Below are 102468 nucleotides of genomic sequence, written 5' to 3' on the forward strand. Positions count from 1 at the left end.
GCCCCGACTTCACTCCAGGGTCGGCGGACTGGAGCTCATGGAGGGCAAGGACTGTGCCCCTCCTCCCTCGGGATGAACCAGGGCACCGTTCAAGGCCCTCTGATGGCCACCTTGCTCATTCAAAGGCTCCCCTTTGCTGGGTGTGGTGGTGCACGCCTGCTGTCCTAGCACTCTGGAGGCTGAGGCAGGAGGATTGCTGCGAGTTCAAGGCCAGCCTGAGCTACACACCGAGACCCTGTCTCAAAAACACAAAAGAAAACAAAATACATGCTTCAGCTGTGCTAAGAATTCAGTTTAATACTGTGGGGGACAGTAGAGCACTGAGGTGCTCCCCAGCTCACTTCCTGTGGGGTGAGCGAGGACAGACCAGGACAGAGCACGGACCTGGCTTCCCTGTCCCCCCTGAGTGGAGAACCAAGCCAGCCCTCAGGAGAGGACCTTCCTGCCTCAGCTGGCTGGAGTGAGGGCTGGCTGCATCACACTGCCACATGGGGCAGCGCCACCAAGTCCGGGGTGAGGCGAGCAGAAAGGACATGCCATCCTGTGGGGGCCTCATGGCTTGGGCCCAGTGGGAAACTGGCCTGCCTGCCTAGGTGCCACTGGGGAACGTGGCAGGGCTGCTGTGGCCTGGTCTCCTGTGAATGGACCAGAGCTGGCCTAGTCCACAACTACGGCCTCCCATAGTCTGTCTGGTAGTGGAGTCTCTCTCTCTCTCTCTCTCTCTCTCTCTCTCTCTGTCTCTCAGGGTTTCACTATGTACTCTGTGCTGGCCTTGAGCTCTCAGCAATCCTCCTGCCTCAGCCTCCCAAGCACTGGGATAGCCGGTGTGCACCACCACTCTTGGCCCTGGAAGCTCTCTCTATGACGACACATGGAGTTCCACAATGCTTCTCAGGACATTTGGGGTTACTTCTCTGCCTGGTTGGGATTTGGATGGGAGGGAGATAAATGCAGCCATGAAGACTGGGGCAGCCCGGTGGTGGGGTGCCCAGGGATGGACTGAGGAGCCCGCATTCTGCCTGGCTTGCTCCTTGTGTGTTCACCAGGGTCACAGCTGACACTATTACCAAAGTCAAGGAAAAAGACAAGAGCCTAGCAGGTTTATGGTATTTCATTAAGCCAGGCGTGGTAGTACACAACTGTGATTCTGGTGCTCAGGAGGCTGAGGCAGGAGGGTCACCATGGATTCAAGGTCAGTCTGGGCTACATAACAAGACCCTGTCTCAGAAAACAAATGAACAAACAAAACTATATTTATGCCATCAAAGTTTGCCATGGGAGCCTGCAGAAGCACAAAGCCCCCAGGAAGTGGCCTTCTCCTGCCTAGATCTGCAGGAGGGTGGCAGGAGCCAAGAGTGCTCACTCTGCTCGGTCTCTGGGGTGATTTCTCCTCCTGCTGGGGACAGAGCCATCCTGGAAGGAGGGTCCCCGGCCACCCAGACACCATGGTGGGCCTGGAATGTCCTTGTGGCCAGAAAGGCTGAAGCTGGAGCGGACGGCAGCTTTGTGGCTGGCTTTGGGGAAGAGACACTCCATGACCCGGCGCAAAGGGGTAACGGGGACCAAGACAGCAGGGCAGGAGGAGGTTAGAGACTGTGGTGTACGTTCAGGTCAAAGCACTCAGCACACCAAACACTTTGTTTTTGGGACTGGGGACTGGGGGAGATTTTCGCTCTCTCGTGCTCTCTCTCTCTCTTTCAAATTTTGAGACACGGTCTCACTAAGTTGCTAAATTGCCCAGGCTGGGCTCCAATTTGTGACCCTCCTGCCTCAGCCTCCCAGAGTGCTGGGATTAAAGAGGATGCCACCGCTCCCGGCAAGATTAGAAGAGCTTTTTAATTTTGCTGTTGCGTTTGTTCATCAGGGCCCCCAGGAGCGGTGAGCTGGTTCCACCTTCTCTGCCCCTCAGGGCCGTGGGGAGGCTGGCGGTTTCTCCTCCGGGGCAGGGTCCGACTGCACCGTTGGGAGGACGGTACCTGGGGCCGAGGGGCCGGGGGTCGCCGAGCCCAGACAGAGGCCGAGTCCGGCGCCCTGGCAGCAGCGCCACCTGCAGGCGGGAGCTGGAGAGGGACCGGGAGCCCAGGGCAGCGTGTCCTCAGGTGACCGCAGTCCGGGGCCTTGACGAGGGGAGGAGAAGCCAGGCAGGAAATAAGAAATAGCTGACCGTGCTCACCGCAGCTGCAGGCAACCGGCAAGGGCCGTTCAATCACTGAGCTGACACCGGTTTATTTTTTTGCATCTGACTATAAAATAAAATAAAATAAAATAAAGTGACACAAGCTCCCCCCGCACGCACACTGAGGAGCAGAGACTCCCCAGGCCCGGGCGAGGTCCCCTCCCCAGTGTGGGAGTGACGTCAACAGCGCGGACCCAGGCACGCCTAGCTTCTGAGTCAAACCTGGGCCGGAAGTCGGAGACGGAGTCCGCAGTCCTCAGAGGGGACTTTTGACTTAGGCTCAAGAGTGTTGTGACAAGAAAGGCCGCTGTCCCGGTCGCCGCTCCTGGGGCCACGTCCCGTGGGTCCTGCGTCTGAGTTTCCTCTTCGCACCAGGCCGGGCCTCGTTCACACTGGAGGCCTCACTCTAACTTCCCGGGTTCACTAAAGGCCGGTCCGGTCACCTTCTGAGCGGGGCATCTCTTGGAGCCCGCCACGTGTGAACATGGGGACACCACCATCCTTCAAGGGACTCTCAGATTCCTACCTGTCTTTCTTGGAATTAAAGGATGTTTCTGTGTCCCTCAGTCCTGAACTCGGGTGCACGAGGCCCTTTCTGAAGTTGCTGCTGTGCGTCCTGCTGGTAAGTGACCCTCAGCTTGTCCCCCGAGGTCGTTTAAAAAGACACCTCCTCAGTTTACTTGAGTTCAGATCCTGGGCCTGGACTGTGTGTGCGGCCCCCACCTTCATACTGAAATCCAAACCCAGGATGGTGGAGCGTGGAGATGGAGCCTCGTGGAGAGATAGGGCCGTGAAGTGAGGCTGTCATGATGGTGTCTTAGTTACTTTCTCATCACTGAGGTACAATCCCCAACACCTGCTAATTAAAGGAGGGAGGCTTTATTCTGGCTCACAGTCTGTAGAGGTTTCAGTCCATAAGTCGGTTGGCTCCAAGCCAGGACAGCATGGCAGAGGGGCATGGAAGAGCAGAAATGGTCCGTGGCGTGGTGGCAGGAACAGAGAGAGATCAAGGGAGGAGGAGGGAGACCCTTCCAGGTCATGCCCCCAGTGACCACTTCCTCCACAGGCTCCACCTCCCAGCGTCACATTTCGCTCTAACTAATCACTGGACTAATCCAGTCTGTGATCCAGTCAGCTCCCAAAGCCACACCTGTGAGTACATGAGGCTCTGGAGGGACATGTAGAGATAAACCCTCGCACATGGGATGAGTGCCCTTGTGAAAGGGACCCCGAGAGTCCCCTCTACCACGAGAATTGGCCATCTGTTCTGGAGAGGGTCCTGTCTCAGCTTCCAGACTCCAGAGCTGGGTGAAATAAAACCATGTTTCTGAGCCACCAGCCTGTGGTGCTTGGTACCCAGCACAGGTGGACTAAGCTGAGGGTGCTTGTTCTTCTGCAAGGGGTGGCACCAGTGGCTCCAGGCGGCAGGGCAGAGCGGGAGGTGACAGGAGGGCCCTGTGTCTGCCCACTTTTGTGCTGTTATCATCTTACTCTGCAGGCACTGGCTGTGGATCGGAGTCCTCAGCATTTTCCACACAAAGGAGCAACTCAAAGCTCAGACATGAAAACGAATAAGCTCAAGAGTAGGAAGGAAGGAAAGGAGGGAGGGAGGAGGAAGATGTTCTTCTCAATAGAGATCTTGCAGCTACAAAATTGAAAACAGCTCTTCTCTTAGCTGGGCGTGGTGGTGCACACCTATAAAAAACAAATACAAATAAATGAATTAAATGAGAGGAACTAGGCAACAAAATTCCCAAACATTGTGTAAGACTGATCTCGGAGTATCCTGTGACTTTGTACTTTGTTTCAAGATGAATTTTATTGTCTGTGATGAGTGTTACAACAAGATGTGGGATACACACAGATAGTGAACTGGTTACTGTAGCTAGCAGAGTAATGAATCTGTCATCTCACGTGGTTAATTTTCTGTGGCAAAAGCTACTAAAATCTGCTTAGTAGGGCTGGGGATTTAGCTCAGTCGTTCCAGCGCCTGCCTCACAGCGCGAGGACCTGAGTTCGATTCCCGGTACCAAAAAAAAATCTGCTTAGTTAACCAGAAAATAAAATAAATAAAATAGCAGAGGTGGGGCATGGCTTTTGCCCTCTTGGGGTACTAAGCACTTGGGACAGCGGCCCCACTCAGCGGTCAGTGCTTCTCTTGTCCTTGATCCTTCTCAGTCTGCAACAGCCTGAACCTGTCACTAGCATGGGCGATTCTACTGATTGATTGAGACAGGGTTTCCCTAAGTCACTGACTTGTCCAGGCTGGGCTCCAACTTATGATCCTCCTGCCCAGCCTCCCAAAGTGCTGGGATCACAGGCGTGCACCACCACGCCTGGCTTTCTCTAGCAATGTTTGACAGGTACGGAAGCAACAGTGATTTATGGAATTCCTGCTAACTGAAGGCATCCTTGCAGGTATCAGGGTGCATCAGGGAACAGCACAGCCAAAGGTCTCATCCTGGGGTCGCCAGCTGACAGAGTCTGTGCCCAGTCCACAGCACGGGATGGGCTGGATATGGGAGCCTGCCCAGACTTGGGGTCCTGAGAGGGAAACACTCAGAAGCCTGCTGTCATGCTGTGGGGGCTGTACATATCTGGTCTGGCCATCAGTTTCTTTCTCTCTTTCTTTCTTTCTTATTTTTCTTTCCTTTCTTTCTTCTTTTTTTTCTGTACCTGAGATTGAACTCAGGACCTTGCTTTTGTGAGGCAGGCGGCGGCACCACTGAGCCAAATCCCTGGCCCCTTTCTTTCTTTTTATGAGACAAGGTCTCACAATGTCGCCCAGGCTGGCCTCAAACTCACAGTGATCCTCCTGCCTCAGCCTCCTGAGTGCTGGGATAATACCCATGCACCACCACGCCCAGCTCCAAGAATAATTTTCTGTGCTTTCACTTTCAAAATGGCGTATTCAGGGTTCGGGATTTAGCTCAGTGGCACTGTGCATGCCTGCAATCTCAGCATTTGGGAGGCTGAGGCAGGAGGACGATTGAGAGACTACATAATGAGACTGGTCTCAACCCCCCCCCCCCCCATAACATTCAACCCACTCCTTTACTTCTTTCCACCCCAGCCCCTCCAATAGTGGGAAGAATTTGCTACTGTTCCTGGCACTACAATGGACTGGACATAGTAACTGCCCTGGTTGATTTTTTAAAAAATTTTAACAGCCAAAGACAAGTTTGTTATAGAAGGTTTATACTAAGTAAAGCTGAGGAAAAACATTGAAAAGGCTATAACTAAAAAAGATATACTTTTGATATGAAAGGATTTTGTATGTTTGTCTTGTTAAAAGGATAAAGAGAGATATACAAGACCAGAAGGCCTAGGCACATCAAGAAGGTGTGTAGAAGTGATTTATCAAGGAATTATGTATGTTTGCTTGTTGGTTTCAAGGTTGTTGTAAAAGGTTTACATTTACAGGTGTAAAGAGCTTTCATTCCTGGGCTGGGGATTTCGCTCAGTGGCACCACACCTGCCTTGAAAGCGCAAGGTTGTGAGTTCAATCCCTAGTACCAAACCCCCCAAAAAAGAGCTTTCATTCTTTCTGATTCTAACTCTACAAGAGATCTCTGTTAATGACTTCCAAAAAGGTTTGACTAGTCTTATTGACAATTATGAACCTGAAAATTACAAAAGGATATTATAATTCAATTAGGTTAAATATATTTGAGTGCACTCTAGTTTTATAAATTGTCTTTTCTTTTCTTTTTTTCTTTTTTTTGCAGTACTGGGGATCGAACTCAGGACCTTGTGCTTGCAAGGCAGGTGCAGCACCATTGAGCTAAATCCCTGGCCCTATAAATTTTTTTATATGTTTGTTTGTCCATTTATCTGTCCAATCATAGAGTTATTTTGTTTGAGCTGAACAATATTTTCCTTTTTTGCCTTTAAATTTTTAAAAGATATTTTCCTATAATTTAAATTGGCTTATAGATAAAGGTTGTTAAAGTTAAAGGCATGCATCCCCCCAGGTTGATAACAGATCAAAATGATATAAAACATATTGTTGTCTAAATATAATCACTCCAAAATTTAATTGGTTACAAATAATGTATTAATTGTTATAATCTGGTTTTTATACATTATTAAGTAAGCTTTGTCAAGGTAATTACTGGAGACCTCTGCTGTGAGGTTCTGGCACCCTGCCCAGTATATGATGCAGGCCTGAGAAATAAATACAGTAAGAGACAGAACCAGGAGAGAAAGTGGGGGCCAGGACAACCAATGCTGGTGCAACCGACAAAGGCACTGGCCAGGCCCAGGCCCTGACTTTTACTGGCGATCCACTGGGGTAAAGGTGAGCTATGTGCAGTTTCTATGGAAATTAATGTAAACAAGGCTCATGAAGGACAAGACAGCATTTTCAAATTAGGAACACAATAGACAAAATATATGGCTGTAGTTAGAACATTGTCCTTCTAGGCTAAAGGTTTTAGTTGTGGGAACAAAATTTGGGTGTGAGTGACTCTGACCTCGGGATGTAGGCTTCAGCCAGACTCACTTCTATAAACAAGCTAGTTGTGGGGTTAACTCCTCACAGCCTGCCTTGGGCGTGATCAACATCATGGTCCTCTGCAGCTGAGAACCATCACATTCTTAGAACTTTCTTGCCTGTGGTGGCCCACAGAGCTCAGAGGGGCTGGGGACACCAACCAGGGTCACATTCAAAATGCACAGTGTGGGCCAGGGATTTAGCTCAGTGATTCCACAGCCTGCCTCACAAGCACAAAGTCCTGAGTTCAATCCCCGGTACCAAAAAAAAAATGGCACAGTGTGACTGAAGAGCTAGGACACACGTAGGGCTCCCAGAGAGTCTACCTCAGGCTACAGAGACAGAGCCCAGAAGCTGCTGGGAGCGAGAAGAGAGATGGCAATGACTGCAGAAGGTGCAGCAACCCCAAAGCGCCTCGGTGACTCTCGCTGGCTCTCAGTGTCAGAGGCCTCTCTGGTCTCACTGCCAGCGAAGCTGCGTCCTGCACATCCATGCGTGTGGACCCCTCCAGCCCGTCTGCCCGCTGGTATACGCTGTCCCGTCTATCCACCCCCCTAAGCCATCTGGGTACCCATGAACTTCTGCACCCTTCTATCTACTGATTTATGAGCCACCCGCCTAGCCTATCCATCTAACCCATCATACAGAGCATTGACTCTGATCTATCTCGTGTGTAATCTGTCTTTCACTTATTATCTGTCTAGGTATTTAGTATCTAACATCTGTTATTTTTGTTTGTTTTGTTTGTTTGTTTGAGATGGGATCTTGCTATGTAGTTCAGGCTGGCCTCCAACTCATGGCGATCCTCTTGCCTCAGCCTCCCACGTGCTGAGATTACAGGTGTGCACCACCATGCCTAGCTGTAACATCTGTTACTGATCAACCAACCCTCTGTGATCTATCTATCTACCTAATATCTTTACCATCCACCCATCATATATACATATATCCATCAAATATATATATATCCATCATATATATATATGTGTGTGTATGTATATCCACCTATTTATCAATCAATCCACCAATCTATCTGTCTACCTGCAATGAGCTCTTTCTCAATTAACCAGCAGGAAGAAGTGAAGGAAGTGGAGTATTTGTGATACAACCAGAGTTCTGGATCTCCCACTTTTATGCTATGTAGATGCCCCTTCCCCTTCTGGAACAGGTTATTTTCTGATTAAGGAAAAGGGGACGAGGCATAATCATGCCTAACTAGAGTTGGTGACGATGGAGGTTCCTGGAAGCGCTCGGGCGGAAGCTGACTTGGGGTGGCAGGGTGGCGGCTGTCCTGAGCGCCTGGCTCCGGCCCTGAGCACCTCGGTCTCCTCTGTAGCTGTGCTCCCCCCGCACAGCCCGAGCTCTCACTGCCAGCCTGCTTCTGGTGCTTGGCAGAGTGAACTCTCGCCTCACCGTCACGAGTCTGCCCGATGACTGGCGCAAGAGCTTCTGTGACCTCCATCACTCACTCTTTCCCTCAGGCTTGCGTGAGAGATGCCAGCCAAGGGATACCAACACTCGCCCTAGCCGAGTCCTTCTCTCCCAGCCTCTCCCGACTCCCCTCCGATGTCGCTGATTCTCAGGGTGCTTCCAGGGCACAAGATCCGGGGCCCCCCCAGCAGCATCTTCTAGTGTGTGTGTGGGCCGCCAGGCAGGACAGCGGGGTGCTCAGAGAAGTCACCTCGCAGTTGCCACTCCTCCCCGCTCAGGCCCTGCTGGGGATCCATTCGCCCACAGTTCATCAGAATGAGAAGTGGGTTGCTGCAAACTGCCCTCTTCACTTGGTCCTGTAACCAGATGAACTGGGTTCAGGCTCAGATATCCACACTGCCTGATCCAATTTCCTGTCATATTTACCAGTTACCAAAATGATTAGCAAACTGTCTACAATGCTGGAACCAGACTGAGCCAGGTGGGCTTGGTGTAGGGCGTAAGTCAAGTCACGGCACAGAAAGCAAGCCTGGACTTGGGTCCTAGTCGAGAGCTGAAGTTCACCACCACCGTCTGCATGGAAACAGCACAGCGCCCCTTTCTGGTGGCTTCGAGATACACAAATGCAGGCTGGGACAACATGCCTGTGCGATACAAATTTGAACTCGGGAAGTACATTTTTAGAGATGGTACTAAGGGTTGAACACTGAATAACAACCTCAACTCTCTCTCTCTCTCTCTCTCTCTCTCTCTCTCAGATATGGTCTTGCTCATTGCAAAGTTGTCAAGCTGGCTTCAAACTTGTGGTCTTTCTGCCTCAGCCTCCCAGAGTGCTGGGATTATAGATGTGCACCATCATGCCTGCCTTGGATGGCTATACTTTTTATTTATTTGTTTAATTTTTTTGGAGACAAGGTCTAGCTAGGGAGTTCAGACTGAACCTTAATTCCAATATCCCAGGGTGGCCTGAAACACCCCCTGCCTCAGCCTCGAGTGCTGGGATTACAAGCATGTGCCTCTATGGATGGTGGCTATACTTTTTTAAAAAGAAAAATAATTGCTGCTGATGATCTGGAGCTATTGGAACCACATATACTACTGTGAGGATGTGAAATTATACAGATACAATGAAAAACAATTTGGTAGTTCCTCAAAAATAAACATTTGGGGGCACAGTGGTGCACACCTGTGACCCCAGCACTCAGGGAGCTGAGGCAGGAGGATCACTGTGAGTTTGAGTCTGGCTTGGGCTGCATAGCGAGACCTTGTCTCTCTCTCACACACACACACTCACACACTCACACACACACACACACACACACACACACACACACACACACGGTGATTTTTCTTTTTTAAAAAATAAATTTTATTGGCCGGGTGTGGTGGCGCATGCCTGTCATCCCAGCACTCAGGAGGCAGAGATGGGAGGATTACCAGGAGTTCGAGGCCAGCCTGGCCTACAAAGTGAGTTCAGGGCCAGCCTGAACACAAAGCAAAACCTTGTCTCAAAAAAAAAAAATTTATTTTATTTTATTCTATTCTATTCCTTCCCAGTCCCCCTCTTCTCCGTATGTACAAAAGCCTTGTTTCCAGATTTTTCTTGTATGAATTATACCACAATTTAAAAAAGTAGAACCATAAAGCAAAGCAAGTGTAGCACTAGTAACTGCTGGCTATAACATCCGCAGCGCTTGCTGTGTGTCTGTCTGGAAGGTCGGCACTCTCTTCTAGGAGCACGAGGAAGCGCAGTGGCAGATCCCATTGCCCGGATGGGCGGAGAAGTCACTCGGGCAGAAAGGGTACAGGAGGGTTCAGCCCGGCTGGTCCTGGAGGGCAGGGGACCGAGAGGTGGGGGCAGCAGGCAGCAAAACTAGAGGAAAAGTGCTGGAGAGGGGCCGTGGGAGGGAAGGGTGAGGCGACATCGCCCAGGGGCAGGCAAGCAGCTTCTCCCCGCTGCAGATGGCCTGAGGGAGACGCTGACGAGGCAGGTACACACACACCCACACACGCGGACCCACACCCACACCCACATCCACTCATACCACAGGCACACCCACCCCCACACGCAGCAGGTCATCGAAATATAATGTACTTAGATGTAACCATTTTTATTTTAGTAGAAGACGCATCGCCTTTAATCCCCTCAGAATTCTCCCCGTCACGTCAAACACCGCAGGTTCTCTCCACTTCCTGAGGCAGCTCTGGAGTCCTCTTTCATGAGTGTCTGTAGCTGCACAGTCATGGCTGCCTCGGTGTCCTGAATCAATTTAAAACGTCTTATCTGCTGGGCACGGTGCATTCGCCTGTGATCCCAGCACTCAGGAGGCAGAAGCAGGAGGATCACTGAGTGTAAGGCCAGCCTGGGCTACAGAGTGATTTCAAGGTTAGTCTGAAATACATGGTGAGACCATCTCAAAGAAACAACAAAATTAATTAAATAAAACATGTTATCTTTCCTGGTCATTTTGGCTTTGGGAAAGAGCCAGAGTCACACGGTCCCAGCTCCAGTGAAGGAGGCGGGTGAGGACGCGCTGTAATGCCTTACGAGCTGCCTTTTCTCCGGATGGCACTCACCAGCAGCATTCACCACATTTCGATCACACCTCATAAAGACACTCACAAAGGAGGACTCCTAGAATTGCTTCAGAAAAGCGGCAAGAAGGATGAGATGAGTGTGTTTCAACTGCGGGGAGTATTTTGAGGGGGATTCATGGCAATGTGTCTCTGATAAATTTTTAAAATTTAAACACTTGCCATATATTTCGATCATCCCTTGTACCTATCTATCAGTGAGCTTTCCCTTCACTAGGACACAAAACCTGACACCCACATCTTAAAGGAGGAGAGGTTTTATTGGTTCATGGTTTAGAGGATTCAGTCCATGGTCAGCTGTCATGGCAGAAGGGCATGGGGGAGCAAAGCTGCTTAGTCCTTGGTGGCCCGGAGCAGAGCAGGGGACCAGCACCAGAGAGGAAGGGGCCAGGGGCTCGATATGGTACCCAAGGTCACTCCTCCATGACCCCCAGACACACAGGAGTGTGCTCTATTGACCTGCTAAGCTTTTTTTTTTTTTTGAGACAGTCTCACTATGTAGTACAGGCTGGCCTTGAACTCATTATGTAGTTGAAGCTGTCCTCCCACTCAGGGCAATCCTCCTGCCTCAGCCTCCGGAGTGCTGGGATTACAGATGTGCACCACCACTCCTGGCCTGCTAGGCATTTTTTAATCCAGTGAAGCTAACATATCAGGATTCACAGTCACATCTATACACACACACACACAAATGCACAGACACATACACATACACATGCACACACAAGGCCACTCCCCTAGACATCCTCACACTACACACACACATCACACATGCGTGCGGAACATACAGCCCACAGGCAGGCACAGTACTGGTTACCTGCTGCTGCCTCTTCAGGCTCCTTGGAGGGGCTGCAGGTAAGGGAGAGCGAGGCAGAGAAAAGCACTGGAGTCTTGGGTCGTCACAGAGTAACGAAGGATGCATGACGTGGGCACAGCTCTGCCTTTAGGTTGTGTTGTCAGGAGCCAGCCCTGGGGATGCACAAGACAAGGAGAGAGATGGCCCCGGTGACATCAACTTCCGTGCCTTCATTTCCCCAGTGGCTCAGCCACTGTCCTTGGGAACCTACTGCATGGGGCGTGCTTGTAGATGAGGAAGGCTGCAAGCAGGTCGACGACGATGGGGAAGACCAGGAGGGTGACCCCGGTGGCCCCTGGAGAAGGGAAAGCTGGGCTGAGCAGCCTCCCAGGATGCGGCCTGCTGCCCAGCGTACATGGGGTCCTGGCCACACCTTCCCCTTTAATGCCTGTCTGGCGGTGCCACCCAACAGACAGACAGACAGCCTGAGACCCAGGCCACAGACTCCCGGCTGGGGCAGGCAGAGCGGCGACACCTGGCCCACCGTGCAGCATGTCCGCTCCTGGTTCCACCCCTACCTGACCCTTCTCTGACTGTCTGCGGAGACCTGGTTGCTTGTGTTTTATTCACACCATACAACTCTGGAGTAAAAGAAAGAAAATCAAGTTGTAGAGCAATAATCACAAGTTATATATGTTTTTGTTTTGGTACCAGGGATCGAACTCTGGACCTTCCCCTTGTGAGGCAGGTGGCGGAACCACTGAGCTAAATCCCCGGTCCTCACAGGTTATATGTGGACAGATCGTTTTACAGACTCTAGGTTGTTGACAGAGGCGCATCTGTACGGGAAAGTATAGAACCACGCTCAGAAGTGAAAGGACCCACTTTAGAAGTTCCTGCTGCGGGGAGAGACTCCAACAGAGTGGGGGTTTCCATGTGTGGCAAGAAAGCATCTCAGAGTAAATAAGGTTCAGTGTGAATAATGACAATTCTGGGCGGTCCATGTGTGACTGTTCTTTTGGTTTAACCTGGTTTCTTGAGACAGGATCTCGCTATGTAGCCCAGGCTGACCTCAAACTTATGGTGATCCTCCTGCCTCAGCCTCCCAAGTGCTGGCATTATAGGCATGTACCGATACACCTCGCTGTTATATTCTGATTTTTATTTTAGGATATTGTTCAAATGTTTTCAAGAGAAAGAAAATTCTTCTCCATTCTCTTACCAGTTTGTGGAAGGAAAGGTCTCTGAGGGTTAGTTTTATCCAGATAATAATACGAGACCCTGAGAAAAATGATCAGAGATTCTAAAAATGGTCAGCCCTCCCCTAGTGGGCGCCTTTGCCCTGACAATGAGCTCAGGCTTCCGGCCCTCCGGACCTGTGCTTGACTGATACAGACACTACTGTCAAGCTGTTAGCGATCACGCGTGCCTGAGTTTTTCTTCGGAACTCACATTAGCTGTCTGGGTCACGCTCAGACACTGCATCCCTGGCTTTCGAGGAGAGGCAGGGAGCCTAGGGCTGAGCCGGCCGGCTGGCCCGGGAGGCGAGCAGGCCCTGCTGGGTTAGGCCCCGGGCAAGACCGCAGCGGGAGTGAACCCGTGGGGCTGCTGTGGAAGCCGCCGGGCGGTTCCTTCCTCGAAGCGAACCGAAGTCGCATCCGTGGGCGTCCTGGCTCAGGAAGCAGGGGGACGTGAGGCCGAGGGGCAGAGAGGCGCGGCAGGAATCACCGTCTGCGCCGATGTCTGCGGAGCCCACGCGCACAGCCCTGCGGGAGAGACCCATGAGACCCTCAAGCCTGATCCCGCAGCCCCGGTTCCCTTCTGGAAGCTGCGGGAGGCGGGGCCACTGCTCTCCTCTCCGTTCCTCCATTTTTGGTCGCAACGCCTCCTTTCCACCTTTTTAACCTGTACAGTGGACTAAACCCAGGCCTCCACCTGAGCTCGTTTACTGGGTTTTGAGACAAGAGCTTGCTGAATTGCTGCCTTCCCCAGGCCTGGCACTTGCCATCCTCCGGTCTCAGCTTCCCGGTGTGCGGGTCGTGTGCGTGCCCCACACACTCAGCTCTGCCTTCTGTGTTAGGGACCTGGTGACACTGGGCCCAGCACGCAGCTCAGGAAAATCTCCCTGTTAGGGTCGATCAGTCAGCATCCTTAACTCCCTCTCCACCCCTCCACCATGTGAAGAGCCACCTGAGACGCTACTGCACAATGAGCATAAATGTTGCTTTTCTCCTGGCTCCTGGCCTGGGCCCCTAAGCCCTTCGGAAGTTCCCGAGCGGGGTCTTTCGCATGCTAAGGAGACGGCGGGAGGCTGGGCCCCTGGAGGTAGTGGCAGAGCAGCCAGCCCTGTGATACGGGACTGAAACTCTCCACCCCCGGCATTTTTTCCTTTTGGGGAATATTATCTGCAGTTCCAGGGCTCAGCCTGGGTGTCTGCGGGCGACAATATCCCACCCACGCCGTCTTCCCCTCTCTTCCCCACGGCCCTGGCAGTTTACCCAGAACCTCTTCATTCCCCACCGTTGCCCTCCACCCCGCCTGGTCTTGGGATACCCTGCCCCTGCCCAGGACGGAGGAGGGCGGGACGACGATATCCTGTCACCTGATTGTGCCCAGGAGACTCATGAAGACGCCCATCTTGTTAGAAAGCACAGAGGCGCCAGGGATTTAGCTCAGTGGCACCGTGCCTGCCTCGAAAGGTCCCAAGTTCAATCCCTGGTACAAAAAAGATAGAAAAAAAGAAAGCACAGAGACCCCTCGGCTGGGGAAGAAAAACTTCTCTCTTATTTTTTGTTTGTTTGAGGCAGGGTCTTACTATGTAGCCCAGGTTGGCCTCGAGCTCATGGCAATCTTCCTGCCTCAGCCTCCCCAGTGCCAGAATGATAGCCGTGCACCACCACGCCTGGCTAAAAACAGAGTTCACAGACACGATTCCCCGCACTCTTGGGTTGCCCAGACATCTGGAGTCAACAGAATGTTCTCAAATTCTACAGTCTACTCCGTCGTGCCATGGTGTGAATTTCACACTCATCGCGAGGTATCTCGTGGCCTCCAGGGACCTCGAGGAGGAACTGGGTTCCCTCGTGGGAGAAATGACGGCCGGGACTGGCGCTCTCGGAGCAGCTGGGGCACTCGGCTGTTTAGGGCTCACAGCGTTCCTGTGCGACGCCCTCGCTCACCAGCAGGCGGCGCTCACCAGCTCCACGCAGATGCCCTCGCCGGCTCCCGGACTTGGGACTTGTGCGAGCTGAGCTGAAGAAACCGTTTTTCTTTACAAATGATTCATTGTGGAACTCACAGCACCAGAACGTGGCCCAAGACATGGAAATACAGTTTATGTATGACAACCTGCACTCAATTCGTGAGCTGTTTCATGAGTTTTCATAAACATGCATACCCATGTGGCCAAGGAACAGAGTATTTCCATGACATCAAAAAGAGTCCTTAGGGGCCGGGGATTTAGCTCAGTGGTTTCGCCGCCTGCTGCACAAGCACAATGACCCGAGTTCCATCCTTTGCACCAAAAAAAAAAAAAAAGTCCTTAGCCAGAATAGTGGTACACACCTACTGTGGGAGGCCGAGGCAGGAGGATCGCAAAGTCAAGCCTAGCTTGGGCAACTTAGCTACTTAGGGAGACCATGTCTCAAAATAAAAGGCCTGGAGAAGCAGCTCAGTGCTAAGGCCCTGGGTTCAGTCCCCAGTATAGCACGCACCCACGCACGCACGCACACACACACACACACACACACACACGTCCTGTGTCATTTTAAATAACCCCCATGGTCCATTCCATAAGCAGCTTCTGTTTCCTGTCACTTAGCGTTAACTGCTCTGCTAGAATCCCACAGAAACGGAATCATACTGATCTTTTGTATCTGGCTTTTCACACGGCATCATGATTTCAGTAATTTATTCCTTGTTATTCAGAAATATCCCACTGTGTGCATAGTGCAAAGCTTATCCATCTATTCGCCTCTTAATGGAAATGGGTTTTCTTTTCAATTCAGGCTATTATGCATAAAGCTGCTTGTAGATAGCCAGTCATATAAATCATGGAAAATTCTCTTGAGAAAATAAGAACAAAATCTCCAGTTTATAATGTAAGTGGATGTACGACGAGGGACAAACTGCCACATTGTCTTTCAAAGAGTCCCCAAATGTACCAACTCCCCTTGACGAATGTAATCACTATGTACTGCAAACATGTACTAGTAAAAATAATTTTTAAAAAATGAAAAAAAAACCCCCACAAAAAACAAAGAGGTCCCAAAATGCTGCGCCCCGCAGGCGGTTTGTTACAATCCCAGCGGAGCCACAGGATCTTCACTGGCAGTGGGTGCCCCTGGGCCTCCTGATTCAGTTCTGCTGGGCGGGCTCACTGCGACCTTGCGGCGTTACCGAGACAAGCCTCGCTGGGGCCACAGCTGAAGACACCTGCTGGCGTCCTCTGCCTTTTGTGTGGACGGACAACTTGTAGCCGCTGGAATGTAATTTCTTCAAGGGCAAAGGCTGTCTTGTCTGCTGCTGCCTCCTCAATGTTTAGGAGGGACCAGGATTTGGATTGGCGAAAGCTCCTTGCGGATCGACTTAGTTTGAGCTTTATGGTAAATGGAGCTATCAGCGAAGACTTCTGAAATACCAGGGATCTCCCAAAAGCCCTCCCGCTAATTGCAGCCTGGCCCGCCCCAGCAGCGTAACTACGTCAATGCGTCAACTGTGGGCCTGAGAAGGGCTTCCAGCTGCCGAACTCTGAGCCTTGCATGGGATGTTTCTGTTCCCTCCTAGACCATCCGAAATGCACATTGCAATTCGCTTGAGCAGTCACCCTGCTGTCCCAGACTAAAACTCGAAAATCTAAAATTGAGGGCTGGGGATTTAGCTCTGTGGTTCCGGCGCCTGCCTCACAAGCCCAAGGTCCTGAGTTCTACCCCCGGTACCAAAAAAAAAAAAAAAAGGAAAAATCGAGTTAAACCACTTGTTTCTGCTATTCCACAACGTATCAGAACATCACATTGTGCACCATATATATTTACAATATTTACTTGTGAATTTTAAAAAATTGTTTTTGTAGCCCAAGCTGGCCTCAAACTGCTTCTCCTGCCTCCCTTCCTGAGTTCAAGAATTACAGGCATGTGCCATGAGGCCTGGCTTAAAATATCTTTAATAAAAAATTAAAATCTAAAATTGATTAGATGTGAGAGAGTGAATGAAGTATCCAGCAGCCTTACTTACACATCTAGATCAAATGTTTCCCCAGACATTGATATAGTATCCTGGCTCGATTCGCTTATAACAGTGGTTCTGCCCCAGGCGTGGTGGCACACACCTGTAGCCTCAGCAGTCAGGAGACTGAGGCAGGAGGATCACCAGGAGTTTGAGCCCTTGGGTCTGACTACATAGTGAGTGTAAAGCCAGTGTGGTCTCAAAAAAACAAACAACAACAAAGAGTGGAAACATCTTACACCAGATAAGGAGCTGGCAAAGTCCTTGTGTAGATACGTGTCCTGCCCCTCAGTTGGAGGCTGACTGACTTGGCCAGAGGCTTCCTCAGCCTCCCTTGAGCTCAGGATCAGGCCTCTCTGGTTTTGGCGGCAGATGAGAGATTCACCAGGAGCGGCAGCGAGGTCTGTACCTGTGGATGCTGTTCTCTCTCTGCCCAGAGCCGTTTCGGACTCGACATTACACGGTAATGAGGACCTACAGCACCCTGAGCCTCTTCCTGAGAGGAAACGAGAGTTTCTCCGTATCAGAAACAGAAGCCGCTGGGACTCAGCGAATCCCCGACCCTGGAGGCTGGGCCGCAGTTTCAGGAGCATGTGAAAGCAAACGTCAGCCTGCTTGCGGTCTGCCTGCAGCAGGCCCGAGGCCCAGGCTCACGCAGCAGTCCGAGGCTGCCAGGGCCTCTGCATCGGACAGACTTTGTTACGGCAGCCATGGAAAATGGATGCAAGAGAGAGTGCAGGCCACAGCTGCCTGGGCGCCGCTGGTGTCTGGGCCCAGCCAGCTCCTGCGCCAGAGCTGACAGCGCATCTGACCCCGACCGCTGGACGCCACTGGGTTTTGGAAAGCAGGAAAATGTGTGTGAGGCGCCCAGTGCACTCCTCACTCTAGCATGTGTCCAGCAGAAGGAAAGCTACTGTTCATTTGCCCCACTGACCACGGGGCCACCCACGGGCCTCGCCAGCCCGGCCCCTCTCAGCCCTCCTGCGATGCGACGTGGCCCTGCTCTCCCCAGGACTTACTGAGGCAGAGGCAGAGCCAGAACCAGAACTGGGGGCTCGTGGCGACCCCTCCTGCCTCCTGCAAGGTTTCCTCAGCTCTGGTCTTCGTGTCGAGGTAGAATGCTGGGTCCACTCTGCAGTGGCAGCGATAGCCCTGCTTCAGGTTTTGACTCCTCTGAAGCCACCCAGTTTCTGTTTGGCAGCCGCAATCAGGAAATGATATCTCTGTTTCCACACTCATGGTACCCACGAGCTTGACTGGCGGAGCCCTCCTGTCACACGAGATAACTCAGACCACTCGCTTCTGAGGCGCATGCCTGAATCAGGGCAGAGGTTGTGAGAAATTGCTAGTCAGATGCCAGTAACACTGGCCCTCCAAGCCATGCGTGGTGGTGCACACCTGTAATCCCAGCTCTCGGGAGGCTGAGACGGGAGGATCAATGAAAGTTTGAGGTCAATCTGGACTCCTTAGTGAGTTCAGGGCCATCCTGAACTACACAGTGAGACCCTGTCTCAAAAAAAAAGGGCCGGGGATTTAGCTCAGTGGTTCCACTGCCTGCCTCGCAAGTGCAAGGATCCGAGTTCGATCCCCAGTACTAAACAAACAAACACAAAAATATATATTATATATCTTCCTTTTACATGGTAACAGAATGTAGCTGGACCCATGGCAATCCAGAATAATAGCTATGCCTTCCTTTCGCACAGCTGAGTTTTCTGCAACAAGATGTAAATGGAAGTGAATGTGTGAAACTTCAGGTCATCCTGGGACAGACCTGATCACAGTTGAGAACTTCTAGGAGTATGCGGATCTAGGAGGAGACAACAGGCCTGGGTTAGCATCCCAGCACTGTGACAAAACACCGAGAGAAACCATGTCAAGGAGAAAAGGTTCATTTAGGCTCATGGTTCAAGGGATGCCAGTCCATGGCAGGCTGCTCCACTGCTGTAGGCCTGAGGTAAAGAAGAACATCATGGGAGAAGGGTGAGGCAGAGGAAAGCTGCTCACCTCGTGGTACCAGGGAAGCCGAGAGAGCAAGAGCACCTCAGGGAAGGGGCAGGGGGCTAAACATAGTCCTGAGGTCACCCTCAATGCACTTCCTCCAGCCAGGCCCCACCTCCTCTTTCTGTCACCTCCCATTTTTTCTCTTTGCTTATTTATGTTTTCAAAACTTGCTGAAATTGATCTGCTAGTTTGATAATCTCAATGTTTTTTAATTTTAAACTTTTAGCTTTTTGGGGGTTTTTCTGGGGGGTGTTTGTTTTGTTTGTTTGTTTGTTTTTTGCAGTGCTGGGGACTGAATCCAGAGCCTTCACACTGAGCTGCATCCCCAGCCCTTTTTGCATTTTTAAATTTTGAGACAGGCTCTCTCTAAGTCACTAAGTCACCCACGCTGGGCTCAAACTTATGAACCTCCTGCCTCAGTCTCCCAGAGTGCTGGGATTGCAGCCATGTGCCACCTCACCCAGCACTTATAGACCAGCCTTGAGGACAATACACTAAGTAAGAGCCAGACACAAGATACTGTGTGACTCCACTCAGAGACTGAACCCAGTGTCCAATTCATGAAGACAACGAACAATGCTGAGGGGCAGAGAGCGGCTGTCCCCTGGGGATGGAGTTTCAGGTTGAGATGATAAAAAACCAGGAGACAGATGAAAGTGATGATCGGAGAACATTCCGTGCTAATGACATAGAACAGTACACATAAAAACTGTAAAAATGGTAGATTTCACGTTACATGCATTTGACCAGTTACACATTGTCTTAGACACTTACGGCGATGCTGGCACTGGATACCCAACACCCACAGCTTACAGGAGGAGTTCTCTTAGGGCTCGGAGTCTGTAGAGGTTTCTGCCTTTGCGTGGCCAGCTGGCTCCCAGGCAGGATGAGGTGCCACAGGGGGCTGGCAGAGGAGCAGAGCTCACAGCATGGGGGACAGGAAGCTGGGGGCCTTGATCTTGAGCCTTTGACGTGGGGTTCAATTCTGGGGGAACCCAAAGTACGACCATATAAGGGGAGCTGACCACAGGCCCGTTTCTGCAGCACCATGTTCTGGAGGGGATTTGGACCGGGCAATGGAAGCCCTCAACAGTGAGGACCTGCCTTCATGCTTCATAGATCACATCCTTATGGGAGTTAGAAAAGTCATCTTTAAAATGTACTAAGTGATTTCTTTTGGGAACTCATCTCCCTTTCTTCCTTCCTTTCTTTATTTTGTGGGATTTTTGTTTGTTCTGTTATTTTGTTTGATTTTTTTTGAGACAGGGTCATACTATGTAGCCCAGGCTGACCTCAAAATCCCAGGGATCCCCCTGCCTCAGCCTCCCAAGTGTTGGAATCACAGGCATGTGCTCCCATGTCCAGCTGGTGAACTCAGCCTTTTAATTTCCAAATGTTTCAGTACATCCCCATCTTTATCAGATAGGACTATTTCTAAAAATAATCGCAGCACCATAAGCAGTATCGCACCAGGAAAAGGTGCAGAACTTCCTCAATGCCAGTGATAACTAGTCAGCTTTCAAACTTTCTTCACTAAAAGTGTGTCCTTTTGGGCCAGGGATTTAGCTCAGTGGTTCCACCGCCGGCCTCGCAAGCGCAAGGTCCCGAGTTCAATCCCCAGTACCGGAAAAAAAAAAAAAAAGTACATCCTTTTTTATCAGTTTTTTTTAAACAAGCAGAATTCAAAATAAATTTACAAATGCCAGTGGATAGATATGCTAACTTTAAGGAGTTCTCCATCTCTTTGTTAAAATGAGAAATCAAGTGAATCATGGCATTTAATTATTTTTTTCCACTTGCATTTGGAAGGAGAGAAAAATGCCCCTACTGCTATTCTATCTAGATAGAACCTCCTTGTCTTACTGCTTGGGAACACAGAAAAATCAACAAGGCTACAAATTATCCAGGAGTAAAACTAATTATAACTACAGGTGTTTCTCTCAAAGTTATTTTCCCAGGATGTGTCAATGGCTTTTAAAGGCTTGAGTCTCTTCCAAGACCCTTTTATTCAAACAACACTCCTGCACGCAGATTTATTCTACAGAAAGGGAACAATTTAGGAACAGTCATGAATATTCATGTCACCCCATATTGCGCCAGAAAACAAGATTGATATTGCTGGGAATGTTCTCAACACCTTATCAAATCAATTGCTTAAATTAGTTCCATGACTCAGAGAAAATCGCTCTCCTTCTGTAGGCTATGGGGGAAAGAGGAGCCATCTGTATCTCTTCTCAACGTCTCTGGCTAACTATGAAGATGTAGTCAGTGCACAACATAGGCCTGAGCAGCTCCTGCTGTGGACCCGAGGGGCTCCCTGGAATCTGACTTAGTAACACTGGAGTGCGGAAGGGGCAGCGACGACTGTGTCCCTGCGGAGTCCTCCTCCTGCATTCACAGGCACCGCTTGGGCTGTGAGCGCCTCGCGTGCCGCGCCGTGCGTTACGCCTGTTCTCCCTTTCCACACTGCCCAGGCCCTGGGAAACCACAGGGGCTGGGCCCGGGGCCCCAAAGTCTGCGATGCTCAAGTCCCATGGACACCTCCTGTGCGCTTTCAGGCCCCCAGTTGGCTTCTGACACCACCTGAGTAGCTGTGCTCTGTGCTCAGGGACTAGCCTGGAGAGAAGTGTGCACATGCGCAGTGCACACACGCAGCGCACAGGCGCGTCACCCGCATCTCACAGGGGCACAGGCTTCCTCTCTGCAGATTCCCACATGCATAGAGCAACCCGGAATCCTCCCCTGGGGCCCTTGGTCCTGCCCTTTCCACAGTGTCACACCTTGGGGGGTGCGGTGTGTAATGCACTGCATCACACTCACGCCTCCTATTACCCAACCCTGCACACCCCTGCGCCACTTCCTCTTATCTAGTAACAGTTTCCCATCCTGCCTTTCGGGTTCCAGCTGTGAGAACACGTGACATTGTCCTTCCGCTCCGCAATGTGATCTCCACATCCATCCGTTTTTCTGCAAATGACACTTCGTTCTTTTTATGGCTGAATAATACTCAGTCACTCTTTGCCGATGGGCATCTATTTATTTATTTAAATTTTTAAACTCATTTATTGATATTACTGATTTTATTTGTTTGGCCAGGTCAAGTATGGATTACACTTTCTTCTTAAGGAAGCTGGAAACTTCCGGTGGATGGACAAAGTGAACGATTAATTTTTGATACCTAGTAAAGGGCTATCTCTGTAACAGGTGCTGAGCCTGTGAAAAAGGTAAGTTTAGAGGTAGGGAAAGTTTAAAGGTATGGTTCAAGGTGAATATGCAATTTTAAATCAAAGTCTGGAGATAAAAACCAAAGCTAACGTTATGACTGATAAAGTTAAGACATGTGGAGAAATTAATTGTATTAAGACGGGGCTGCTTTCAAAGTTCTGTGGTCTATTTTTTTTGGTTAATGTTTAAGTTGTTTTAATAAGGATATATGTCCCTCCCTAAGTACTCTCCAGTGACCTTTGTAAATGTAAGTCCAATCTGACAACAGCAGACGTGACTTAGACTCTGTGCCTGCCTCCTTTGCTGTACAAGATTGCAAAGTCTAATCTCTGCACGCTGAGAAATTAATCCTTTTATTGCCAATCTGATATGACTCAGACCAATCTGATAAGACTCAGACCTCCAGAAGTCAGCAGACCTCAGCACTGAAATTTTAAAATGTGGCATCTGATCTCCCTGAATGTGTAAAGCTATAAAAAACAGAATGGGAAAAAAAGAAATAATGAAGCATCACAATGGGGGCCTAAGATTTTTTAAAAAATGGGTATACATTGCTGGGTGTGGTGGTGCATGCATGGGCCACATAGCAAGGCCTTGTCTCAAAACAAACAAAAAATGGGTATATATGTCTACACGCTTACCTTTCTGGAAAGTTACATCACATGCTCTTCTGTTGAGTTTTGTTAGTTTTTCCCTTGCCAACAGCATTATCTTTATAAAAGGACCAAATAATTTGATTTGGCTGAAACTATTTTGTCTAAGCCGTGCTTTGCAAGAATAGCGCAGCTTTTTTCTTTGGGAGACAGGGTTTCACTCTAAGTTGCCTAGGCTGGCCTCCAACTCACGATCTCCCTGACCTGGCCTCCCAAGTGCTAGGCCTGCAGGCATGTGCCGCTAGCCCAGGTTCAGTTTTCTGTATTGTATTATTCACTGTCAGAGCCCAAGCCAATGGGCATTTAGAAAGCACTCCATCCCAACGATCCTGCTCCAGTCACCATAAAACTTTCTTTCTTTCTTTTTCATAAAACTTTCTGAGAGTTACAGAGAGAATATGGTTTCTGAAAACAGCTGAATTCAGTTAGAAAAACACAGACAGATGTCTAGAAAGTCATTAATTAGTTGGAAATTAATGAAAAAAATAAATAACCAAGGGATACAGAAAACTTCAAAAGAAAACTAGGAAATATTCCGTACTGAATAAAAATGAAATTGTAAAAAAAAAAAAAAATGAAATTGTACCATGCATGATGACAAATAATGCACAGGTCATGTTTTACTTTTTTTTTTTTTTGGAATAGGGGATTGAACTCGGGACCTTTCGCTTTCGAGGCAGGTGGTGGAACCACACTGAGCTAAATGCCCAGCCCCACAGAGTCATGTTTTAAGTGACAGAAATCTTCAGCTTCATCATGTTAGAAAATACCAAGCTTCTTGCTCCCCTTCCCATTCAAACATGTTCTCATAAATTCCCTATGATGAATGTGATCGTTATGTATATCTAAACCATACCAATAAAATTAATTTTAAAAAAGAAAATAGGAACCTTCTAAAGATCTAAATGTTACATTTTGAAAAAAGTTTTTTGCATTGCTGGAGATCAAACCCAGGCCCTCGGACAGCTAACCACATGTTCCACCGCAAAGCTGCACCTTCAGCCCTAAAAAACTTTTTAAAAATGCAAATTAATTCAAAGTAAGTAGAACAAAGGAAATGAAATGATAAGCAAACATACAGGCACACAAACACATGTACATGGCCAAGAGATGAGAAATAGAGAAAAATCAGTGAAACCAAAGGTTTCTTCCTGGAATGAACCAATAAAATTAGAATTCACTATTCTTCTGATCACATTTCCGTGTTGTCAGTGTTTTGGTGCTACATCTCTAAGCTTACCACAAGCCACTTCTAGGTTTATACGTCTGAGGCATCTTCATGCATACAGAGGCCCTCATTCACGAACTCAATTCTTTCCACAATTCCGGCAAGATGCCCACGGTGCTGTTCATCACCTGATGCGGAGACTGAAAGTGCAATCGAGATTTTGCAGATGTTTCTGTTTGCAAACCGAATTGCTCATGAACAGAAGCGGTTGTGAACTGAGGCACCAGTGTGTGTGTGTGTGTGTGTGTGTGTGTGTGTGTGTAATGTTAATGTGATAATAATTACAAAAGCATGAGTGAAAAAAGAGAAAAGAATAAAAGAACACAAATAGCCACAGTAAGATGAATGGATGACCACATGTTGATACGCTGCATAAGGATCATCCTAATGCAATCCAGAAGAAAAACTTCTGCCATAAAATTGATAAGCATATGCCATAGAACTAGAAATGTGATAATAAAAAGGTTGGAAGCAAACTTGATATTGGTATAAATTAGAAACAGCTACATGTATGGATGTGCAGGTGTGTGTACAAACACGTGCACATATGATTATAAAATTGTGAGCTTTACACATAGACATAGATGACACACAACTGTATTTACAATGCACAGGAGAGAAGTGAATGGAACTCTCAGAGTGGAGAGGTCCAATAGGCCCAGGAAGGGCAGCGAATGCAATGCCTCCAGCTTGGTTCTCCTGGCTGGACAGGTCCTTGACAACGGAAATGCTGCAGCTCCACATGAAATGGAAGATTGCTCTCTCTACTTGCCTAAATAACTGTCTCTCTGATGTGAGCGGGGTGCATTGATCTGCAGATCACTTGGTGTGAGGCACATGTCACCATTAACGACTCTGTCAATCGGGAAGCTCGTCTCATTTACTCGAAACAGTGAAGAACAACATCAACCTGCCTGAAAGACCAGCACGGGAGCTGAGTGCCCATTTTCCGGAGACAGATATAAAGGGCCAGCAGGTGTGAAAAAGGCTCATCGTCACTAATCCCCAGGAAGACCCAGTCAGAGCCACAGTAAGATGCCGTGTTAGCTTCCCTTGCTGTGACCAGGCACTGAGGAAGCCAGCGTGAAGCTCAAGGCTCTGTCTGTAGCTCATGGTTTCAGAGGTCTCTGGCCCTGGTCACAGGCCCATTGCTGCTGCACTGGATGAGGGGAGGTCATGGGGAGCTGGCAGGGGAGCAAAGCTGCTCTCCTCGGGGAGCCGGGAGGCAGAGACAAAGGCTGGGCTGGGGCTACAGCGCTCCCTGAGGACCCCACCCAGGGAGCTGAGCCCACGCCAGGGCGGGACCAAGCCTTCCGAACCCAGCCTGTGAGGGTCTTTCCAGCCTGAGATGGAAGCTTCCCTTCGCGTTCTTTCCTCATGGCTGTGAAATCACTGACCACTGTCTGCAGCATGGCCCAACCTCACTCTGCTCTCTCGCCTTGAAACTGTGATGAGGACCTCCTCACACACTTCATTCCATCTCCTGTGCGTGTTTGCTATCTTTTCTGTTTCTGTTGTCCTCCTGTGAGGGATTCTGTGAAATTCAATTAATAATTTATTCCAAGTCGGGCATGGTGTTGTACACCTGTGATCCTAGTATTCAGGAGGCTGAGGCAGGAGGATTTCCATGAGTTTGAGGCCAGCCTGAGCTACATAGCGAGTTTAAGGCCAGTCTTGACTCATAGCTGTTGGGAGCACTGCTACATAATTCTAAGGAAAAATCATTTGAGTAGGCCTAGTTCTGCCTACAGGCCAGCTACAATATTCTGGACATAATTCCATTTTGGCCTCGGGTCACAACTGAGACCTCAGTGATCCCCGGATGCTGTAATCTCCAGGACAAGAGCACACCTGTGGGAGACGACAGGGAGGAACCAAATCTTCATCTGCATAGTTCCTCATTGTTCTTAGATTTCCACTGCCCCCCAGTCTTTTGTTACACCTTGTTTATCCCAATGTGAAGCACTGAACTCCGCATTTTCACTTGTTACATCTGTTTCCCCATGAACTGAATAAAACGTGCTGCAAGCTAGGGGGCTTTTGTTTTTGATGCCCAGAGCAGCACTGATCAGACCCAAAGCTCAGCTTCTTCTCAGTCTCATTTTTCTACCTTTCCTGTAATTCGCCGTGTGCTGCCGTGGCTCGAAGGAGACCAGGACTCACTGCAGAGGTTCTGATAATGTCCCCTTCCCCTGTTCCCTACACATAGCAAGACCCTGTCTCAAAATACCAAACAAAAAAGTAAGAAATCTACCACTGTCTTAGGCTTTCACTTTCTTCTTTGTCATACATGTGGGAGAAAACACCATCGCCTGCGAATGAGCACCTTCTGTTTTCGAGGCCATTTTCCCTGTGACTCAGGAGCTCTGAGCTGTCAATTACAACATCATTACCAGGGCAACAGCATCATCTAAGGCCACCAGTTGGAACTGAGGTTTCTCCAGGAAAGTTATGGCTGTGACACCAGCAGTAATTTCTAATGTCTTTGGACTCTGGCAAGGTTATTGTGTGCAAAATATATTTCAAGGGATAGATTTATAGGATCAGAAAGTGGAACACATTGGCCACCGCAATATCCATCAATCTCCACACTACACAGGACTATAAAACACATTTACATTCGTTTCAATATTTTCAGTTGATCACCTTACCAAGCTAGACTCCTGAATTAGTTTTATGGCATGGAATAATGTCTCTTTCTCCTTGCCCTCCCCACCCTCCTCTGTTACTCCCTCCCTCCTTCTCTTTTGTCCTGTATAGCTGTAAAAAAGATCCAACATTAGCTGAAGCAGGAAGATCACAAGTTTGAGTCCAGCCTGGGCAACTTAGTGTCTCAGCAAGACCTGGTCTCAAAATAAATTTTAAAAAAGAGAGAGAGAGAGGATGGGCTGGTGATGTACCTCAGTACCACACCTGCCTGGCAAGCATAAGGTCCTGTGTTCGATTCCCAGTAGTAGGGAAAAAAAAGAGAGAGAGATACTTGGAATGATGGGGCACGCCTGTAATCCTAGCACTGGGGAGGCTGAGGCAGGAGGATTGCTAGGATTCCAGGCCAGCTCGGGCTACATAGTGAATTCGAGGTCAGCCAGAGCTACATAGCAGACCCTGTCTTTTAAAAAAACAAAAAATGAGCCAGGAATTTAGCTCAGTGACGTTGTGCCTGCCTGGCAAGCTCAAGGTCCTGAGTTTGATTCCCGGTACTGGAAAAAAAAAAAAAAAAAAAAAAAAAATAAAATAAAAATTTAAAAAGACATCTTCTACACTTTTTCCTCAACTCCATTTCATTAGATATGGGGCCTTGTCATCAGTTTACTGGGCAGCCCTAAAAGCACAGAGTGGCCTGGACAGCTGCATTTCCCCAGGAGGAAGCCAGCGCTGGATGTGTTGGTTGAATGCAGTCATGAACACGAGCCCTTGAGCTTCACCATTCAAGACAGAGCAAGGCCGACTCACCAGAGAGAGGAAACGCGTGCTCGTGGGGTTTGCGGGATTTATTTCAGTCAAGAGGGCGCCGACACAGGAAGAGAGGCACTGTCAGGAAGGCGTGGTTCCAGCGCACTCTGGACCCAGTGTGTGTCGTGTCCCCAGCCCCTGTGGGGACCAAAGATTGAACTCATCCCTATCTGGAGTCCCCACGGAGGGCGGCTGCGAGCCCCACAGCAGCTCAGGAAACTTGGAGCACCCTGCAGGTTTCCGGAGTGTCGGGAGCAGTCCCGGGCAGGGTCTGGGCCCGGACCCCACGCTGGGCGGGGCTGACCTGGTGTGTGTGTGGGCGGGAGGGGGGCAGCAGCCAAGGCCACGCGAGAAGGGCCGACAGAGGGCGCTGTCGCGGGTGGGCAGGGCAGGCTCGGGTCTTCTATAACCTTAGCGTTTGTCCCTACTGTGGCTCGAGGAGGCAGGAGGATCTAAGTTGGAGCCCAGCCTGGGCAAGCTTGCTACTTATTGGGACCCTGATTCAAAAAGGGTGTGTGGTGGGGGGGCGGCTTGCAGCTCAGTGCCAAAGCCTTGGGTTCAATCCCCAGTTAACGCACGCACGCACGCACGCTCGCGCGCTCAAACACATGCGCACAAAGCATCTAGTATGTGCCGCAGGGAGCACAGAGATTACCTGAGTAACTCCTGGTCCCACTGAAAGACACGGGCCAAATCTTTTTTTTTTTTTCAAGTGATCTGAGTTATATGGCACAACAAAGTGCACCCGGAGAGCCCGCAGAGATCAAAGAGTGTTTCCCGCACAAGCCCACCTCGAGGGGCGACCCAGAGCGACAGGTCGGCCATTGGCTTTCTCAGGTCTCATCTCTTCCATCTGTAAAATGGGCTTTCATAAATTCTTGGTACTGGGGATAGAACTCGGGTCCTAGTGCTTGCGCAGCAGGCGGCCAAAACACTAAGCTAAATCCCCGGCTGGCTTTCATGAAGTCTGCAATGAGGATAATTTCATTCTGCTTTGGTTGGGCTGCAGCAGGAGGACTATGTTTCTTCTCGGCAGCGACTTGTAGGCTGAGGTAGAAAGGCGAGCCCCAGGAAGCGCCTGACAGAAAAATGAGCCCTTCCAAGCGCAATCCCGTAGCTCCCCTTACACCTCCCCACCGCCTCTTCAAATGTTTTGAGCTAGTGCGCACGCGCCGATGGAGTCGCCGAAGAAACTACAACTCCCAGAGGGCTCCGCGCGCTGGCTTCGGCCGCGCCGCTCTTGCTCCAAGGCGCATACGCAGCCTACGTCCCGGAGCTTGGCGCATGGACCACAACTCCCAGAGTGCTCCGGACCCTCGCTGCCGTCAAGCAACATGGCTGCTAGTGAGTTAGGGCGCTGCGGGTCGCTGCGGGCCCGGGGAGTTGTGGGAACCGCAGGAGGTCTGGGGCGGAGGCGCGGCGGCGCAACGCTAAGGACCCTGGGGTCCACCTAGCACGCGGCAGTCACCCGGGCTCCTGCAGGGCAGGGTGGGACGAGAGGGCTGGAGGTCACCTGGCAGCCCCAGCAGGAGTGACCCTCGTTCTTCCACTCCAGGAATTGCTGCCTTCTTCAAGAATGCCTGGGGCCAGGAGCCGGTGCTGGTCGTGTCCTTAGCTATCGCGGGCCTCGGTGCGTGAGTTTCCCGGGCACGAACGTGTATCCTCCGCCCGCAGCATTTCACTCGCAACGGTGTATCTTGCTCCGCACCGTGTGCGCCACCTCACGGCTCCCCTGGCCTATTGCACCCTTAACATGGTGGGGATCCCTCCCCCCAGCCTCTGTCAGCACGAGATGCAGTCCCTTGACCCCCATTGTACTCTGAGAAACCCGGGGTGACAAAAGAACGATAATGGGAATTAATAATGCGTGCCCCTTCCCTCCCCGATTCTCAATTGAGTTGGTTGGGGCGGAGGGGGGCTAGGGAGTCTTGAGCAAATCCTCGTGAGTCTGCCTGATAAAGAACCTGTGACCGGGCCCGGGATTTAGCTCAGCGGTTTCGCCGCCTGCTGCGCAAGCGCAAGGGCCCGAGTTCGATCCCCGGTACCAAAAAAAAAACACAAAACCTGTGGCCTGCAGCAGCGCTGCTCACACTTCAGGGTGACCGGGAGTTCCTGACCTGCGGTTGGGGGGTCTAATTAAGTGCAGTCCATAGGTCTGGGCTGGGGCCTGGGATTCTGCATTCCGGGCCTTGTCGGTACTGATATCCCACAGACCACACACTGGGAAAGGTCCTAAAACAGGCCTCCAGCCACCATGGGCACTGCGCTCATAAACTGGGGCTGAACCACTGAGATGGTACAAGACACGCTGAAGTTTAAAAGTACATGTACTGTTTATGTTCATTATATGGGAAATGGTAATGGTTGGATCATACCAAGCTACACTACTTTGTAAAATTAGTTTTGTTTATATCCTTTTCTTCTTAATGTGGCTGCTAGAAAACTTGCAGGTGGCTGTCGCCTATCAGACAGCATGGACCTCCCCCAGTCCCAGGACTCCTGGCTCTCCCCGGTCAGCAATTGGTCTCTGTACAACCCTCCTCCCCCCGAGTTGGCAAGCAGTCTTGTTTCCTGGAACATCCCAGCCCCGCCCCCCATCCTCTATGACCACAGCACTCTAAGACTGCCCCACTTCCTCCCATCCCTGCTCTGTAGCTGACACAGCTGAGTGCTAGGCATCACTCCCCCACTCCCAGCTGTAAACCCTCTGCCCATAAATGGGGGCCACAGGGTGCAAGAGCCCCAGAGCAGCCTCCTGGGGTTACCTTGACCCACCCCAACCCACACCTCACTTGTCTCTCCACAGCTGCAATTCTGCCCGTAGTCAGCCCCTACACCAAGTACTCCATCATGGTCAACAAGGCCATGCCCTACAACTACCCAGGTGAGTGGGCCTTTCCGGAGGGGGGGGCATTCTGCCGTAGCCTGGACTGCACCTGTCCAATTTAATGATACCACTTGCTTCCCGTTGTTTTGTGCTTTGAGCCTCTTGACAGATTTCTGTTCCTGCCTGGGTTCCTGTATCTGCTGCTTCCCCTGTCTGTCTCTGCATCACCCATTCTCTGACCCACTCTCCTTTCTCTCCCTCAGCCCCGCTTCCCTCTCTGAGCATAATCTGACAGGCCCTTTTGGCTTTTCCGGAGGGCTCTGGAGACTGGCCGGTCTCAAGTGGCCCACCTTCCTCTCCCACAGTGCCCGTCCGAGATGATGGGAACATGCCTGATGTGCCCAGCCACCCCCAGGACCCCCAGGGCCCCAACCTGGAGTGGCTAAAGAAACTGTGAGCACTTCTTGCTATGGACAGGGAGGCAGCCCCCTCCCCTGGCCCCCAATAAAAGTGTGAACACCAACCCCAGATTCTGAGAGTACATGATTGGGGTTGGGAATAGCAGACAGTGACCAATGTACATGGGGTTGGTTTATTGGGGTGGGGTCAGTCGAAGGGTGGGGTGGCCAGAGTAGGGTAGGGCAGCAGTTTGTCAGGACCCCGAGACACCCAACTTGAATCCAGGGTCTCGTCTGCTTCAAAGCCAAAGTCTTCCTCGACCTTAACCTGGGGAGAAAGGAGTCGGACTTGTGGGCCTGGGAACAGAGAAGCCTCCCCATGGCTGCTCTCCCTGGCCAGCAACTTCCCTGTGTGCAGAGCGGACCGAGGTCCCCCTCCCCCCGCCCCACCGGCCATCTCCAGGCCGAGACTCCTAGCTCCTTCCCGCTGCCCCCACCCAGCCTACTTGCCCGGGCTCCTGCCTACCTGCACAGGGGCCGGCTCTGGGGTCAGCAAAGCACCCATCCGGCCCCCATCCCGTGGTGCTCGCCGCCTCTTCCGCCCACTGAGCCCCTCACCAGGGGCTGGGCTGCTGGCTTCCAGGGCTGCCGGAGTCCTTCTGGGTGGGGACAGCTCCTCCTTCTCAGGAGGCTCGTTCTCAGCATTGCCTGGGGTGGGGGTGTCTGTGCCCTGGCTGCCCTCGTCCTGGAGGGGAAGGAAGGGGCAGGTAAAGGTTGTCCCGGCTCCTGGTTTCCCTGGCCCAAGAGAGCAGTGCTCACCTCCAGCACAATGGTGAACTGGCTGGCCCGGTAGTCATCTCCGTAGGAGTCCAGCACCCTCATGAGGAACCTGCATGGACAGAGATGCCGCCAGTGGGACAGTGACCTCCTGGCAGGGACAGCAGGGCCCAGCTCACACTCGGCCTGAAGCCCCCACTGCCCTTGGCCCAGAGTTCAGAGCTCTGCAGCCTGGGGCCCGAGCAGGGTGCTTGTCTGACTGTTGGTTCCCTGCCTGTCATGGGCGACCGGGGTGCCGAGCGAGGGCTCCAAGAAGACGGGCAACCGGACCGGGGATTTAGTTCAGTGGTTCTGCCACTTGCCTCGAAAGCGCAAGGACCCAAGTTCAATCCCCAGTACAAAAAACAAACAAAAAAACCAAGAAGAGGGGCTCCCACTAGTCAGATGTGCCCGGCCAGCTGGCAGAGGACCAAGATGACGGGCGCTGCAGGTGGCAGGTCAGTGGCGGGTGTCTGGGGCCGAAGGTTGCAGGGCTTAGGCCCTGCCAAAGGTCGTGTGGGGTGCTCTGAGCTCAGCTGCTCAGTGCTTGTCCACTGGCATTGTCCCTGTGCAGATCAGAGGTGCCACTTGCTCCGGGTCACAGCAGGTGTGCATTGTGCCCCTCGTCCCAGCAGACAGCTGCTCCCAGCCACCCAGCTGGCTCTGCCCTCCCCACCCTGCTCCCATCCAAGCCTGCACCCTTCATCCTCAGGGCCCAGGGGCCCAGGCAGACAGGGCAGCTGGCCGAGTGGGGAGAGGGGTGGAAATGCCGGGCTAGAAGCCCGGGCTGTGGTGGGAGGGCTACCTGCGCTCCTGCTGCAACCTCCGAGTGATCCGCTGGACCTGGTGCAGCCTGTTGAGGACGCGCTCGTTCACCTGCAGAGGGGGAGAGCACGGGTCACCGCAGTTGCGTTCAGAGCGCTTCCCTCCCTGCCTCGCGTCCTCGCCCTTGTCCACTCGGAAGTGCTGGCTGGCTCCCAAGCACACGTTCATTCGCACTCCTATCGTGGGGCTTCCCCCACGGCTGGACTGGGGACTGAACCGTGGGCCTTCACACTGCGCTACACCCGCAGCCCTCTGTTCGTCCTGCTGGGGTCTCACTGAGTAGCCCAGTGACACCCAGTGTCAGCCTCCCAAGAGCTGGGACTACAGGTGTGCTCCACCATGCCCGCTGTCCTGGGGCTTTCAACACGCTGTTCTTCTGCTTGACCCCTTCTCACTGCTCTCCAAGCCCTGGAGCGAGACTGTCACCTGCTGAGGGAGGCCCCAGGCCTCCCGACCCCATGCCAGAACCCTGCCCACCCCCTCGTCTTGCTTACTCTTGGCCCTGCACAGTGCATCTCATATCCTGTGTGTTCTTCGCTCACTGTCTGCTCCCCAACCCAACCCAAGCTCCATGAGGACAGCCTGTCCCCAGCGCCTTAGATTGGCAGTGTGAGGTGGCTGCTTAGGGCTGTCACAGACCTGTGGGTCACGCCTGAATGGTGGCTGAAGCATGGGCTCCTCCCGGCCAGAAAGCCTGGGCTCAGTGCCCTCAGAAAGGTGTGCTGGACTCCAGACCCCCGCCCCTCAGCATGGCACTGTGTTCCAAGACAGTAGCCACAGAGGTGAGCACCTTACAGTGAGGTCCCAGGTACACCCTCGCTCAGTGGCTGCTGTCCTTGTGAAAAGGGGAAACTGAGACACAGACCCACACATGGAGCAACATGTGAGGTTGAGGGCAGAGGCCAGGGTGACGCCGCTCGCTACGCCTCAAAGGACACCGAGGTCGTTGGCAACAGCAACAGGCCAAGGGACACCAGCAGGACTCCATTAGCCCTCGGGAATTGCCTGCTGACACCCTGGTCCCAGACTTCCCGCCTCTAAACTGCAGGACAAAGGGAGGCATGGGAGGCACGCCTGTTATCCTAGCACTCTGGAGACTGAGGCAGAAGGATTGCTGTAAGTTTGAGGCCAGCCTGGACTGTAAAGATCCTGTGTCATAAAAAACTTAAATAAAACTGGAAAATAGGCGTCTGTGGCTGAGCCTCCAGCCTGTGGTACTTTCGCAGCTCCAGCAGCCTGAACACGCCCCACGTGACTCTTCAGGGAGTCGGAGACCTGACACTGCTCCACCACCTGCCCCCTTTAAAACCCTTCAACGGCTCCGGCTGTCAAAAAAAAAAATTCCAAAGTTCTTGCCTTGCTGTTCCTGCCCGGCAGGGTGTGACCCCCCGCTTCTGCTCCATCCTCCTACCGCCAGGGAGGGCTGAGGAACAGCTCTGCCAGTGAACCTGAGTCCAGGGCAGGGGCTATGGGATGCAGAGAGATAGGACCCAAGGGGACTGGTGCGGGGCTGGCAGGCTCGCCCAGGAGGTGACCCAGAGCGGGATCCCACACTCACCTACCTGCTCGATCTCCCGGCAGCGCCGGACCAGCGCCTGGTACTTCCTGCGGTTCAGCTCTCGCTGGCGCCTCCGCCGCCCCCGGGCTGCCTCTTCCTCTTCGTCGCGCTCCCGGAGCCCCGAGCCCCCCAAGCCACCAGACACAAACTCCACCTCGGTCTCTAGCTCGCTCTCCAGGATGTGGCCGCCAAACAGGGGGGGTAGCGCCAACTCTGAGCCCGGCGGGGCCGAGAACTCCTCAAACCCCACGGCTGCCATGGTCCTGCAGGGTCAGAGGCGTCTCTCCTCACTCCTCACCCCTCCTCTTCCAATCCTCCCGGTCTCTTAGACCCGGGTCCCGTCTGATCCCCGGTCTTCTCCCTTGCAGCCCCCAGGCCCCCCGAGGGTGGCTATAACGTACAGCAACGGCATGAACTACAATTCCCAGCGGGCCCCCGGGCACAGGACAGAGGCTACGCATCGCGGGCCGCAGCGTCCTCTCGGGTACGCGGCCCGGCCCCTCCCGCGGCTCGGCCACTCACCCCTCTCGCTGCTCCAGCTCCATCTCTGCCACTCCAGGCGCCTCAGGCCGCACCACTTCAGCCTCAGGCGTCTAGGTTGAGCCGTGTGGAGAACTATTGGTCCCATTAGGCTTCGCGGCCCAGGAAGCCCGGTGCCTTCTGGGAGTTGTAGTTTCCTATTTCCAGCTTCGTTTCCTTCGTCCTGGTCGCCCTACGCAAAATCGCGGCTTCAAGGCCTTGCTTTCTCTTCTACGCCGCTACCAGTCGTCTGTGCTGCCGCCGCCTTTATTCTGGTTTCGACCCCCCACAGTCTGGCCGCGACGATTCTCCGCGTAGCCGACGCGCTCTGGGGGCCGCGAGCCCGCTGAGCCCCTGTCCGCGTCCCGCTCATCCGTGTGCGCCGGAGGTCGGTGCTAATAACGTTGTTCCAAACGCGGCGGGAACATCGCGGTGTCGTTGGCCAATCAGAGCGCAGCTCTGCCCGGCTAGGCGCGTAACGGCATCAGTGAGCGCCGGCCGCTGCTGCGAAGCTAATTTCCTAGAAACCGTCGTGAGCTGAGGGAAGAGGTGAGTGGGGGACAATGGGAGGGCCGGACGCCAGACTCCTGGGTCTGGAGGAGGAGGCGAATGAGGACAAAGCCGGGCCTTCACAGGTTGATCGCCCAAAGCTTCGTATGCTCCTCCTGTGCTATGGCCCTGGGGATATGTCAGAAGTAAGGTTGTTCACTGTCCTCTTAGAGCGTTGACTGATGCCCGGGAGGCGGGCTCCGTGGAGGAGTCACTTAATCTCAGTCTTGGGAAGTGTCTGAGGGCGCACACGCGGGACGTGTGGGGCGTACATCACAAAGCAAGCCGCCGCGGGCTGGAAAGGGGTGCAGGGGTCAGACAGTTGGAGCCTGGGAGCTGAAGGCTGAGGAGTTGTTGGGCACTGAAGAGTGGGGCAGAGAGCCACTTTAGGCAAAGAGGACTGATTGTGCGAAGACCCAAAGGTGAGAAATTGGTAAGTCCTGACAGGATGGCACTTTGCATGGCTTGCTGAGTCTTACATGGGTAGGGATGCAGACACCCCTGGAGAACAAAGCAAAAGGAAGCACCCTACCTTGTGGAGCTTGGGTACCAATAAAGGAGGACCCGGGCCTTCCAGGAGAGAGGTCCTTCATGTAATAAAGAGGGACTTGGTCAGGTGTGGTCTCACGGAACCCTGCCCTTCCTTCCGCACAGACCTTGGGATGTCTCTGGCAGATGAGCTTTTGGCTGACCTTGAGGAGGCAGCTGAAGAGGAGGAAGGAGGAAGCTTTGGAGAGGAGGAAGAGGAGCCAGCGATTGAGGATGTACAGGAGGAGACACAGCTGGATCTCTCTGGGGATTCAGTCAAGAGTATCGCCAAGCTGTGGGATAGCAAGATGGTGAGAGGGCACAGGGGTGAGGGGCCACAAACAAGCGCCAGGACAGGTAATGAAGCAGTAACTCTTCTTTTTTTTTCTTTCCCCCCATTAACTTTATTGGTACATTTTAGGTATAAAATACAGTTACATTCATCATTGGGATCTTGTACCATTACATGAGTCTCTTGGTTCTTATTTTTTTTCCCCTTCCCTTGCCCACCCTTCCCTATTTGCAAAGACCTTGTTCTTTTTTTTTTTTTTTGTACCGGGGATCGAACTTGGGTCCTTGCGCTTGCGCAGCAGGCGGCGAAACCACTGAGCTAAATCCCTGGCCCTAGTAACTCTTCTTTTTGAAGAGCCCTGGTGACTCCCTTTCTCTTCCTTTTCCCCTTCCCTGGCAGTTTGCTGAGATCATGATGAAGATTGAGGAGTACATCAGCAAGCAAGCCAAAGCTTCAGAAGGTAGTTTGCACCCTCACTTTCCCCTCCTCATTATCTTGTCGGGCCTCATGGCTCTTTTGTTCCTTGTGGCTTCCAATACTGAGTCTTGGTCCCTCTTGCCCTTTCTCAGAGCACTCTTTTCATCCATCCCACTGCAGACCACTTCTCCCCTAAAAACATTGTGTGATAAAGCCCTTATTCTATGATGAGCACTTACTAGTTGTGATAGAACTTATCTCAAGATTCCCCAAACTGGATGTGTTGGCACGGGCTATAATCTCACCTCTCTAGGAGGCTGAGACAGGAGGATCACAAGCTTGAGCAGAGCCTGGGCAATGTAGCAACTTAGTAAGATCCTGTCTCAAAATAAGGAATAAAAAAGAGCTGGGGATATATAGCTCAGTACAAAGGTCCTAGGTTCAACCCATAGTACTGCCAAATCAATCAGTCAATCTGTAAAATCCCCGAACTGCAGGGGCAGGCATGACCAGTTACAGAGTTTTTGCTACATCTGTAAACTGGGTGTTCTTTTACTTCAGATTTTTTTTCAAATCAGTGAACATTTTTTCCCTAAGTTCATGTAAGAATTAAATGTTGTTACTACTGTGAATAGAAAACTGGTACCTTTGGGTAAATATAAAGTAGCCGCAAAATAAATACACTGCTGTTAGGTTGTCACCTGATAGCTTTTGTCAGTCCCAGCTCTGGGGAGCACCGGGTCACCTCTTGAGTACTCAGAGTGCCTGTTAATAGGGCAGGCCCATTGCCATTCCCCTTCTGGGAAGCATGGGACTCTGGACTCCATAGTGGAATTTGTTGGTCCTGGGAAGCTCTGGGAGTTGCTGGGCACAGGAGAGATGTAGTCAGAACACAGGTTCAGGGAGACACACTCCTTTTCTTTACTAATTTCTTGGACACTCAGTTGAATCAGCCCAGCTCTCTGCTCTCAAAATGCCCAGAGTCTAGTGGAGGACTCTGGCCAGATCCCAGGCTGTCCTTGGTGGGTAGTCCCTTGCTCAGGACACTCTGCAGCCAAAGGAGGGGCTACCTGGCCCTGCCTTGGGGATCAGGTGCTTAATTGGAGTCTGGAGCATGGTCACTTGCCAGGCAATAAGGGGAGGAAAGGGGCCCAGGGAAAGAGAATAGCATGGCCAGGCCACAGACATCGGAGTGGCAGGGAGGCGCAGGGAGGTGCCGGCTCCGGCTGGGGTCCAAGGCCAGGCTGCAGAGCTCAGGCTGGGTGTCGGGTGGGGTTGGGCATGAAACATGTCAGGTTGGGTGGTGGTCCGTGTCTAGCAGAGGGGCCCAGCTGTGGTGGAGTGTGGGGGAGACGTCTGCAGGAAGGTTCTTCAATGCCATCCGAGCCTTAAGGAGGGAAGGAGGCACTCGGGCACCAGGGCTGGGACAGATTGAAGCACCATGTTTAGGGCCAGATTTCTGCCTGCCGGCTGTGCAACCTCAGGCAGTGGCTCCATTTCTCTCTTTTAAGTCAGTCCAATTTAATATGGACCTCCCCTGCTGGCCATGGGTGAGGTAAATCAGCCCCTGTATGACACACAGAATGACCCCTGATCAGGCCCAGGGGTCCTGTGTGTGTCAGCTGCTCTGACTGCTAACCCTGATGATGCTCTCATTGTTTGTATTGCACAGTGGTTTTCCAGAAACATAAGAGGCAGGGATGTTGGCAGGAGGGGGAACAATGCCTGGAGAGATCGAAAGTGGAGCGGCTGTAACTGGGGCCCAGTGGCCCCAGTCAGCTGCAGTCAGGTGGAGTCGTGTGGAGAGGACAGGGTTGGAAGGTGGAGGGGCCACAGTGTGGAGCTGGTGGCTCAGCACATACCAGGGGAGGACTCCAGGGTCCTGGGCACCGCGGGCGCAGACGCGGGGAGCGCAGCTGTAGAACTTGTCCCTGCCGGGCAGGGCGTCCCATAACGCAAGCCTCGACTCGCTCTAGGGGCTGGCTCGTTACCTTGGTAGTGGGAGGCATGGGAGGGCCTAGTTCCAGAGCAGGATGAGGTTGAGTCTGGACTGACGTGGAGGACAGACTGGAGGGGGTGCAGAAGCAGGCCGGTGGGCACGGCCGCGGCCGCTATGTGCTCCTGCCTCATCCGCTCCCGCTTCTCCTCCGCACAGTGATGGGGCCGGTGGAGGCAGCCCCCGAGTACCGTGTCATTGTGGACGCCAACAACCTGACTGTGGAGATCGAAAATGAGCTGAGTGAGTGCTGGCGCCTTGTGGCAGCCCTGTCCCATGCCCCCCACGGCCCCGCTGGCCTTCCCCTGCGTGCTGCCCTAGGCCCCTGTGCCGGTCTGGTCCGGCTCACCAGAGAAGGAAGTGCACAGTTCCTTCCCCGGGGCCTGTCCTAGAAGCTGCCCACGTCACTTCCGCTCTCGGCTTCTAACGAGGTGGCCACCCAAGTACGAAAGGGCCGGAGCATGGCCTTTATGCTGGGTGCCCTTGTGCCAAGCTGCGGTCTCGGGGTTTGGCAGTGAAGCAGGAAGCGGGTGCCGGGGACAGCCGGATGGCCTGCTCCTCACGAGCAGCCCCTCCTCACCTCCCCAGACATCATCCATAAGTTCATCCGGGACAAGTACTCGAAGAGGTTCCCCGAGCTGGAGTCCTTGGTCCCCAACGCACTGGACTACATCCGCACGGTCAAGGTGAGGGGCTCGGCAGAGAGTGCTGAGCACGGGAGACCTCGAGGCGAAGCTGTTATGGGCGAGCCAGGCCCTCGAGAAGAGGGCCAGAGCCCTGCATGGGGTGCACATGTATAACCCTAGTCTTTGCGGCTGAGCTGGAAAGGAAAGATCAGGAGCTGGGACCCGGCCTGGGCAACGTAGCGAGGCCCTGCCTGGTGCGGTCGGGCTGGTGGCAGAGGAGGTTCTGTCCTGGCCTGAGCTCAGAGTGGGCCCAGACCACAGCCCGTGGGGTGCAGTGCGTCTTCCCGTGGCTTCTCTGCCCGCCTGCCCCCGTGGAGCTGCCACAGTGCTGGCGCTTTGAGCACTGGCAGTCTGGGGGCTGGGAGGGGCAGGAGAGGCCCCACTGCAGAGCGGCCTCCCGGAGTCCCGGGGGATCCTGAGCGGAGCCGGGGGGGGCTGCCCCTCCTGAGCTCCATGCCTGCCTCCCCCAGGAGCTGGGCAACAGCCTGGACAAGTGCAAGAACAACGAGAACCTGCAGCAGATCCTCACCAACGCCACCATCATGGTGGTCAGCGTCACGGCCTCCACCACCCAGGGGTACGAGCGCCCCAGGACCCGGCGCGGCACACGCGGGCACTTGCAGGGGCCACCCGTGGCGCCAGCAGGCGAGATGCCCAGCAGTCCGGGTCCCTCCCACAGGCAGCAGCTGTCAGAGGAGGAGCTGGAGCGGCTGGAGGAGGCCTGCGACATGGCCCTGGAGCTGAACGCGTCCAAGCACCGCATCTACGAGTACGTGGAGTCCCGCATGTCCTTCATCGCCCCCAGCCTGTCCATCATCGTGGGCGCCTCCACGGCAGCCAAGATCATGGGTGAGGCCCCCGCCCTGTCGCCCGCCCTGCAGGCTCGGACGGGTGGGCGCACGGCACCGCAGCCCCGTCCCGCCGGCTGTGTGTGGGCCTGACACACACGGCAGCGCCATGAAGGCTGAGGCCGCCCGAAGAGGCCACTCTACATCCCGCCCCGCTGTGTGCCGGGTCCTGAGCCCCTCCACGCCTCATTTATCTCCTCAAAGGCCCTGTGTTCAAATCCTGCCGTGTTCTGCAGCAGCTCTAATTTCAGCACACAGCTCAGGCCCCTCAGTGGGGAGCTGCGTGCTGAGCTGGGGAGCGGACATGGTGGGTTCAGCACAGATGTGGGTGCAGATCCTGGCCCCGCCTGGCTGACCACTCATCCTCAGCAAATGAGCTCCCCTGCCTCAGTTTCCCGAGTGTGACTGGCAGCTGGGCTGGTTTCCTCCGGCCGTAGCCAAGACCCTGGGCCTGGCACACTGTCACCCCCTCTGGGCCTCACCGGACCCCACCCGTCGCTGGCCGGCAGGGACCCTGGCAGGGTTTGGGAGGAGCTGCTCAGTGAGCCCCAGCCTCCTGGGCTCCTACGGCCGTGGCTTGTTCCTCCCCTCCTTCCACGTCCCTTTGCCTGCCACTGACGCTGTCTCCCCAGCTACCCTCTTCGCTGTTACGGAGCCTCGAGAGTGTGTTGAACCCTGAGGGTCAGGTCACTCCAGCTTTGAGGTCCCCCACCCAGCTCAGTCCCTCTAGTCACGGAAGGCCCTGGCCCGATGGCACGGTGGCCCCTCAGCTCTGCTTAGCCTGCCGTGCCCACGCCAGGGCTCCTTTCGAGGTCCCTTACTGGCTGGGCGGTGTGCCCAACCCCTGCAGTCACGGCAGGCCCTGAAAGTGGAGAAATGTCTCCTGCCAGCGTATTCCCCTCCCTGTGCTTGCACAACCCCACTGCAAACAGGTGAGGCAGACACAGGCCCAGTGCTCAGAGCACCTGCCCTACATAGATAGGCTGGTGTGGGGCACACCTACAGCCCCAGCACTGGGGAGGCTGAGGCAGGAGCCGGCCTAGGCAACATAGTGAGTTCAAGGCCAACCTGGACCACATAGTGAGACTGTGTCTCAAAAAGACCTCCCATAGATAACACCCTCAGAGCGGGCAGCGTGGACTTTGGGGTCAGCCTCCTCTTGGGCCACTTCCTGGCTGTGCACCCACAAGGCAAGTTGCCACCCCCCTCTGTGCCCCTGCACATCTGCCCCACAGTGAAATGAGCTACTTCAGCCCTCGAAGGCAGGGCCAGAACCTCACACAAAGGCACGGAGTGCAGGGAGCCCCTGGTCCAAGCCCGCATCTCCCTCTGCACCTCCCACTGCAGGTGTGGCCGGCGGCCTGACCAACCTCTCCAAGATGCCCGCCTGCAACATCATGCTGCTCGGGGCCCAGCGCAAGACACTGTCCGGCTTCTCATCTACCTCCGTGCTGCCCCACACTGGCTACATCTACCACAGCGACATCGTGCAGTCCCTGCCCCCGGTGAGTGGCACCGCCGAGCGCCGACCTCGGTCCGGCTGGCTGTGTAGCAGAGCCAGCCCTCCTGGCCCAGTCATGCAGCTGCAAAGCACGGCCCCTTCCCGGGGTCCAGGCCAGTGCCTGCCCTCTTCTCCTCTGCATGCTGGTGGCTTATTGTTGTCGCTGTCTTGTGGCTGTGGGTTTTACATGTGCCTCCTGGTGCTTCCTCACACGAGAGCCACCTCTCTTGAATGGCAGAAAACATGAATTCAGCCATATGTGGGCAGGTCTTTTATTTTAAATACTGCTAGTTAGTTATTTTTTAGAACTGGGTTTTTTTTGGTACCAGGGATCAAACTCAGGTCCTTCCGCTTGCCCAGCAGGCAGCGAAACCACTGAGCTAAATCCCCGGCCCAGTTAGTTATTTTTTGTTTGTGTTAGTTGGTTTTTTGAGACAGGGTCTCACTGTGTAGCCCAAGCTGGCCTCAAACTTCAGTGATCCTCCTGCCTCAGCCTCCTGAGTGCTGGGATGACAGGCGTGCGCCACCACACCTGGCTTTATTATTATTTAACAGTGTCCCATTTATGGAATAGCTAAGTTGCCATCTTTACCGGGCTTGTGGTTTTTGAAGAGGGCTGAGAGGAAACCCTGCCTGTGGTGTGGCCAGGAGTCTGCGTCGCTGTGGTGACAGTAACGGCTCAAGAGCAGGGCCAGAGGCTGGGGAGCAGGGCTGAGGCTTTGGAAATGCTGATTTCACTGAATCCTCACAACTCCAGTTTTCCCTCTGCTCCGGCCCACACCTGCTTCTGCCCTGCTGCCCATTTCCCAGTTGAGGAAACTGAGGCGAGTGGGCCAGGTGTGCAGCCGGGGCCTGGGCTAGGTGTGGCCGGGGCGGGCTGAGGGCTCCACCCGGCTCAGGCCCTCTTCATGCTGCTTCGGACAGAGGCGCTGCAGGGAGGCAGCCCCTTGTCCTCTGCCTCCTTGTAGACTGGGGGAGAAGAGTGGGCTTCTCCCACCGGGCCTGGTGGTGCTCACCTCAATCGCAGCACTCTGGGAGGCTGAGGCAGGAAGGTCGCAGGTTCAGGCTCAGTCAGTTTAGCAAGACCCTGCCTTGTCTTTGAAAGGGTGGCCCTGTGGCTCAGTGTGAGGGCCTGAGTTGTGGGGCTCTCCGGAGGTGCTGGGCCAGACAGGCCGGGGTGTGAGGCCTCCTTCCCAGGACCTGGGGTCGGCCAGCCCTGGGGAGCACCGGACTCACCCCCCTTCCATTGCCCCAGGATCTGCGGCGGAAGGCGGCCCGGCTGGTGGCCGCCAAATGCACACTGGCCGCCCGCGTGGACAGTTTCCACGAGAGCTCGGAGGGGAAGGTGAGCGGGCGCCCGTGGGGTGGGTGTGTGCTGGCGGAGGCCCCGGGGCTGTGCAGGGAGGGAGGGAGGGCAGGCTCCTTCAGGGCAGAGCTCAGGTGAGCCTGGGCCGCAGGTATGGAGGGTGTGAGGTCTTAGAGGAGCCCCGGACCGGGGACCGGGGAGGAGGAGGACGCTGTGCCCCGGTGGCAGATGGGCCGGCCAGGCAGGCACCCCAGGAGTGGCCACAGCGCCCCACTCCCCTCCAGGTGGGCTATGAACTGAAGGACGAGATCGAGCGCAAGTTTGACAAGTGGCAGGAGCCGCCGCCTGTGAAGCAGGTGAAGCCCCTGCCCGCACCCCTGGATGGGCAGCGGAAGAAGCGAGGGGGCCGCAGGTGAGGGCCCTGGGGCCCTGTGGGGGTGAGCGGGGCGGGGGGGCGGCGAGGCCCATACCCGAGCTGACCGCTCGCCCCAGGTACCGCAAGATGAAGGAGCGGCTGGGACTGACAGAGATCCGGAAGCAGGCCAACCGCATGAGCTTCGGAGAGGTCAGCCCGCGCCCGTCAGTGGGCAGCCACCCAAGGCCTCTCCGCCCCAGCTCGGACTCGGGGTCCCCCACCCCGAAAGCCGCCTGCCACTCGGGGCTGCCCTGGCTCAGCTCCCCTGGTCCCTCCCCGCCAGCGAGGGTGCCCTGCTGTGCACACCCCCACCCAAGACCACACCCTGTCCCGCCCACCACGCCCAGCACGCACATGCAGGACAGAGATACCTGGTGCCTGCTGGGCCTGGGTGCTCGGCCGGGCCGGTGCCTGCCTGTGCGCCGCGAGATGAGGCCTAGGCAACTGCTGGGGGCTGCCCAGCACCCAACCTCTGACACCCCTGCCCTCAGATCGAGGAGGACGCCTACCAGGAGGACCTGGGCTTCAGCCTGGGCCACCTCGGCAAGTCGGGCAGTGGGCGCGTGCGCCAGACACAGGTGAACGACGCCACCAAGGCCAGGATCTCCAAGACGCTGCAGGTACGGGCCAGGCTGGGGCCCAGGGGCCTGGTGGCCGGGAGAGCCTGGTCACAGCCCTCCTCCTCCCGCAGCGGACCCTGCAGAAGCAGAGCGTGGTGTATGGCGGGAAGTCCACCATCCGCGACCGCTCCTCGGGCACCGCCTCCAGCGTGGCTTTCACCCCCCTCCAGGTACCCGGCCCCAGGTGGCTCGCAGAGCCCCTTCCCCCTCTGCCGTGAAGCGCTACTGCTGGGGCGGCAGGAGGCTGTGCCTGTGGACAGGCCAGGCAGCTCCCGCACTGTGCCCAGCAGGGTCCAGCGCCTCATGCAGAGACCCAGCTCCAAGCAGGCCACACCCCCAAGCTTCCGGACCACTGCCCTTGAGTGGCCGGGCTGGCCTCATGGCTGCACCAGCGGTCAAGTTCCCAGCCAGGCCGGCTTGGTGTCACCCCTGAGGTCAGGTCCCAGCCCGGCAGTGACGAGCCGTGTGGAGCTGGGTGTCTGTACCTCCCATCCCTCAGTTTACCACAGTGAGGCCAGTCGGCCCCTCACGTCAGGGTTGGTGAGCTCACACGCGCACCAGAAAGCGTGCTAAGTGCCTCCCTGGTCCCAGCACTGTTCTCTGGGCCCTGCCCTCATGGACACAGAGGAGTGCAGTCCACAGTGAATAGGTGGTAGGTGTCGGGGAGAAACAGGAGAGGAGGACATGGGGGTCTCAGTGCATGCCTGTACTCCGAGCACTGGGGGGCTGAGGCAGGACGATCGAAAGTTCCAGCCCAGCCGGGGCAACTTATAAGACCCTGTCTCAAAAAATAACAAGGGCTGGGACTGGGGATGTAGCTCATTATGAAGGCCTTGGGTTCCATCAGCAGTACTGGAAAAAAGAAAGAACAGTGCTGGCCGTTACCGCGGTCTGTGGTGTTGCCCTGTGTGCCAGAACTCAAGGCCTGCCCCCCCACTGGGGCCGCCGCCTCCTGGGGAGCCTGGCAGGACAGGGTTTGCTGGGGCGCCGCTTTTAGCATCACTTGGGGAACTCAGCAACATCCCAGCTGCCCGGCGCCTCCCTCCCCTTCCCGCCACCACCCGGTCAGGTCCAAACCTCTGGAGTCGACACCCTCGGAGACCGCAGCTGGTCCTCCTGCCCTGCTGCCTGGGGACCCTGGCAAGTCCCGGTCCCCTCCTGTCACCCTGTCTCCACCCCACCGCCCAGGGTCTGGAGATCGTGAACCCACAGGCAGCGGAGAAGAAGGTGGCCGAGGCCAACCAGAAGTATTTCTCCAGCATGGCCGAGTTCCTCAAGGTCAAGAGCGAGAAGAGCGGCATCACGTCCACCTGAGGCAGCGCGTCCTGGGTCCGCCCTGCCGGGGACTGTACCCGGATCAGGAGGTTCCGGCAGAGAGCCGCCTGCCGCCCGCCTCACAGGCGCCCAGGACTGAGCCCGGCCCTGGGCAGAGCCGGTCTCTTTGGCGAGGCTTTTTATTTTACCTGGGAAAGGAGATGCTTTTTGTGGAAAGAGTACAATTAAAAGCACAGCATCGAGGGCTGGGGATTTAGATCAGTGGTTCCGCCGCCTGCCTCACAAGCAGAAGGTCCGGAGTTCGATCCCTGGTACCAAAAAAAAAAAAAAAAAAGCACAGCATCAAGGTCTGTTGTGGGGGAGTGGCCATTCGTCAGACCCCTGGTGGAGCCGGAGCTCGGGCACACAGTGCACAGCGGGCCCAGCCAAAGGGGCGCTCACAGGGCTGGGGGACGGCGTCCCCCTGAGGGAGCAGTGTGGCCCTCTGGGAGGTGTCATGACACCAAGGTGACCCCCGCAAAGCTTACGGAAGGGCAGAACTGGGCTCGGCAGGGGGTCAAGGGTTTCATCTTTTGAGACAGGGTCTTACTATGTGGTTCAGGCCGGATGAAGCCCAGGCTGGTGTTCAACTGGCGACCCTCCTGCCTCAGCCCCCCAGGGCTGGGATCACAGGTGGGCACCACCACGCCCTGCTCAAGGCTTCTCAGTTATCTGAGAGGGGGTCTCACTCACTTCCCAGATTCTGTCTTTGAGATCTCGCTCTTTCTGTTCGCTTCTCTGGGCCTGCAACGGTCACTACTGCTCGGAGTCCCTGGACCCCAGCCCCTCCCACAGCTCAGGGCTCTGCCTCTGGACCTCAGCCTCTCGTCCACCCTCAGAGACTGCACCCTGGAGGTTCTGCCCAGCCTAAGGTCCATGCTGTTTGAAAGTGAGCGCTTTGGTTCCTCTGCTTATTTGCCCAGGGATGTGTTCTCGGTCCCCGAGTCTGTTCAGACTGTTTGGGGCTCTCCATCCACTAGAGGCAGGAGTCCCCTGGTCTCCTCTTCCAAATTATCTTTGTGTCTTGTGTCTTGAATCCTCATTCACCCCTGGTCGGGACAAACTTGTGGGCTGACTCCTGCAGTGGGGTGGCCTAGGGAGCTGTGATTGTCACAGTGAGTGACAGGGTGGAGTGGAGGATGAAAAGTTTACCTAGAGTCGAGGTTTGGTTCAGTCACCAAGGGACCCAGAGGGGCCGTTTCTCCCAGCCATCAGGGAAACTGGGAGAAGAGCCCCCAAGCTGAGAATGCTCTGGCTTTCATTTAGAAGAGCAGTTTGGGCCAAGAGCTGTCTCCAGGCTAGGCAGGTTTTTTTCTTTTTTTTTTTTTTGGAACCGGGGATCGAACTTGGGACCTTGCTCTTGTGAGGCAGGTGGCAGAACCACTGAGCTAAATCCCCGGCCTAGGCAGGTTTTTTTGGAGATAGGGGAAGGACAATGGCCAGACTCACATGGTTTAAATGAGCAAGACCCTGTTTCCAACAACTCAGTGTTCCAGGACTACCTGGAAGGTTTGTTAAAAGTTGCTGGGCCTAGTTGGATCCTGATTGGTTAGGATGGGGTTCGAGTCAGACACCCCTGGGTGATGTGCACTGCTGACCCAGGGCACACTGAGGACCAGCGCCCTAGAAAATCTGTGCTGCAGGCAGCTCTTAGGTAAGCCGCACACTGGCTGAACCTCCAAAGGTCACTGATGCCCAGCCCGCCCCAGCAGAGGGAGTTAGTGTAGTGGTGCCTGGGCGTCTGTTGTTTTTGTTTTGGTACCGGGGATTGAACTCGGGACCTTGCACTTGCGAGGCAGGTGGTGGGAACCACTGAGCTACATCCCTGACCCCATCTGTTTTAAGCTTCCCAGGTGATTCTACCATGAATGCACACCTGAGAACTCCACCTTGCGCCCTTGGAGCTCCAAGTGTGAAGTATGGACCATTAGCACACCTGGGAGCTTGTTGGGGCTCCTGAATCTGTTTACTTTTTTTCTTTTATTCCTGAGATATGGCCTCTTAACATAGCCCAGGTTGGCTTTGAAATTGAAATCCTCCTGCCTCAGCCTCCTGAGTGCTGTGATCACAGGTGTGCACCATCTCTGGCTGCCTTGTGATTCTGAGTGGCTCGTAAGTCTCAAGCTTGCTTCAATCTTACATTTGCCTTATTTTCCTCCACTTAGAGGAGGGGGACAAATCTGGCTTCCACTGCATGACCCTGGACAAGTGGCTCCCAGTTCGGGCACGCGCAGTGCCCCAGAAATCATTGCTCACATTCACTCCTCTTTTCTTCGGCAAGCGCCTACTGAGTGCTAAAATCCATATGGGGGACCCAAGTAAATAGGAAATGACAGTATACCCGCAAAAGCGAATCTGAGGGAACAGGGCTCACAGCAGCGCTCGGTCCGGGAGGTCAGGGAGCGCAGACGGGGACGAGTGGGCTGTCCCAGGTCCTGGGGGCGCGGCGGGACACTACACGCCTAGAGCTCCCCAAGCAACTCTACTCTGCGCGGTGCCCGGGACTTGGGGGCGCTGTCTCTGGTGCCTGCCTCCCTTCTTTCCTTCGGCAAATTCTGAGGTTCAGAGAAGTGCCAAGCAGAGGCGCTTGGAGAAAGAAAACAGCTCAGAGGTGGGACGCGCCTACCCGGGCAGGGGCGCGGGCGACCCACTAGGTACTCCGCAGCCGGCACCTGGAGTCTGCAGCCTCGGTCGCACGCTCTACGCGCAGGTGCCGCCCCTCGCTGCGCTATTAGCCAAGTTGAGATGAACTACACCAGTCAGGGCCAGAGAAGGGAAAGGGGTGGTCCTTGCCGCCCAGCTCCGCCCCCTTGGCCCCGTGGCTGTTTTGATTGGCAAATGTCGCCCCCCTACTTTGACGGCAGCTGTCCGTCTCTTTTTTTAGGGGGGGGTACCGGGGATCAAACTCGGAGCCTTGCGCTTGCGAGGCAGGCGGTAGCAACACTGAGCTAAATCCCCGGCTGTCCGTCTCTCTTTAGATACACCGCCTCTAACCGACTCTCCTTGCCTTCCCCCGCTTTCCCCACTCATTTTCAGGACCAACCAATGGTTTCAGAGAAGAAGAATATTCGTGACCAATTAAAAACGGCTCCAAACTTGACGGACGACTTCCCGCCCCTGATCAGCCTAGCTCCTCCCTCTGACCAATTGCTTTAGGAGAGGGGGGCGGGTACATCCAATCAGCACCACATAGCCCTCCTGATTGACATGCAGGTCCTCGCGCTGGCGTGTTGTGCCCCGAGGCGGGAGGAGGAGGTGTAGCGGGAAAGAAAACCTGAGCCAATCCTAGCAGGCTGTGCGGCAGGCCAATCGAACGCTGCGCCTTGTAGCTATTACCCAATACACGGGAGGGGGTCGGCCACATCCCTACCAAGAGCCAATAAGATGCGTCCTCCGATTAAGAGCGACGTGAGGCAGGAGCAATGATGGGCCTATATTCGGGGCTCGGGGGCGGGCCGGCGCCAGAGACGAGAAGAGAGGAGGGGAGGCCTCCTCCGCCGCCGCCATCTTGGACCGGGCCCGGTCAGCTTCCGCGGAGCCATCGGCCGACGCCGCTGCCTCCCTTGAGTCCAGACCCCCGTCGTCAGAACAACCCTGGGCCCACTCCCCCTACCCCACTTCCGCTTCGCGCCGTTATCGCGACAGCGCTCAAAGGTCCGGGGCGCGAGAAAAAGGCGGCGGGCGTTCGCCTCCCCCGCCTGTCGCGATAGCTCCTCAGCGGCGGCGCCAGCTCCTGTGGTGAGAGCGTCAGGCTCGACTGGGCCGGACCCCTTCCCCTCCCCCGCCGCCGCCGCCGCCGCCGCCGCCCGTCGCGACCCGGCCTCTCCGCCCTGCCCTCGCCGCCGCGCTCCCGCGCCCCGCGTCCCCGCGCCCGCAGCCCGTACCGCAGCCCGCGGGTGCCGCCCCCTCCCGGCCCGGCTGCCTGCCCGCCTCGATCGGTGCCGCGCGAACCCGCGCCGCTACGAGTTGGTGCCGCCGCCAAAGTTTCTGCCGCCGCCGCCCGCTTCCGGTCAGCTCCCGGCTCCCGGCGGGCGTGGGCTTTCTGGCGGTGTCAGGATCCGGGGCTGTGTCTCCCGGGTGTCCTGGAGACCGCTGGGCCCCACCGCTTGGTGATGCTGAGCTCCGCGGTGGGCAGTGCTCGTGCTAAGTGCCAGCTGTCCCTAGGTACCCGGGCTGTCACCTCCCGGGTTAGCCTCCCGCGCTAAGCGTTTCCCGGACTCCTTCCCGCTGACCCCGCACCACACCGGCTGTCGCCTCCCGGCGTCTCAGTGCGTACCCCCACTCACTTCCACCCCTTCTCTGAGGTGTCGCCGTGCCCAGAGCCCTGCGCCTGTTGGTGGCGCTGTCAGAGCCCCCCTGTGGATGTGTGACCGACCCATCACTGAGACGCCAGGGCCTGCACCTGTCCTCCGTCCCCCACCTGCACCCTTTGGGATGTGAGGCTTCCCAGGCTGAAGAGGACCTTTTCTCGGGGGTCCTGCTGGGGCGACAACCCACTTGTGTAGTGTTGGTGCCCCGAGGGCTAAGGTTTCTGTCTGCTTTGGTGTCTGCGTTGGCATCCCACCTGGGTTCCAGGTGTCCCATCCCCGCTGTGTGTGTCCCCACCGAGGTTGGGGACCCCCTTGGGGTGGGGGACCCTGACTAATGCCTCTCACCCTCTATTTTTTTTTTTGGTATCAGGGATCGAACTTGGGTCCTTTCGCTTGCGCAGCAGGTGGCAAAGCCACTGAGCTAAATCCCCGGCCCCTCACCATCTTTCTTGTGATTTGTCACCATGTGAGACTAAGGCGAAGGCTTCTTGTGGCTCGTGCAGGGTGCCTGAGACTCGGGGCGGGGGGACCTCACCCTAGTCCCCTTCCCTAGAGTGTAACTTTCCAGGGTGGGGTTCGCAGCCCCCAGCTTGGTGTTGGGCCTACCCAGGTCCTGACCCATGCTCCTCCTGGAACTGTGAGTCCTCTGTGTGGCAGCGCTGGCAGCCTCCCGGACATCAAGGCTCCACGTCCCACAGTGCTCCCAAGCTCCCTGCGAAGAGCATGAGCCGCTACCACAGTCCAGGACCCTGTGTGCGCACAAGACTGCCCCAGTGTGAGGGCCCAAGCCTGGTCTCCCTCACTGAGTCTGTGCTCAGGCTCCTGTCCCCTGACGTGAAGCTCTGCAGGCTCTTTGCTGGCGCTGGCTCTGTGGGGTTGATGTGCTGCTCAGACACCTGCCCCTTTAGTGTGCCTCCTTCTTGAACACAGGTCCTCATGGCAGAGCCTCCTGGGCCAGGGGTCCCCGATCTCTGTGCTGGGTGGGCCCCCTTGCTGTCCAAGCACACTTGCTTCTGTGGAGGCCCTGCCTGCCTCTAGAGGCCTTGCAGTGGTTACTTCCCCAGGAGGGGCCTGGTGGGGTTCTAGGCCCATGGGCTCTTCCTTGGTGCAGCGCCGGCCTCCTTCCCCTGCCTCTGCCGGGGTCTGAGGTACCGGTGCCCTCTCCGTGTGGGGCGTGATGGAGCAGGCGCTGTTGCCTCCACTGCGGCTGAGGCACCAGGTCCCCGCGGCACTCATCCTTCTCTGTGGAGCTGTTGTGTTTCCCACCAGGATGCTCCTTGCTGGTCAAGCTATGCCCACTTTGGTATCTGGAGTGTCGCCCCAGGACCTTCCTCTTCTGTGGCACCTTGGGCCTGACTCCTTCGAGAGTTCTTGCTGCCACAGGACACTCGCCTCCTCCCCAGTGCTGGGGTCCCAGTTCCTGCGGGGAGGGGGCTTGCTGAGGCATCATCCCGAGTGTAGAGTGCTGGGTTCAGGGGCGCAGCCTGAGGGCCGTGTTCTGGGCTGGAGTGCCTGCCAGGGGCTCTCTGTCGGGCTCTTGGGGAGAGAGGGAGGGTGAGCTCTGTCCCTGCTGTGGGAAGAGGCTTTCTTTGTTGGCCAGGTCCCTGTACCCCTCATGCTGGTGTCCAGGTCCCTGGCTGAGCTCCCCGCCTCAGAGGTGGCCGCCCCAGCCATTTGGAGTCCACTGTGGAACTGTCTCCTGGGTCCTTCACTGCTTGCTGTGCCCCCTGGAGGCGCCCATGTGTGATGTGCCAGCTGCCTGGGCTGAGGGCACTGGTCTTTGTCTTGATGGGCCGTTTGCTGAGGAAGGCTGAGCCCCTGAGTCTTATACCAGCCCTGCCTACCTGCTTCCACCCAGAACAGGGACCTGTTCCTCCCAGGCCTCCTGTCCCGAAGCCTCCTACCCAGCCCCACGTGGCTGTTAGTAAGAAGTTACAGTGAGCCGGAAAATCTCAGCTTCTGCATCTCGAGCGTGAGCAGTGGCCGTGTTTTGTGGATCACAGTGGTTCTCTTCAGGGGTCCCCTCCTCGTCTGCAAGGGTCACCTTGGTTTGTCTGTTAAGGGTCTGAGTCTTGCGTGTGGGCGGTCTCTGCTTTGTGGTGGGGGCTAGCCTGGGCACCTGCCCGGGGGCAGTGGAAGCCCCCAGGTCGCAGAACCCTGCTTTTCGGGGTGCAGCTTCTGCCCGCAGCCCAAGCCCTCCGCACAGCCCAGCCCCTTGCTAGGTTCCCTGCTCACAGTGTCAGGCCTGGTGGGGTGGCTTCCCTTGACCGCAGTCCTCTAGGCTGCGTACAGCTTCCTTCAGGGCAGAGATGTTTTGGGTGCCTGCCCTATAGCTTAGGTTTCTCTGAGTGAGTGTAACTTGCCAGTACATTTGATACGGAATTGTCTCACGTGTGCAGCTCCCAGCTAAGGTACCTTTCCAGCCTCTTGTCTTTGAAAGATTTCTGTCTTCCCCTGGTCCTCCCGGAAGACTGCCTCCGGCCACCCATCTCCAACCCTCCTGCAGCCGGGCTCGGGGGTGGGAGTGCGATCCTTTTGGGTCGAGGATTCTGTTGTGCATAGACTTGGAGGCCCTGGCCCTCCGGTTGGGGCCCACCTGGCCGCAGTGGGTCCAGCCCTCCATGGCCCTGGGCAGTGCTTGTCGCCCTCTTCCACCTCCCCAGCTCACATGTGTGAACGCGCGCGGTGTCTGTGAGGTACCGGTGCCGGCTTCTCCTGCCGTGTCTGAAGTGACCGTGTGACTGGCCCCGCTCTGAAAATTCCTTTGAGTGTGGACTGGGGAAAAGAGGCGGCGTATTCTAGGAGCTTCCCACTTCCTGGGTGGGAGGCCCACTCGAAGACTCCACCGGTCTTTCCTTGGAAACCCAGCACCCTCCTGGTCCTGGTCCCTCCCACCTGCGCCGCCCCAGGTCCGGAACAACTGGAGAGTTGGTAACGCCTCGCCTGCCTCTCCCCTCCCCTCCCGTCCCCGCAGTGTCCCCAGGAGAGTATGAAGAGAGCGCGTCCGTAGGGCAGGAAGATGGCGGACAAGCGCAAACTCCAAGGTACGGGTGCTGCCCGCGTGCGGCCCTGCTCTCCTCCGGAGTCTCGGGGCCCTAACAGCCTGCCTCCTTCCCCGCCAGGTGAGATTGATCGCTGCCTGAAGAAGGTGTCCGAGGGCGTGGAGCAGTTTGAGGACATTTGGCAGAAGGTACGGGGCAGGCGGCCTAAAAGTCTGGGTGTCTGGGGAAAGCACCGGAAGAGGTCAGGGGTTGACCTGGGAGAAGGGTTTGTGCTGAGGACCTGTGCGAAGTATCTCTAAGATGGGTGGGGTGGGTGGGGGTCCCTGACTCCCAGCCCAGGGAAGAGGAAGGGGTCCAGGCAGCCACTCCCACACTGACTGCTAAATTCTCCATCCTCAGCTCCACAATGCAGCCAATGCGAACCAGAAGGAGAAGTATGAGGCTGACCTGAAGAAGGAGATTAAGAAGCTACAAGTGAGGGCCTGGGGCTGGCCTCCTGTGTCCTGTGGGGAAGTCGGGGAGAAGGCCAGGGCCCAGTTCCCAGGGCCGAGGGGCTGATGTCTCTCTCTCATCTGCAGAGGCTGAGGGACCAGATCAAGACATGGGTCGCCTCCAATGAGATCAAGGACAAGCGGCAGCTCATAGACAACCGAAAACTCATCGAGACGGTAGGAGCCCAGAGCCGGGGCTGGGAGGCTTGGCGGTGGCCGTATGTGTCCCTGGAACCCGGGGGGCAGCGGACCAGCCAGACCCAGGAGGTCCCAGGAGGAGCAAGGGCAGGGGCAATGGCCCAGGGCGGGGGTGGGGGTCCCCGAGGCTCAGGTTTGAGTGTCACTGGCCCTTAGTCAGCTCCTTTCCCGCCTTCAAGAGCCCCCTGCCAACTGCACTCTCCACAGCAAATGGAACGGTTCAAAGTTGTGGAGCGAGAGACCAAGACCAAAGCTTACAGCAAGGAGGGCCTGGGTCTGGCGCAGAAGGTGGACCCTGCCCAGAAGGAGAAGGAAGAGGTTGGCCAGTGGCTCACGGTGAGCGGGGCCGCTGAGGGGCTGCGCTGGGGCCCGGCCCAGCATGCGCCAGCCCTGGCTAACCACCTCTTCTCCCCACCCCAGAACACCATCGACACCCTAAACATGCAGGTGGACCAGTTTGAGAGCGAGGTGGAGTCTCTGTCAGTGCAGACACGCAAGAAGAAGGGTGACAAGGATGTGAGTGGGGGCTGCCTGCAGGGGGCGGCCCGGGCTGGAAGCAGAGGTGGGCCGAGTCTGCGCAGGCCAGGCGGCCAGCAGAAGGCGGGCGGAGCGCTTAAAGAGGAACTTGATTCAGTGGGCCCAGAGCTCGTGAGGGGAGGGACAGCCGGGCCAGGGGGCTGCACAGTGCCTGGAGTGCCCAAGGTTCCCAGGAGAGGGCAACATGGGCGGAGTGGCGTGGTCGGGGTCTGTGGTCCCTTGCCTGCAGGAGCAGGGTGCAAGTCAGAGTGTGCAGACTGCTTGCTGGGGTCCCCAGGGAGCTAGCAGGGAGACTGAGCGGGAGTCCGTGTCAGCCGGAGGTGCGGGACTCGGAGGGACGACAGGACAGTGGGTCCCTGCAGAGAGGAGGGACTGCGGCTGAGGCTGAGGTGTCAGATAGGGAAGGGCAGTGGGGCCTCAGATTGGGCAGCAGCTAGGCTTCTGACTCTGGGCTCTTGTGGGTGATGCCTGGGTGTGAGCCGCGGTGACAGTACTGTGGCTGTAAGTAGCCGGGGACTGTCACTGTTACTCTTGCAGCAGGACGGGTGGGGGGACCCCGGGAGGAGGTCAGAGCAGGGGGCGGTCCGTGTCAGGTGAGGTGCAGATAGGCTGAGTGGGGTGGCATAGAGCCCTGGGTCTTTCACAGCTTTCCGGGATCTGCAGAGCTGATGATCTGCGGAGGCAGTGACGGGACCCCCGAGATGTCGGGAGCCTCAGCTTGGTCGCCGTGGGGACTGGGGACTGAGGACGGGCTCTGTGGGGCAGGGGGGCCGGACAGGCACTCTGCTGCCCCTGAGCCTGGCCCTGGGCTCGCCAGCAGAAGCAGGACCGGATTGAGGGCCTGAAGCGTCACATCGAGAAGCACCGCTACCACGTGCGCATGCTGGAGACCATCCTGCGCATGCTGGACAACGACTCCATCCTCGTGGACGCCATCCGCAAGATCAAGGATGACGTCGAGTACTACGTCGACTCCTCTCAGGACCCTGACTTCGAGGAGAATGAGTTTCTCTACGATGACCTGGACCTCGAGGACATTCGTGAGGCCCTGGGCCACCCCTCACTGCGCAGCGGGTGGGCCAGGGGCTGAGGCCCCCTCTGAGCACGCCCCCCCCCGCCCCCACAGCACAGGCGCTGGTCGCCACCTCCCCCCCCAGCCACAGCCACATGGAGGACGAGATCTTCAATCAGTCCAGCAGCACGCCCACGTCCACCACCTCCAGCTCTCCCATCCCGCCCAGCCCAGCCAACTGCACCACGGTGAGGACGGTCTGCACTGCGGCAGCAGGGTCTGGCTCTGGGCCAGCTGGGGCCTCCTGGGCCTCCTGGACCTACGGAGGAGCCAGCAGGGGACCTGGTGCCCTGCGAAGGTTTGGGCCACACTGGGTCCCCGGTGTGGGGCAGCAGCGGCCGGTACAGGGTTTGCCTGCAGAACTGGGGCGTGGCCGCTCTCTGACTCTGTTCCTCGTCACAGGAGAACTCTGAAGATGATAAGAAGAGGGGCCGCTCCACCGACAGTGAGGTCAGCCAGGTGGGTCTGCAGCAGCTGGCAGGCCTGTTGCTTGCTTGTTGGTGCTGGGCTCAGAGGTGAGGCGCCCTGCACCTGTGGGCCCTTGGCCTCGGGCTCTGGACCAGCTCCGAAGGGGCCAGGAAAGCCAAGCCATGGGCCGGGACCGGGCACAGTGCGGTCCTGGGTGGGTGGGCAGCACTTCTCCAGTCCCTCGGCCCCCAGTGAGCCCTGTACCCCCTGCTGCTGCCTCCCAGCATGGGCGGGCGTGTGAGGAAGAGCTGTTTGCCCCGAGGGCAGAGGCTGAGACAGACCCGGCACGGCGGAGAGTCTGGGGCATGTGGGTGCAGCAGCCGAGTTCCCTCAGCCACGCGCCCTGGGGACGCCGGCAGCCACTTGCTGGAGGGGCTTCAGTGACCCTTAGGGACAGCCAGAGCACTGACTGCTGTCTGTGTCCCCCAGCTAAGCCCTGGTCAGGGCGGGGTGGAGACACCTGGCATCGGTGTCCGGTCCCTGGGTGGCCCTCGGCATGCGCAGGCCTGGGACCCCCTGCCCACCCCGCTCTGATTTATGTTTTCTCCTTGCAGTCTCCAGCCAAAAATGGCTCCAAGCCTGTCCACAGCAGCCAGCACCCCCAGCCCCCAGCCGTGCCGCCTCCCTACCCCTCGGGGCCCCCACCTGCCACCTCTGCCTTGAGTGCTGCCCCTGGCAGCAATGGGGCCCCCACCCCGGCAGCACCGCCAAGTGCCCTGGGCCCCAAGGCCAGCCCAGCCCCCAGCACCCCTGCTCCCTACGCCCAGGCTGTGGCCCCGCCCACCCCCGGGCCCAGCCCCGCCCAGCCCCGGCCCCCCAGCGCCCAGCCTGGTGCCGCGAGTGGCAGCGCCGGAGGGGCGGGCGGCAGCAGTAACAGTGGTGCGGGCGGAGGGGCTGGCAAGCAGAACGGCGCCACCAGTAAGTGGGCTGGGGCTCGGCAGTGGGAGGTCAGTGGGAGGTCGGGCCTCGGGCAGGGCCGGGGTGGCCCACAGCCTGCCACTCGCCCTGCCCTCCCTAGGTTACAGCTCCGTCGTGGCAGACAGCCCCGCAGAGGTGGCCCTCAGCAGCAGCGGGGGCAGCAGCGCCAGCAGCCAGGCCCTGGGCCCCCCTTCAGGCCCGCACAACCCGCCTCCCAGCACTGCGTGAGTGTCTGGCAGCAGGTGCAGGCCCATCCTGCTGGGTGGGCTTCCACCTGGACTGATGTCCTGTCCCCATTTCCTTCCACCTGGGGCAGGTGCACATCTGCCTCCAGCCTTGCCTTTGGGTCAGGGTTTCACTATGTAGCTCAGGCTGGCCTCGAACTTAGGATCCTCCTGCCTCAGCCTATTGAGTGAGTGCTGGGATCACAGGCCTGTAGCACCGTGCCTGGCTTGCCTTGTCCTTGAGAGCACCCTAAACAGCAGAGGGATCCTCTTAGGGTGTCAGTGATGACAAGCTCGCTGCAGCATGCGTGCCGTAGGTCCGCCACCACTGTCCTGAATCATGTCCTCCAGTCGGGACTTCTTAGCACCCCTGGAGGGGCCCTTGCTCTGCTTCCCAAAGGAGCTGTCTGCAGCCGCCCCAGACCTTGGGCCAGAAACCCCACTGGCCCACTGTCTGTGCTGGAGGAAAGACCCTCGGCCCATTGTCCCTCGCCCCAGCCCTCCCTGCCCAAGGCTGCTTGTTTTGTGATTGGAACATTTGCTCCATACCTCTGTAACCATGCTGTGTCCTTTTGTTTTGTTTTGTTTTATTTGTTGTTTGAGACTGGGTCTCGCTATGTAGTTCAGGCTGATTTTAAACTCACTGCAGCCCAGGCTGGCCTCAAACTCACAGGGATCCTCCTGCCGCGGCCTCCTGAGTGCTGGGATCACCGGCGTGCCCGCCGTGCGCAGCTGGCCTCCATTCGTCGGTCTGCGGCTGTTGGAGCACCTGAGGCTCTGTGTCCCCGGTCCCCACCTCCACGCCCCTCAGAGCCGCTCTGCAGCCCCCATGCTGCCTCCCTCGTTGCCTTCCTCTGAGCCTCCCCCTCCCCTCTCTTCCCCAGGAAGGAGCCTAGTGCAGCCGCCCCAACGGGGGCTGGGGGTGTGGCCCCCGGCTCAGGGAACAACTCTGGGGGCCCCAGCCTCCTGGTGCCGCTGCCCGTGAACCCCCCCAGCTCTCCCACGCCCAGCTTCAGTGAGGCCAAGGCGGCCGGTGCCCTGCTCAACGGGCCCCCGCAGTTCAGCAGCGCCCCCGAGATCAAGGTGAGCACCCCAGTGCCCAGCTGCGGCATCTGCCTGCCACGGCCCCTCTGCCCCCCCACCCCCGGCTGTGGCTCTGCCCCTTGGGCTCTCTGGGCTTTCCCTGCATCGCCTTGGGCTTTTCCTTCTCCGGCTGGCCGTGCAGCTCGAGGGCTCTTCCTGGGCTCTGTCCTCCTGTCCTTGCACGTGCGCCGCCTCTGCTCCTCGGGGCCCATTTCCAGGCAGCCCCTGCTCAGGGCCTTGCAGTCCAGGACTCGGGCCACTCTGTGCCGGCTGAAGGCAGCCTGGCTCTTGGCTGGGCATTGTCAGGTGGCTGAGCGTGACCACCGGGCCACAGGGGCTGTCCTGTCCGCAGAGCAGGGACCGAGGCTACACTGGCCGCATGGATTCTGCAGGCGCTGTAGGGCAGCCTAGGAGAGGCGGGTGACGGACGGGGTGTGTGTGCGTCTGGGAAGGGGAAAGCGCTGCCTTTCAGAGGCATCCTGGGCTGGGTGGGGAGACCGTGAGCATCCCAGGGGTGTGGATGTGCAGGGCTCAGATCGGACACTGCCCTGATGGGTGAGGGTGAGGCCCGGCCTGGTGTCCCGAGGGGTCAGTGTCACCGCAGCCCCCAGAGAGCCCTTACTCGCCAGGGCACTCCAGAGGGGCCTTCCAGGAGGAGGGGTACCCTGCCGTCCTGGGCTTCTGCACCTCCAGGTGTGTCATGAGCTCCTCTAGAGTCCACAGCGGGCTTCCCACAGCCACCAGGCTTTTCTGAGCTGGAGTGGAGCTTGGGGCCCATAGCTGGGCTCGCTGGCCTCAGCTACTGCCCTTCCTCCCAGGCCCCCGAGCCCCTGAGCTCCCTGAAGTCCATGGCGGAGCGGGCAGCCATCAGCTCGGGCATCGAGGACCCTGTGCCCGCGTTACACCTGACCGAGCGAGGTGAGGGGCCTGTGGGGAGGCGGGGCAGGCAGGGAGGGCGAGGCCTGCCCGGCCCCACCATGGCCTCCCCTCCCCTCCCCAGACATCATCCTGAGCGGCACCTCGGCGCCCCCTGCCTCAGCCCAGCCAGCCCTGCAGCTGTCGGAGGTGAACATCCCGCTGTCGCTGGGTGTGTGCCCACTGGGGCCGGTGCCCCTCACCAAGGAGCAACTGTACCAGCAGGTCATGGAGGAGGCCGCCTGGCACCACATGCCCCACCCCTCCGACTCTGAGCGCATCCGGTGAGCGGGGGCCACGGCTGGGGGTGGGTTCCCAGGTCCTCTGACTGCGGCGTGGTGACACACCTGCAACCCCAGGTGCTCGGGAGGCTGAGTCAGGAGGGTCGCCAGTTTGAGACCAGCCTGAGCTACCTGGCAAGACCCTACCTACCTCATACAGGAGGTCTGGGTTGTAGTTCCACACTCCCCAAGTTTGGTGCCGAGTACGAAGAAGCAGCTGGAGCCTGAGCCTGGCTTGGGACGCTGCTCAGTAGGCCGAGGCCGGGCAGGAGCCCAAGGCAGCTGGCACTGACCCCCGCCCTCCACAGGCAGTACCTCCCCCGGAACCCCTGCCCGACGCCCCCCTACCACCACCAGATGCCGCCCCCACACTCGGACACCGTGGAGTTCTACCAGCGCCTGTCCACCGAGACGCTCTTCTTCATCTTCTACTATCTGGAGGTACAGCAGGGTCCCCGGGGCAGCCTCGGGCCCCCCGGCTCCGCCGCCACTGCCGCCGTCCCCCCTCGGGCTGGAGGGGCGAGGTGGGTGCCCCGCTGCGCCCCGGGACCGCACCCCTCCCCTGCCCCAGCCCCCGCCCACCCCGCCCTGTCTTGGTCCCTGCCCGCCCCAGGTGTCAGGCTGCCCCAGCTGGGGAGAGGCTGGCTCTGCCGTTGGTCCCAGCTCCCCAGCCGCCAGTGCCCCGTCAGCCTGGGCCCTCTGGGGAGCCCTCCACCTCCCTGAGCCCTGCGGGCCTCCAGATCCTCTGCCCCTTCCCCGCCTGACATGGTTTCCTCATCGTCTGCTTATGGCGCCATAGTTTCTCTTCCTTTGCAAAGCTTCTCTGAAAGCAATTTCCACTCCTGTCTCATTTTTCTTCTGGCCAACAGGGGTATGTTCCGTGCCCCATGCTGTCCCCACGTGGGCTGTCCGCAGCCCGACCCGGTGCCCACCCCACCCCTGATCCCCTCCGCTCTTGTCGGTCCGCAGGGCACCAAGGCGCAGTACTTGGCGGCCAAGGCCCTGAAGAAGCAGTCGTGGCGGTTCCACACCAAGTACATGATGTGGTTCCAGAGGCACGAGGAGCCCAAGACCATCACCGACGAGTTCGAGCAGGTGAGGCCCCTCAGCCAGCTCCGGCCCCAGCAAGGCCTCCCCAAGCCACCCCTCTGCACTGTGGCCGAGTGCCTCCCTTGGCAGGGTTTTGGGTCCCAGGCCCCCCCACCCCTGCCCGCCTGGGCGGTGAGCCCCGTCTGTACAGGGCAACAGCCTGGTGCGGTTGTTAGAGGACTGAGTGAGTTCACAGCGCGCCAGTACTGACGGTGTGGTGTGCATCACGGGTGTGGTGCTTTGCTTGCTTCAGTCTCCCTGTTGCATGTCCGGCGCCTTCCCCACACATTCTCAGCTGCCAGCCCCTCGTGGCCTTGTCCTGTCCTGTCCTGCCCGCTCCTTCAGGCCGCCCGCTGCTTGGAAGCATTTCACACACTCTGGGCCCAGGTCCCTTCCCAAGCCCTCTTCAGCCTGGACCACAGGCTTCCTGCCCTGCGCTGCTGCAGTCCCCGCGCTTCCGGGCAGTGCCCTGGCAATAGCGCCGCCCTGCAGAGCCCCAGACCACGCTGTCCTGCTCTGGCGGGCATGGGCAGCACAGGGCGTGCCATCCAGGAGGCCACTCCCTGCCTCCTCCACACTCCTCACTGACCACCTCCTCCCTGCCAGGGCACCTACATCTACTTTGACTACGAGAAGTGGGGCCAGCGGAAGAAGGAGGGCTTCACCTTCGAGTACCGCTACCTGGAGGACCGGGACCTCCAGTGACACCGGCCCTCCACCCACCTCCCCGCATGCTGACGCCCCTGCCCAGGTGAGGGCCTCGCCCAGAAGCCGGGGCCCTGGCCAGGCACCCCTCCCCAGGAAGCCGGGAGGGCCCAGAAGGTCCTCTTCCTCAGCCCCACCCTGGGGCCCGGGGTGAGGGCTGCCCCTCCTCCCCTCCCCAGCGAGGGACATTTTTTGGTAAACCTATTTTCATTTTGGAAAATATTTATGAATAAATAGTTTTATATGACGGCTGGCAGCAGCAGCCTCTCCTGTACCCCCTCGAGTCACTGCGAAAGAGGGGCACCCTGCCAGCGGGGGCGCCGGGCCAGCTGGGGGTTGAACTGGGAGTTGTACCGCCGGCGCCGATCATCTGTCTCTTCCTCTTTGTCGTCCTCCTGGGGTGCCCGGCCTTGGACCCGGGCCAGCAGGGCCTCTGCCCGAGCCCGCTCTGCTGCTTCCCGCCGGAGACGCTCAGCGCGGAGCCGGTCCAGTGATGGGGGCCTGTGGGGGAGCAAGGGGCTGCAGGGAGCTGCCACTGACCAGGGCCCCCCAGCCACCTGGCCCCCCAGTTCTGAGGTAACTGGTTCTGCAGGTCACAGCAGCAGCGCCCTGGTTCCCCGCCCGTTTTCTGTGGTACTAGGGGTTGAACCCAGGGCCCTTATGCTGAGCTACATCCTGGCCCTTCTTTTTGGTACCAGGGATCGAACTTGGATCTTTGTGCTTACGCAGCAGATGGCGAAACCACTGAGCTAGATCCCTGGCCCTCTGGCCCTTCTTAAAAAGTTCTAGTATTTTGAGACAGTCACAAAGTTGCCAAAGCTGGGCTCAAACTTGTGGTCTTCTGCCTCAGCCTCCCAAAGAACTGGGGTCCTAAGTGCACTGCCACCATGCCTGGCTGTTTCCCCTTCTGTAGTAGACTAGTCGTGAATCACCCTCTAACTTAGGGCTCTAACAGTGCAGGGGGTAAACCTGCTTCTATTCTCCTAACCCAGCAGTTCTCAAACTCTAGTCTCAGGACTCCTTTATACTTTTTTTCTTTCTTCCGGGTCTCGCTATATAGTCCAGGCTGGCTCTGAACTCTCAGTGATCCTCCTGCCTCAGCCTCCTGAGTGATGGGACTACAGGTGTGCACCACTACCCAGCAACACTCTTTAAAACAGGGCTTCAAAGCCTTTTAAGTAGATTTATCTCTTGGGTCGGGGATTTAGCTCAGTGGTTTCACCGCCTGCCTTGCAATCGCAAGGTCCTGAGTTCGGAGTTTGATCCCCGGTAACAAAAAAAAAGAAATCAGATTATCTGTTGACATACAGTGAATCAGAAATGAAAACAAACTGTGGGCACAGGGCCAGTGGCATTAGCTGTCGGCAGTGGCCGTGCTCGGGTCCAGGCCCGGGCTGAGAACCACTTGTCTGCACTGCCTGCTCTATGGCCGAGCCTGGCCTGCTGTGGCTGGGTCTTGGCTCTTACTCCTTGGGCCCCTCCTTCCTCCCCTTCCGGGCCAGGCTGCTTTCTTCTCGGCCGTGCTTCCTCTTCCTCCCCAGATGCTTCTGCATCTCGCACAACGGGTCCAGGCGACTCTTCATCTTCTCATCTGGCCCTGGGCCCAGCTCGAGGGCCCCGCGCTTCGGGGGGAGCTGGTACCAGGGTGGCTGCGTCTGGGCCTCCGCTGCACTCTGGCCCAGATAGGTGAGGATGCCCAGGGCTTTCTCTTGTCTCTCCTGTGGGCGCAGACACAGAGGAAGGGGACACAGCCTTCTCAGTCCCTCAGGAGCGTGGGACATGGACCGGAAACCAGGTGCAGGCGCAGGAAGGAAAATGGGCAAGGAGAGGAGGGGACGACCCCAGGGCCCAGGCTCTGGATGAGGGGCCCAGTGGCCAATTCAGAGTCCGACAGGAAATGCCAGAGCAGGGGGGTGAAGGGCACGGATTCGAATGTCAGGGAGCAGAGGGCTGCAGCCTCTCACAGGGCATGCGAGTGCAGGAGTGCAGCAGCCAGGTGCGTGCACACTTTATCTTCATCACTACCCCTTAGGCATGGTGAGGACTGGGGGGGGGGCATCCCGCCCTGCCCTCGGGTGAGGCCAGTTTACTTTCTCCTGCTGCTTCTCTTCCTCGTACTCTTTGTTTCCTCCGGCCGCCCCTTTTCCTTCCTCCAGCAGCTCCCGAAACAGGTCCACGGGACCGGAACCTGGAGCTCCCGCCTCTGCTGCCTGGAGCGCGGGCAGTGGATTCTGCTGCCTGGCTTTCTTCCGGAGCAGTTCTGTGCGGGCCTGGGTGGAGGGGAGTTAGAGACAGAGCATTCAGAACCTCAAAGTGATTCAAGGAAGTGTTAAGTTTGTCACTGACTGGACAGTACAGCAGTCCACCAGGCTGGGGGCCACCAGGAGGGGACGAGGGGTTCTGGATCCGGAAGAGGCACCTGTCCCAGCCGGGAGAGAAGGGGTGTCTCCAAATGGTAAACCGGGGTTGTCAGGATAAGCTGCAAGCCCTGGTGGCGCACACCTGTAACTGCAGGCAGGACGACCATGAGTTTGAGGCCAGTCTGAACTACACAGCAAGACCAAGTCTCAAAACAGAAGGCTGGCTGGGAGGAAATCCTTGGCTTGAACCGGAGGGGTTCCCTGTCTGGACTGAACCAATAATGCAGGCCCCAAAGTATAGCTCAGTGGCAGAACTGCTAGGCACGTGCAAGGCGCTGGGTCCAACCCGCAGCATCAAAACAACCAAGTGGCACATAAAGGCTGCTAAACCGTGTTGCAAGCAGGCCATCTGAGCTCCAGGTGTGAGTCCAAGTCAATTAGCAATTTCTTCTGACAAGCATGAGTTCCTTTTTTTATTACCTCATCTTCGTTATACACAATAATGGGTTAAGTGATTTTAAAAACCGCAGGCTACTTTCCAGCCCTGGATGAGGACCAGATTAACTGAGGGACTGAAAGTCAAAATGAACCAATGAAGGTGGCCTCACCTGTAATCCCAGCACTCCTGAGGCTGAGGCATGAAGATCTGCCACGAGTTCGAGGCCAGTGTGAACTACATAGACTATTGTAGAGAGGTAAGTTAGATATCTTGTGGGCAGTTAGACAGGGCCAGCCCACAAGGAGCCAACCTGGACAATCAAGACACACTCACTGCAGGCCAGCATTGTAACTACCACACCAGCATAGGGTGAATAGCAGTGACTGATACTCTAGGTATCAATCACCTGGGTGGGGGCCCAAGGTCTTCCAAGAAAGATCCCTGAGCTCGTTCCTTGTATGCTTGCGGCGTGACTTGCTTCCCCACTGGGTCCCCATTAATATTACCTAAGCTATGATACTTGTCAAAATTTTATTAATTGAGCATAGTTTTGTCCCACCTTGAACCCGCCTCACCTCGTGGCTTTGTCCCATAAAACACCTTTGACAGGGGCCGGGGATTTAGCTCAGTGGTTTCACCGCCTGCTGCGCAAGCACAAAGACCCGAGTTCGAGCCCTGGTACCAAAAAAACCCCAAAACAAAAAAAAAAAACACCTTTGAGAAGTTGGGTGAGTGGGTGACCCACTTTGTGGTCCCCCTTCTGTCTCTCTTAGAGGCTTTCTGTCAATAAATTTTTCCTACTCTTACCCACCATCGTTCCTAGAATTCATTCTTCGATTTTAGTTTTTTGTTTTTGGTACCGGGGACTGAACTAGGGACCTTGCATTTATGAGGCAGGCGCTGGAACCACTGAGCTAAATCTCCGGCCCATTCTTCGATTTTAGACAACACGAACTCGCGTTTCAGATTTATAGCGTGTTTGGGAGTTACATCTATTTCCCCTATATCAAGACCTTGTCTCCAAAAGAAGAAAAAACGAAAGGAAGCCCCGGGTGTGCGTGTGTGTCCGGGCTCAGTGTGGGGAATCCGTCCTGTCCCACTCTTCCTTCTCCACCGCCTCCTCCCTGAAGCCGTCTCACGTCTGTGAGAGATGACAGCGCCCATGTAGGAGCACGCGGAGCTCAGGAGGGATTTCCTAAATCCAGGCTCTGCCCGGAACTAGCGCACAGCAGGGGCTCAAATGAACAGGCGGCGCAGGCAAACTAAGCAGAAATTCCTGAGACCACGCACACGCTCACTTATTAACTAAACGAGTATTTATTAAGCTCCTGCTCCGTGCTAAGCTCTAGACTTCTGAAATACATCCGAGGGGACCTGGGTGTTCCCAGGGACGAGGCCCACGGAGGAGTCGTGGGGGTGGGGCCGGGTTCGCCAGGAACTCCCTCCGAAACGCGGCCACAGTGCGCCTGCGCAGCGCTCACTTCCGGCCCGCTGCGGGCCCCGGAGTGACTGACGCAGGAGCTAAGCTCCCGGGAGTCGCATCTTACCTCTTGCTCAGCGAGCAGCACCTTCCGCTCACGCTCCTTCTCCTCCTCCCGAGCCTGCGCCTCATCACGGCGCACGCGAGCAACATTGTCCTTGTTCCGGACGTGCCAGCTCTTCTTGGGCAAGATGTTCATGGCGCCGTAGCCGTCCACAGACTGGCAGGCCCGCCTTCAAGCGCTTCCGAATGGCGAAAACATATCCCTCCCCTGTTGTCCTTGCCTCGGCCACGGATTGGTTCCGGGCTAATTAGCACGCCCCCTCCGGTTTTCCCAGGAAAGATGATTGGTTGAAGCTCCCGTCGTCATAGCTATTCACAGAGCAGGCGCGCGCTGTCGCCTAGCAACCGTTCTTTCGGAGTCAATCACAAGTGGCTCCGCCCAGACGCCACCAGATACGGCCCCCGATTGGCTGAGATGACCCCTTCCCGTCTACTCAGAAGCCACTGGGTCAGATTGGCTTGTCCCCAACAGAAGCGCCTTAGTGTAGATTCCAAAAAGGGCTGTGCAGTTTTGGTTGTGTTTATTGATCTGAGTACCAACGGAGAGGGACTTGGGGGCGGGGGTCCCGGAAGTCTCTGGATCCCAGGCTGGAAGGGCGTCGTCATTTTCTGGAAGGTTGCCAGGGTCTGGGGGCAGACGTGAGGCCGAGAGCGGGCCGTCATCCCGAGCTGGGCTGCTCACAGAGCCCCGCTCTCCGAGCCCAGCGCCACGGCGCGCGCCAGGAAGACTTTGTTCCGCGCCTCCTGCGGAGGAGGCGGAGGTGAGCGCCCGCTCTCCCACCGGTGCCCTCCAGGTCCCGGGAGGCCCCGCCGCGCGACCACCCTGGCTCACCGTCTCTATCTGGCGTTTGAGCTGGGAGATGAGGTGTCCCTGGGAATTGGCCAGGGCCACAGTATACGCCATCAGGATGCTACGGGGCAGGAACGGAAGCCACTCCAGAAGCGCTCTTCATTATTTCAACCCCGGCTCCTTAGAAACCCGACCCCGAGGCCCCTCCTGCACTAGGAGTCCAGTCTGGGACCCCCTCCTCCCTCCTCTCCCGCACACATCACACACATCACCTGGAGATCAACAGAAGCGGCACTGCAAAAGCCTGGGAGCCCAGGAAGAAGAGGAAGTTCTGGGCGGTGTGAGGCAGGGTCTCGATGGACTCAGGGATCTGGGCCCAGATGGAGACTTTCCCCCGGAACGGGCCGCACAGCTTGGAAGGCGGGATTCTGTAGGCAGACAGGCTGGGTTCCGGCGGGCAGGCGTCTTAGGCCGGCTGAGGGCGAGGGGGAGGCGGGAGCCCCGCACACTTACAGGAAGATGCTGGAGAGCGCGGGGACGGCGGAGAGGGCCAGCCCCAGGAGGAGGACCAGGGGGAAGCAGCAGCTCGCCATGGAGGCCCGGAAGGTGCGGGCCGCCGGGGAGCAGGTGGAAAACAGAGTGAGCTGGCGGGGGAGCAGGAAGAGGGCGTCTGCGTCTCCTTCCCCTCCAGGAGTCCCAGGCCTCTCCCAGGCAGGACCCGGAGTCTGGCCCCCAGCGCCTTCCTCCCCTGGCCCCTCACCTTCTTCAAATAGAAAAGCAGCAGGAACTTGGCCGTGTTGAGCAGGGGCAGTAAAGGGCAGAAAAAGCTCCCCACCCATACCACCGTCTGCGCGTAGATGAGCCCCAGCACCTCGTCGGCGACCTTGAATTCCAGTGCCGCGGCCCAGCGCCCCAGCGCCCCGGGACAGAGCCCACAGAGTATCCTGCGGGGCGGGGGGCGGGCAGTCGGAAGCGTGTCCGCCCCCACCGCCCCGCCCACCAATCGGAAAGGAGCACCGAGAGGGCGGGGCGCCTGTGGTCACGTGCACTCAGGCGGAGGTGTGTCCAGGGGCGAAGCCTCTGGACCAGCAGAGGCTGAGGGCCCAGGATGGAAGAGGGCTCAGAATAGGGGCGTGGCCTGCAAGCCTAGGGCGCTGATTGGCGGACAGAAAGGAGGTGTAAAGAGGGCTGTGGCGAAAACGGAGATCTGCGCTACGGGGGCGGGGCCTGCTCCCGAGGGCGGGGCTCTCACCTGCGGGGAAACTGGAGGAGGAGCGCCAAGGCCAGGCTGCTCAGCAGGTCGAAGAGCAGGAGTTTGTACATCTCCTGGCCCACCCGAGTCTCCCAGCACTGAGGAAGTAGAGAATGGGTCGTCAAGGCCTCAGGACCACGCACCCGAGGGCGTTGCGTCCAGCACCCCTCGCTCTGCGCCCGGACCCCGGCCCCAGCAGCGCCGGCTGCGGACCCACCGGGAACTTTCTGTGGTTGTAGCCACAGCTTTGGCACTGCTCGGCCTGGGCGTCGCCCCCGCAGGTGATCTGAGACCAGAGGGAGAAGAGCAGGAACAGCAGGGAGGCGAGGCGCAGAAACACGGTCCTGCGGGGAGGGACGTGTCGCTTCCTGCGTGGGACGCGCCCACGGCCTCGCGTTTCGCAGGTGGAGAAACCGAGGCTCAGAGACGCCTGGACTCCCGAGACCTGTCCGCCGATGGCCCTGTCCCCCGGAGACCTAACCTCCGCGCCCGCGACGCTCCCCGTCCTCGTGACCCCAGCCCACCCTCGGCCCGGAACCTGAGTAAGATGAAGACGATCTGGTGGCTCCGAGTGTAGCCCTCCAGCGAGCCGATGAGCTGGAACAGGGGCGGCAGCACGACGTTGACCGCGGAGATGAAGATGGACGGGAGGTAGCTCACCGCGAGCTGCAGCAGCGGCGTCTGCTTGACCAGGGGCGCCTCCTGGACGCGGAGGTGGCTGAGTACGGTCCTGCCCGCCTCCGGTTCCCTGGACCCTGAATCCGGGCTCCACCCCCGCCCGGGCCTCCGGCCTGGGGTCCCAGCAACGCTGGGCCTCCGTCCCTGCTCACGGCCCCCCAGCCTTGGGGATGCAGGTCCCCCGGGACCCACCTGCAGCTGCCCGGCTTCCCCCGTGGCCCAGTAGACGCCGTAGAAGGCCGCGCACAGCAGCGCCAGCACCAGCAGGTTGAGCAGCACCCGCACCAGCCACACCCTGGCCTGCTGGCCCAGCGTCCGCACCGCGGCCCTGCGCCGGATCCCCGCTTCCTCCAGCTCCACCTGAGGCCGCAGAATCGTCACCGGGGCTCACTCCCCAGACCCGAGAGGCTGGAGCCTCTCCGCACACCGAGCTGTGCAGCCCTCTCCCACCCTGGAGCCACTCGGCAGGGCCAGTTCCGTCCCCTCCGGACCGTCTTTGGGGTCCTCGCGGTACTCTGGGTCGCCCAGTGTGCACGCCCGCCCTGCCCCGAGCCCTGCCCACGTGGCCAGGCCGCCCAGTGTACTTCGCCCTCTAGCATCCCCGCCCCGGCCTGACGAGAAAGCCCCCCCATCCACCCCCCGCGCGGGCCCCAGCCTGCACCTTGTCTCAGGGGTCCTGCCAGGTGCCTGTCTAGTTGGAGCCCTCCTCCCCCAGGCGCACCTGCAGCTCGTATAGGATCCTGCGCTGGCGCAGCCTCACGTGCTCGGCCCCGCAGAGGCCGAAGTTCCAGGCCGAGAATACCCGGTGGCTGTAGCTGGTCAGAGCCCCCGACTCGGCCAGCAGTGTCTGCTTCAGTCCTGACACGGAGCTGAGAGAGGGGAGACCGATGTGGGAGAACAGCTGTGAGTGGGGTGGGGGACCCCTCTGCTGCAAAACAGGAACCCTAAGACCTTTGGCACTTGGCGAGCTGTCACCTGATAGAGGCAGAGCAAAGAAAGACCCAGAGCTAAAGCGGGGTAAGGAGAGACAGACACCTAGGAGAGGGGCACCTGGGAAGAGAAGAGACCCAGGAAGCAGGGCAGGGAGACACTCGTTGGGGTGGCCAGACAGCCAGGGAAGGGACTGGGAACCAGAGGATGGGCCAGAAATAGAACTGAGCAAGGACTTCATGTCCAAAGCCAGGCACACTTGTAATTCCAGCACTTGGGAGGCTGAGGCAGGAGGACCTCGCCTGGGCTACACTGTGAACTAAATGTAGCCAGCTCCTGGTACAGCCTGAACTAAATAGTGAGACGCTGTCTGAAACAGAACAAAACAAAAACCAAGACCTGTCCCTCTTCACCACCCTGGCCCCTTCATCTCTCTCAGGGACAACTACAGAGGACCCCACCTTGGGGCCTTGCCTCAATTTGTGCCCTCTGAGAGGCCATTCTCTGTTCCTGAGCTGGTGGGGCCTTCTTTTCATGCAAATCAGGTCATATTGCCAGGCAGGAAACCTATTGCTCAGCTTCTCCCTGCCCTGAGGGACTCGGCTGCTTCCTGCTGTAGCCAGGCAGGGCCACCTCTTCTGTTTGATGCTCACACCCTCTCCCTCTCCCACCTGGCTTGTGAAGGTGGAAACATTTACTACCTGACCCTTTGCAGAAAAGTGGTTCCCTTGCTGCGGCCTAGCTTCCTGTTTCCTTTCTACGTGGTGCTGCTCTCAAGTCAGAACCAGTCTGCGTACTCAGCAGTCTCACGGCATATTGTACAAGCCAGGGGGCCCTCCAGATGGCTCCTCAGGCTCGGCCACTGCCGGCCACTGAGAGGACACCCTGGTCACTTTTCCTACGTCCCTGGTTTCCTTCTTGAACGCACTCCCTTCCCCTGGGCCTCCTGAACAGTGAGCCCCAGATGTGTCTGGAGATGGGACCCCTGCCTGAACCCTCATCAGCCCTCCCTTCATATGTCTCAGCCAGGACAAAGCTCTCTGGATTCAGCCTCAGCTCCAGCAAAACATGTAAACCAAAAGGCACCTCAGAATCAGCCAGTCAAAAACTCCTTCTGGATCCTCCCCAGGCGCTTGGGCCACGGCAAGGGCTGTGTGCCCGCCTGGGCCTTCGCAGCCAGTCGATCAGCAAACCCCTCAGCACATATCTGGTGACAGAAGGTGCAGGAAGGGGCCACAGCGGTCTGCAGTGTGGACCGAGGCTGGTGGTGTCTCTGCGTGTGTGGACAGTGGTGTCCTAGTTCTTGGTGTCATTCTTTTTTGTTTTCTTTTCTCAGAACCTGGGATCAAACTCGGGACCTTTCGCCTGCAAGGCAGGCTTGGTGCCACTGAGCTACATCCTTGGCCCACTGTTCTGCTTCTATAATCCAAGTCCAAGCCGCCATCATCTATTTTTTTTGGTACTGGGGATCGAACTCAGGACCTTGCACTTATGAGGCAGGCAGTGGAACCACTGAGCTAAATCCTCAGCCCTGGTTTAGGTTTTGTTTTTCTTTTTGGTACTGGGGATGGAACTCGGGTCCTTGCGCTTGTGCAGCAGGTGTCGAAACCACTGAGCTAAATCCCCGGCCCCCTGGTTTAGGTGTTTTGAGACAGAGTCTCACTGTGTAGTTCAGGCTGGCCTTGAACATGTGGTGACCCTCCTGCCTTAGCCTTCAGAGTGCTGGGATCACAGGCGTGTGCCACCGTGCCTGACTGAATGTAATCATTATGTACTGTAAACATGGACTAATAAAATAGTAAGAATTTTAAAAAGAGGGATCCTTAAAACCTACATCCGATCAGGATGGTTTTTCACTCCAGACTTGGCACCACCTCGCACCCACACACTGCACCGGCTCTTGAGTTGCCCCAGCTGTAACCCTTGGCCTTGGATGCTCTTCCTCTAGGACTGTTCATGGCTGAAACACTCACCTTCTCAATCTTTTGCTTAAACGTATGTCCCTTAGGAAGGTTCCCTGGGCCGCCCACTAGGACAGCAGCCCGGCCACTGTGGGTCTCCCTTCCCGGGGCCCTGTCAGCTTCCGGCAGCAGAAGTACCGGACTCACTGCAGCACAGGGCAAGACAGCTGGGGTCTGGTTTGTCAGCTTTCCCATCTGTTTGCTGAGTCCCACACCCCACTACATGACACGTGGCAGGTGTTTCACAAACTGCTGCATGAGTGAGTGAATGAGCCCTGCTGGTTTTCTGTGCAGCACTCTTCCCTCAGGAAGTAGGTGGCTCTTGTGCTTATTTAGTATCTCTTTCTCCACCATATTCTAAGCTCTGGGAGGGAGAAAAACTGGTCACCTTGTGTCCTTACTCTTTACACATGAGGGGCATCTTACAAACTGACAGCAACCCAGAGGGTCGCGTACAGAGCAAGCATTCTGGGGGAGCCCCCACCCGCTCCCCCTCCTCCTTCCAGGGTCAGGATGTGGGTGTCACTGACCGCCGCAGAATGAGCAGGAGGCAGATGAGGCCACTGGCAAAGACGGAGCACAGGTAGGTGACTGCCAGGTGCCTGCGGGCCGGGTAGAACCCATAGAAGAGAGGTGACCATTCCAGGTAGCCCTGAGGAGGGGGAGGAAGGCAGACGGTCACTGCAGGGCTGGGCGGAGCAGGGGTCAGGCTTGGAGAGGCAGTGAGGAGCACTCGGGGCTGACAGGTCGGGGACATCACAGCGACCGGGGCACCCACCTGTCCCGAGAGCAAGTTGAAGAGCTGGGAGGGGAAGGTGGCCAGGCCCGGGCTGTGGGGGCTGTAGGAACCGCAGGGTGACGAGGCACTGGGGGCAGGAGGCCCCAGGGGAGCGCCTTCCAGCCAGGTGGGCAGCAGCACCATGCAGGCCACCAGCACTGACGCCAGTGCGTTCAGAAGCAGCAGGAAGCGCAGCAGGGAGAAGTAGGACTCCGTGCCGGCGCCAAACTGGCCTGCAGGGGGCAGCAGAGGGCGCTCAGGTGCCTTCGCCGAGCCCCGGGCACCAGGCCCAGCCCTCCTCCCTCAGACCCCCGCACACCCCCTATCCTGTTCACAGTCCACGCCCAGGGCTGCAGGCTGCGGAGGCCTTCCTTCGTCTGGTCCTTGCCCCTGGCAAGCAGCGGGGCCCAGTGGCCAACCCTGGATCCGGTGCTGCAGGCACTTTGCTCCCTGGCCTGGTTTTTCCTGGAAGGGACACAGAGTCAGAGAGAAGGAGGGCCTGGCAGCCCCGTATACTGTATTCACAACATGGAATACTGTCGCAATGAAAGAAAATACCTGATCTATGCGAAAGAAGCCAGGTACTAAAGAACGCAGTCTGCATGACTGTATCCACCCGGAGTTCGGAGCAAGCGCCCGGCAGCTGCTCACGGGGCATGCGCAGTGGAGGGCAAACCATAAATACCAGCGGGAAGCCGGTGGGAAACGTCCGGGAAGGAGCTTCCAGGGAAGGGTGGACCCTCACCTGTGCACCCGTCTCGCCTGCATGGGCCAGGGCAGTTCCCGGGAATGGCGAGGGTCCTGTAGCTCCATTTGGGCGGCACCTGTGAGGCCCTGGACGCTCCTTCCTCCTTCATCTTCCTCCTCCAGTGACCCCCAGGGCAGCACCCCAGGGCCACGGTACCGAAGGGTAGCAGCGCTGGGGAGCTCGCTCAGCACGGAGGCCAGCGACTGGCCTGGGAGAGCAGAGGTGTGAAGCCTACGGGGCTGGGCCCAGCCTCCTCCCTTAGACCCAGGAGTTGAGAATTCCCAGCCGTTTCCCTCTTGGCTCTAGTTTAGAATTTCCAGCCTCCACAGCCCACAGGTCCAGGAACCCAGACTCCTAGACTCCGCCCCCCCGCCCCCCCCTCTAAGGCTGAGGAATCCAGGCCCCAACTTCCTTTTCCTTTATTGGGGGGCCTTGGAATCCCAGGCTTCCCATAGCGAGGCAGCTGAGCCCCGACTCTGGAACCTCTCCTCCCCTACAGTGTCTGGGTCTGTGGACGCCTCCTGACTCGGCGTCCCAGTTCTTTCCCCCAGTAACTGAAATCCTTCCCTCTCCTGTTCCTGTACCCAGGAACTCCGGCCTCCCTGACTTTCCCTGGGCTGGAAGGATCCAAACCACCAGTTCTCGCACCTGCTCTGGCCTCCCGGGGGGCCAGCCCCCTGCCCGGGGGCTCCCAGGCTTCGGGTTCCCAGCCGAGGCCTTCTTCCATGGCCCTGGGCAAGAGGCTTTTCCGTCTCCCGGGATCCCTGGGTGGGGACAGCCCAGGTAAGGGAGGCCAGAGGCAGGACCTGGCCACCAGGTGGCCCAGGGAGAACACATTTCCTGTAGATTTTCAGGGTCACTGCCGCCTGAGGCCTCCTGGGAACTGAAGTCCTGGTCACCTGGGAGCCCAGGCGGCCTCAGGCCAGAGAGGGGTGGAGGTAGCGGTGGATCACTGCCCTTCAAGCCCGTGTCCTGGGGCTTATCACCCACAGAGCTCCCACATGCACACACACGCCCGTGACACTTTATTGGTAAGATGGACACATTCTGACCCATCTGGGCCAAGGGAGACGGGGTGGCCAGGTGGGAGCTACAGGAGCAAAGTCCCCAGTCCCTCAGCTCCAGTTGGGAATGGAAGGTCGTGTCCCCTTCCATGTCTAAAATACTGGTTGGACGAGATTAAAAAGGGAACGACACAGGAAGAGGCTCTCCCTCCTGGAACCGGTGCTGAAGCTCTGGTCCCTGCGCTGAGGCCAAGGAGAAAGTGTCCGCGGAGGCACCTTGCGCCGCGCCCACCCTGCTGCTCTGGGGTCGGGCAGCTCTGAACACTGCAGGCCTGACTGGGGAACGGGGGCCAGGGGCCCGCTGGAGGCGGGGAGAGGGCACAGCCGAGGCTCCGATCCAGTGGAAGGCGGGTAGTAGCAGGGAAGCGGGGCCCTCTCCAGGCTCGGCCTGGCAGGGATCTTGCAGGAAGGGAGACAGCAGCAGCCTGGCGCAGATTCCAGGGGAAAGCTTGTGGCTGGACCCGCCGGCAGAGGGCGCTCTGGCAGCTCACTCCTCCCGGAGCTTCTCTGGGGCCGTGCTGGCGGCCTGGGACTCGGACGCAGTCTTCCGCAGGCTGCGCCTGCCCCCACCCAAAGCCAGCCCCAGCCCCAGGCAGGCCCCGGCCAGGATGTGCACGCAGAAGTAGACAGAGGCCCAGTACCGGAGCGTGCTGCCCATGGACAGGAGCACAAAGCCCATGCACATGTAGTCGTAGGCGCGCATCTTCAGGAACCAGTGCACCCAGTACCACACTTTCTGGCCCCTGGGGCTCAGCCGCCCCCACAGGGCGGACTCCAAACAGCCCTCGGCAGCCAGGCACAGCGGGACGGTCAGGAAGCTGAGATAGTAGCCAGGGTGCAGGCCGTGCCAGTAGGCGCTCAGCAACATGGTCCAGGCGCTCCTGGGGAGAGGGTGGGAATCAGGGCGCAGGAGTCCAGGCCCCAGCTCCCCATACTGGAGGCAGCAAGCTTAACCATGCCCTCCCCCGCTGGGTCTCAAAGCCCACAGCCCTTCCTCTCTCAGGGACAAGGCGTCCAGTTCCTTAGCCCAGTGGTTTTCAAAGTACAGTCTGGTCTGGCATCAGCATTCCCTGCGAACTCCTTAGAATACACATTCCCGGGCTCCACCCACTGGCATCAGAAATCCTGGGCGTGGGGCACATGGGGATCCTCTTAGTGACGAGTCTTCCAGTAAGAGAACCACGGTCCAGCCCAAGACCCAGAAGCCCATACACTGGCCAGGAGTTTCGTCCCTCCCCCTCCAAGGCTCGGCGCCACCTTCCCACGGTTCTGGAGAATCAGGAAGCCAACGGTCCGCTCCTATCGCGAGACCGAGGTCCTGAGCTGCCCAACGCTGTATAACCCAGGCCCCGCCTCCTTCAAGAAGCCAGAATGAGGGGGTGTCGCTGACTGGTAGCGCGACTGCCCAGCACGAGCAAGGCCCTGAGTTCAGTCCCCAGCACCACACACAAACTCATTACGCAGGACTCAGAAGCCTGTCTCCCTTCCTCTCCCAGGACCTAGGAGTCTACTCCTGTCTTTCTGAGGACCCGCCCACCCCCCACTTCTCTGCAGGACCCATGAACCTGGGACTTTGCTTTAGGGAATCACGAGTCCAAATCCTGACTAGTGGAGACTCAGAATTCTCCAGCCACACTTCCCCTCGTCTGCAGACTCCAGAAGCCTGATTCTCCAGCTCCTGAAACCTGAGAATTCAGGCTCTGAGACCTCTGCTGCAGACAGGCATGGTTCCCACTGTGCAGGGACCAGTGGCTTTACTTCTGTGACCAGACACTCTTTCTCACCTGTGGGCCATCCTGATCCACCCAGGGCCGGAGGCGCAACAATGATCCAGTGATAGTAAACTGACCTCTCGTCCTCAGGGCAGGGAGGTAAACAGAAAGGCTGAACACTGCACATGGCGGGGTGTTCAGGAGTGGCCCTGCCTCCCCGCATGGGACCTCCCAGTTATGGCAGGAAGTGTGTCCTGGGCCTGGTCCTGGGCTGGCTCCGTGGCACAGCATTTCTCTAGCATGCTGGAGGCCCCGAGTCTGACACTGTCACATGCCTGCTGCCACGGGCAGTCACCCAGTTGAGGCCCACTGAGCTAGACCCTGGGGTGCTGGGGCCCTGACCTGTCCAGGCCATCTCATTCAACCTGGGACACTTTGCCCACTGCCGACACCAGCTTTTCCCTGAGGCCTCAGCACCACATCACTGTCTGTCCAAGGGGCTCAACCGCAAATCCGAGTCACCTCAGAGTTAAGGAGGCTGAACCCAGTCTTGCTCTTCATCCTTCCCACTCTCGATCTCCCTCCTGCTGCGTCTTCCCCTCTGCAGGACACCCTGTGTGCCCTGTGTCCTCTCTCACTGACACCCACAAGCTGGGAATCAGGTTTCAATCCCAATCCCCTCCTCTCCTGAGCCATGCTCAGTCCACCCGAGCCCTGGCTCTGCTCTCAAATCCAGCTACTTCTGGGCCACTCTTCTCTGTTGAGAACAGCAGTCACCTCTGCCTGGGCAACCCAGAGGTCTATGATTTGCCTCCCTGCTTTCTCCTCACCTCTGCTGCATTCTCCACACAAGCCAGAGAGGATCCCTCTACCCTGGGCCTTCACATTGAGCTACACTCCCAGCCCTTTTCTTGGCTCAAGACAGGGTCTCGCTGAGACCCCCACACTGGACTCAAACCTGTCGCTCCTGCCTCTCCCCAAGAGTGCTGAGATTACAGGTGTGGACCACTGCATCCAGCAATGGGGATCTTTAGTTTTTATGTTAGGGATTGGACCTGGGCCCTTGCACATGCCAGGCACTGAATAGATCCTTGTTCAGAGACAGGACCTCACCACACTGCACAGGCTGGCCTTCAACTCACACTCCTCTTGCCTCTGCCTCCCGAGGGCTGGAATGGCAGCTGTGCTCACTCCTGGCTCCAAGTGGATCTTCAAACTACAAGCCAGATCACACCCAGGCAGATCTAGCTCCAGGGCTGCCATCCTGACTCCTTCTTAGAGAAACTTGTCGGGCATATCATGAGCTCCTCTGGTGGTGAGAAGACTAAGTGACCTGCAGCAGGTTGCCTGACCTTTCTGAACCTTGGTCTCTTCACTTAAAATGGGGATAAAAAGATGGGGATGATAAGAGTTGCCACTTCTGTGACTTAAAGATGATGCCCAAACCAACATGGTTTCTACTCAAGAAATACTGGAAGAGAAGGCTGGTGAGGTGGTGCATTCCTACAATCCCACCTACTTGAGGACCTGAGGCAGGAGTACTGCAGGTTTAGGGCCGGCCTGGTAATTTAGCAAGACTGTCTCAAGATGAAGAATAGGACACAGTAACCTGCACCATTACATGAAGAGGACCTTAGGCCCAGACGGGTGGTTTACGTCAGTGCAAGCCTGGGAAACTACAACTCCCATGAGCCCTAGGGTCAGGGCTCCAGCAGGGGAGCCATGGGCTGCCGGGACATGCAGTTCTAGGCCACCACAACACCCAGGGCTCCCTCACCTCAGGACGTAGGAGCTGGCAGGTGCACTCTTGTAGATGTACTGTGCCAGCCACCACTGCACCGTCATGTTCCAGTACCGCATGCCCTCCCGCACACGCATGCAGAAGTCTGTGTTGTAGCAGTCGATGTTGCGGATCGTCTCATAGTCATACTCCAGGGCAGCTGCCTTCTCCAGACTGGGGTGGGGGATGAGGGTGGGACAGACATGCAGCTCAGCCAGGCCCCTCCTGCTGCCTGCTCCTGTCCCAGCCCCAGATCCTAACTAAGGAGTGATTCTGGCCAGGTGACAGCTCTCTGGCTGTCAGACTTGCTCTGGGAAAAGGAGAAGCCCAGGGGGAGTCTTGGGGGAGCAAGGTGGGTGGGACACCACTCACCAACAGTGGGCTTCTCTCCTTGGTTAACTGGTGGGCTGCCACAGCCACAGAAAGCCTGGAGGGGCTGCGGCTGCCAAGCTATGTGTCCTTTAGCTACCAAGCTCAGCATATTCACAGAGCCTACCAAGTGTGGTCCCTTCTGACCCATGGGACAGTGTGTTGCCAGGGAAGCATCCTCTCTAAAGGTGGTGGTTGCTAAGGAGGCTTCTAGGCCTTGTGACTCTGGATGATCTGTTGCTATGGAGAAAGGATTCCTTAGCAACAAGGCCCAGGCTGTTTAGAAAAGCTTCCAGAAAGGGTCTTTCTGTCCTGGTCCCTGTGAATGTTCGAGAAGTGTCACCTCCAGAAATACAGTGGTTTCCAGGTTGCTGATGCCAATGGCCCCAGCAATGGAGTACATCCCCGAGACCTCAGTGACGGAAGGGGAGCTCTCCTTTTGAAGTAGGGCCTGGCAGGTTCAGAGAGCCTTCAACGCCTGCCTGACTTCCCTGGGGGGTCGTCCTTTCTAGCAGCTGGAGGTCTGCCCATGGCTACTAGGGCAGTGGGTGTCACTACCCCAACAGGATGGCAGTTTGTGCCTATGAGGCCGTGGCACAACCCTGGCAAGGAGTGGTTTGTAATTTATATCAAGGGATGCTGCCCTGGCTCCAGGCCCAGGTGGAAGGCTGACAGTGGTGTCTAGAGGAGAGGGTCAGCCCACTCCTGGTTGCTAGGGATACCACTTCCCTAGCAACTCAGCAGCACACTTCCACAGCAACAGGGAGCTGTGTTGTTACTGGCTGTGTGACCTACCCAGCAATGATGGTGGTGGGACATGGGCAGCATCAGGAGCAACAGGGATCATGACAGAGTTACCAGGGGGAGGGCTGGTTTCCTTGGTAACAGGAGGGGGTGACCTATGGTTGCTGGGAATGGGGGCCTCCCAGCTGGAGGAGGGCACGGTCAGAGATACTATTTCCTTGGAGACAGAGGGTAACTGAGAGCTGCTAGGTGCAACATCTCATGGGGAGAGGTGCTGGCTCCCGAAACACAGGAGGAGCTTGGGGGTGCAGGTTCTATAGCCCCAAAGAGCAAGATGTCTGGCAAAAAGAGGACTAGAGTTGCTAGGGTTACCACATCCCTAGCAAAGGTGGGGGAGCTGAGTTGCTAAGTAACCATTCCCCTAGCAACAGAAGATGACCTACCACTACCTAAGGATGGCATCCCAGCAACCAGGAATAATCTGGTTCTTGGGGTGATGTTTCCATGGCAATATAGGGTGGCATGTAGTTGCTAAGATGCCATCTTCCTTTTCTAGCAACAGAGGGGGACTCACCATACAGAGGGGTGAGGGGTACTAGCAACAAGGGGTGATGAAAAGGTACCAAGAATACTGGACCCCTACTGACAAGGAAAGGCAGGCGGTGGTCGTCAGGGGTGACACTGCTCACCACACTTGGTGGCCCTGCCCCTGCTTCCCACTCTCCTCCCTGCTGGTGGCAGGGCTAGCCTAGCAGGGCCAGCCGTTGGTGGCGGGGCCTGCTGAGTCTTGGGAAGCCTCCCTCCCTTCGCCTGACCTGCTAGGGGGTGGGCATTGGAGGGTGGGGCCGCCCCCGGCCCGGGCCTTGGCGGCCACAGGGTAGGCCCCAAAGCCAGCAGCAATGCAGCCGCACTCGGCAGCAATCCAGGCCACGTAGAAGCGCATGCGGAAGGCGAAGAAGACGGGGATCATGTAGAAGAGGCGGGTAGGCAGCGGGCGGGCGTAGAAGGCATCTTCACGCACGGCCTCCAAAGGGAAGAGGTGGGAGGACAGCAGGAAGAGCAGGCCGAAGAGCGGGGCCGGCCAGGCCCGGCAGAGCAGGGGCCTCAGGCTGGGCAGAGCCTCCGGGAAGGGCTGCTCCAGCCAATCCAGGTAGGTGCGGTAGCGGAAGAATGGGCCTGTGGGGCAGAAGGGCCAGGTGGTCAGAGACTAAGAGGGCAGGGGAGGGAGACCCACTGGCCCAGGGAATCCCAGAGACAACAGAAAGATGTAGACAAAGACCCTAGGGATTCTTTTTGTTGTTGTTTTTGTTACTGGGGATTGAACTCAGAACCTTTCGCTTTCGAGGCAGGAGCCAGAACCACTGAGCTAAATCCCCAGCCCTAGACCCTAGGCATTCTTAAGAGGGACTGAGATTGCTGAGGCAGATGAAGACAGACAAGGCTTGGACATGGGGTGACCTTGATGTAAGTCACAGAAGGCAGAGCACCACAGGAGAGAAGACAGGAGACACCCAGGCCTGCAGGCATGAGGACGTGGCTTCGCCCTAAGAGTGCTAGGAGGCCACTGAAGGCTTCTCTGGCAGGAGAGCTGGTTCCTACCCACTTCCCACAGCCCTGCTGCAATAAGAGGAGAGTGGCCCGGAGACAGGGTGGTGGGGTGGCCTAGGGAGGGGCAGCGGGGCCGGACAGAAGACATGGGTTCGAAAACCTTGGACGTTCACAAGAAACCACGTGTGCGTGAGTCACATGCCCAGATCGGGCATGGTGAGTGACAGCTTCCTAGAGCAGTTATGCCAAAGAAGACCTTCTGGGAGGCACAGGTTCATGGAAAACACTTCCTGAAGCTGACAGTGGGTCCTGAGCTGAGTCTTTGCTCCTTGGCGGCAGACCCACTGGGCTTACACAGGCTCGTCTCCTTTCCCTCTCCTGCTGGCTTCCGTGAGGTCCGAGGGTAGCAAGGAGTCGTCCTGAGAATAGCCAGCTTCCGCCCAGCAGTAGCAAGATGCGCCTGGCACGGCAGGCGATGGGCCTGAGGGAGGCGAGGTGGAAAGGCAGAGGCATGGGGCAGGCCACTCACCTGTCATGATTCCCACGTAGCAGTAGCTATAGCTCAGCGTCTCCATCAAGGAGGGAACATGGGGCAGCAGCCCCAGGGTGGGCGCCTTGCTGAAGCCGGAGGCCATTTCCTTCCGCTGGGCCAAGTGCAGGTCCTGGACGTCACTGGCCAGACTCACCAGCTGGGGAAGGGCAGGCAGTGCGGTCAGGCCAAGCCTCCCCACAGCGTGTCCCTTACGCCGCTGGCTGTCGCAGTGGCAGGGAGGAACCAGCCCCAGGCAGCCTGGGCACCCAGAGTGGTGGAGACCCTTCCGGGGAGACCCGGGGCCTCCCCTTTCCCTGTCTGTCCCCGTGTGCTCTCAGGCAGTCCCACGGCTTTAGAGAGCGTCCACATGCCAGCGACACCCCAGCGCTGCCCAGCCTGGACCTTGGCCCGAGCCCAGGCCCACCCAGCAAGCTGCCCCGTTGCCATTTACACTTGGAGCCTTCCAGGGGTCAACTCTGACATCTCCAAAATGGAACTTGTCACCCACAGCCCAAAGCAGATCTTCTGGTCGCTCCCGGCAGAGAGGCCACCCCCATCTAGTCCACCGCTCCGGCCGGAAGCCACCACGGCGCCCAGACCCGACCCCTCAGGTTTCCGGAGTCTGTCTCCTTCTCCCCGCCTCCTCTATGGAGCTCTGAATGTCTTACCTGCTCTGCTCCATCTACTCTCTACCTGTTCACCCAGGGCAAGGCCTGCCCCAGGGCACAGGTGTCTGCCGGCTTCCCCTGGGTTTGGTGGACTCTCGGCCCACCAGGACAGCGAGTTGGCAGGATGCCAGGGCAGGGCTTTCCTCCCCGGGACTGGGGCCTGGAGAGCTTGTTTCAGGCAGGACCCGCCCTGGGTAACAGCGCCACTCCCACCCAGGGTCGCTTCTCCTCTCTACCCACCCTGCTGCAAGTAAAGCCCTCTAGCTGTCCTCAAGCATTTCCTGTTGGGCTCTGAGCCGATAGCACAGCCGATGGCACACGTCATGCGGCCACCAGTCGCATGGTCCTTGATAAAGGAACCCTCGTTCCATCTCGGCCTGTCCCACTTCCCTCCTCTCACTATCCAGGGTGTGTATTTCTTCTCAAGTTTTTGTGGGAATGGGGATTGAACCCAGGGCTTCCCGTATGGTAGGCAAGCAACACATCCCTGGGCTACATTCACAGCCCTCTGGAGCCCTTGGGATAATGGCTGTGGTGGCAGCCGCCTGTCACAACTGGTTCAGGGCCAGTACTGTAATGTTCTAAACATGCAAAGCTGATTGCATCCTTTCTTCTGGCAACAAACCACAATCCTTCTCCAGTAGACCTTGGTCCCCACAGAAGGAAGTCCCACCTCCTGCCATGGCTGGCAAGGCCCTGCCTGACCTGGACCCTGCTGCCCACTGCCTTGTGCGCTCTGCAGAAAGCGGACGTGGCCGGCTCCCACACTGCTTGCCCTGAGATGGTCTCCCTCAAGTCTCCTCTCAGCTGACCGCCTCAGCTGCCTGAGCCCCCGATGGCAAGAGAGTGCTGAGAAGCCAGTTCTTCACCTTGTGTGACTCTTCTGTTCACGGATGTGCTGACCCCAGAAGGGAGCAGGACCTAGGAGTCTGCTTCCTCCTCCCTTCCCAGGTGATTAGGAGCCACACCTGGCTGTGCCGGGTGATGACCTTGGCCAGGTACCTACTCTCCAAAGTTGATTATCCTCCTCTGCAAAAGTTTGCTACAGAGCTTTAAGCACAGCATGTTGGCAAAGCAGGCTCAAAAGGCACAGTCCAGGTGCCAAACAGCTCCTCCTGTTACAGCATGCGGGCTCCTTCCTTACCCCAGAAAGAGAGGAGAGGTGAAGACTGCTCCCGGGCATGAGAGGTGAGCCTTTCCCACACTCAGGGGTGGTGAGGTACAATCCCTACCCGCCTGTGGGAAGGGCTGGGAGGAGTGGAGCGCACAGGCTAACCAGGCCCAGGGAGGCTGGGGGAGTGGGAGTCCAGGCTGACCTTCAGTGTCAACAGCAGCTGGACGGCATTGGTGAAGGGTGTAGGAGTCGGCAGGCCCAGCAGGCTGAGGGCTCGGAAGAAGAGGAGGTAGGAGAAGGTCCAGGCGAGAGCCAGGGCGTGGCAGGAGCTGGGGCAGAGGTGGGAGGCGCTGTGGGTGTGGGGACCTGGGTCTTTGCCCCCCCCCCCCCCATCTCAGCACAAATCTCCCCCAGCACTCAGAGTTCAGACAGAAAACTGGAGGCCGGGAAGAAAGAGGCACAGCCACAGAGAAGGGAGGAATGGACAGGAGTAAGACAGGCTTCAGGCCGAAGACCTTTCAGTCCTCCGTGTCCTTCATCCCCAAGACCCAGAGCACGCTGGCTGTGCCCGGGGCGGGGTGGCCACTGAGTCCACGGTGGCAGGGACAGCACACAGGGATGGAGAGGCCTGGGGCAACACGGAGGGACAGCACAGAGCAAGGCTGAGAAAAGGAAAATCAGAAGCTCCAGGACAGGGAACAAGGCAGAACAGGAGATATCTGGAGGATGGGTGAAGCCGGAGACCCAAAGAGGTCCCGGGTGGGCTTCCCCCCAGTGCTCACCAGGGCTGGGCCTGAATGAGGGCCCAGGTCCCCAGCATTGTGATCAGGGAGTGCAGAGTGTGGGGGCCGCAGGTGAACACGGTGAGCCCCAGGCCCACCGCCGCCGCCCCCCATCTCTTCAGCCCAGGTCCTGTGGGGGAAAGGACAGCGTAAGCCTGGAACCTTCCAGGAGCTCCTCACCGCCCCCACACTTTCCACCGGGGAGGGAACCTGACTCACCAGCTTTCTTAAAGAGGAAGCCGATGGGGATGGAGATGAGAAGAACCACCAGATACGTCCACTCCTCGGGTGACATGCTGTGGGGAGAGAGGAAGGCAGGCGCTCCTGGCGAGATCCAGGAGTGCGGGCCTCCAGCGTCTTCCGCCGGTGAGGGCAGAGGATCCAGTCCTCAAGCCCACCTTGCAAAGCCTAGGCGGCCCGCCGAGACCTGGGCTCTCCCGTCCGTCCAGGACCCAGGAATCCAGCCCTAGTCTCTTTCGTTTGCAAACGCAGAAATGAAAGCTCCTCACCCCACCCCCATTTAAGAACGGGCATCAGGACACCCTTCCCCTGAGAACCCCGCACCCCCCCCAGCCCTTCCCGAGAGCCTAGGAGACCCCGGAAACCAGACCCCCCCGCCCTGCTCCCCGGAGCACCCCGAGACGCTTCAGCCTCCACCTCCTCCTAACTCCGGCCCCGCCCGCAGCCTCCCCGCTCCGATCCGGTCCCGGCGAGCCACAGGCGGGCCTGCCAGAGCCCAGCTGAGCCCTGCGCTTCCCCCGCCTCCCACCCGGCCATCCACGGTGACCCTGCCGCGCCCGAGCCCGGCCCACCTGAGCTGCCCGCCGGCGGGAGGCAGCCACCCCGGCCCGCGCCCGCCGAGGCTCGCGCCAAGCCTCCCCCGCGCCGCCCGCTTCTGCCTGGGTCTAGGAGGGCGGCCCGGTACAGGGCCCGGGGCGCGGCCGACGTCGGAGATCGGCCGGGCTGCGCTGGGAAGGGAATCAGCGCGAGCACCTGTCAGCCCCGGATCCGAGCCGAGCCGAGGGATCTGCTCAGCCCCGGCGCAGAGCCGAGAGGACGGGAGGGCGGGGCCTCGGGCTGGAGAGGCGGGGCCGGCACTTCCGGCCCGTAGGACTCATCTCCGTTTTGGGTTCCTTCGGGCTCAGTCGGGAGCCAAGCCCACGGTGTGTGGGCGGAGCCACAGAGTTCGGCGTTCTTCGGAGAAGGCAGTGTTTGAGGTGGGCGGGGCCACAAGCTCGGTTTCCTTCGGAGATAGTCCAAAGACTGTGCGGTGTAAGCGGGGGCCAAGTTTCGGTTCACTTCGGAAAGAATCGGATGTAAGGGACCTTGGGTAATGATGGGCGGAGCCAACAGCTTCCTGGTTTTCAGGAGGAAGGCGGACCACGGACAACCTGAAGGAGGCGGAGATCGGGGCGGAGCCCGGGGAGGACTCCAGGCTCGGGGGGAGGGGCCAGGATAATGAGCTCACGCAGGTCTCGGGTTGCAGAGCCAGAGCTGCCGCGAAGAGGCGCGCGGCTGGGGTGGGTCCCACTTCCCGCTCCGCTGAGGTCGGCATGGTGCAGGGCGGAGGATGTGGCGCATGGCGCGCTATGTAGGGGCTGGCTCCGCCTGGACTGCGAGTTTGGTGTTAGAGGGCCCAGTTTGAGAGAAGCGAGGACGCGGACCGAGCCCTCACGGGTGGGGTGATGCCGCCCGGCGGAGAGCGGATGGCAGAGGGCGGGGCCTGGGCGGTGGGGTTCCCCGTGGGCCGGGACCACAGGCTGCGGGACGGACGGGAGCCGAGAAGGCCCGAACGCCGGGTCGCTTACAATCGGAAAGGGGGCGGGGTTTGGTGCTAAAGAAGTCTAACTTGGAGCAAGGCCTGACAGCCGAACCGCGAAGGTTCGGTGACGGGAGCGGCTAAAGTTCCCAGAGGCGGGTGTAGGGCGGGGCCTCGGGGGCAAGACTTGCGAGGATGGGTTGGGCCTAGCAGCTCCGCGGGGCGGAATTTAAGGGGCCGGGCGTGGCTTCGGACCTCTGGGCGGGGCCTTTCTCGGCCGCAGGTGGCATCCCAGGCGGGGTTGGGGGTGCTCTCTGGAGGTGTCCTAGGGGCTGTTTGGGTGACCCCTGTGTCCCCGCTCCGCAGGAGGATGCTGGTGGTGGAGGTGGCGAACGGCCGCTCGCTGGTGTGGGGGGCCGAGGCGGTTCAGGCGCTGCGGGAGCGCCTGGGCGTGGGGGGCCGCACGGTGGGCGCCCTGCCCCGCGGGCCCCGGCAGAACTCGCGCCTGGGCCTCCCGTTGCTGCTTTTGCCGGAGGAGGCGCGGCTCCTGGCCGAGATCGGCGCCGTGACCCTGGTCAGCTCCCCTCGCCGGGATCCCAGCCAGCACAGCCTGGTAAGAACCGCGGTATCCTGAAGGGGAGGTCCCGGGGGTCCTGTTTGGAGTGGCTTGGTCGGAGCGTGCGCGGCGTTAGGACTCCCGATTTCCTGAGGGCCTGCAAGCCTGGGCCTCGGGTCTAGCTCACTTTACTTCCCAGGCTCTGGCATCGTTCAGACGCCAGCAAGAGCAGAGCTTCCAGGAGCAAAGCGCGTTGGCGGCCGAGGCCCGTGAGAACCGGCGTCAGGAGCTCCTGGAGAAGATTGCAGAGGGCCAGGCTGCCAAGAAGCAGAAGCTGGAGCAGGATTCCGAGGCCGGCGGGAGCCGAGCCGCGGAAGAGAGCGAGATCGGAGGTGGCCAGGCCTCCGGGGAGCAGGAGGAAGCAGGTGGGCGGGGCTGGGGGGGGAGGAACGGGGCTTTGGGGAGTTTAGGCTCGATCTCCCCGAGGCAGGAAGACCTTGGGTTCAACGCGTTTCCCTCTGCATTCCTCCAGTGCCTTCTTCTCAAGCAGCTTCAGATGGGGCGGCGCCCTTGCCCAGGTCTGCCCTGCTGGTCCAGCTGGCCACCGCCAGGCCTCGGCCTGTTAAGGCCAGGCCCCTGGACTGGCGCGTGCAGTCCAAAGACTGGCCCCACGCCGGCCGGCCCGCCCACGAGCTGCGCTACAGCATCTACAGAGATCTGTGGGAGCGAGGCTTTTTCCTCAGCGCCGCCGGCAAGTTCGGCGGCGACTTCCTGGTGTATCCTGGTGAGTTGGGGTTGGGAGCTGTGGTGGATTTGCTTTTCCTCACCTTACCGATCTGATATGTTCTGTATCCCATCCTTTCCTTTCCTTCGGAAGTACTGGGGATTGAACCCAGGGCCTTGCACATGTTAACCAAGTGTGTATCACCCAGCTACATTCACAGCCCCCCCCTTAACTTTTTTAAAATTTAAAAATTTTAAGTTGCCCAGGCTGGGTTCAGACTTGTGATCCTCCTATCTCAGCCTCATGAGTACATGTGATTACTGATTACATGCCCCACCACACCCCAGTACATTTTATCTTTTTGTCTTTCTCAGCTTCTGAAACCCATAGAAGAGCAGGAAGCTTGTGGGAGTTCCCATGCTCATGTAGGGGCAGCTTAGCAACCTCTATTAATCACTTCCAGTGACCCACAAGATTCACTCCTGAGTATTTAGACCTATACAAAACAAGTAGAATATTTGGTACAGGACTGTAAACAGTACTGAAAAATTGGTAAGCAACCAAGATGACTAATAGTTTAGTAAATGTAGCAGTTAGTAGAGGAACAGTATAGCTCTCAGACTGATATAGATCCTTGTGTGCATAAGAAAAATCTGAGCTAAGAGAGGAAAAGAAGAGGTGCTGGAGTATGTTTGGCTCGGTCGCATGTTTATGTGGTTTTGCAGATGCATCCGCCATTTAAATACCCTTGGAAATAATGGCTCCAGCCAGGTGCAGTGTTATGTGTGTTTGTAGTTCTGACTATTCAGGAAGCTGAGGCAGGGGGATCAATTGAGCCCAGGAGGTTAAGGCCATCCCGGACAACACAGTGAGACCCAATCTCCAGACAAACAAAAAAAGCCACTTTGAGGGAAAACAACAAGTTTCAGTCACTTAATTACTTAACCCTATGTTTTAAGTGGAACCACAGGCTGACCTGTTAGGTTTAATGAGCCATCATTTCTAAAATATTAAATGTCAGTACACCAGATAGGTAGAGAATACTTGTCCCCTAAACATTAGTATTTGAGATCTGAAACTTGCCAGGGATGTAGCTCAGTGGCACCGCCCCTGCCTGCCAAGTGCAAGGTCCTGAGTTCGAACCCCGGTCCAGGAAAAAAAAAATCTGAGGGCCGGGGATTTAGCTCAGTGGTTCTGCAGCCTGCCTCGAAAGCACAAGGACCTGAGTTCGATCCCTGGTACCAAAAAAAAAAATCTGAAATTCTTTCATGTATCTTTTTGTTTGTTTGTTTGTTTGTTTGGGTTTTGGTACCAGGGATCGAACTCGGGTCCTTGCGCTCGCACAGCAGGCAGCAAAACCACTGAGCTAAATCTCCAGTCCATGTATCTTTTTTTCTATGTTTATTTTTTTAAGTTTTTATGAGTGCATGTTTGTAGTACATAATGATTACACTCCTTGTGGGGAATTGATACATGTACTTAATGTATCTCAATTCTTTTTTTCCCTTCTCCATCCCAAATTTGTTTTTTGAAATTATTATTATTATTATTATTATTTTTTTTTTTTTTTTGGTGTCAGGGATCGAACTTGGATCCTTGCACTTGCGCAGCAGGCAGTGAAACCACTGAGCTAAATCCCCGGCCCTTTTGAAATTATTTTTGCCCGCATCAGATTGATTTATTTTATAACTTTATTAGGATAGTTATTAGGATAAATATCCTAAACACAGATTAACAGCCAGACTAACAGGCCAAAAAACATATACTGTAAAACAATTATATTAGATCATGAATCTCTTATCTGTTTCTAAGCTTGTTGCTAAACCTTCTGGAGTTTAAACATTGCTAAGCCTCCAGAAAAACAGTTACAGGCTTAGCTTCCCAAGCATTTTTTGGTACCTTTTCTTTTCAGTAGCCCACATATGTAGTGCAGTACACAGTGAGAGCGTGTGCGTGTGTGTGTGTGTGTGTGTGTGTGTGTGTGTGTGTGTGCTGCAGCTGCTGTGGTGCCAGTCTGGCTCCGGCTGAGCTGAGCACTGGCAACACGACCCACGAGCTGGAAACACAGGCTGTCTGGCTCTTTTTGCAAAAAAACGCGTTGACCTCCTTATTGCTCGATCCTGTTGTAATCTTGTCTTGGCTGTAGGTGAGTGCTCCACTGAGCCACACCTCCAGTTAGTAGTTTTAGCCCGTTGATAACGAACCTTTTAGAGCTTTCAGTGGTACAAACAGCCCACTGTGGCGTGTGTGCCATAGGTTCACCGCCACTGCTGTAGCCCGTCAGGGTCACTTCTCAACCATCCCTGTGAGTTCCTCATGGCGTTGATGGTTGCTGGCTCTTAGCACATGTTCACAACCACAACGTAGTCAGTTACTTACTTCCTTCTTTGGTTTTTGAGACAGGGTCTGGCTATGTAGTTCAGGCTGGCCTTGAACTGACCGGGTAGCTCAGGCTGGCCTCAAAGTTGAAGCAGTCCTCCTGCCTCAGCCTTCCGAGTGCTGCGATGACAGGTGTGTGCCACCATGCATGGCTATTGACTTGATTTTTAAGTAAGATTGTGCTATTCGGGGTGTGATATTTTGCGTCCTTCTTTCTCTCCTCAGTGTACCATTGAGTGTTTTCCATGCCGATGTTCTTTTAAGCTTTAATAGTTGTTAGAAATTCCCTGTGATGAATGTTATCAGTATGTATATCTAAGTTGTACCAATAAAATTAAAAATGCAAAAATAAAAGGCAGAACCCCTGACCTAAATCCCCAGCCTAAAATTAATTTTTAAAAAATGGTTGTGGAGGCCGGGGATTTAGCTCAGTGGTTTTGGCACCTGCTGCATAAGCGCAAGGACCCGAGTTCGATCCCCGGTACCAAAAATGGTCGTGGAATAGGCAAAGAAAACAAAGCTTGTATAAATACTGTACTTGGGGACTGGGGATTTAGCTCAGTGGTTCTGCCACCTGCCTCGCAAGCTCAAGGTCTAGAGTTTGATCCCTGGTACAAAAAAAATACTGTACTTGGTTTTACCCTGTCCATGGTTTGATTGCCTCCATTTGTTAGCAATTATGAGTGATAACAAAATACTGCAGTCAGCCGGGTGTGGTGTGGCATGCCTGTGATCCCAGCACTCAGGAGGCAGAAGCAGGAAGATCACCAGGAATTCAAGGCCAGCCTGAACCATGTAGCCAGATCCTGTCTCAAAAAACAAAAAAACAAACAACAACAGAAAACCTGTACTCATTCATTACAGGTATTTTACAGTGCAACTAGTAAGAAAAAGAATCCCTAGGCAAGGACTACCTTGTGCAGGGGTGTGTGTCTCCGAGTACCTGTAGCAAGTTGGAAACTGAACCCACGTTGGTGTCCCAGTGACCCAGCCCCATCGTGGGACACTGTCCGAGCCTCTCTGTCCCGCAGGTGACCCGCTCCGTTTCCATGCCCACTACATTGCCCAGTGCTGGGCTCCGGAGGACCCCATTCCACTGCAGGACCTGGTCTCTGCCGGCCGCCTGGGAACAAGTGTGAGGAAGACGCTGCTGCTGTGCTCCCCACAGCCTGATGGTAAGGTGGCCTACACCTCCCTGCAGTGGGCCAGCCTGCAGTGAGCTGGGCCTGGGCCCGCAGAGCAGCGCCCTCCTCCCTCCATGGTGAGCTCCGTCCTAGGGCTCCGAACTTGTCCACACAGGCTCTTCCTGTTTGAAGGCACTGACTGGCTGTTTGACACTGTGGGCTTGGGACTGGGTTTGATTTAGCTCTGTTTTCTGCAGGGCTTAGGCCCCAGCGGGTCTCAATAAACTTGTTGAGTGCATGTCAGATTTGTGGTGGGAGTCTTTGTGATAACCCTGGAAGTGCAGGAGAGGTTGGGAGGACTCACCCAGGTCGTCAGCTCAGCATTAGACCTGCTCTCTCTGGCTTGCCAGTTTGCCTCTTCTCAGCGTGCTCAACTTCATCTGAAGAGAGTTTTACAGAATGTGTCAGGTAGCCAGTGTAGTGCTGCACACTTTAATCCTAGCACTCTGAGAGGCTGAGGCAGGAGGATCGAAAGTCTGAGCCCAGCCTGGGGAGCACAGCAGTTTAGTGAGGTCTTGTCTCACAAAATGGAAAAGGGCTGAGAATGTGGCTCAGTGTGAAGGGCCTGGATTCAGTCCTCAGTACTGCAAGGAACAAAACAAAACAAAACGCCCAGTACAAATGTACATTTATAAAGCAAATTATTGTCTTTGTCCTGAGAGATTCCCCGAACAGTACTAATATTCTAATATTTTGTGTCTATCTTAACATGTAGTTTTATTTTGTCTCACAGATTTTGTTAATGTAACACATTTTTATAGAAAAAATTCTGAGGCTGAAAGTCTCTTCCTCTGGTTGTTTAGGTTTTTTCCACCTCGGTTTCTCCTTTCTTTCTCACCCTATTCAGTAAATGACCTCAATAGAATCTCGACTTCCTGCACATTTATTGGCTGACGCGGCCTGCATGGCTCCCAGCCTTTCTCCTCACTGCAGAACCCTCGGAAGCCTCAGCACCTGCACTACTGAAAGATTGTGTCCCCGGCCGGCCGGGGCAGCTTCACCAGACCCTGGATGCAGCTCGGGGAACACTGGCTTTGTGTGCATGGGGCCTGGTTCCATCCGCAGGACCACGGGACCAGATGAAACCATTGGCAAGGGGTCCCCTGGCCCCCCGGCCACCGGGTCCTGTGGGTGCTGCTCCCAAAGTGCCACAGAGCCAGCATTGGGCCTCTGCGCCCGGCTTCACTGCCAGCACTGGCAAAGCTGTGAGGGTCACCTGGCCACTGGGACCGCCTCAGTGGCTTCCTGACCCTTCCTTCCGCCTCTGCCCACACCTTTTCCAGCAGCAGGGCGCTGAGGTTCAGTGAGAAATCAAACTGTGTCGCTGTTCTGAATGCTCAGCAGTTTCGGGCTCCGAGCAGAAGCCAAGCCCTGTGCTGCAGGTTCTTTATTAACCTCTGTCCTTTTCATGCTCAGCAGTCACCACACTCATTCTTTGGCTTTGCCTGGCTACTGGGACAGTGCTGTACCCTGGACAGCCACAGGGACTTGTCCCTCACTTCGGGCTGCTCAGGGAGACCTTCCATGGTGACCTAGAGTTAAAATTTAATGTTCTTCCCACACATCCCCTCGATTGGCCTTACCGCTCATCACTAACATGCTCTACATCTTTTTTTTTTTTTTTTTTGGTACCAGGGATCGAACTCGGGTCCTTGCGCTTGCAAGGCAGGCGGCAGAACCACTGAGCTAAATCCCTGGCCCTTTTTTTGTTTTTTTGAGGGGGATGTTTTTGTGTGTGTGATAAAGTCTCACTATGTAGGCCAAGCTGGCCAAGAATTTGCAATCCTCCTGCCTCAGCCTCCAAGGGATACTGGTGTGCCTGGCTTATCTTATTCTTTTCATTGTTTAGCTAGAGTGTAAGTAAGCTTCGTGGGGACAGGCAAGTCGCTTTTTTTTTTTTTGAGACAGGTTTTCACTGTGTAGTTCAGAATAGGCTTGAGCTCACTATGTAGCCCAGGCTGGCTTCAAACTTGTGGCAATCCTCCTGCCTCAGCCTGTTGAGTGCAGGGATGACAGGTACGCACCACCTGGTCTGGCCAGACATGCTGCTTTTTAAAATAGCTTTGAGATGGACATGATAAAGATCACTAGTTTTTTTTTTTTTTGGTACCAGGGATCGAACTCGGGTCCTTGCGACGAAACCACTGAGCTAAATCCCTGGCCCAAGGATCACTAGTTTTAAGTGCACAATTCACTGATTTTTAGATCCCAGGGTCATGCAATTGTCACTACAGTGTAATTTTAGGTTTCTGTTATGCCCAAAAGCTCCCTCTTGCCTCTGTTTGCAGCCACTCCCATTCCCAGCGCCATCCAGCCTCAGATCTTTCTGGAGCGGCTTCCATGGGTCAGGGATTCACACCTGGGTACTGGCTGCACTGCACAGCATAGCCTCGAGGTACCTCTCCTTTGTGTGGCTGCGGCTTCTGCTGTGGTGGCAGCCGAGTTTCCCTCACCTGTTTCCAGGTGATGGCACTTGGTTCTTCCCACCTCAGGACAGCTGTTTCCGGTTCCTTTGGGTTCCCGGTTTCGAGCAGTATCCCAGTCCAAGAACCATTCCCAGCATGAGGCAAGCCCTCAGTACATTGCTGAATGAATCAGTGGTTTAAACCATAATGTTTTAAGGGCTGGGGATTTAGCTCAGTGCTTCTGCCACCTGCCTCAAAAGCTTAAGGACCCGAGTTTGAGCCCCGGTACCCCCCCCAAAAAACTTACTAAACTATATGTTTTGATCAAGGTTGACTTTTTAAACTTGAAACTTAAAATTCTTTTCCGTACCATCTTCATCTTCGTATTTTAAATCATACCTACATTTATGATCTTTTTTTACTCAAATTGTAGCACACTGTACACACTTCTGCAGCTTGCCCAGACCACTTTTGCTAACAGGTACAGTTGGCAATATGTGGATGGCTCATAGTTAATTTTTCTTTTTGAGGTGAGGCCACACTTCGTTGCCCAGGCTGGTCTGAAACTTCTGGATTCAAGTGATCCTCTTGCCTCAGCCTCCTGAGCAGTGGACTAACGCACATGCTGCCACACCTGGGTCATATTAGTATCTTCATAGTGTGTGGAAGGAAAATGATGGCCACCCCACCCCACCCCTGATCCTGGTGGGGCTGTGGCAGCCACTGCATCCCCAGCCACTGCCTTGACAGGGGAGGAGCTGGGGGGCTGCAGGGGGCTCTGCAGAGAAGGGCCGGGTCCCATGACTGGGCTGGGAGGAAGGCTGAGGTTGGGGCCTGATCACCAGCATTGTAATCCCTGGAGTTAAAATACTTCCTGTGCCATGTGCTGGGCTTTTTTAAAAAATTGTTTATTTATTTTTGGTGTTTGGAGACGGTCTCGTGCCATGTGGTTCAGGCTGGCCCTGAATTCACTACATAACCCACACTGGCCTTGAGCTTGAGGTGATCCTCCTGCCTCAAGCTCCCAAGTGCTGATGATTACAGGCATGCACCACCATGCCCAGCTTTTTTTAAACTTTAAATCATCAATTTCAATGAGGAATTATTGTTACTGCCCTGAATTTAGCACATGCAAAGGGGCTAATTTTGCTTAAGACCAAGAGCTAGTATATCTCAGTTGCTTTTCTCTTGTTTCTGAGACAAATACCCAACACCCAGAGTTAAAGGGGGAAAGGTTTATTTGCCTCACAGTTTGTAGAGGTTTCAGTCCATAATCGGCTCACTCCAAGGCTGGGTGGCACATGGCAGAGGGGCAACAGTTCCTGGAAGTGGAAGACAGCAAAAGCAACAAGGTCTTAACAGCGTCTTTCTGCCCTTTTTATGTTATCCAGACTACTGGGGATTAGGGCCAAACCGATCACTTATCTTTAATCCCAGCATCACACACTAGATTTAGCCACCTCTGAAAAACCCCTGGGTCATCTAGACACAAACCATAAAATGGTGGGGGGTTTTTTTGTTTTTGGGTTTTTTGACTTAACTATTAATATAAAACCACCAGAACCAAAAATTCTCTGATCAGAGCCAGGCACTTGAGAAGTTGAGGCAGGAGGATTGCAAGTTCAAAGCCAGCCTGGGCTACATAGCCAGATCCTGTCTCCAAAAATCTATAGTCATAAAGTGCCTGGAATTTGCAGAGCCCAGAATTTGCCCTGAAGGATATGAGAAGTTGTGGAAGACTTTTTTCCCCTCCCATTTAATTTCCCTCCGTGATGAACTATCAGCATGTTGGAGATAACAAAAGTGAAACACTGGAGACATCAACAAAAAATAAAGCTCTCTTATGTTTCCCTTGTTGTACTCCCCAAATGGGCAAAAGATAAACAAAGGCAAGTCACAGAAAGGCAAATCCAAAGCTAGCTGGCATCCAAGACAACCTGTTGTGTTCTTCATGCACAGACACAAATGTAGGTGTGCCTGGTGGCACTGGGGTGGGTGGGAGCATTGAGGCAGGAGGATGACTATGGGGCCCAGGGCCGCATGGGCTACACAGTAAGACCCTGTCTCAGACAAAAGCCAACCAGCCAAACAAGTGCAAATGTAAATCACCAATTTTCAGATCATATTGATAAAAATTAAAAGGGAATTAAAAGTGGGAGTAGTGGTGCAGGCCTATAATCCCAGCACTCAGGATAAGGCGGGAAGATCGCCATAAGTTTGGGGCCAGGCTAATCTATACTAGCAAGACCCTGTGTCTAAAACAAAACGAAAACTGAAAATATTCCCCCTTGCTTTGAGCACATTTACCTGATCATTTTTGCCACTTTTCTTTTGCTTTTTGAGACAGGGTCTTGCTATGTAGTTCAAATTGTCCTTGAACTTACTATGGAGCCCAGGCTGGCTTTGAACTCTTGGTGATCCTCCTGCCTCAGCCTCCCAAGTGCCAGGATTACAGGCGTGCATCCCCCCACATGGCCCACTTTTGCCACCTTCTGAAGCACTTCTGGGAGTCCTCCTCTGTGTTTTTAGTTGCACTGTTGTGACTGCCTCAATGTCCTGAATTCATTAAAAACATTTCCCTGTCCTAGTTATTTTGGGTTTGGGGAAGAGCCAGAAGTCGCACACTGCCAAATCTGATGAATAGGGTGGCTGCAGACACACTATCAGGTTTGGACAAGCCTGCCTTTTGGTTGATGGCACTTGGCAGGGAAGTGGCACTCGGAGGCAGCAGACCAAGGAAGAGAGCAGCATTCAGAGAACTGAAGGAAAGGCAGGTTTATTCGATAGCCAGGGGCCCAGCAGAAGTCCCCTTCCAGAGTCTGAGCCCCGTTTCTAAGTTTGTTCTCTTATTTATCTGTTCTTCAGCCAGGGCGGGGGAGCAGGCAGAATTTTACAGAAGCAGAATTTAGCACAGGGTAGGGAGGTGGAGGTAATGTTGTTTCTACAGTATCTTTAAGTGACAGAGAGGTAGGCAGCTGTGTCTCAGCAGTTTATCTTCCGGGCACAGTGACCTTCATGGATTTAGCAGAAGAGGCAAGCCTTTGTGCAGCCTTGAGACCATCAGTCTCTGCCAAGCTTTGAGACTGTCAGTCTCTGCTCTGTCTTTTTTGTTGTTTCCATTTCAATATAAACATTTACTGTGTATTGTTTTGGAGACAGGATCTCCCTGTACAATTCAGGCTGGCCTTGAACTTACTATGTAGCCCAGGCTTGCCTCAAACACACGGCAGTCCTGCCTCAGCCTCCTAAGTTCTGGGGTCACAGCCACGCATCACCACACTCAGCTTCCCTAATTTTTGTCCCTGATTCTAACTTCATCTAAAAAAGCTCAGTGTGGTCTTTTAACCAGTCAGCCTGCAGATAGCTTCCCCAGGCCAATAGCCTCAAGCCAGGGCACACCGAAGCCTTTCTTACTCCTCTGCCTGTCTTTGAGTCTCCAAAATGCAAGTGACAGTGGCTGACCCCCTTATTTTGAATGAGTAGCCTGTCCCTGTTTTCATTTGTTTAGCCTTCATTCATTTTTTTTTTTGGTACCAGGGATGGAACTCTGGGACCTTGCACTTTTGAGGCAGGCAGCGGAAACACTGAGCTAAATCCTCAGCCCCTTTCATTCATTTCTACATCATGTAATCTGGAGAAATGTCCCTATCTGTTGGTGCCTTAGTATGTGCCCTGGTAAAATAGGACTAATAACACCATTTGGGGGTGGTGGTGGTTTGAGACAGGGTCTCTATGTAATCCAGGCTGGCCTGGAAATTTCAGAAATCCCCCTGCCTCAGCCTCCTGAGAGCTGGGATTATAGGCATGCACCACCACGCTCAACTCCTACGGGCACTTTGAAGGAAAGTAGTTGACAAGAGTGTGTGAGTCTGTCCAAGAGATAAATGGTACCAGGGCCAGGGATTTAGCTCAGTGGTTCCAGCGCCTGTCTTCTAAGCTCAAGGTCCCCAATCCCCAGTACCAGAAAAAAAAAAAAGAAAAAAAAAAAGAGAGATAAATGGTACCAAAGTGGAGCAGAACGTACAGCAGTAGTATTTAGAACATTTTCCCTGTTCTGGGAACCCAAAAGAAACTTCAGGATAGAAACTGCTGTTTTTGGTAAATTAGGCTTAAATAGCTTTTTAAAATCACTGGGCCCTATTGCTTCTCGGCCTTTTGGCTAAGATCAAGTGTAAATCACTGGGCCTTCACTGACCATCCATCTGAAGAATCACCTTCCCTTCGTCTTCAGCAGTTTACTTTGTTTTTTTTTTTTGGTGTCGGGGATCGAACTCTGGTCCTTGTGCTTGCACAGCTGGCAGCGAGACCACTGAGCTAAATCCCCGGCCCAGGTGGGCCAGTTTACTTTCTTTACAGGATCACACTGTGAATGATTTTCGTTAACTTCCCTTGGTCCCAATTCCCCCCTCTTCACTGGTAAATGCAACTGCTTGTGCTGCTCAAAATTCTGTTGCACGAATGAGGCCCATGTCGAGGGAAGGGCAGCTTCCCCAAAGGATTCCAGGCTGGCAGGTTTCTACCAAGGTCTCTTTTTGTTTATAAAATGCAAGGCAAAGATGGAGCGGAATGAGGATGGACAGGTGAGCCATGTCCCTCGGAGTCTGCACATTCCTCAGATGGACTGGTAGCCCAGAAAAAACAGCAGGCCGGCTTTGGCTAATGCTCAGGTTGCATTGCTCAGTCCTGGAATCACCATCTGGCTAGGGAGGAACTTCCGGCTCAGGAGGCGCCCAGTGTCCCGGGCCTTCGAAGAGCGAGGAGGCGGAGGTCTACAGAGGACGGGCACAACCAGTCCAGCAGGACTGGTGGCAGGACTCCAATCCTAGGACAGTTTCTGATTTGTTAAAAACCACTGCCCATCGGAGCAGAAAGGGGTCCCGACGCCTCTCCTCCTCAGATCCTCTGCGACCCAAACCCTGTCACCAACCCAGCCGGCTGGCAAGGCCGGCCCAGCCCAGCATGCCGCTCTTGCCTATCCTCTCGTCTCGACTGCTCGTCCATCCGTCAACGCCTCTTCTGATTGGTGCAGACGTGCACCTTGCGTAATGACATCACGAAGCGATGGCGCTGGTATAAGAGTGCAACCAAGGCGCGCCCGTGCCTCTTTCTCAGTTTGCTGGACCGATTTGGAGGTGAGCTGTTGGGCACTTTAGGTCTGGGTTTGGGGTTTGATTGCACAGACTTTAGGAGCTTCCACGAATACGCTAAAGTAGGGCAGAGTAGAAGCAAGTGGGACGGGAGTGTGGCGCTGTTGTGACTAAAAATTGAGCTATTGTCGCGAGATGACTGAACGCCACGAGGTCGTGGCTCAGCGGCGGGACTGCGCAGGCGCTGCTTGGGAGGGTCACGTACCAAGTTGCTTCTGCGCAGGGGCAGCCGGACCACAGGAGCCAGCATGCCGGTGGCGAGGAGCTGGGTTTGTCGCAAAACCTACGTAACCCCGCGGAGGCCCTTCGAGAAATCCCGCCTTGACCAAGAACTGAAGCTGATCGGTGAGTGCAGTCCACGGTTGGTTTGGCTGCCGGGGTCGGAGGAAAGTTAGCACGTGGGTGAGGCCGCGCCCGGGGCGTTGAACCTGGGTTGCTGTAGTGTCTCCCCTACCGAGGATTTTTGGTTTAGCAGGCTTTTGTGACTGGCCTTTGAACTAGTCCATTGGTCCGAGTCTCTTCACGCCCTTCCCCCACGTGCAGGCGAGTATGGGCTCCGGAACAAGCGTGAGGTCTGGAGGGTCAAATTTACTCTGGCCAAGATCCGAAAGGCTGCCCGGGAGCTGCTGACGCTGGACGAAAAGGACCCACGGCGGCTCTTCGAAGGTGTGTGTATGATCCTGCTGCAGGCTGCTGGCGTTTTGGGTCTGTGTTCCGGTGATGAAAGTGTTACGAACAAGTGGAACCAGCTTTTGGCTGGATTTGTTCTTGGTCCGGGGGGCGGGGGTTGAACCCAGGCCTCCAGCTTGATGAGCTTGGTGTCCCAGGGGCGTTGGGACAGCCCTGCCTTGATTCAGTGCCAGTCTCTGTCTACCTTAGTGTGTTTCTCTCATTACTGGGGGTGGAACGCCCAGGCCCTTCCTCTACCAAGGAGTAACACTCACACCCTTTAATGTTGTAATGGAGATGAGAAAAAAGTGTGTGAGTTAAAATCCTTGCCTTAGATGCGCAGCTTTGGTTTATCCCCATTTTCCCTTTACTCATGTCTGGAGATGGTAATGTAAGTCACACTTGGATACCTGACTGTGGCTGTGTATTGTGTAGCAACGCAGTTTTTTATTCCTTTGCTGTTAGTGGAAATAGACAGTGGAATTCCTGCGGTGTCTGATGGTTGGCAGGGAGGGGACCCTGTGTGCTTACATTTGTTTGCTGTATTTAATAAGTAGTCAAGAACATTTAAGTGACTTTTAGTAAAGTCCTCAGCGGAGAGATCATGTAGATGTCCTTGAGGGAAGCATTTCAAGCTGTGACAATGAAGGTGAGGTTGCAAATCATGTAGGAGTTAAACTTGATTTAACCACTTATGTAGACTAGCTTCTTCCACTTTTTTTTTTTCTCTCTACTGTAGATTGAACATAGGGTCTTTGCACTGAACTACATCTCTAGGGCTTTTTTACTTTTTATTTTTTTTTTGGTACCAGGGATCGAACTCAGGTCCTTGCGCTTGCTCAGCAGGTGGCAAAACCACTGAGCTAAATCCCTGGCCCCTTTAATTTTTATTTTGACACAAGGTCTGGCTGAATTGTCCAGGCTAAGCTGGAACTTTTGATCCTCCGGCTTCAGCCTCCCACAGTGCTGGGATTATACCTGAGAAGCACCATATTTACAAGGGTCCAGGACTTTGAGTCCTATATCAGTTAGCCCTTAGTTCCCTTGTCCCACCACCACTTGGACCCAGGGAATCTGAAGCCACAACCCTGACTGGGTGCTCCATCCCCTCTTCCCAGGTAACGCCCTCCTGCGGAGACTTGTCCGAATTGGGGTGCTGGACGAAGGCAAGATGAAGCTGGATTACATCCTGGGCCTGAAGATCGAGGACTTCCTGGAGAGGCGCTTGCAGACCCAGGTGTTCAAGCTGGGCCTGGCCAAGTCCATCCACCACGCCCGTGTGCTTATCCGCCAGCGCCACATCAGGTACCATGCAGCAGGGTCCCAGACTACACCCCCTCTCCAGGGGTGGTGGCCTTCACTGAACCTGCTGTCCCTGTCTCCTGTGCAGCCCTCGGAGCTGACGAGGGTGTGAGCTCACCTTGAGGGACAGGTGCACCCCGCAGACAGCTTGTGGGGGAGCCTGGGGCAGCCTTGGCCCCCTGTAGCCCAGCGCAAGTGTCACTGCGGCTCAAGCCGTACACCTTGCGAAGGCCTCTGCCAAGCGTGCGGGCAGCTGGACAGGTAACAGCTCTTGATGCCTCTGGAGGGTGAGGGCTGGGCCTGCACTGGCCAGGTGGGCTCAGCTGTCTGCTCTGCTCCGTGACGCCCAGTCCAGACCTTCATTGTTGTCTTGCACTCGTCATTGTGAACGTGGTGAATTTACTGTCTTGAGGTCTGAGGCTGAAAGGTCAGGACTGCAGGGCCCAGCTGGCACAGGCCTGTGATCCCAACACTCTGGGAGGCTCAGGCAGGCTGGATCTCAAGTTTGAGCCCAGCCTGGACACTAGTCACGTAGCAAGACCCTATCAAACAATTTAGAAAGCAGGGGCGTGGCCTCCCAGCCTCCCTCCCCTGCTCTCCTCCTTCAGGGTCCGCAAGCAGGTGGTGAACATCCCGTCCTTCATTGTGCGCCTGGACTCCCAGAAGCACATTGACTTCTCCCTGCGATCCCCATATGGGGGAGGCCGCCCAGGCCGTGTGAAGAGGAAGAACGCCAAGAAGGGCCAGGGTGGGGCTGGAGCCGGAGATGACGAGGAGGAGGATTAAGCCCACCCTTCCTCCTGGGCTGAAGGACTGTTTAGTTTTTCAGCCACAGAATAAACCAGAACGAACAGTGTGCAATTTGTGTTCCATTCAGTGTCGTCCTTGCCCCCAGCACACAGCTGTGAGCAGTGGAAAGAAGCCGGGCCCGACCTGGGCTCTGCCTCCAGGTGCGGCCAGGTGGGCAGGAGAGGCCTGGCTGGCCCGGCTGGCTTGGGCTGTGAGCAGCGCCCAGAGGGTGTCGCTGTCTCGGGTGGGCTGCAGCCCAGTGGCCTGCAGGGACCGCACAGCCGGCTGTTTGCACCTGGGGTGGAAGGGCCTTTTCCGGGCAGGGAAAGTGGTGAGTGCAGGTCCAGGTCTTCCCCGCTATGACCGGGCCAGGAGCCAGGGTGGGTCCCAGGCCTGCGGTGTGGGGCTGGGCTATCATTGGCCCTGGAGCACAGGCTGTGGCAGGGTCTGCTGTGGGGTGGTGATTTGGTTGCTCCCCACTTTGTGTCTTAAGTGGCTTGGATGAGTGTGAAAGGTGTGTGTGCCCTCTGGGGAGGGGCGTCTGAGGAGCCTTGCATTTGGACTTGTCCTTAACCTCAGGAGGGGCAGCTTCCCTCTTCTCTGCTTTTTTGAGAAGCTATGGCAGGGAGGGAAGGAAAGGGAAAAGAGAAACACTTGAAGTTGAGCAACTCCCTCAGCAGCTGCAGCCACTTTGCATCTTGTTCCTTACCTGCCCTAGGAGTTCTGGCTCTGAGGTCAGATAAATTCCCAGCTTCTAATTCAGGGCAGGCTCTGGGTCCCCTGGCAGATGGCTGTGAAGCCTGCACAGTCTCCCATGGGTTGCAGCTTACTGTGGCCACATGGGAAGCCGTCCCATCCCCAAGGTGGCCAGCTGAGTCACCTTGGCAGGCGCTTTGAGATGGCTGTGCTTTTGGCAGTGTTGCTGGAAGCAGTCACCTTGCAGACGTCCCAGAGCTCTTGGGCCATTCACATCTCTGACCTGCCAGGGGTCGTTCCTCTGCCTGTGGACACACTTGAGGTTCCTGGAGTCCCTGCGTGTGGAGCAGTGGGGTTGGGGTGGTGTCCTTTCCAGAGCAGAGTACTCAGCGGAGCCGGGCTCACCTGGGCCGGCTGACACAAAGGGGAAGAGTTCCCAGAGGTCTCTTGTCCATGGTCCAAAGATGCAGAAGCCCAGGAACAGTGGGTGGGAAGGTTGAGGGCTTGGGGAGGTCAGGGGTCAGGACTCACAGGAAGTGGGCACTGGGCTGTCACGGCCCGTGTCTGTGGGACCCCTACTAACACAGGAAAAAACAAGATCAAAACAAGTACAAAGACTATTAATTACAAACCTCCACAAAGAGAAGGCCAAGGGTAGGTGGTTTCCCCGGTGAGTTCTGCCAAACATTGAAGAGAACCAGTTGGACACCAACCCTCATACTGTCCCCAAAAGTAGAAGAGGGGTACTTCCAGCATCCCATGAGGTGAACATTACTGAGATGCCACACCAGGTAAAGACACTATAAGAAAAGAATGCTGGATGTGGTAGCGCACATCTGTAATGCTGGCTGCTGAGGAAGCTGAGGCAGGAGGATTGCAGGTCAAGCCTAATCCAAATTAGTGACTTAGCAAGGTCTGTCTCATAATAAGAAAGGGCTGACCATGTGTGAAGGTCCTGGGTTCAATCCCCAGTATTGTAAAACAAACATTAAAACAAAAACAAAAATCAACAATAGCTCTTGTGAGCATAGATGCAAAAGTTCTCAACTGATCCTGTTTTCTCATCAAATCTAGCAGCATATTGAGAGGGTTAGGGCCATGGCCCAGTGGGATTTAGCACATGAATGTAAGATTGCTTTGACATGCCTACATCAGTGCGAAAGCAGTTCTAAGAAAATTCATCGCAGTCAATTCGAAATCAGGAAACCAGAACAAGCTGACAACCGTATGAGAAATCTTAAGATACTCAAGAAACATATCAGCCCCAAACCAAAAATTAAGTGGGAGAATTATAAAGTATAAAAGCAGAAATGAATGAAATTGAGGCTTAAAGAAAAATTCAAATTGCAGAGCTGGTTCTTTGAAAGAATAAATAAAATAGATAAACCCCTAGCCAGACTTAACAAGAGAAGACTTACATGAGTCAGTTAGAAATGAAAAAGGGGTTGGGTGTGGTGGTGCACGCCTGTAATGTCAGCACTTGGGAGGCTGAGGTAAAGGGATTGCTATGAGTTCAAGCCCGACCTGAACCCCATAGCAAGACCCTATCAAAAAAAAAAAAAAAAAATGAAAAAAGGTGAAATCATACCAGACACTGGAAATCCAGAAGATAGTAACTACTTTGAAAAGTTATATTACAACAAATTAGCAAATTTTGAAGAAATGGACAGATTCTTAGACACATAGAAACTACCAAAACTAACCCAAGAAGACATAAATATGCTTAACAACCTAGTAAGCAATGAAATTGACACAGAAATAAAGAATCTACCAACTAAGAAAGCCCAGGATGTGATAGGTTCACTGCTGAGTTCTACAAAACATTTAAGGATATTATATCACCAATACTCCTCAGGCTCTTCAAAGAAACTGAAAGAGATGGAGTGCTCCCAAAATCATTTATGGAAGCCAGTATCACCCTAATCCCTAAGCCAGATAAAGACTCAACTAAAAAAAGAAAACTATAGGCAAATCTTAATGAACATAGAAAAGTCCTCAATAAGGTCTGCAGATAGAATGCAGCACATTATTAAAAAGATCAAACATCATGATCAAGTAGGTTTCATCCCAGAGATGCAAGGATGGTTCAAAATACATAATAAATGTAATAGATCACATAAACAGAAACAAGATTTTAAAAATGATCATATAGACGCAGAGAGGGCTTTTGACAAAATCCAACACCCTTCATGATAAAAACCCTAAAGAAAACATGTATAGAAGGACCATACCTGAATATGATAAAAGCTATATATAACAGACCAGTAGACAGCATCATACTAAGTGGGAAAAACCGAAAAGCATTCCCCTAAATTCAGGAACAAGAAAAAGATGTCCTCTAGTGCCTCTTTTATTCAATATTGTATTTGAAACATCAGCCAGAGCCATTAGGCAAGAGAAAGAAAGAAAAGGGATACATATAGGAAAGGAAGAACTCAAAATATTGTTATTTGTTTCCTACATAGAAGACCCAAAGAATTCCACCAAAAGCATAACAAATTTCAGCAATGCAGCAGGATACAAGATCAACACACAGAAAGCATTAGCATTTGTATACACCAACAATAAACAAGATGAGAAGGAAATTAAGAAAATAATGTCATTCACAGTAGCTTCAAGAAGAATGAAATGCCTAGGAATTATCCTAACCAAGGAAGTGAAAGACCTCTACAAGGAAAAGTACAGTACTCTGAAAAAGGAGATTGAAGAGGATGTCAGGAAATGGAAAGATGTCCCCTGCTCCTGGATAGGCAGAATGAATATTGTCAAAATGTTACACAGATTCATTGCAGTCCCAAACAAATTACCAATAGCATACTTCACAGATCTAGAGAAAACAATCCTAAAATTTCATATTGAACCAGAAGAGACTCAGAATAGCAAAAGCACTTTTGAGCAACAAGAGCAAAGCAGGAGGCAGAGCAACATCCGAGTTGAAGGTATACTACAAAACAGTGGTAAAAACAGCATGGTACTGGAGCAAAAGCAGGTAATGTGGATCAATGGAACAGAATTGAGAATACAGAAGCTTCCCCTGACACTTTCAGCTATTTGGTCTTCAAGAAAGAGGCCAAAAGCA

The 102468-nt window shown here is 55.9% G+C and overlaps 9 protein-coding genes across 24 annotated transcripts; 5 read left to right on the forward strand and 4 right to left on the reverse strand.

Moving 5' to 3' along the window:
• The first annotated feature begins 28474 nt into the window (after positions 1-28474).
• Positions 28475-30629, forward strand: Ndufa3 (NADH:ubiquinone oxidoreductase subunit A3). The gene is made up of 4 exons (XM_004866723.4): positions 28475-28623; positions 28835-28909; positions 30086-30163; positions 30472-30629. Exons 1-4 carry the CDS (start codon positions 28614-28616, stop codon positions 30561-30563), a joined length of 255 nt encoding a protein of 84 aa, XP_004866780.1. The 5' UTR covers positions 28475-28613; the 3' UTR covers positions 30564-30629.
• Positions 30630-30679: 50 nt separating this feature from the next.
• Positions 30680-34414, reverse strand: Tfpt (TCF3 fusion partner). Its single transcript, XM_004866724.4, has 6 exons — positions 34226-34414; positions 33708-33966; positions 32126-32196; positions 31324-31393; positions 31031-31249; positions 30680-30832 (listed from the first exon to the last, which is right to left on the reverse strand). The coding sequence occupies exons 1-6, from the start codon at positions 34246-34248 to the stop codon at positions 30713-30715; spliced, it is 762 nt and encodes a 253-aa protein (XP_004866781.2). The 5' UTR covers positions 34249-34414; the 3' UTR covers positions 30680-30712.
• A 183-nt stretch (positions 34415-34597) lies between these two features.
• On the forward strand, positions 34598-44897 carry Prpf31 (pre-mRNA processing factor 31). Of its 2 annotated transcripts, none has more exons than XM_004866725.4 (14): positions 34598-34771; positions 35426-35610; positions 35991-36051; positions 38164-38247; positions 38593-38690; positions 39161-39267; positions 39370-39539; positions 40886-41043; positions 42295-42384; positions 42630-42757; positions 42838-42910; positions 43252-43380; positions 43452-43550; positions 44569-44897. In XM_004866725.4, exons 2-14 carry the CDS (start codon positions 35434-35436, stop codon positions 44692-44694), a joined length of 1500 nt encoding a protein of 499 aa, XP_004866782.1. In that variant the 5' UTR covers positions 34598-34771; positions 35426-35433; the 3' UTR covers positions 44695-44897. The 2 variants fall into 2 exon arrangements, with proteins under 2 accessions (XP_004866782.1, XP_021101790.1); XM_021246131.2 differs by lacking the exon at positions 34598-34771 and adding an exon at positions 34866-35204.
• Positions 44898-48137: 3240 nt separating this feature from the next.
• Cnot3 (CCR4-NOT transcription complex subunit 3) lies at positions 48138-60234 on the forward strand. 9 transcript variants are annotated; one of them, XR_015447320.1, is made up of 18 exons: positions 48138-48432; positions 51979-52048; positions 52127-52194; positions 52406-52480; positions 52585-52674; positions 52903-53031; positions 53116-53211; positions 54050-54272; positions 54364-54602; positions 54707-54763; positions 55327-55690; positions 55791-55914; positions 56799-56997; positions 57816-57915; positions 58037-58196; positions 58506-58634; positions 59163-59288; positions 59889-60234. XR_015447320.1 is itself a non-coding variant. In XM_087200974.1 (18 exons), exons 2-18 carry the CDS (start codon positions 52024-52026, stop codon positions 59985-59987), a joined length of 2307 nt encoding a protein of 768 aa, XP_087057100.1. In that variant the 5' UTR covers positions 48153-48432; positions 51979-52023; the 3' UTR covers positions 59988-60234. The 9 variants fall into 9 exon arrangements, 7 of the variants coding, with proteins under 7 accessions (XP_087057100.1, XP_087057098.1, XP_087057099.1 ...); XR_015447319.1 differs by having other exon boundaries at positions 48143-48432; positions 57998-58196; XM_087200974.1 differs by having other exon boundaries at positions 48153-48432; positions 58502-58634.
• On the reverse strand, positions 60192-64638 carry Leng1 (leukocyte receptor cluster member 1). Its single transcript, XM_004866722.4, has 4 exons — positions 64334-64638; positions 62078-62257; positions 61455-61705; positions 60192-60488 (listed from the first exon to the last, which is right to left on the reverse strand). Exons 1-4 carry the CDS (start codon positions 64463-64465, stop codon positions 60272-60274), a joined length of 780 nt encoding a protein of 259 aa, XP_004866779.1. The 5' UTR covers positions 64466-64638; the 3' UTR covers positions 60192-60271.
• Positions 64639-64833: 195 nt separating this feature from the next.
• Tmc4 (transmembrane channel like 4) lies at positions 64834-72389 on the reverse strand. Its single transcript, XM_004866717.3, has 15 exons — positions 72115-72389; positions 71464-71674; positions 71038-71183; positions 70719-70951; positions 70471-70592; positions 67771-67918; positions 67242-67409; positions 66910-67073; positions 66589-66715; positions 66372-66469; positions 65880-66063; positions 65633-65763; positions 65392-65547; positions 65162-65240; positions 64834-65073 (listed from the first exon to the last, which is right to left on the reverse strand). Exons 1-15 carry the CDS (start codon positions 72191-72193, stop codon positions 65008-65010), a joined length of 2112 nt encoding a protein of 703 aa, XP_004866774.1. The 5' UTR covers positions 72194-72389; the 3' UTR covers positions 64834-65007.
• An 89-nt stretch (positions 72390-72478) lies between these two features.
• On the reverse strand, positions 72479-82903 carry Mboat7 (membrane bound acylglycerophosphatidylinositol O-acyltransferase MBOAT7). Of its 2 annotated transcripts, none has more exons than XM_004866711.3 (8): positions 82773-82903; positions 81999-82075; positions 81780-81909; positions 81200-81326; positions 79213-79372; positions 77951-78311; positions 76020-76196; positions 72479-73411 (listed from the first exon to the last, which is right to left on the reverse strand). In XM_004866711.3, the coding sequence occupies exons 2-8, from the start codon at positions 82072-82074 to the stop codon at positions 73018-73020; spliced, it is 1425 nt and encodes a 474-aa protein (XP_004866768.1). In that variant the 5' UTR covers position 82075; positions 82773-82903; the 3' UTR covers positions 72479-73017. The 2 variants fall into 2 exon arrangements, with proteins under 2 accessions (XP_004866768.1, XP_004866767.1); XM_004866710.3 differs by having other exon boundaries at positions 82592-82903.
• A 75-nt stretch (positions 82904-82978) lies between these two features.
• On the forward strand, positions 82979-94794 carry Tsen34 (tRNA splicing endonuclease subunit 34). 6 transcript variants are annotated; one of them, XM_087201043.1, is made up of 6 exons: positions 82979-82996; positions 83905-84151; positions 84294-84519; positions 84627-84878; positions 88229-88372; positions 89229-94794. In XM_087201043.1, the coding sequence occupies exons 2-6, from the start codon at positions 83909-83911 to the stop codon at positions 89273-89275; spliced, it is 912 nt and encodes a 303-aa protein (XP_087057169.1). In that variant the 5' UTR covers positions 82979-82996; positions 83905-83908; the 3' UTR covers positions 89276-94794. The 6 variants fall into 6 exon arrangements, with proteins under 6 accessions (XP_087057169.1, XP_087057167.1, XP_004866770.1 ...); XM_087201041.1 differs by lacking the exon at positions 82979-82996 and adding an exon at positions 83142-83299; XM_021246153.2 differs by lacking the exon at positions 82979-82996 and adding an exon at positions 83211-83456.
• A 236-nt stretch (positions 94795-95030) lies between these two features.
• Positions 95031-98760, forward strand: Rps9 (ribosomal protein S9). The gene is made up of 5 exons (XM_004866709.3): positions 95031-95918; positions 96157-96278; positions 96477-96599; positions 97721-97907; positions 98513-98760. Exons 2-5 carry the CDS (start codon positions 96182-96184, stop codon positions 98688-98690), a joined length of 585 nt encoding a protein of 194 aa, XP_004866766.1. The 5' UTR covers positions 95031-95918; positions 96157-96181; the 3' UTR covers positions 98691-98760.
• Positions 98761-102468: the final 3708 nt, after the last annotated feature.

This window comes from Heterocephalus glaber, unplaced genomic scaffold, assembly GCF_053883595.1.
Source record: "Heterocephalus glaber isolate CG9 unplaced genomic scaffold, H.glaber_assembly_v1.0 deba00001745, whole genome shotgun sequence".
NCBI classification, from domain to species: Eukaryota; Metazoa; Chordata; class Mammalia; order Rodentia; family Bathyergidae; genus Heterocephalus; species Heterocephalus glaber.

What these genes read in the sequence shown, in the direction of transcription:
- Ndufa3 (XM_004866723.4), top strand. An exon ending in CTTAGCTATCGCGGGCCTCG is followed by an intron (nt 28,910 to 30,085) that starts GTGCGTGAGTTT and finishes GTCTCTCCACAG; the next exon opens with CTGCAATTCTGCCCGTAGTC. An exon ending in CATGCCCTACAACTACCCAG is followed by an intron (nt 30,164 to 30,471) that starts GTGAGTGGGCCT and finishes CCTCTCCCACAG; the next exon opens with TGCCCGTCCGAGATGATGGG.
- Tfpt (XM_004866724.4), bottom strand. Translation starts at nt 34,248, where the DNA reads ATGGAGCTGGAGCAGCGAGAGGG. An exon ending in GAGCTGGAGCAGCGAGAGGG is followed by an intron (nt 33,967 to 34,225) that starts GTGAGTGGCCGA and finishes CTGACCCTGCAG; the next exon opens with GACCATGGCAGCCGTGGGGT. An exon ending in CAGAGCCGGCCCCTGTGCAG is followed by an intron (nt 30,833 to 31,030) that starts GTAGGCAGGAGC and finishes CTTTCTCCCCAG; the next exon opens with GTTAAGGTCGAGGAAGACTT.
- Prpf31 (XM_004866725.4), top strand. Translation starts at nt 35,434, where the DNA reads ATGTCTCTGGCAGATGAGCTTTTGGCTGACCTTGAGGAGGCAGCTGAA. An exon ending in ACGGCCTCCACCACCCAGGG is followed by an intron (nt 39,268 to 39,369) that starts GTACGAGCGCCC and finishes TCCCTCCCACAG; the next exon opens with GCAGCAGCTGTCAGAGGAGG. An exon ending in ACGAGAGCTCGGAGGGGAAG is followed by an intron (nt 42,385 to 42,629) that starts GTGAGCGGGCGC and finishes ACTCCCCTCCAG; the next exon opens with GTGGGCTATGAACTGAAGGA.
- Cnot3 (XM_087200972.1), top strand. Translation starts at nt 52,024, where the DNA reads ATGGCGGACAAGCGCAAACTCCAAG. An exon ending in AGGAGATTAAGAAGCTACAA is followed by an intron (nt 52,481 to 52,584) that starts GTGAGGGCCTGG and finishes TCTCATCTGCAG; the next exon opens with AGGCTGAGGGACCAGATCAA. An exon ending in AACCCGCCTCCCAGCACTGC is followed by an intron (nt 55,915 to 56,798) that starts GTGAGTGTCTGG and finishes TCTCTTCCCCAG; the next exon opens with GAAGGAGCCTAGTGCAGCCG.
- Leng1 (XM_004866722.4), bottom strand. Translation starts at nt 64,465, where the DNA reads ATGAACATCTTGCCCAAGAAGAGCTGGCACGTCCGGAACAAGGACAAT. An exon ending in TGCTGCTCGCTGAGCAAGAG is followed by an intron (nt 62,258 to 64,333) that starts GTAAGATGCGAC and finishes CCCTCCACCCAG; the next exon opens with GCCCGCACAGAACTGCTCCG. An exon ending in AGGAAGGAGGGGCCCAAGGA is followed by an intron (nt 60,489 to 61,454) that starts GTAAGAGCCAAG and finishes GCTCCCCCACAG; the next exon opens with GCCCCCATCACTGGACCGGC.
- Tmc4 (XM_004866717.3), bottom strand. Translation starts at nt 72,193, where the DNA reads ATGGAAGAAGGCCTCGGCTGGGAACCCGAAGCCTGGGAGCCCCCGGGC. An exon ending in CTCCTGCTCATTCTGCGGCG is followed by an intron (nt 67,919 to 70,470) that starts GTCAGTGACACC and finishes CCCCTCTCTCAG; the next exon opens with CTCCGTGTCAGGACTGAAGC. An exon ending in CTCCTCCAGTTTCCCCGCAG is followed by an intron (nt 66,064 to 66,371) that starts GTGAGAGCCCCG and finishes CCCGCCCCGCAG; the next exon opens with GATACTCTGTGGGCTCTGTC.
- Mboat7 (XM_004866711.3), bottom strand. Translation starts at nt 82,074, where the DNA reads ATGTCACCCGAGGAGTGGACGTATCTGGTGGTTCTTCTCATCTCCATC. An exon ending in CTCATTCAGGCCCAGCCCTG is followed by an intron (nt 81,327 to 81,779) that starts GTGAGCACTGGG and finishes CCTCTGCCCCAG; the next exon opens with CTCCTGCCACGCCCTGGCTC. An exon ending in GCCAGCTCCTACGTCCTGAG is followed by an intron (nt 73,412 to 76,019) that starts GTGAGGGAGCCC and finishes CCCTCTCCCCAG; the next exon opens with GAGCGCCTGGACCATGTTGC.
- Tsen34 (XM_087201041.1), top strand. Translation starts at nt 83,238, where the DNA reads ATGAGCTCACGCAGGTCTCGGGTTGCAGAGCCAGAGCTGCCGCGAAGA. An exon ending in CGAAGAGGCGCGCGGCTGGG is followed by an intron (nt 83,300 to 83,904) that starts GTGGGTCCCACT and finishes CCCGCTCCGCAG; the next exon opens with GAGGATGCTGGTGGTGGAGG. An exon ending in CGACTTCCTGGTGTATCCTG is followed by an intron (nt 84,879 to 88,228) that starts GTGAGTTGGGGT and finishes TCTGTCCCGCAG; the next exon opens with GTGACCCGCTCCGTTTCCAT.
- Rps9 (XM_004866709.3), top strand. Translation starts at nt 96,182, where the DNA reads ATGCCGGTGGCGAGGAGCTGGGTTTGTCGCAAAACCTACGTAACCCCG. An exon ending in CCCACGGCGGCTCTTCGAAG is followed by an intron (nt 96,600 to 97,720) that starts GTGTGTGTATGA and finishes CCCTCTTCCCAG; the next exon opens with GTAACGCCCTCCTGCGGAGA. An exon ending in ATCCGCCAGCGCCACATCAG is followed by an intron (nt 97,908 to 98,512) that starts GTACCATGCAGC and finishes CTCCTCCTTCAG; the next exon opens with GGTCCGCAAGCAGGTGGTGA.